Consider the following 129,282-nt stretch of genomic DNA (forward strand, 5'->3'; position numbering starts at 1 on the left):
CGACTTGCATGCGGCCGGAGTCTTGCTGTCGTTGTCATCGCTGAGTCCCGAGTCCGAGTCGTAGCTTTTCTGGTCCGTCGGTTCACAAGCTTCCCCATCATCTCTCCGAGACCCGCCGTTCATCTCCCCAAATATTTTCCAGCACGCAGTCTTAGAGAAGCACATGTCCAAATCTGGCAAGTGTCGGCTGTCGTCCTTTTTATTCAGGATGGCTTGGATTGAGAAAGGCATCAGCGAGTTGCCACGAACGGCCATTTTCAAAAAAAAGAGAAGTTTGCTCGGTTCTTAAAGTTAAGTAATTAACCGGCCCGGATAGAGGATTCAATGTCAGTTCATCCGCATTTTAGGCTACTCCCTCCGTGGAGCACTGCTGTGGCTTATATGTTCCCCCCAGTGTTGGTTCCTGGTCGCATCCCAGCGGGAGAAGCCGTGGAAAGTTCTGCTACATCCGCAGGCTCGATGCTGCTCCTCCGCATAGCTCTGCCATCAGCCCGGGCTCGCTCCAGTCTCTGGCCCTTTTCACCCAATTTGTTTTTACCATCCACCCTCACCTGTGACACACAGGCACTCCTCGTCGCCTCCTATTGGCCCGGAGAGGAAGAAAGCCGTTTCACGATTGGCCACTGTAAACTACGTCATGCTGCTTTCAACCGGGTGGGAAAAAGTTAAATACATGTTGGTCGAAGTTTTTCACAGGAGGCTAAACTGACATGCAGGTTGCAACCACTCAACATATTTCACCCAAAGGTTCTTCCAGATCAGGAGGGCAGAGTGTATCTCATCTGCATGGCTGATATTTGAATGTCTTGTACATTGCGATTTAGGATTTAGGATTCATTTGGCTTAAGTGCCGAATGTTGTGTGCTGATGATGTTTAAAGTTAGTCAGAAAAGACAAAGTCTCATGCGTAAAAGTCTGAGATCAAGAAGCACATAATCGGCAGCAAAACCAGTCGAAAAGTAAAACGGGAAAGTCTTGTCTCCCATTTTCCGTCTATCACTTGAATGCAGCATCAGGACAATAAATTCGTAGGACATGTCATCTTTTTTTTTTGTTAACTTAACCCTTCACCATCCAAACAGGTCTGCTGGGAGTCCCGTGCGTAACCCGTAACATGACGGGTTTTAACATGTTGGGTACTGACCAACGTGTGACAGGTTTTGAACAATTTACTATTTCTATGTTTTTTTTAAACGTAAACATCATCGATGTCACTTCCTTGTCACTTCCTTGGCGGCCTGCATCATGGATCGCCATGACCAGGTAGGCCTCAGCTGGTGCACAAACCCAATTCTGCCTTTCTTTAAATATTAGTTAAAAAAGCAACCATTTGCTGTAACCTCCTGTTGTTGAAACTGTTTCATTAAACGAGGCAAATACATTTGATAACAGGTGAAAGGCTTGTGCAACGTTCCATAAATACAGGTTTTCAATGATATTATGTCTTTCAATATGAGAATATTTGACTTCATATAAATCGATTTGTAAATAAGAATGAATGCTCAGATTAATGCGTAAAAAGCTTGTTTGTTTTCTGTTACCTGCTTTTGATCCTCTGTTTACTATATATCTTTAAATCATAGAAATGGCGCACATGGACATTATTAAGTCTTATTTAGCTTTTTTCGTGTAGAACTCCGGATCGTGACCTCTGCCGTGTTTCACGGCGCCAGTCTACAGAGCGGACTTCACAGCGTTTCTGCTGTTTTTCATTAATTAACCATATATTAACCATATACCAATAACAATTGAAATGCTTCTTAACACTATATTTTGTAAAAAAGCGTTAAAATGATTTTAGGCCGCTATTATTTAGGCAAATTGATAATCTGTCTTAGTGTGGAGGCTTTGATGGATTCATTCCTTCATATTATATCCAACAGGCTCCTTAACTTTTATGTTTTATTCCTTATAATAGTGTTTTTATGGAATTGTTCCACCTGCTTTATCAGTAGTCATTTTATTTAACCAGCTATACTTAATAACCCCAGGCTAATATGACTGTTAATGATTTAATGTATTAATCAGAATCATTAATCAGAAGTATTAAGTTAAATTCATCAGGTCTAAAATAAATGATATAAATCATCCTGATGGCTTCAGTGCTGCATCGATAAAAGTGATGTTTAATAAAATAAGGCAATAAATAACACATTAACAACATAATTTAAATATGATAGGAGGCCTAATGATAATGATAGTAATAATTATAATAATCTTACTACTTCTGAACCTGTTCCACTGTTTATTTGTTTTTTAAATAAAACGTTACTGATAAACTGATAAGAAAACAATAATAAAATCGAAAACTAAAGAGAAGCTTCGTCAGTGCAGAAGATGATTGACACAGATTTTTATTTTGTTGTTTTGGCTCAGTTTAATTTGCATTAGTCTTTTGAGACTGAGTATTTTCTGCACGTGACCCGCTATGAATAAACCCACAGACTGAGCGCATAACAGCTGATTTTGAGAGAAACGACTTTGACTTTCAACCTAAATTACTTTTTAAATGTATATATTTTAATCTCTGAAGCTTTGTCATTATTCTTAGTCGCTTGAGGCCTAATTCATGTGGCGTTTGCTGGTAAAAGTCTATGAAAAGCGGATTAAATCAAATAAATGAATAATTTCTCTCCTCAATGTCACTTTATTTGTAACATTTATGCACCAACACAAGTGGTGCATAAATGATTAAGCTCATTAAGATCTCTGTAGTCCTCAACTTCATGCAAATGATAAAGAAAGTACATTTTAAAAATCGGCTACATGTCTCATAATATTAGTCCAACTTCAGTGCTGCTGTCACCTCGTGCAAACCCGTTTTGTGCATATATTATACCATCTAGTGGCCACTGAAAATACCTCTTCATCTTGACTTATTGACATCTTCCTTTGGGGTCAAAACACACTGAACTTCACTCTGTGCAATAGATCTTGCACAATTAATAATTTTATTAGGTTTTGGGACATTATTGAAATTATTTACTGCAACAAAGACAGATTCTTCTTTCTTTTCCTTTACTTATTTTAATCAACTAAACTCAGTCGGTTTAACTGTATGGTCCTGCTCAGTGGAAATGAATTGGATGAAATTATGTGGCATTGTCTCGGGCTGGATGTGACCTCGGGGATGAAAGCTTGGAGCACCACACAGTGAAAACACAACTAGGAAAAAGGAAAAGCACAAACCACTGACATGTCTGGATATTTTCACACACCCCTTTAGAAACTACTCATTCCTCCCCAAGGCCAATACACAAGTGGTACATCAAATCGTTTTTAAATTTTCATGTAGAGAGGTTTTTTTCTTCTTCTCTGTGTCCTTGCATGCGTTACTTTCATACTGTTGTCTTTTGTCCTAAAACCAGCCTCACTGACCCGTACACCGTCCGCTTTACCCTGAGAGAAAAAATGGAAAATAAATGCATCTGTCTGCCAATTCTCCAACAAAGTGAGTCAGTGTGCGCCTATCAATGTGATGTCAAGCAGAGCTCCACGGGTTACTCTGTGTTTTGGTAACCACACTGCGAGGAAGAGTAATAAGCAGTAAGTAGCTGTAAGTGGCAGGAAATGTAAACAGCAGCTTGGTTTTCATTCAGACAACTGCAGGAGCATTTAAAACAGATACACCGCTGGTTTGATGGGATTCACACTTAAAGTACAGTGAAAGTGATCATCTGAGCAATTGAAAACATATTTATTTACATATTTATTCATTTGAATAAGCTTCAAAAGCATATGAGGAAACTATAATATCTCTAAAGACAGTAACGTATAAGTAACTTGCACCAAATAGTTCTCATATTTCCTGTGATTTAATTCTGTAATTAATGTAACATTTAGTGGCATGTTGCATGCCAGAAGGTTATATTTGCCATTTATATGGGTGACAGTAATAAAAGCCAATTAATGTGCAGCATACTGATTATTAATTTAAGTCAAAATAGCTACAACATTAAAATACTACAATAATATTATAGTACAAGTTATGTATTCAAAATGCTTAGAAGTACAAACAAAACAACAAAATGTTCTTAAAGGATCAAAAGTACTCATTATGCAGAATGTCCGCTGTCAGTGTAAAATAGTATTCAGTATTATTATAGAACTTTTACAATACGCAGTACTTAAATGTTGTAGTCAGTTGAGGTGGAGCTAATTTAATACTGTTCTATCTAAAATGATCCTAACATTTTATAAACTGATGTTTTTTCTAATGTGAGATTTTCATTTAAACTAACGTTTAAATCACTATCTGTTGCTGAAGGAGGTAACACAATGTGATTGAGCTTACAGCCCACTCAGGATATATTGGCAGTATATAAACTGAGTGTCTGTGGCGACATTCACAGAACAAAAGCTCTGTTACAGTTGTTCTCCATTGTAAACACATGAAAATGGAACTTTGCACACACTTCTGAAAACTTGAAGCTCATGTAGCAACAACAAGACTCCAGACTGCTAAACTCTCGGCACAATTCTTTTGTTTTCAGTCAAACATCAATTTTAAATCCACCAGGACTGAAATGTTAAGGATTGACACTTTGAGTGGACTAGAGACTTTGATTTATTGGAGTGAACAGTTGCATTCTGGACATGCAAATATTTTGATTATAATTCATGGATTACAGTATTAGTAGGACAAGTAATAGAAGTACTTTTAAAAGTAGAAAAAGGTCATTTTGTTGCAGTGATTCCTGATTTATAGTCTTTTTTTTTATTTATGTCAAATTAAACAATATACAATAAACAAAGGAAAGATACATAAACAGTAGAGCTTTGGCTAAGGATTATTTAGATTTTTTCAATTTTTAAAAATTAATTCTCATTTAGTCTTTAGTATTTTTTGATAATAGTTGATCAAATGGCCATTACATGATCCCAGAGCCCCAGAGGTCCTCAAATGTCCAAACCCCAAACATTCTATTTACAATATTATAAAACGGGACATCTTCATATTTGAGGAGCTGGAACCTGTGGATTTATCATATTTTTGCTTAATAAATGACCTAAATTAATTTATGTATGAACATAACTTGAGGAACAATCAAATAATTATTTCTGCACTGATATTGGGTTAACCAAAAAGACACTTTTCTGTTTGTATAAACTTGTTTGTTTACAGTCAACATGAAGCTGAACCTGGTTTGGTGTTGTTGGACCAGACGTCTCCCTCTGCTGGTGAGGACGAGAAGCTGCCGTCATTGAAAGATGAGATGATCACGACATAATAGCCCTGCCGGGAAGAAGGTATATTTTCTCTTCTTTTTTCTGTCCACAATGACACCATTCCCTTATACCCCCAGACTCGTTGTCTGCTCTCCTCCAGTTTAACACCGGGGTGAAAATCCCACCACCTTTCCAGTAAAGAAATACACTTTAATGGCACATTAAGACTATTACGTTTGCTCCTCCACCCACCGCCACCACCAGCTCCTCTTTTTCCTGCCACTTCTTGTAGCTGTAATCTGGTGTTTGAAATAAGAAATCACGCCTGATGCAGCAACATACCAGTCGCTGGGGTAACGTCTCTGTTTCCCCTCCTCTCTCCTGGGTCTGTTCATGACAGGTCTTGATTTTTTTTCTTCTTCTTCTTGCGTGCTGGTATGAAGAAGGAGGCTCACAGCACGCCATGCAACCCCCCCTCCCCCCTAACTCTTATGTGAGAATAGCTGCCAAATTGTATTCAGATGGAGCAATGCATGAGAGGGCACTGCCAAGAGTCATTTGCAGTAAATACTCCCAAAATGCCCTCTAGATTTCTCACCAAATATCAGATCCACCATGATAGCACCCTTAATCAACCTCAACATTGGAAAGTGGAAGGAATATAGGGGGGGCGGGGGGGGGGTTACTGCCAGCTTTAAGTATGCTTTTAGTCGCCTAAGTTACAATTGAACCCTCTCTCCGAAAGAAAAATTATCCTCGCATGCGATGGAGCACTAAATGGAAGAGCCCTTGGGACAGAACACTTAATACAGTAAATTGAAGCAAGAGACGAGCGAGGAGAAGTTCCTGCGTCTCTTGGAAGCTATTCAAAACATCTCAGCAATGGTTGCATTACTGCAGACACAGGAGCAGAAGTGTGTGTGTGTGTGTGTGTGTGTGTGTGTGTGGGGGGGGGGGGGGGGGGGGGGGGGGGGGGGGGGGGGGGGGGGGGATAGCCCGCTGTTACAGTCCAATTAATGTGTGTAGATAGCGCAGACGTGATTTATAGTTTATTTGTCGGCTCTGCTGTGCTGACAAACGAGCTTCCAGACGCCTCTGGCACGCAACAGGTAATGCGTGCAGCTCAAGCACATCATGAAAGGCGTCTCAGGTCCCGAAGAGGCTTTGGCTGCCTGCTCAGGTCTCTGTGACCGGTTCCCCTTTCTCCTCCACTCACGCCTAAATGAAGACGTCCTTCAAAGCAGCGGGTTTCGTGTCACATGTTAAATACCACTTTTTTTTTTTTGAACATCGGAGTTGACGTAGTTGTGAAAACTTCAAGCATCATTTAGAAATTGAGACATCGTGGGCCTTTGCTCTTGGTGGAGTGGGTGTCACAGGCTGCAGCTGCAGCAGACGAGCTCTGCGTTCTGGATATTTGCAGATAACAGATTTACCTCACAGGTGTTTACAGGTTAGAGTAATGAATTAGGGCTGTTATCTATCAGTCTATGGATTATTTTTTCTACAAATTGATTAATCATTTAGTCCACATAAAATGTCAGAAAAAAAGACTAATGTCTTCAAGGAAAATGTTTGTTTTTATTATCATCCTTACACTGTTGAAAACATAAATCTTTAAAAACCTATTTACAAATATAAAGTTCCATTTTAAAAAAGAAAAGTGATGTCGTGAAAGAGCTGGGCACTGTAGTTTTTAATCATGTTACTCAAACAGAAGTAAATAGTGCAGTTTGAAAATGTATCATCTATCTAGAAGAGAACACCGCCAACTTTGTAATCGTTTTCTTTTTTGTGTTACATTTCTTTTGGAAAACTAAAGCAAACTACTAAACTACGACCAGCAATTTGTTATTTTAATTTAAAAAAAGTAAATAACGTTAGCTCACATTTCAAACATTGCAGCAGAAAGCAGAAATGCTAGATATAAAATGTACTTTGCATCATGAAGCTAAGGTTAAGTAGATTCTTCTTTTAATTCTATATTACATAAGACCAAACGAATGATGCTTGTTTGACTTCGCACAATAGTGACGTACTGCAACTATGAATTTGACCCCATAATGTTGGTCAGTAAACATGTATTTTAGAGGCAATCCTGCACTCGTGCGTGTGTTCGTTGCAGCCCTCAGATGCCATCAGTCGCTCCAAATCTCAACTCAACTGCAGAACTATTTCAATACTGCACAGAAATGCGAAAAGAAAACTCTTAAGCCATCACCCCTCCCTGCTGCCTGTCGCTGGCTATTTGTACGACTCTCGTATGAAACACTTCTGACGTTAAACACCTGTTAACTTTTATGTCTTGAGAGAGTAGTGGCTGAATGGGGGAGCATTATGTGCAGCGCTGGCCAAATCCCCAGTAGAGGAAAGACCACTCCCAGTGCAGAGAGGCAGCAGCAGGAGTGAGTGAGCCCCCTGATCCCGATCCCTGCAGCCGGCGAGGATCCCCTCGGCAGTCACCTCTATTCCCTTTGACAGCTGTGTGAAACCGCCATCTCTCCACAGCTCTCTGCTGGATAAACCGGCAGAAAGTGGGGAGACGTGAGGAGGTTTGAGGCGGCTTATGTTGTTGGTGTCTTGTATCACAGTTTTCCTTTTTTCCTTCACATGTAGATGCTGAAGTGAGGCCGGTGCAGTGTGTCCTGCCAGAATCCACATGGCCTGTTACACCCATTATGAAGAGCCCCACACTGTACTGTAACTCTGAGGTACTGTTTACAACCAGTTATAATCCAGTAATATAATACACACCACTCTGCACTATCATTTTACATTGGTACTTATATATACTGATACTTATGTACTTTTACGACAGTAGATAGTACATTACATATTTCTACACAGTGGTGTTGAGTTCACCAGTCTGTTGTTGAGTCATGTGACTTATAGATCTCCATCAATACTAAGTTGACTAAACAATACCATCGTCTTTTCAAAATGGCTTTGAGTAAATACAATAAACCCTCCAGTATGGGACAAAATATAATAATGCCAAATACAATGTTTCATCGTAACCATTGGTCAGTGAGTAAAAAGGTTGAAGCTCTACTTACAATACAAATGCTAAAGTCTTTCAACCCTTTTTTTAAATTCTTATTTTTCAGAAAGAGTGTTCTTGTCTCTTAATGTTTATGGATAATGATAATGTAATTCTGCCGTCCAACTCATCGATGGATTGACATAATATTATACTTGCTGCAACAAACAGTTATTGTCATTATCAATTAATCTGTTGAGTATTCTATCAATTTCTTAATGTGTTTATGAAATGCAAAAAAAGGAAAAATATGCTCTTCACAAGAGAAAGTTCATTAGCAACTAGAAACAGCAAATATTTGGCATTTCTGCTTAAAAATAACTCAAATAAATAATTCTTAAAACAGCTGCTGATACATTTTCTGTAGATCTACTAATGACTATCAATATTTTATTTATTTATGGTGATTTTTATTTCTCCTGTTGATTTTCTTTATCCACTTTAAGTAAATATTTTACTTGTAAAAACTTACAGTATAGTTGATCTATCAGGAACATAAGTAACCATCAGTCCGATGGACTGTATATAACGTAACTTCAGACAGCATCCCGATGAAGACGACGTTGAAAAACAAGTAAAAGTTTGACTTGGTTGTGGTTGAGAGCCGACACTTCTTTTCTTACAGTATTTGTAAAAATACTTTCAGGTACAATAGATTCAAAGCAGGTCAGTAAATGTGTCCGTATTTTCGCAGCAGCAGTTAATTAGATATATTTCGATTATTGGCTTGTGTTGCTGCTTTCTCTACCTTTTCGAAATTCTTGCTGTGCGAGGTCCCCGCTGAGCTGAAAGCTTTACTCCATCTTGTACATAAAACACGCTGCCTATAAATCACTCTAATGTGCCTCAAACTGCTGATCCTCAGCAGCACAACCCTGTTGGGCAAATCCCAAAAAATCATTTAGGACTACAATGCAAACGACGTATAATAAAGTGAGTGAAAGGAGCGCTGTTTGTCTGCCAGACCTGGTGGCTAAATGAAAGCTGATCCAAACCTTTAAATGAGAGGTGATATTTTAAGGCTCCAGGAAATACCTGGGAGAGGTACACCTTTAAGGAATCAAATGTAGCAATCCACAGGAATGGTCCGACAACCTCACCCAGAGAACTCTCCGTAAGCCGTCTGAGCTTTTTGGATCCCGTAAGTTCAGGTGCAGCGATTAAAGCCTCCCAACGTGTTAATGACGGTGGAATATTTCATTCTGAGTTTGTCAGTTTTATCCCCCATTAGCAAGCAGGAATGTCCCCTCCTCTCCTCTGCTCAGAGGCAATTGGTTAATGTCTTTGGCTATTTACACATTCACAGACAGCACATCCATTTAGGAAACACTTGAGATAACGTTCAAGACATAATACGGGTGAATTAATACAAATCTGGATATTCTACCCTGTGCACTATTTTATCTTATCATAAGCAAATATTTCAGATTTTTGGAGTTTTGAAAAACACAAGCAACACAGTTTTGAACCGCTATGCATCATCTGAAGAAAATAAACTGTTTGGTTTTCTGTTTTAGTCCATGGATGTACCACCGGTCTAAATATGAAAAAGTCACTTTAGAAGCAAATTACAGAAAATCGGTCTCCCATTATTTCACTTTTCAAAATGTTCTGTTGAAACAAATTCATAACTGACCACAAGTAAGAACCTGAAGTTGCATGAAACAATGAAAAAAGGAAGCGATGTTCAGTATTTCTACATTTATGAAAAACGTGTCTTTACATTGACAGGTAGACGATCTAACACAATTGTATTGATAAACAGTTAACTATACAAACCACTCAATCACCTCCATTTAGAAACAGTTCTTTGTCTGCAGTGCGTGTTGTTACAAATATCTTATGAAGAAAATACAGTTTATAGAAAAACTCTACGTTTTTCCTGTCTGACCTAAACTGCTGTTATTTAAAAGGAACTTCCCATACCTTTTGAATATTAAGTATAAAAACACAAACCTTAAAAAAGAGGGAGGAAAACTCCTTTCATTCACAGAATGAATATTGAAAAACAAAATTCACGATGAACGCTGAGATGTTTCACAGTGAATTCTATGTACAAGTGTTGGGATATGGAACGGAGACAAACTCAGGCCTCTAATTTGAATTCACCCTCTTTATCTGAAAGCACGACTCGGCTGCACGTTAGGCCTTTGATTGGGCTGAAATACTATGGTTCACTGGGCATTACTGAATAAACGGAGGAATGATGAAGCCTGATCCAAACCATATGGGCGTAGTGCAGTAGAAGGATTCCTACACAGATCCTCAGGTTTACGCTCAACCATCAGAGAGAGAGAACCTAATACTGTCCAGAGCGTTTCAATATCTACAGTAAATGAAGCAGAAACAGCTTTACGTGCTAACTGACTGCAGAGGCTCTTTGGCCCCCGATAACAAAACTGACTTGAATACGGTAGGCAGAGAAAAGGCTGCTGCGGCGAATCGGTCCAGCGCTGTCTGATGTTTTAGCGTTTGGCTCTCTTGGAAGGGGGCTCCTCTGATTTCTGTCCACCCCGTGTTCGCACCGCAGGGGGGCTGGCCTCCCGTTTACGGCCCCCCTTCGCCGTCGCTGCTGCTGCCTGGCCCCTCGTCCCGCTGCGGGAGGGAAACAAGGAACAAGTGTCAGCTCGTTTGACTTAAGTGTCATATTTAGGTGCCGTAAAAACATGTCTTTGTTAATTCAAGAGTAACTCCTGGAAAGTGTTGCAATAACAAGTACTGCTTGACAACATGCAGGTGAACTTGGTGTGTCCACATTCTCCTTAAATAGAAAAAAGTGAGCATGAGACAACTTTTTAAAAGACACAGTTCAGGTTCAGAAACAAAATCTCTTTGGAATCTATAAATGGGCACAATTAAAAGAAACAAACAAAACCCCTGAGAAAAATTAAGAAAGGATATAGATTTTGAGAAGTTGTTTTCCGTTATATCTAATGGAGCGCGTTGCTTCCATTTTAAAAAGGCTCAAAAGTCTTGCAAGTAGTGCGGTGAAAGCTGTGACCACACCGGCTTTGTTTGGTAATAAATACGGGATTCCTTTCATGTTTAACCAAAGAGTGCGCACACTGGGTCAAACATCTCACCAATATCTTTTAAAAATACGTATCCAGAAGGTGCAGAGATTCGTGTGCATTAAGTCTGCCGGCTGGCCATTCCGGGAAAGCTTTTGGTAAAATGTCGTGTTTCACAGAGCAGCGACCCAGCGGTCAGTTCTGGTCGGATTCTCCTTTAAGCTTGTTCATTCTGCTGAACCTCAATGAGACAAACTCACCGTGAGCCAGCTGCGGTCTCCTCTTTACCGTTCTGTCGACTTGCCCGGGTGGATGGTTTGCTTGGCTTGTTTCTGAGGAGCAGTAAAAACAAATGTGGAACAACAGTTGCTGTAGTGCTAAATCCCCCCCCCTGCTTTAATTTAATAGGATGTGACAGTGATGATGCCTGCTGGGTGCTTCAGAGTGCAAACATTCAGCGCTAAAACAAACGGCCTCATTCATCACTTCAGAGGACGACAGCGTCTCATAACTGTGTATACAACTGTGACACTACACCAAATATGAATTAGTGTCTGAGTTGATCTGCAGGTATTCTTGTGTTTTGTCATCAACCTCATTTTTAAGAATGAATTGGTCTGATTACATTTTAAATACTTGCTTTAACTTTGTTTTTGACCAAATAATGAAGTTCCAGTAAAGTTTGAATTATGGGTCCGTAATAATGCTCATTCTTGATATTTTCGTGATGACATTTCCACCGGTACATGTTAGTATCGTTGTTGTTGTTCTGGTTTGTGTCCGTGAGCGGTTGAATTACCTTTCAGCCTCCAGGCGAGATGCTGCCCGTGTGGTCGCTCTGGTTGCGGTTCCTTTTTCTTCCTCCTCTTTCTCACCATCATCGTCGTCGTCCTCTTCATCATTCTGCTCGCTTTCTTCTGCCTTTTTATCTGTGGATAAAGATGATAAAAGGTTGCAGACATCATCATCATCAATATGTCACCCTAAGACACTTCACTGGAGCGTTACAATTCTTCGATGGAAGTAAAAGTATTTTAACAACAATTTACCAAACTGTAACGACTCCTATGTGCTCATCCGTCACACTGAGATGAGAAACGGTTGTATCTTTCACTAACATATCACCAGATTCATATGCGTGTGTGCTTTCTCACCACCACTGTCGGGTTCCTCCACACTTTGTTCCTGTTGACTGTCGTCCTTCTTTACCTCCTCTTCAGCCTGTATAATCATATTTTATATTTCAATACACATCAAGACACATATTGAGAGAATTAAATACAAATTTCGATGGTGGAATTGCAGACCAGGATGTTTTAATCCACAATGATCTCACCTCCACAGATTCCTCCATTTCCTCTGATCTCTTCCTCTTCATTGCTGGTTTACCTGGAATAGAAATATCATTAAATTGATTTTTGTAATTGACCAACGACCGCCTAAAAAAAATATTTTGTCAAATTGAGCTCATAGCTAAACTACCAGCCTTCCCTCGTGTCAACTGTCATTGCCTAATTACTCATTCATACTAATTTACAATCTGTTAACAGATGACACCAAAATAAAACCTGTTTTAACACATCGTGTTGTGAAATGCACCAATGAGCTGTTGAGGTTTGGCTCACTTGGTCTGTGAGTTTGTAATGCATGCTCTGGCAGACATGTAGCCACACCTCTTCCTAATGTTATTCACCATTTATAGTGTGCACAGTTCTTTAAACCATTTAGGAAACCCATAAACAAGAAGGAATTAAAAATGGACCTACGTGTGTCAGCGGTCTCTTTAGAGTCGGAGCCTCCTGCAGCTTCGGTGTCTTCTGGAACAGGAGACGGCAGACTGACTTGACTTCCTCGCCGTGCGATTTTCTTCGGTCCACTTTCTTCTTCAGTTGTCTACCGATGGGAAATGAAAAACACGAGATGCAGTGGAATGCACTCAATGTCCTCTACAAAATACTATTCATTGTGTCTGCAGACAGAATTCAGTCATCATGTGTGGTGACTATTGTTAAACGGCTAACTCACAATGTCACACGTACAGAAACATGGACTGTCCTTTTAGTAATAAACACGGTGAAGTGAAGTATCTTAACATTTATGTACATGTTAGACGTTTAACATACCTCCTCTCTTTCGGTGCTCTCTTTGTCCGTATCCTCATCCTTCTGACTATCTGAGGTTGAAAAAAATAATAACAACAAAAGAGTCAAGACTTAAATTATTTTACTCTGCAGCACTTATGTAGCTCAGAAAAGGAAAACTTGTTCATTATAAAGTACAATAAAACTAAATTCCTTATAGACTTTGTTATAATAACATTTTTGCATCAACATTCTCAAACAGAGGAATAACTTCATAATAATTGTAAGAGACGTTTTTTGTTGTTGTACAACCTCCCACCACTTGGGGGCGTAGTGCCGGTGTGAATCAGGGCACAGGTAATATGATCAGTGGGGTCATTGGATACAGGTGTTGCTGAACAGAAGGGAGCAAACGGTTTTTGACCGTGCGACATTTAATGCATGTAAATGTTATGATTTATTTGGTATATGTAAAGGAAATGGATAACGACAGAGAAAGTGATTGGCCTCTGTTTATGTGAGAAATAAAATGCCTATATTGGAAACTGGACTTCGTTATTTATGGCACGCGTCAGAGCAAACATTTCAGCAACCGTGGTGACTTTTTTTTTGGGAAGCAACGGTCACTACAATAATCATCAGAGCTAAATTAAGAGCAGGGAACAATTCATCATCGTCGGCCAGCCGAAAGAGAAAACCAGCAAATCCTGATGAGATAAATATTTAAAATATATATATACCACGGCAAATCGTAAAACTTATTTCAGACTTAAACAATGGATCATTTTACCAGCAGTGGCCTCTTTAGCAGCAGCTTCTGAATGTCTTCCCGAGCAGCTTGAAGTTTCCTCTGATTTCTCCGGCTCTTCAGGTCGGGCCTTCTCGGCCTCCTCTGTGGTTTTGGATGATCGACCCCTGCGTGGCGTTCTGACCTCCACAAACTTCTCCTGAAGGTGAGAAAAGTCCAAAAGGAAATCAATAGATACAGATGTGAAATAAAAACATGCAAACGATTTCTGCAATAATTGTCATTTATGTATTTCATAAGGTTTCAAAACCTCGAACAAGAAAACACAGCAGAAATGTTACAATTACAGGATTATTTTATGTAAAGGGCTGTATTTACCTCAGATGGTTGCTCTTTACTTTCCTTTTCATCCCTCTCATCACCTGATCAGTTATAGAAACATCAGACATTATTCCATAAAATAAAAAAATAATTTCATCCACAAATGGTGAATATGTTATTTACTGACTGGATTAAAAATACTATGTTGTGACCTGATGTCTTCAGTTAACTGATTAACAATAGTTTTTCCATTTTAATGACAATTTCAAATGTTCACAAACTTTGACAAATCAAATCTCACCAGATTCTTTCACTGCTGCAACTTTCTGAGTGGACAACTTTCGTTTCCGTCTTCCTCGTCCCTCCGTCTTCTCATCCTACATCACACAAACGTGTCAGCACAGAGGGTAGGGTACTGTATCAACATCTGGATCCATCAAAATATGTCAGAGCTGAATTTCAAACAAACTGTTTTGGCGTCACCTTTTCAGACAGGTCTGATCCCTTCTCATCTTCCTGGCTGTCTGCACTGGAGACATCACCTGAGCAACACAAACAAATATCAACGACTGAAATCAACTGCAAGGACATCCACAGTGGAGGAATAAGAAAAAACAAAACGTGAAATGTATTCAGTCCCAGTTTCAGCTTCTTGAGAGGACAGCATCAGCAGCAGGGGATTTCATAAAAAGTCACAACTCACTGATTTGTTTGACCAGCTTGGACGGACTCTCAGATCCACTTTCGCTGATCTCCTCAGTCTTCAGTGGGACATTGTGTTCCATCTGAACATAAATGACAAGATACATGGATTAAATAAAAAGAACATAATACAGATACAGTGGGCAGACAGGAGCTATAGATCAGAGCGCCATTGCTACACTTTGTTTGGATGTAAACCACCTGTAAGTGAGCGTGACTAAGGTTGAACACTCACAGTCTGTGGATCACTCTTCTCCGATGCAACATTTTCTTCCTCCTCTGTCTTACTCTCAGCTTCACCTGGTGGTGGGAAGAAGAAGAAGTAGGGTTAAAAAAATATGCACTTACAGTATTAAGAAGGTTTTAATCTAAGTTAGATAAAAAGACTTACTATCATCTACGTCCATCTTTGCCTGGTTGTCCTCAGCTACAACCTCTTCTGCCTATTTATAAAGAGAGATGGCTTTAAAGTTTAATATGGCATGAAAATATTAAAGATTTGAATTTGTAAATCATGAATAATACTTCACCTTTGGGCTCGTCTTTGTTTCTGTAACATCTGGCTCAATTTGCTCTAAAGAAGCGACGGGATTCTCAGTTAACAGTCAAAGAATATTAATATTGTTCTTTTCAAAAATAATGTTTTCAAGCACTCACCTTGTTCAGTGGTAATGTTGTCTGAGCCTTGTTCAGCGGATTCAGAAGCAACTGCAGCTGTGCTTTCATCAGTGGTTCCTCTGACCTCTTCTGCTTCAGACACAACAGCACCAGCAGCTGCAATATTACAGAAAAGGTTGATGCACAGACGACGCCTGGTCAGTAAAAATGTCTTTCATCAAACCACAAACTTCACTTTGGAAATCACAAGAAATTATAATTGTGTAGTTCAAAACACTTAAATAGAAGAAAATAAAATGTTACCTTCTTTGCCAGCTGCTGCTGCTGGTTCCATGTTTCCATCTGGCTGTGTTTCAGGAGCAATTTCTGCACATTTGGCTTCTTCCTCATTTAAAAGAGCCCGACGGTCGTTTGAGGTGTTCTCATCCTCCTCCTATGTAGAAGGCAGAAGAACGTATTCCACAACACAATAACACTTTAGAAAATGCTACTTTTTAAAGAATTATATATTTGCGATTCAAAAGAAGCTCACAAGAACTAGTCAAATAGTCCAAAAAGGCTAAAGAAAAGCCAAAAGAAGGATGTCTTCACCCGTAACATTAACGAATGTGACATTTTATTTACCTGTGGAGCAAGAGACTCAGACTTTTCAGCCGTTGCTACATCCATTTCTTTCTCAGAAGTTTCAGACACATCTGTGAGGGAGATACATTGTATTTAGGGAACCATTCTGACATGTTCAGGTAACGGATAACACACATTGTTCCGTCACTGTCTTGTATTTACCTGCAGCGTTTGGCTTTTCATCGACAGTTTGTTGAGGTGCAACTGGTGACGGCTCAGAGGCTGTAAACTCGGCTTCAGCAGCCGTTTGCACATCCATCAGAGGCTCTTCTGGTTCAGCTGCAGGGGTTTCCAGCGGTTGTGGTGGGGCGGTCGGATTCACCTTCTGGTCTTCCCTGGTGTTGTGGCATATTAAGGTGGAGGACACTATACTGTCAGGATCCATGGAGAGCAGAGTCAGAGCTGCCTCTTTCATCTTCATATCGGCGTCCTGCAGCGTCAACTCGGGCATCGCATCCTCCTGACTGCTCTCAGGTGGAAGTCTCGCCTCTGCTGAGGTACAAACGGCCATGAGAGCCAGCAGAGCGTCGGCCTCGGCCGGCACAGCTGGCGTCTCGCTCCGCTGCGACTCCGTTTCGCCTTCCGGTGGCTCAGGGGTGATGTCGCTTAGCGCGTCGCACGTATCGTCCGAGAACGAGGTGGTGACCGTGGTGGTGACTGGTTCGGAGTCTGTGCTCGTGTCTTGGAGAAGAGAGTGCTTCTTCGGCTGCTCCTCTGCATCAAGTGAGGAAACTGAAGACTTTGAAGATTTATCAGACTTTTCCAGTTTGTCTTCTCGGGGTGTTTTCTTCTCTTCTTGGCCATCATCTTTCTTCTCTGGGACTTTATCCTTCTTCTCCGTTTTTTTCTTTCCACTCTTAGTTTCTGATTTCTCATGGAGAGGTTCCTCTGAGACTTTCCTCTGTTCCTTTGCATTCACCTCTTTTTTCTTCTCCTTCGTCGTCTCAGGTTTGCTGATGGGAACACCTCCTGTGCTTTTGACTTCTGAACTCTGAACTTTAGTATCTGTCTTCGATAACAATTGGGTCTTTGTTTCCTCTTTGGATTTGGATTTAGATTTTTCCACGATTCTTCCTTTATCTGTTGGCTTGGCCCTTTTTGGATCTTTGTCCGTTTCAGAGCTGGACTTTGATTTCTGGCTGTCTTGATCCGCTTTAGTCTTTTCCTTCTCGCTGTCTTTATTATCGGTTTTAGATTTGGGTTTGTCTCCTGGCCTGTCCTCGGTGTGGCTCTTTGACCTTTTCAGAACTTCCTTGGAGTGTTTATCTTTCTTCTTGCTGCTGTCAGACCCGGGCTCCATGTCAGACCGATCCTCAGAAGAGCAGGCAGAATCAAGACGGAGCAGCTGCTTGTAATCACTCTTCGCTGAAGTTCTGTCTCCTTTGGCCTTTTCCTTTTCTTTGCTCTTATCTTTCTCCTTTTCCCTATTTTTGTCCTTCTCTGCTTTGACAGTCTCCACAGATGGAGCTTTTGACTTCTTGACAGAAGCATCTTTAGGACCCTCGTCTGCCACAACCTCTGACAAAGACGACTTTCCTTCTCTTGCGGTTGCAGCCATTTTCTTCTCACTTTTAATCTTAAGTTTCTTCTCACCTTTCTCTTCAGAGGTCGCTTTAACAGCAGCACCTTCCTTCTGCTGGGATTCATCTGCCTGATGTTCGGATTTCTTCTCCTGCTTTAGTTTGAGTTTGCCGCGTTCATCTGACAAGCTGCGTTCTTTCTCTTTGCGTTCTTTAAAGTGAAGTTCTTTGCGGGACAACCTATCAAATTTCCCAACTGAGCGCTGTTTGAGAGCCTCTTGGGAGCCCTGCTCCAACTCCAGGATGAACGAGTGTGTGCGGCTTTTTTCAGACAGCTTCTTGGTTTCACTGGAGTCTTCTGAGACGCTGCCGCTCATCCTTCTGTGCCGTTCATCGGACGATGCCGATTCCGACAGATTTCTTACCAATTTCGGTTGTGGGTGCTTTGAGGCTGTAGATTTCACTTCCTAATTATTAAACGACAAAACACAAAAATGCTTGTTTACAACTCGCCAATCGAAGGACAATCCTGTTACCTGTGAAATCAGTTTTATTCACGACGGCTTTCACGTACCGCTTTCTTGGATCCTTCTGTATCTCCTCTCTTTCTGCTTGAAACGTCTTCTTTCCTGAAGGGTGAAATTGATGAATGTATTTATATTTATAGACTTTTGTATATCTAAACATTTGGTTGTTTTGTTAAGCAGCAGCTGGGTGAGTTTGCTTGGCAGCCGTTGATTACCTACCTTGAGTCTAACTTCCTCTTCCTATTGAGAGCCATTTTTTTCTCCAGAACTTTTCTTTCTTTGCGAGCCTCTTTGGCTCGGGGGCCGTCCAGCACGGCAGAGTCTCCGCCCTTTTGTTTTTTCTGATCTGTGTCGGAAACAGAACCGGGTAAATGACGTGACAGTTAAGAGTAAACGAGGCTATTTTGTCCCCACCCGAAATGGAAGAGACAAGAAAACAGCGAGTGACAAAAAAACCCGAAGCCCACAACTATGGAAGCAGTTGACAGAAGGCAGCTCACACATGACACACAGAACATACCTTGTTCTTCAGCCTGCGCTGCTTTCAGTTTACGCTTCTCCTCCATTCGTTCTCTGTTCTGCTGTCTCTTGAGCAGCCTTTCCTCTTTGTCCTTCGCCTATGAGACCACAGTTGTGGACCAAGACAGAAATGACAAAAGCCAGTAATTAAACCAAAGGACCATAAAACTCTGTGTTTTTCTGTGTTGACAAGCCTTTGATTTATCTATAAATAGAATTAAAGCTCTGCTAGCAATGTTAACATTAAAACAACTCACCGCACTTCTCCGACGTTCTTCCACAGTGATTTCATCATCCGAGTCGCTATAGTAGCGGGAGTAGAGGAAGGGCTTATGAACGTAAGCCTTGCGGCGAGGTTTACGCTCTTCTTCTTCTGCGTCTCCACTGGCTTGTTTCTTTTCTGCTCCCTCATCTTGATCTGGTGGGAAAGAAGAAAAAAAAAAACACACACACACACACACACACAGGAAAATGTTATAATCCAACGGAGCAGAGTTGAAAATAATTATCTGTGGTAATAGATTGACCATATTTCACATTTAATGAGACAGTGAATTAGTCTCAGTCAGGAATAAAAAGTTGAGACCATCTGATTGAAGTTCCCCCTCTTCAGAGGAATCCGACTGCAGCTCGTCGTCTTCACTTTGTTCCTCGAACGACGACAGGTCACTGGTGTGGACAGAGCTCACTGTGATGTCACTCAGGCCGTCCAGGTCAGAGTCCTCCAAAAAGTATTCTGCCGAGCAAAGACACATCAGTATTTTAAATCGTTTTTTCACTACTTTTTAGTTCTGTAAAATGTTTTCATTATCAATTCATCTGTCTTTTTAAAGTTTAATCATTGAATTGTTTCTCTAATAAATCTGAATATCAACAATTTCCCAAGATGACTTCTTTAAAATTGCTTCAAACTCTCCGATTGATGAAAGACCCAAAAGATATTAAATTTACAAAGACATAAAGAAACGCAGCAAATTCAACTATTAGTTTTCTGTAGAAATCATTTCTGCGTTATCTTTATATCCATGTCTACCATGTCATCAGGTGTAGTTTTATTAAGAATATTAAAGCACATACAGAGGGTGAGGGTACAACAGCTCACCTTCCTTTATCCTTTCTCTGGCTTTTTGCTTTTCCTGACTCGTAGATTTCAGCAGATCGTCATCATTCTTCTCTTCTGAGGGTTTTCCTGTTGTTTTGCTGGCAGCTCTGTCTCTCTCCTCCTCTGTCTGCTCCTGAGCTCCAGACTCATCTTCCTCCATCTTCACCTCCTCCATTAACCCCTCTTTTCCCAGATCCACGTGTTCCTGAACGTCCTCTGTCTTCACTTCTAACGCCTGGACCTCTGCTGCCAGCTCCTCCGCCTCCTCGAGTGTCCTCCCATCATGGTGGTCGTCTTCTTCCTCATCGACACTCATGTCCTGCTCGCCGTCCTCCACCAGCTGCATGGGCTCATCTTGGCCCCGACGTCCTTTATCTGAGCTGGCCCTGACGCTGGCCTCCTGGTTGAGAGAGGTTATGGTGTCCAGGATGGACATGGCGTCGCTGGCAGACGTGGTAGCCGGAGCAGACGACGAGGCTGTGAAAACGTAAGGTGAACAAGGTAAGCTTAAGCCAGACACTCATCATTCTGTTTGTCATGGCTGATGAAGGGATCAAAAGCTTTGCACCTTGCTCAGGAATGCTGACGTCTGGTTTGGTCTCTGTTGAAGGCAGTGGCGGCGGTGGCTCCTCAGAGCAGCTGCCAGGTGACAGAAATTCACGGACCACCCTCTCCACCTGCGGCCTGAAGAGATGGTTGATTTTGGGATCCACCACTTGGGCCACGATCCTGTCCACTCCCTGCTCCAGCATCCCAGATCTAAGAGGAACAGTCTGATTTTACTTTGGGTTCCTTCTACGTAAAAAATGTTCTTAAACATCACAACAAAAAAAGACAGCTATTCTTGAAAAAGTATAAAAGGTGGAAAGGAGATATTGCTCCATTCTCACTCACTGCAGCACGAGTTGCCTGATGTTGTTTCTCAGCTGGTTCTTGTTCAGATGAGGGCTCCACGTGTGGTTAGAGAGGTGATTAGAGACAAAGTTGTCCACTCTTTGTTTCAGGTTCAAGTAAGCTGGCTGCAAAAACAAAAAAAGAACAAAACAAAACAAGAATTAGTAAATACAACGTCCGTATACGCTTATCATCTGGAGAAGTTAATTTAATTGTTGGATGAAAGTAGTTAGTTTATCATCTGTATTGTTGTAATAGCAAACCTGAGTCAGCTGCCAAATTACAAACTTTTAAATACAATAAGCAATCAAACCTTTTTCATCCTTTGCCTTTTGTTTGTGTCAAAATTAGATCAGTCTGACATAAACTCCTCAATAACAGAAATACAGTAATCCTACATCACTATGTAAGATTAATGCTCTTTGTTTGTGAATTACCTTTTATCAAACTAAAGGAATTTGTCTATGCATCGCCCTTATAAAGCATGAATATTTCCTTATTTAGTGTAATAACAACGTTTAATGCTATTAACTACAGTACAGTAGAGGCCCAGTTTACAATAATCTCCTACAATTTGTGTTTCAATAAAAAGTGAAAGAAAGAAATTGTTTGACTTTGCAATTATTATATTGTCCCAAACCAATAACTCAGTCATGCCAACACCCACACAAAGGTCCCTAAAAGTGGTTAACTGTTAAATGTGATTGATTAACATCTTACCAAGTCATAAATGAATGAAAATCAATGGCTGGCTCAAAAGATAATGCTAAGTCTCAGAAAATGTATCCTGGACGACAGTTAGTGCTGAAAGATAAAACGTTATAACTGTTTTCAACCGTTACCTTTGTGTCAACGTCTGCAAGGCAGTCCCTCCTGAACTGGTCGAAGAGACCCTGTGTTTTTAAATGATTGACGATCATTGAGACGAGCTGAGGGTCTCCGGGTGGTAAACCAGCCATGTCTGAATGTAGCTGAGGGTTTAGCTTGGACTCGGTTAATTTTAAATATATCAATACTGACAATACATCGGGTAATATCCGACTTCAACGCACCGGGCTTCTGTTGTGGTTTTTGGGAAGTTCGAAGCAAGTTTGACCCGGAAAATAAAAGAAAACGGTTACACTAAACCGGAAGCTCTTTGAACGCGGGGGCTTTAGTTACCAAAATAAAGGTTTAGAAACACATTTGCTTACGTATGTACGGTTAGGATCTGTGCTGGGTACGATATTGGTTATGACTGTGTACAGTTTACAATGTCACAGAAAGATGCTGAATGCAAGAAAAAAATATATTTTTAATAATTGTATAGATTCAACATAGTAGTGCTTCGTGTAACGTTATATTTCGCGAACTCTAGCGGCTTGAACGCAGCAAGAAATATCCACACTTCTTTGACACAACCATACATAATACCGTTATTAGGGTATTTATACTACGTTACAGTCGTACGCTCTGTTAATGTATGTTATGTGTGCTTGTTGCTCGCATAACGCGTAACCTGGTCAGAAATACATCGACAACACGCCTTCAATGGGAAAGAAACGGCCGATATTTGACAAAGGAGAGAGTAAAAGCGAATGGCAGCGGTGGGATTCGAACCCACGCCTCCGAGGAGACTGGAGCCTTAATCCAGCGCCTTAGACCGCTCGGCCACGCTACCGTGAGTGGCTGTGACCGTTAGACATGTTTAAGAAGATATTATAAACGCCTCCAATATGTTTTAAATCAGCAACTCTTCACAACAGTTGTAATAACTACATTTAAATTGTATAAAAGGCAGGGTTTAGTGCAGCGCATACTTGTATGATACTGTAGTAGTTTTAGATGCATCTTATAACCTGTCATTGATTGCATTTCATAACTTTTCAGTTATTGCCGACGTGTCCTAATCTTATATTATGATGTATGGGGTTTGCAAGGTGGCCACAACCTTTACACAATCAATTATTCATTAAATGTCCACAAATGATTTTATAATATAATTTATTAGAAATTTAAGGTATAGCTTCAGGGAAAATATATACAATAATGGCAGTGAAACCGAAACATGCTGGCCCAGAGACAGATGAAACACCCCTCAGTGGGAGGTAAGCAGGCAGGAGTTCAGGATTTCTTGGCGGGGCAGATCCTGCTCAAACATGCCACTTTTTAAAAAAAACAAACTTCCATCAATTGAGTGGAAATTAGGCTACTATTACAACTACTACTGCTATTCATGCGACCAATACTAATACAGCTATTAGTAAGATTACTACTTCTATTTTAACTACTACGACCACTACTACAGCTGTTACTAGACTATTGATACCAGTTCTAATATAAATATCACTACTGCTACTTCTAGTACTTATTCTAATCAGCTACTAATAATATTTATAGTACAACTACCACTTCTACAAATACTTTTATATGAACTACTACTACTGTACTGTTTTTTTTCAACATTTTAAAGTTTACATTTTCTCCATAGACATTCCATTCAAAAATGTTTTGCAAAAAGCTCAATTCAAAGAGCATAAGAGGAAATATAAAAAGTCATAGAGATGTCCCATTTTGATATTCAAAAGGTTTCTCTAGCTTAAAAAAATAAAAAAATAAAATAAAAAAAGTAGAATGAGAAGCGTGCGAAAAAAACATACGGAAGAAATATAAAACTGAAGAATAAAGAACAGGGTAACAATACTTAGAATGCTGAAACAGCATTCCAACAATAATCAATACATTGATTCCAATACAGTAAGCTTTTATTAAAGTTTCACGATATATGGTTTGAAAATATCCTGGCAAAACCCAAATTAAAAAAATATATGCATATTTAAAAGCCAAACATCTGATTCACATCCGGAGCTGGCTCCGATGATTTTGTGTTATCTTGTAACTATAAAATGTATTGGAAATTTAAAAGTATATCTCAAGGAAAAACCCCAACCCTCAACATCTCATCTTAAACTATTTGAGAACAGTCAGCTATAGATCAGTCTAACAGTAGCACTTTGGCGTCAACGCGGTCAGATACAGAAATCCAAAATAGAGCCGTGTCCATTTCAAAAAGTGTCAGAGAAGAAATGGCAATAAAAGCACAGAACACCTCTAGGCAACATACTAATGCAGTTAATACAGATAATGACATCACACTGTACAATATAAAAAAGTGGGCCATCATAAAGTGTGCCAGAATAATAACAGTTTGAAGCCCATGGCAGTGAAAGCGAAACATGCTGGCCCAGAGTCTCTTGTGAAGGACAGATAAAACACCCCTCAGTGGGAGGTAAGCAGGCAGGAGCTCAGGTTTTCTTGGCGGGGCAGATGGGAGGTAGGACTCTGCGGGAGTTGGTGCGCACCCATGGGTGATCAATGACACCCTGTAGTGAGAGACGAGCGATGGGGCTGTAGCGTAGCAGCTTGGTGATCAAGTCCCGTGCACCATCCGAGATGTTTTTAGTGAACTTCAAATCCACCTGCAAGCAGTAAGATAGTATTTATTAATGAAACGTGAACAATGACAGGTGCAGGAGAAACTATGACCTTCTTCAGAAACATATTTAATGCTAGCTGCTGCAGAGATGTAAGGCACAATGTGGTTGTGCTTCTACTCATTAAGAATGCACAACCTTAAAATGTTGCCACGGTTTTAGCCGAACAATTGAGTGGAAATGAGGCATTAGACGTCCAATACTAACCTTCGTAATTCTTTTGTACGTTTCTGTATGGCTGGCAGTTTCAAAAGGTGGGTTGCCGACCAAGCACTCGTAGCAGAGGACCCCGATGCACCACAGGTCCACCTTCTCACTGTGGGTGTGGCCCTCAATCATCTCTGGAGGGAGGTAGTCCAGCGTCCCGCACATTGTACGACGTCTGGATGGGTTTAGAACAAAGAGATGAGCAGGGCAAGCAGAGAGGCAGCAACAAGTATATTCATTAGACATGATACAGCAGCTTCAGACAGAACACAGCGGTGCGTTGACATTATAGAGCCGTAATGGCATTTCAGTTCTTCACCTGAGAGATGGTGCATGGACGGACCAACCAAAATCTGCAATTTTCAGCTCTCCACGATAGCCGAGGAGCAGATTCTCTGGCTTGATGTCCCGATGAATCACTTTCTTCTCGTGGCAATACATCAGTGCATCAGATATCTCCTCCATGTACTGGAAATACACAGAAAGGTCGTCATTGGATCACAACAAGACTTTACATTTTACAAATTGTTCAACATGATTGTAAATATAATCAATTCCAGCCGTCAAACTGCTGTTTCGAACACAGGATACAGTGAGGATTTGCTGATTACCATTATAATTAACAGACTAGGTTAATTTACTAAAACAATAGTACAAATAAAAAGTTATCTTTTGAAAGCAGAAGGAGGTCTTACTGTCGCAGTACGCTGGTCGTCAAATCTTCCACATCTCTGCAGCTCCTTGTACAATTCCCCGCGTGGGGCGTACTCTAGCACTAAGTAGACCCTCTTTCGGTCATGGAAATAGTTGTAGAAGCGCAGAATGTTGGGGTGTCTGAGGAGAAATTCGAAGTCAGCATGTTTGTAGGACAAAATCAAAATGCCTATTTCAGCAAGTTCAGTACATACTTAGTCTGGTATCATACTGACAAACTTTTTTTAAACGAAATGCAAAAATGCAGAGAATGTCTGTGGAAAATGCAGCACCTAGTTAGTCTGTGAGGATATGTTCTACCGTTTTCATGTAACTCAAAGCACATCTAACCTACAAATAATTTGTGAAAGATGATAAATGTTCCCGTTAGTAGACGTTAGCAAACAGCCTAAAACAAAGACACACAGAGACGTTGTACTCAGGGACATTTGCCCAGAATCAAAGCCTATTATGTACTCCTCACTCCATGGTCAGTTTGTTGAAAATATTTTTCAGGATACTCACTTGAGATGTGCCTGAATCTCAATCTCCCTCCTGAGTTGATGCTCTACGCCCTCCTTCTCCATCTGGGACTTGAACAACACCTTTAGCGCCACAATGGCCTGCAGCTTCTTCGCCCTGGCAAGGTAGACATTACCAAATTTGCCCTTCCCTAGTGGCCGACCGATGTCAAAGTCATCGATGGAGATTTTCCTGATGGAGCACAAAGATTGATAATCTCATGTTAATCATTTAAATGTATGAAAGTAAAGCTGCACCAAATTGTTGGAAGCTTTGAAACTTCGTAACATTGACACAAATTCTAAAAAAAAAAAAGCTACATTTGAATGCTGCAAAGCTTTTTTTTCATGTCTAATAATTGTGTTTAAACACGGTATTTTTGCACAGTTCCAGATAAAGATTAGGCTAAACTAATATTAATAGTATTATTCTATTTGCAGATTCCAGTGGTGGCTGCGTAGGATTGTTTTCAACTCCTTTTCCCAAATATGTTAAATAACTCCTGAGCAATTTTAAGTCCAAAATAGATTGAAAAAATATAGATGTAATAACTTCCAAAACATGTCATTATCTGACAAAATATTCACATATTAACCAGCGGTCTAGTAGCAACTGGCAATCAATACACAACTCGAGGAGAATAAAAAGGGAATATACTTACTTTACGGCTGCACTGGAGGATGAGCCAACACACTCCCTCCCAGGGCCTGAAAATGACAACACAATGAAAACAGGCACATTTCTTGAGGCGTCCCGACTGCCGTCTGTATGCGAGGAGAGTAATATTACCTGTGACGGCATTTTTGTCCATCTCCATCCGTGGCTTCACCTGAACACGCTGTGGGCCTGCCACCATGCTTGGGGTTGCGAACTGGTATTCAGAAGCAAATAGATTTAGAAATGCATTATTTTCTTTAATCAGCCAATAATAGTGACCAATTTTGTTTGGTACCCATATCTGCCAATGCTGGCAGTCTAATGTGTCAGTGGTAGAACAATTGCTGGTAATCAAATGTTGCTTTAGCACCGTTGACAAATCCACATCTTTTTACAATTATTACATCTTACCGGTCGCTGGAAACCCCTGGGCTCATCATTTTCCTTATTCTGTAAAGAAAAACATACAATTAACACCAACTTACAATACATTTTTTGCTTTTGTATCTTTTCTTTAAGGTCAGACATTTTTAGCTTAGAGTTGTGTTTGTTATTTCAAACAATACTTAAAGAATAACCAGCTAGCAGAATGTTAAAGTAAGTTATTACTAATTAATCCTGAAAAGACTCTACAAGGTTCACAGTTTCTGCAAGGTTCAGTTTTTTTTCCTTCTATTTTGGACTCTGCTGCAATTCTTGTGCCACCTTTATTAAATCAGGATGATGACTCAAAGTTCAGTCAGTGGTGTTAAGGCTGGTTTCCTTCTGACTTTCACCTCAATGTGTACATAATTAGTTGCTTGGCATAACAGCTTGGTGTTTACAAGAGAAGCCTTTTGAGTTTCTTTGTGGTGTCACTCAAGTCTTTCCCTGCTATTTTACGTGGACAAAATAGTAAGCGTCGTTCACCATCCACAACAATCCCACTAAAGTAACTTAACGTTAAAGCTCCCAAAGACTAACGCCAAAGGATTGTCATATTATCAGTTACGGTTATATTTAAGCTACGTTTAGCTTACAATGTTAACGTCACTCCATTTAAAATTAGCTTCAGTAACGTCAGGCCACTGTTCGAGTAAGTTGCCGTTGGCACCATTGCCTCATGTCGGGTGTAATGCACGGACGACCTACTACTCCACGGGTTAATTCAGTTTAAAGGACACCATGCAATGCATATAATGTTTCTACGTACGTTATATACAGTTAGTTTAACGTGGCGTCATGCTAGGTTAGCTTAGAAAGGTAGCAAACCTAACGCTAAAGTTAGCTAGCTTAGTTAGCTCAAATCTCTGTTCTATGTAAGCAAAATAACTTGCGCTTATACGAATCGTCCGTTAAACTCATCTGTTACTCAGTCTTATTTCGCTATGAAACATTTAAAAAAAAAAAACGTTACCTGCATTGTAGTGACGAATGCTCGTACACCGTTTTAGTAGAGAAAGCCCAGTGTTACTATTTTGAACTTCTTCGGCCGCCAACGTTTTCAAAAAGCTACCCTTATTAAATCTGATTGGTGGATGTTTCGACAAACAAAAGGCTCCCATTGGCCAGAGTTGTTGCAAGAGAACGCGTGTGATTGGTTTACACCCCTTTAGTCAGACGTAGTCCCGCCCTCACTTCCTACACTTTCTCAGTAATGGCTACTGTCATTCTCGATACCCTGCCTTTGCTTTCTTTATCAGCCTGGACAAATTAACTTAATCATATCGCCATTTACAAATGGCAAATATGTTTATGTATCTGATTCCATCAACTATCTTAAAAGCCTTTGAGCCAGACCAGTCTCGCCCGATTATGAGCTCTGGTTGCTGTGCAGTTTCTTAGAAAAAGGTGATGTTAAAATTAGTGACATGTAGAGCTGCATCTAAGTCATGATCTTTATGAAATATCACTCTTAAATAATTTCTCAGAGGTAAAGGTGACAACAGTCAAAAATCCAAAGATATGAAATTTACAATAATATAAAATAAAAAGATTAAGAAAAGCAGAAAACACACGTTACAGAAGCTGGAACAAACAAAGTATGGAGCAATGGCTGACCCGATTAATTCACTATCCAAATGTTCTGCCTATCAACTATTTGATAAATTAACTAATAGTTTTAACGCTGCCTACATCCTTTTGTGGAAGTGTGGACAAGATAAACAAAAATAAGCTTCATGACAGCTTACCATTGTTAAACATATATTTCCTCATTCAGAAGCAGCACATGCTGTTCATTTGTATTTAATGAGTTAAGTTGATATCTACAGGCTTGTTGATTAATCCGTGGATTTCATGAGAAGTGGGCCTAGGTTTGTGTAGAATGATGCAATTGACTGATACAATAAAAACAACAAAGAAGACAAATTATACTTCAAGATGCATTTGTTAAAAATAGGTTTATTCAAAACTCATTTTCATTTATAATTATTAAGGTTAAATTATAATGGTTGGTTTGCTGCAATACAATTCACGTCAATGACACCGATACTCCATGTAATTCATACAATAAACAGACATTTACAACTACAATGAAAGAAAATAAGACAGAATAATAATTTCAATAGGTTGTGCTGTTTTTCTGTCACACCAAAGTCAAACACCTGCTTGTAACATATATACATTTTCTGAATGTATACATAGCTGAAAAGGAGTGCAGGAACAGGAAACAGGTGGATCATTGCCAGCAGCATGCTTCAGTTCTCTGCCTTTGTAACTGACGCCTGCTTGTGTCTTTACAGTCTAGCTATGACAGTATATTTTGTGTATTTGTATCGTGACTGAGTTTGAAAGAGTATGTTAAAAAAAGTCTGTTTTTTTGTCTGCGTATGAACAACAAAGTTGGAAGCGAGACTGCCTTCAGAGATTTTTCCAAACCGTTTGTAACGTGGTCGCTCTAACTTTAACATGTATCTCTGAGGAAATGTTGCAGATCCGAGAGCAAGATTGCTTTGTAGCAAGATGATTCATCCTCAATGTGACGAAGAAGCTTAATTTGGTATTATGGAATTTTTTATTTGCTAAAATAGCCAATAGACATCCTGCCTGGTTATTTCATCCATAAATAGTAATAATGTACTATATCGCAAAATATAGTACCATTAAAAGTAAGCTTTTATTCAAGTTTGACGGTATATAGTTTGAAAATATCCTGTCAAAACCCAAATTAAGGAAATATATGCGTATTTTAAAAAGTATAGCCCTGAATCATATGTAACATTTTGATTATTTAAAAGCCAAACATCTTGAAGAGCGCAGTTTAAAACTGATTTTCCTGCTCTGGCTGTTAAGGTTGGCAGATTAAAGAATATTAAGGGAAAAATGGTCTTAAAAGTCTAAAAAAAAGGTCAAGGTGGACTACCAGTATTATACAGTTTATGTGATTTTTGAATGCCTGAATATCTGATTCACATCCGGAGATGGCTCCAATGATTTTGTGATATCTTGGGCTGGACTTGGGCTGGGCATAGTTAACTTACATAGTCATTCATTTTCTCCATAACACTAAATAAAATGACATATGACTGAGTAAAAGGGAATTGTATCTTTATTGTCCAGTAGTAGAGACCTCATTTAGTCGGCACTGATCTGAACAGAGCAGTTGGTGAAAACTAGTGTGCAGGATGGCAGCAGGACAGCCAGTGAGCGACGCAAACTTGGAATGGGATCGTTCATGTCTACTGTGTTGTTCTCATCATTGCTGTTGTCTACACCTGCAGCTTCCTCATTGTCCTGCTCTTCTCCACTACCACCACCTTCCCCCTCCACTGCTGGTGGACACTGCTTAGGCTGGAAGGCCACATCCAAAAACTCCAGCCGGTTGAGCCCGCGGAGCAACCTGCAGCTCCGCACTATCTGCATCTCGCTGAGCGTGCAGGCCCACAGGCACAGACACTTCAGGTTCTTCAAGCGGCTGGCACAGAGCAAGCCTGGACCCACCTCTTTGCCCCCCAGACTCAGTTCTTCCAGTCCGAGCCATCCTGCACCCAGCCCGAGGGAGGCCATCTGTAACTGGTAACCTTGCCGCCCAGTGATGCCTATTTCCAGAAACTTGAGCCTGGAAAGGCCTTCCACCCCACAGACGCCATCCTTGGCAGCACAGCGCCTGAGCCCGTTGGCAGTCACGCGGAAGGTGTCACGCAGCTCCAATCGGCTGAGCCTCTCCCATGATGTCAGACTTTGCAGATGCTGGTCCGTGAAAGAGGGCACATTGTTAAGGACTAACCTCCCTATACCAATCCCTGATGGAGAGCCATGCCCTTTCCCTTTCCGATGCCTTCCTTGCTGTTGAGCACCAACACTGGATGTGGCTTCTGCTCTTTCTTGGGCAGGGGCAGGTGAAGGGGAAGTCTGGTTGAAAAATTCACGGGGCAGCTCACAGCCACGCAGCTCCAGCACCTGCAAAGACGTAGGTAGGAGCTGGCAACTGTGAAGGCTTCGCAGGTCTGCGTGCAGAAGATAGAGCTTACTCAGGCGAGGGCACTTTGTGGACAACGCTTTGAGCCAAGACTCAGAAAGAAAGGTGCCCCCTCTGGCAGAAAGCAGCAAACCACGCAACCGTAGGCACCTTAGTCCACAACCCAGGTACTGACGCAGCAGGAGCCAAAGTATGCGGGACGTCACCTAACAAACAATGGACAGTCATGCATGTGTTGAGGGTGGGGAATGGGAGGCCAAAGAGAGACAGTTGACATACAGAACCCACATGTAATAGCATTTACTTCATAATGGCAAGACAGGTGTATTTGTGGAGCACATTTCCTACACAAAGGCTGTTTAAGTGCTTCACATAATGCATTAAAAACAATGAAAAGGAATTGCAAGCATTATGATGCAAATGAAAAGGAATTGCTATTGGTTCAAGTGTTAATGGCAGGCAACATATGATTTCATTTTTCTGAAATTGCATGTGTTAGCGGATTACATGAGGTGGCTATGTTCCCCAAATAAAATAAACACTACACTGTATGGAACGATACGTTAAAAGAAAAACAGTGAAGCTAATCCCTAGTTACCCCTACTTACCCCTTTCCATGCAGTCAGATCGACAAACCTCCACAGCCGTTGGTCTTTCACAAGCCGTTTCCATCTCTTACACACTCTAAATGACACCGCAAAACACAACAAATAACTTCCTCATGTGACGTGAGTCACGGCAAAAGAAAGACAAAACTGGCACTGGGTATTATTTCACAAAACGAATAACTGGTAAAATACTGTCGGTTAAGTTAAATTCCCCCTTACCTTCCGGCTCTAACGAGCTCTCGTACGCTCAAATACGACAACACGTCAATTAAAATGTTTTCTGGAAAGTAGTCCAGGTTACAGGCTTTAAATTCATCCATTTTGTAAACAAAACTATTTCAACCATAGACACGGACCGATATCGCGACGCACACGGGTTGCGCCTTCATCAGCAGCCCCCCGGAAACCGCTGCTTACTGACTGTCGGACCTAGCGGCAGTCAGCGGTTTTTAAAAAAATGCTTGTTTACGCTCAACATAGCTCGATTAAATTCGGTCTTGCGTTCTCCAAACACCTTTCAGATTTAGGACAGTAATTATATGGTAGCCTACAGCTTATTTTAAAACACACCGATGAAGCTATAGTGCCACCTAACGTTCATTAAGCGAACAGTTCACTGCGCGCTTTTTGTTTTGTTTTGTTTTTTGTTTTATTTATTTTTGTTTTGTTTTGTTTTTGTTTTGTTTTGTAAGGGGATCGGTTACTCTGGTCCACACTCCAATACAGTAGGTGACGGGAATGCACCTTTCACTGGATGCCATCCGCGATAATAAGTAAAAGAAGAAGAAGAAGAAAAAGAAGCAGAAGAAGTTCACTGCGCATGCGCGGTTTACCGGACAAGATGGCGACCAGCAATGGTGGAGGAATGGAAGTGGATGGGGCAGGCTAGTATTTCTCACTTACCTCACAATTTCTGCCTGATATTAACACGAACCTGTATGCAGACTGTCACATGTGTCGTACATGTGTGTTATGGATGGGTGTGAGTAATGAATCAGTGGTGGTAAAGGTGGCAAGGTAGCGAGCTTGATGACTAGCGGGTTCACGTAACGTGCATGGCTCTGCTTATAAAGCTGTCAACAAATTCATCACTTTGGATATTTGAGTCGGTATTTTCATACGTATATTATTGCTTTCCTACTGGTGTTGGCATCAATAATCTTGACTTAAGTCTGTCAGCTCAGGCAGGTTTAAGGAAAACATTGATTAGTTTTGACAACAATCCGATCTTGAGTCAGGGCTGGTCTTGGACGTCAGCTGGCCATGTGATCTCTTTCGTTCAATTGTATTTTCACATATTTAGATTCATTAAGGCAAAGAAGTGTGTACATACGGTATATTGTTGTGTCAATGCTCCTTTAATTTGTATGAAAGAATCACAAAATCACTTCCGTTTACATCCACAGATCAAAATGGAACAGTATGAGCAAATTGTGAAAATAAAAACGATACAAATGGATGCTTATACTAAATTAAAGAGATGCAATAATATAACTCTAACAATAGAGACATGACTCGGATAAGGCATTGATTTCCATCTTCATCTCTCTCCCTAGTCTTCCTTATCTTCCTCAACCTCTACTGTTGCCTACCCTACTCTCACTCATTAACTTATTGAATTAAATGAAACGGTGTGTTAAAAGCTACAAGCCAGAAACTCTCATGTACAAGGTGTGATATGAGGGGTGGCCAAGATGGTATCGTATTGTGTACCAAAAAAGATTAAACACAACTATTATACCTCAGGAGGTAGAGCAGTTGTCTACTAAGAGAAAGGTTTGATCCCTTGCGGGGCACTGGTCCCCTCTGCCAGCACATTGTTGCCATTGACATACATTAAAGGCAGTTAAACAAACACTATACAACACATCTGCCCACGCTGTGTTGACACAGAGTCGGTTGTAAATCGTCAAAGTATCCCTACTAGTAGTCATAATAAATTAGTTAACGTTCCGTAACCTTAGCCAACAATACGTCTTAAAATCCTTCTGGGCTCTAAGCTGCCTCCATCTTTTACATCCAATATTTACGTTTTTATCCTGTCAGGATAGTGTAAAATGTACTTTTTAAGTTCTCAGGATCCAAGTTGACATCCTCAAATTGCTTCTTTTGTTCCATCAATAACTCAATAGTTGCTGTAGTGTTAAACCCCGTCTATTTTGTGTCTCTGTGTGACTGTAGCCAGCCCCAGTGTTATGGCTGCAGGGGTCACCGGAAGCGTCTCTGTGGCCTTACACCCTCTGGTTATCCTCAACATATCCGACCACTGGATACGCATCCGCTCACAAGAGGGACGACCAATGCAGGGTACGTAATGAGGAAAAAATGTCACGTAAGCAGTGATGTAATGTACAGTTGGTCTAATGTTCAGCTGAGTTGTTCTGTAACTGAGTGTAATGAAGCAGGTTATCACATATTATTGTGTTTCTTTGCCTCCTGCTCAGTGATTGGCGCCCTGATCGGCAAGCAGGAGGGAAGAAACATCGAGGTGATGAACTCCTTTGAGTTGCTGTCTCAGACCGTAGACGAACGAGTGCATATTGACAAAGAGTACTACTACACCAAGGAGGAACAATGTTAGTGGTTTGTATTAGTTAAGGGCAAGAATACAGCTCTATTCTATCTAATAGGTTTCTTAATGCATACATGTTTTGTTTCTCCTTTGACAAGTTCATTGTTTACTGTAACAGTCTGGAGGTGACTTGCTGAAATGAATAAAGTCTGTGGTGCAAATTGTCTAAGTTAGGATTTGGTTAACGAACACGTACTCTTCCCCCCAAATCCTTTTAAAGAAACGTCAGTGACGGATTGCATCAGAGAGGAAACATGAGATTCAGTTATTGATAACGAGTTATTCATTAGTCAACGGTGGTTAATACACAAAGTAATGTGCTTGCTGTCGTTTTTTCCTTAATATTTCCTTTTGCCTCTCAGTTAAACAGGTCTTTAAAGAGATGGAGTTCTTGGGCTGGTACACCACAGGCGGCCCCCCTGACGCATCAGACATCCACATTCACAAGCAGGTGGGCAAAAGTTCATGGGGCAGTATGTACAGTCAATCTGAATGAGCGAACATCTTTAACATCTCACAGATCGGTGGCAACCGCACACCGCTAGTTTACATCAAGGTTGTCCTGCTTTCACCTCGATTGGTCAGATACCTGAGCTACACGTTTTACTTTTGAAAGCAAATAACAAGCATGTTGTAGAGATTCTGACATGTTGTGTTATTGATTCATGTTAAACCAATACAGACATTGTGTGTTTACGCAATGTCAACTTACAAAAACAACATGCAATGCCATGATTATTTAACAAGCAGGTGATTTAGACTGTGTTGTTGTTAGTAAAAGTAAATTCATCTTAAATCCTGGTAGTTGTTTCCTACTTACTTTCCTTCTTCTCTGCCAGGTGTGTGAAATTATTGAGAGTCCTCTCTTCCTCAAGCTCAATCCAATGACCAAGCACACAGATGTGAGTTCTTCTGCATTTTCACTTCAATAATGAGAAAACACCACACTTGTGTATTTAGACACAGCTGGTTTAACGAATGTGTCCCTTTTTTCCTTCAGCTTCCTGTTAGTGTTTATGAATCTGTGATTGACATCATCAATGGCGAGGTAATCTTTACATTTCATGTCGTCATTTACAAATCCTTTCCTGCAGCAGTGAGACAGATTCCCATGAAGAATTGTTTTACTTTGAGTGTGTTTTGGGGGTTTTTTCTAGGCGACCATGTTGTTTGCTGAGCTGACGTATACTCTGGCCACAGAAGAAGCAGAGAGAATCGGCGTTGACCACGTAGCTCGGATGACAGCCACTGGCACAGGAGAAAACTCAACCGGTAAGAGTCAATGTTCTGTGAGTCATGTACTTTCTAACATAATCCCTCGTTCACAAAGGACTCATTTCTGCTGGTATTTAGGATTCAATTGTTAATTGATTTCTCTCTGTTGTGTTTTTATCTGTGGTTTTATATTCTTCAATGCATTTTCTGCCACATCCTGGTATCGGCTCTTTATTCTATTAAGGTATTAGGTAGACCAAAGTGTTATCTGAGTATCGATGAGTCAACTAAGAATTTCTCTGGTCTAGGACAGCCCTAAATACAACAGTAGACACACATAGGCATAAACACACAAGAGAATCAATGAGAAAAAAAAACATCCTTTATTTATTCTTAAAGAAGGTGGTTAAGGTGCAAACTGACTATAAGACACAGTCAGACAACATGTATTCTTCCTGAATATGTCTTAACTCCAATATTCTCTTCGTCTTCTCTGTTAGTTGCCGAACACCTCATAGCCCAGCACAGTGCGATAAAGATGCTCCACAGCCGGGTGAGGATCATTCTAGAGTACGTCAAAGCCGTGGAATCAGGTGAGCGGACGACCGGGTCTTTTAATTGAGGCTTTGAGAGCAAAATATGTGAAAAATACATCAGGAAAACAGCTGTTTTTAGATGAGATGTTTCCTTTCCTCACTTTTACACTATTAAAGGAGGCCCCTTGAGCACACCTCCATAATTACAAACCCCTGTCTCGACAGCGTCGTCTTACCTCGCTGTTTAATAAACTCTGCTTTAACTTGTTTTTTTTCTGTCCCGCAGGAGAGGTGCCATTTAACCACGAGATCCTTCGAGAAGCCAACGCCCTGTGCCACAGATTGCCGGTCCTCAGTACCATCAAATTCAAAACTGACTTCTATGATGTAAGCAAGCTTTCTGTACCTTAACGCACAAAATGTTTTTACACCTTAATGCACGTTGATGTTTTCATCTAAATGTCAAAGGATAAGGTCGGCATTCTGGCAGTTAGTCCATCTCTTAAAACTTTGACTGCCCCAGTCTGTCTGTGGCTCTCACATTCATTCCTACTGATCACAGATGTATAGTTACTTTTCTTAAGACTATGATTATTATTTTTTAAATATACTAATACTGTACGAAACCGGAACAATACACAAACAGGAGGAGATATCAGGGATGACAGGTACAGTGATGGGTTTACGGTAAATGATAAAGATGGTCCGTGTCTGTTTTAGTGGATCCTAGTGTTATATGAATAGTAGCACATAGCTGAGATTTTATATGCATTTTTATTTTACAAAAGCCTCGGTCATTTTATAAAACAGCAGGACACTGTATTTAGCAAACTGCACTCAGACTGGAGTAAATATTGCATTTGTTGGACTATTTTCAGCTGCGGATTAATACATTGTTTTTGTGCTGGTGAGTATTTTCAGCACCAGGGGTCTCCTTTTATAACCGCCTTAAGGAGACGTACCCCACTTTCCACACAAAAGTTGTGATGTAAAAAAACATCAACAACTCTGACCTATGCGTACGCACATAATGGACGCAGATGGTGATTAGAAATTAAATTTGAAAGGCCTCTTGAGGTGCCTATACTCGTGCTCGAAAGGGTTAAAATGATAATAACCGGTTGTATTAGGAATCCAGGATAACATCAAATAGCATTAAAGAATTGCAGAACCAAGCATCAGCAGTTTTCAATAATAACTTCAAATACTGTGCATATATCACCAAATTTAGTTTACATATAGTTTTTGTGTGTAAAATTGCTGCTGTGAACATGACTGTGCTGTCATTGCACTCATCATTGATTTGCGATTTATGAAAGGAAAGTTCTTATTAGCAGGCGTCCTAGCAAATTTCTTTAAAGCGTCCGTTCTTCTCCCCTGCAGCAATGTAACGACGTGGGCCTCATGGCGTACTTAGGCACCATCACCAAGACCTGCAACAGTATGAACCAGTTCATCAACAAGTTCAACGTGCTGTACGACAGACAGGGAATCGGCCGAAGGATGAGAGGACTCTTCTTTTGAGCTGGCAGTAAGCCGAAGCAGAGAGACAAACATGCACTGCAGTTTCTTTTTCTGTCTTTTTTTCCTTTTGGGATAAGTTTGTAGTTTTGGTTTGCTAAAACAAATTCTGCAGTAACATTTCAAACAAGTTTACTATTTTCAACCACAAGTTTATCGAAAAGCACTTCATTACACAAATCTAAAAGAGATATATACAAAACCGCTAAACCTTTTCTTTGTTACGCACACAAACTAATCCACTATACATCAATGTTATAATACTTTACCCCGTTTGTTTTATTGTTTCATGTTGCTGTATGTAATAAATGATCTGCTGATTTTTTTCATTGGACTTTGACTCCTCTTCTTTCTAGGATTCTATAGTATGTTGTGTACAAATTATAAAATTGAAATAGTAAAGAATATGATGGGAAAAATGTCAAAGTAAAGTGCGAAATAAAAAGTCATGAAAATCTCATAGCATAGTATGCCATCAAAATGTATAGCATGCTGTCTTAAAAATGTCGTAGTATAGTAATACAGATGCTCCACAGCCGGGTGAAGATTATTGTAAAGTACATCAAAGCCGTGGAATCGGGTGAGAGGACGACAAGGTATTTTAAATGAGGCTGTAATAAGTCTGGCAAACACCTGTTTCCTCACTTGTGTATTATTAAGAGAGGCCCCTCGAACTCAACTCCATAATTACAAGCCCCTGTTTGATACTGACTTGTCAGCATTGACCTATCTTAATGTTTTCGTATATTGAGCCATAACTTTGTTTTTCTGTTTCCCTGTACAGCATGAGAGGTGCCATTTAACCACCAGATCCTTCAAAACGTGTTCAACTGCTGAACTAGAGCTGCTTATACGTGACTTTAGCTCTTCTATATTGCATTGACTACTGTAACGCACTGCTCTCCTCACCCAGAACGCTGCCCAGCACTACTGTGTGGTTCGTTGATGTCAACGGTGGAGGTCTATGGCACAGGTGACATCAAAAGATTTGAATCTGCACATCAGACAGAAACTTCTCAAAATGAAATAATAGACCTGTTATGATCACAGGTTTTTTTTAGCACAGTCTCACCCTGTGTTGTATTCCCTAACGAGTGCTTTTTTTATAACGCTGCCTTTCTTTCCCCCCTGCAGCTATGTAATGACGTGGGCCTCATGGCCTACTTAGGCACCATCACCAAGACCTGCAACAGTATGAACCAGTTCATCAACAAGTTTAAAATCCTGTTCAATGAGCAGGGAATCAGCTGGAGGCTGAGAGGAAGTGTATCAAAAAGCACTTGATTACAAAAGTCACTCAACTCTTTCTTGGTTATGCACAGAAATGAATCCACTGTATGTGATTATTATACTATTTTACCCAGTTTATGTTATTGTTCATGTTTCATGGATCAGCTGATTGTTTTAATGGGACTGCTCTTATTTTTAAGCCTAAAGGATTGTACTAGGGTAGACATTATAGTAACTGTAACAACACGCAGCTCTGAAACGAGTCTATGTAAGTCAGCTCTGTGCAGCTGCAGGTTTATCGTCAGGAGTGTTTGCAGTTAGCTCGTCTTTTGAAGTTGTGTTCCCGCTGTTCGATTGCCTTTGGACGTTTGAACAGACGGGCATACTACTCAACAGGAAAAGGGGGCAGGGAGAGTTACAGCTCCAGAGTCGGGGGTCTAACAGGAGTCAGCATTTTAAAGGGTATTAAATGTACAGCGGAACCAGACATGAAGACCCCCAGCATGCAAGTTGGCACTTTTACTTTACTAGTCTGCTTCTACCTGCCACGTGGCTCGAGGTGGAGCAAACATGTTCTTTCCTTTCTGTCTTCCTGCACCTTTTATTAAAAAAAAAAGCATCTACAGAGACAAAATACAACTCATTCACCGATTCACAAAAACTGTTTAGTGAAACTTTATTATCTCATTAATCAAAAAGAATTTGCATTACATGCTCGTTTACATGCACAGTTTCTGACAGTGATGATGGTAAACACATCAATACATTAACAGTTGTCAATTGTATAAGGTTTAAACAAATATGCAACTTTTCAAAGCTTCAGTACAAGTTGTAGTCCATGACAGTACATTTACGGATGTTAAAATCCCTCAAACTATGAAAATGTTCAACCTTGATGTTTTTAATTAAAGTCTGCTGGATGTCTTACTGACTGTGGCCTGACTCTGCAGGCTCATCTGCAGCAGCAGCGGGCTGTGGGTATTGGAAGCGGGATGGGTCGTACAGATCATCCATGGGGTTGTAGGGCATGGGGTAGTAGTAAGGGTAGAGGCCTTTCTTCTTGATGGGAGTAAGGGGAGCTGCCACCGCCACTGGTTCCTCTTTCTTTTCCTCCTCCACGGGTGGGGGTGGTGGCGGCGGGGGGACCATGATCTTCCCCTTCATGGGCCTGGGTGGGTGTTCAACCAGGCAATCGGGGTCCCAGTAAGGGTCACAGTCGTACTCCATGCCCTTGAAGGAGCGAATGGGGCCCGGGAGAGACTTCCTGATGAGGACTGGTGGAGGTGGGGCGGACTTCATTGGTGGAGGTGGGGCGGACTTCATCGGTGGAGGTGGGGCGGACTTCATCGGTGGAGGGGGAGGAGGTTGAGCCACTATGACTGGAGCTTGAGCTTTCTGGGGGGTGCAGTGGGGGTGGTGGCGGGGGTCGCAGAGCACAGGCACGGCGCCGCTAGGCAGGTAGACGATGTGGGGCTTACAGAGGGGGTCTTTCCTGTTGCAGAGGAAGAGAACATCAGCCTGGGAAATGAGTGGCGCAGGAGGAAGAGGAGGAGGGGTTGCTAGGGGCTCTGTGGGCTTTGGGCCCCCTTTCATTGGAGCTAGAGGAAAGATTTTGCACTGCTTGTCTGTGGCTGGGTCACACATGGTCGGCACTCCCAGCTTGTTCTGGAAATAGGAAGCGTCGGGGCCGTAGGTGTGCTCCAGGTACCTCATCTGCTGGTAGAGCATCCGCAACTTGTCAATTTCATAGAGCTGAGAGGAAGGGGAAAAAATAAGAGCTAGTAGAACATACATATCATTTTATATTATTTTCATTATGACACAATATGATTTGAGGCGACATCATAACCCAAATCTCATGACTAATATTCAAGAAAGTGGGGTCTGCACTGCAAAATGAGGTTCAGACAGTGGAGGGGTTTAGAGTTAAATTATCCAGATGATGCTGATGATGTAAAGAGAACGTCCCTGGTTTGAATCCAGTAACATTTCATGCCCCCACTCATTCCTGTAAACTCTCTACTGTCCACTGTCTAATCAAGGGAAAACATCAGTCGTCTGTGTGTAGATATCGACTGTCCTGAATCACCAAATGAACACAGTGTGGATTCTGTTTTAGATTCTGCTTATGTAGTTATTCTTGAGTTCATACTCCCAGAGACTTTTGATTCTGGAGAAGAGACTGGAGTCTCCCAGGATAAGAATGTGGACACAAAGTACCATATCTTTATTTCTATGTACTTACCCCCTCGGTGTGTCCGATGCTGCTGTAGTAGCGGTAGTAAGCCTGGAAGTCTGGGTTTCCTCTGTACCACCTGGGGTCCGCGTTACGCTTCGTTCTGGAGTGACTCAGAAAGCCGTTTGCTTTTTCTGAGTCAATACCAACAACACTGACGGGTACCATCTCTGTTAACAGAGGAGATGAAGCTCAGTCCCTCAGTCCGATGGAGAACTTCTCAACAGTTACTTAAATGTATTCTGAAGTTATTCAAGATCTGAACCTACCTTCCTGCTTGATGGTGTTCGAAAAAGATTTGGCCTCCAGCAGGCCTGGAGGAGGAGACAAAGCACGAGATGGACGTTGATCATCTTGCTTCTGACAGATTTTTGTTGAAGTAGTTAAAGAATCAGAACTTACCTGAGAGCACCATCAGACAGCAGAGTGCCCCCAACAACCATAATGAAGAAATCATGGCGAACTCCTGTGTTTCATGGCAATAATAGATTTGCATCATATACGGGGAAATAGTACAGTTCTAACAAAACCATTGCTATTAGATTACATAAGAAATATTAATTATAATCCTTCAAAAGCTAATTTCACAATATATAAACACCTCTACTCAGAAATACACATTTTAAATGGTATGTAGAGAACTTCTTGACCCATTTCACAGATTATTTAAAAGTGCAGGCCTTTGCCCGAGAATTTCAATGTATAACAGGAAAATGTTCTTCAGACTAATGTTTCACAGTATTACAAGAAAAACTATACTTCTAAAGGTGAACTTATTGTCCTACTTTGATGCTAAATACACATTGATCAGTAGGAAGTATAAAACAAAGCAGCTACAGGAGAAGTTATACCAGTAAACTAAATTAAATTAGTCAACACTTTCAGAGGCTAGAAATGATCATCCTGCAATATTTGACTCACCCGTCTCAGGAATCGGTCTTCACTGCACTAACGGAGCAGAGTGGGTTAAATACTGATTTCTGTGTCCGACCCCCTGAAACATTATCTCCTGTCCAATAGTTCTGCACCAACTTTGACACCAGAATCCTGTCTCCACCTCTCTTTCTTTAATATGTGGCCTTTGGCGCCAATTAAGAAAAGAAAAAAGCTGCACTTTTAGCTGCAAAGCCATAAAAGGAACAGACTTCAAATGGAAACTCCCCATTAAGTCTGGAAGGAAAGCATCACCTGCTGGGACAACTGCAACTATGGGGGAAAATGCTGCCTACCAACACAATAAATGGGCCAAAAAGACAGTAAAAATCATAGATGACGGTCTGCGCTGCCTTACATGTACATTTATAATGGGTTGTTAGAGATTTGTAAATCGCTGTCGGCACCAGAAGGCTGTTATTTTTACCCAGAGAACACCTGCTTTTTTTTAACAGTTCTGTGACTGACTGCTGGTTATCAACTCACTGAGCAACAAACAGGCTCGTTTTGTCTTTACATGTTCACTATGGTGTTTGAAGCACTTTGAATCTTATAGGATCCCATCATGCTAACATACTACACCTCATACAGGTCAATAACCTAATGCAGGTCACACATATATACATATATATAAATAATAGTTCAGATTAAGCTTTTGTTTGTCTTACGCAACAGTAAACTGAACGTCTTTGGGTTTTAAACTGACAAAACTATTTGAAGCCAAAAGCTTGTGAACTTAAAGAACTTGTACAAGTATTTTTAGAAACACATTTCTAACCGTTTTTAGGCTAAATGATTAATTGGGGAATGTAATCTCCAAATGAATAGATAATGAGTTTGCATAGTTAGTGCAGCTCTAAACTAGAACTATTAATATTTGAAGACACGGCCTTGGGCTTTTAGGAACGTGGACATTTCACATGTTTATAGCCCAAACAATAATGAGAATAACTTAGTTTCAGCACTGTACTTCAGCATGTTTTACGAGCATCATGTCAGGATGGCAGCGGCAGTAGTTGATCGGGTCTGGCTGCAACTTTCTTCATTTAATGTGCACACCGTGGTCCACATGAACCACATGAAAGCAAAGTATTGAACCATCAATTTATTATAACAATGCTCAACCTTCATCTTGCATCACAGTGTAAAATGTACAGAAATGCTTTCTCAAAGAACCTAGAAGCTTTAAGTACAAAATTACAGATATTACACCATTCCAAATACTGACATACATATTTACAAAAGATTTACTGGTGAACAGGAATCTTAACATTAAAAAAAAGCTATGGATGTTTAACCGCAGGGATTCTTGCAAAATAGTCAAGCTTAAAAATTGTCCAGGTTCTGCTCGACTGGTGTTGCAGAATGCAACTCCCCAAGTTAAGTCTGCAGAAAGCCGACAAAGAGTTCCCCCTCAGGTGACTGAAGCACAGCGTGCACGTTGCCGGTTTCTTCAGACAAAGGTGATGCGGCTGCGGGCCTGGTTGACCTGCCAAACGTTCAGCTCCTCGTACTCCTCCAACGCTTCCTGGAACTGGGCGGGGGTGAAGCCACGAGTGACGCAACGCTGTTCTGCTTCAGCCATGCGAACCACTCCGCCGGCTCCGCCGCGGCCGGCCACGCCCTCCGTGGAGAGCTCACGCACCAGAGAGAAGATGACGTCAGCCGGGCGCTGAGTCCTGTGTGGAATGAAGTTAGACAATTTGTGATTTGAGAGACTGGTTTTGCCTTTTGCTGTTGAGTTTAAAAGTTTATAGAGACTGAAGAAAGTGAGTATTGATTTTAACAAATACGTTTGTCATTTTGACGCTTTTTGTTCAGATTACACTAAACAAATAGGAATTAGTTACTTTTGAGTGGTTGGGAGGTGATTATGATCCGTGATCAGTTAGCTTATTGAAATCAGGAAAACTGCTCGCCTCCAGCTTCATTATAAACATGAAGACATGAGTGCAATATAAATCTTTCAGCATAAAAACATAAGCAGTCTTTGTGTAACGACATTTCATTTGCTTCAGACGTTAAAAGTATTTGTCAACCCGATGCCCTTTTAAAAAGAAACCTGGCTGTTCTCCCTCCCTCATTGTTGTAAAAAAAGAGAAGAGCATATATGGTAAGGCGTGCAACAACGTCACTAGTCGTGACTCCTCCCTCACAGAACTGGCTTCTGTGTGAAGAGAGCTCCATAAAAACCCAGAGACGTTTTACAGCTTCCTCCAGGATATGCAGCGACTGTTACGGGCATATAAGGAACCCATAAAGGAGATTCTGGGTTGGATGACGTCCGGTCCCTCATGTTACACGGCGCTAAACTAACAAGATCCTTCAGACAGCGTTAACACTAACCTCGTGGCGCTGGACTTGTCTGCTTGTAGTGAGTCCTTTGACATCTCCATCAGTCTCATCGCCTCGTTGATGTCTTCCTTCTCCACAGACTCCATCATGCGAAGGCGAGCCTGCAGAGAGCCAACAAAACCAATTGTGACGGAGATGGAAATCAAGAAAATGTGCATCATCGTAGATATTTAGTTCGACAGCAGATCAGTCCGATTACGAAGGCTGCGCTGTGCCGGCACTGTCAGACCGAGACAAGTGCAATGCCCTCTGGGATGGCCGGCAATTGCCCAAGTCTCCGCCTCTCAACACCAGCTAGTCTCTCTACAGGTTGAAATTAAAGAACTCCAGACAAAATGCTTAAAATGAACCGCAGAAAACTTGATCTTCATAGTGACGACAGTTCTGGCCATGGTCAGTTTTGCATGGGTTTGCACAGCTGCTCTTAACGCACACAGGCTGACTGCCCACCCTGCAAAGCTGGTCAGGATCAGACAGACCTCGGCTCATCATACGGTTATCCAGATACATCTGAACAAACGCAGTCGATGTGCAAATAAATACATTCTTGATTCTCTTCAGTGCTACCACTCAGTTGCAGTTTGCCCTCTTGTGGACATCTGTGTGCAGCACATGGCCAACCCGTCTGCCTGAAGTGCTGGTTTTGCAGTAGTTGGTTGACCGCTACCTGCACAAACAGCACTTTTGACAGCCAGAGGCCGACAGACAGCAGATCACAAAACATTCAGGAAAAAACATTCTATAGATGCCTTTTCAGAAATCAACATGACAAACAAAACAAAAACAGCAGTACATTCCTGTAGTGCAGTCTTTAATTTGCATCATAAGGAATGTAAACAGCAGCAACAAAAACAAGAAATAAACGTGTACATTTATCTGATTTGCTGAGTCATGATGAAGAATGATGACTATAGACCAGCGTGGGAAAGAAGTGCTCACACTGCAGTAGGCCAGGTTATCATCACTACCTGCACTGTAAGCACTTTATCACACAATGGACTCTTAATCAAGACAAGTATGATGATCACGCTTTATATTACACCATTAACAATGTCGACAAAATTTCCTTTGTATGACAAATAATACATCGCCTGCAGTTTAAGTTATTAAAGTTTCCGTCCACCCACGGTTCACTACGGTGCATTTCTCACCAGGGCAGTGGACAGGCGGAGGATGGACAGGAGGGTACGTGCAGAGGTGAAGGTGGTGTCTTTGCTGACTCGGGCCTCTTTCCTCATCTCTACGTAAGCAGCAGTGATGTAATCAGCCAGCGACTCGGGCACCACAGGCTGACGCTTCTGACACACAGCGATGAAACGTCTGAAGGGATTTACAGGTCACATTTTTGTTAAAAAAAAAAGAATGTACACAGTTTGTAGTTTTGACATACTGTTAAAAGAAAAAGAAATCGCAGAGTGATGAGGCTTAAACACTTTGAAATATAATGCGGATCATCATCACCTCATCAGCTTCATCTCGATGGGGGTGAAGTGGGTGGGGGGCTGGCGGAGGTGCTGGTGGACGTAGGTGATGTGCTGCGCTAGACGCAGGTCGGCGTCGGCGTCCGGCTTGTCCTGGATCAGCCACAGCAGGTCGAAACGGGACAGCAAAGCAGCCGGCAGCTGAATGTTCTGCTCGATGCTCTTCCGGGGATTGTAGCGGCCATAGGCGGGGTTGGCTGCTGCTAGAATAGAGCAACGGGCATTGAGGGAGGTCATGATGCCCGCCTGGAAAAGAGCGAAAAAATATTAGTTTGAGATGAGACACGCATGTTCGATATTAATGTTTCTCCAAATGTATCTCTTTACCTTAGCGATGGAGATGGTCTGCTGTTCCATCACCTCGTGGATGGCTGTGCGGTCGGCGTCAGCCATCTTGTCAAACTCATCAATGCAACAGACGCCCTGGTCAGCCAGCACCAGGGCTCCGCCTTCCAGAGTCATTTCTCCAGTGACCGGGTCACGCATCACCGCTGCAGTCAGACCGACACCAGAAGAGCCGCGGCCTGTTGTGTACTGGCCTGAAGACCAGAGAGGGGACAAGAGAAACGCATTTTATTGTTAAGCTGCAACCCCAGACATTCAGATACTGATATCAGGAGTAGAACGATTGAAACCCTAGAATGTAGGCGAAACTAAAGTGTTCAAAACCTGGCATAAAGAAAACAGACTTTACTCTTCTCCAGTCAGAAAAATCACATAAAAAGTTAATATTTTACCATCTAAGCCTTAATGGAAAGAAAATGCCTTACTGGATAGAATATTAACCAGATACAGGACATTTACTCCACGGACGGGACTGTACTCACTTCGAGGAGCCAGGCGGTCAATGTAGGACAGCAGCTGGGACTTGGCGACTCCTGGGTCTCCCATCAGGCAGACGTTTATGGTACCTTGAGGGAGAAGAGTGTTGCAGTTAGTGCAAAATTACATAAAACGCTTTGTTTTTGAGAAAACATTACACGTAGCTCGGTGATGTGAACAAATGTAGTAATGTGACAGAATGACCTCGTTTTGTGAGGGTTATGATTTGCAACTGGGACAATTTATATTTATCTTTGTGGTTGGCCTGCTTAATAAGAGGTTAAAATAGGCGCTCGAGTCAGTGCTCACCTCTGATCTTCATGCCTTTAGGTGCCTGTTGCACCCCTCCAACCAGCAGCAGGAGCAGAGCCTTCTTTACATCTTCATGTCCGTAGATCTCTGGTGCTATTGAGCCAGCGAGCTTCTCATAAAATCCTTCCTCTGCAACAGAAAAATATAATCACTTCAGAGCGAGAAAACTATCAGCATCTTCAGGTTTTGGCCTTCATACTGGTTACGGAAGTGATTTGATTGAAGTCCAGCTATCTTTCACACACATAAGCACCAACCTGTAATGCCACGCAGCTCCTCGTCAGTCAGATCGTCATTGCCAAGCACATCATCCTCCGAATTGTTCATGAGTGTGATGTTATGAGCCTCCAGGTAAGTTTCTGACAGAAGACCCTGAAAAGACCAAAATCAGGATTGGATTCATTTTAGATACTTGCATACCAACACTTTTAAAAAAAGCTCTTGCTATAGATTGAGCCTGAAATGGGTTAAAAACAGACAAATCCTGAATTTAAGCTAGAAGCCACATACACACCTGAGTGGCCTGTTGGAAGCCTGTGCGTAGAAGAGGGAGGAAGACCCCGGTGACGGCCACGTGGTCTCCTGGCTGGGCCAGACGTGTGTTTTCTCCACGGGCATAAATCGACATGCTCCTTGGAATATTTCCAACGGGCACCTGGTCACTCTGTTGAACAGAAAAAAAACTCATGAGAAAATTGAAACATCCTAAAACCCCAAATCAAAAACACAACTCATGGCAACAGTGAGCATTGTATTGTATAAAGCTACTTACATGCTCCTGGATACGCAGCTCCTGGAACTTGACAAATTTGGAGCCTCTGGTCTGCAGGTAGAGCCGACCTCCAGATTTGTTGGTGACACACTCTTGGCTGGGACACATGACGAGGGGCATGAAGGTGGGCGACTGGATCTGAAGCACAAAAATACTTAGTGAGGGACATCTGATAAGTGCATCGTCTTAAAATATGAAGATCACAGAACTCAAACCCATCTTACTGGTTGATAGGTCTCAGCACCGCACTGGTCACACGTGTACGTAGCGACGGCCATCATGGGCTTGACCTCGGTGGCGCGGGTCACTATGCCTCGAACATTCACCAGATTCCCGATGCTGTCCGCTCGTATGTCCCGCACCACTTTGGGTTTAGCAGTGGTGGGAGGTTTAAAGTACAGCTCACTGTGGAAGTAAGTCAAGTACAATAAGTACACGTACCGCTTTAATGATTAAAATGTGTTGATAAAAATCCAACCCCTAACTCAACTTACAATCTCCTCATGAGTTCAGGTGGGTACTGGTTACGAGTGTCGCGGGTGTCTGCTGGGTCTCGACCCCTTTGTTCCATCATCAGCCGATGCTCAATGTACACGTCCAAAGAATCTTTGGCCACAATCTGGATACAACAAAAGCATTTATGTTTTAATAAGTAGGTATTTCACCAAGACATTGGCGCTACGAACCATTCAAAAACAGCTGAAGAGGTTGCCAGATACTGTGACTTCATTGTTACGACAGCAGGTTGAATGAAAATGCTTTGACTTTATTTAAAAGCCCATTCAGGATCAATGTGTAAGCGCACGTACATCTCGTTCTCTGTACTCTGGCAGCAGCTCGTGGATGGCGTCAGCGAACAGGCCGGTGTAGCGCTTGGCATTCTCACAGACGCTCTCAACCAGCTCTGGGTCTTCCTCCGCCACGTCGTCCAGTTCCACAAAGATGGGCACCTGCTCTCTGTGGGCCAGCGCCACCTGTACGCATAGAATAAATAGTAAGAAGGCGAGCCACTTAATTACAAGACCATGTCTGCACTATATAGCTTAGTAGATGCTAGATTTAACCAATCTGAAAAACATACCAGTTGTGTGAATCAGCAATATTCAAGTTGTTGATTTTCATATTATTTTAATGCACATTGTGTCTATTAAATAGCTATATTGAAAAGATGATGCGACACAATTGCGTGAAGTGCAACAAAAAGGTCCCCGGCCAGCCCTTTGTTGAGCTGGGGACAATATGGTTCATGGTGACCCTGGTGTGGTTGTCTTATAAAGGTAGCTTCTTAAGCTAAAAAGAAACTCTAAAAACATGTGAGGAACCACTTTGTGTGTCAAACTGTAGTTTAAAAGACACAAGAGGACAAAGAGTGGCTGAAAAATAACTGGTTGATCCGTTGTTAATTGACCAGTCTGATAAATCACTCATTTATAATACTATTTAAGTTACTGTGATAATGTCAACATCATCCTTCAGTCAACAACAATGCTAGTTAAGGCCAAAACAAACTCCTTTAAAAGCTACACATTCACTGTTTACTATACTTACAAGCTGAGCTCCATATTTGAAAACCTTCTTCCCATTGTCATCCTCTGTGTAAAACTCTTGCAGGAACCGTTTGCATTTGTCTGCAAAACAAAAACAAAAACACCACCGTCAGCATTATTTCACAGCAGAAATGGGCAGGCCACATCCAACAGACACTAGGTGGTGTTTACTGTATATTCACAAAAATAAATAATAGCTTACTGGTGTTATCTTTTGGGTTGTTTAGACATTAAAGGGGTTTAAAAGCTGGATTAACAACAATACCACCACCACCACCACCACCAATGGGCCTAGAAACTGGGAGCTAGTTTGTTGTCCTGCGACCCCCTTTGTTGAGTAACATGGCATCCTGTAATCTCGATGAGTCACTACTGCCAACAGTAGAGCTCACACTGCCACCGGCAGACTGCGTGAATCAAATTCCACCGGGGTGAACCGACTATCATCGTTTTATAGAGTTAGATAACCGATGTTATGCAGTAGATATCTGTGGGTAAGAATGTAAATACATCAGACGCGCTCAGTTCAGTGTCCATTTTTTTTTTTTTTTTGAGAAAACATCCCCTCACTTCTCGAAAGAGCCACAACTACTAACACTATTTAATTACCCGTAACAAGAAACGAAACTATCCGCAGCTCGACAGATAAAATACTCTACTTACTTTGACGCTGTGGCAGAAAATCTGTAGCTCCGGTTTAATATTTCTGTGTTTCGAGGATGTTATTGTAAACAAAGCAGCACATGGCTTTTGTGCCTCGTCACTAGAGTATCCCTCCGCGACCCCCCACCACCCCTCCGCTCTTCAAAATAGTCCCGACTGTTGTTTTCGAACCATGGCCAGCCATCTTCTAACGTTAGCTCAGGTTAGCTGGAGTTGTGTTGAACATACATGGACCGCTCCCTTAAATATTAGCCATTGTCATTGTTAAGTTTCGTGTTTTAAGTTCAAGGATAAAACATTAATCTAAATACAATATAACAGCGACAAATTTCCAACGGGCATTTGGAACGAGTTTTAAATATTAGCCGTTATTGCCGTTGCTTTTAAGAGTTTTAAATATTAGCCGTTGGGGCGCAGATGACAGTTATTGTGAGCGTTAATACGAAACCGTTTGTTTGTGTGTGTGTGTAACATCGACATAAAGTATGTAGTCCAAGAGCCAAAAAGCCCACGAACCAGCCTTTCGAGGTGCCCTTAAGCAAGGCACAGCGGCCGGCTTACCAGCTAGCATTTCATCTAAACTGCACGTTAACTTGTGTTACTCACAGAACATTAAAGAGAGCTAGCTCATTGGCTAGCATGCTAATGTGCCGTTGGTTGTGGAGGTTAGTGAAGTGAAGTTAGTGGAAGACAATACCGATTTCAGGACCGTTAAACGGACTGAAACAATAGTTTCACACGGGTATTGTGGATCTTGATGAGTTCAAAGAGAGCTGGTTGCATCTGTTTATGTTATTTCGTGGAGATTCATCGAGGGGGAAAAGCGGGTTTACAGAAGAACAACAACGCTCGTTAGTCCACGGTTTATCCATCATGTCGGTCTAACTAATCGTAATCGAGTTACTTTTAAAACCCCTATGTCGATAACCAACATGACTATTCTCCAATTGCTTTGACGTTATTCTGAAGTTGTGCTTGTTTATCTGAAATCGTAAAGTTGCACATTGAAGAACAAAATAAGCATGTGATGTCAACTGTCTAAAATAAAAAAAATAGTGTTCCAAACAAATTCTACCAAATTCTAACTTAACTCGGTTTAAGTTATTGTCTGACATGTGCTTGCACTGTCGCGCGCCTGCTCCTTTGTTTAAACGTCTCCATCCGGGTCACTACGTAACATTATAGTTACACAAGCTCACAGAACGTAGAACTAGTTAACGTTACCAACAAGTCAGCAAACGTTCAGGAAAATTAGTGCTACGTCGGTCTGTCACCCATTGAACGATACATGCACACTAACATGCATAATTTACAGGTCTAAATAAACGTACGTTAGTTCAGAATACTTTGTAACGTCACTGCACAAACGCAGATAATTAAGGTTGTTTAGATGAGCTGACTTTATACCCACTACACCATGTGATATAAATCAGTAACGTGTTTCCATAAAGCATGTTAAGAGAACGCACTTAAGTTAAAATGCAGTAATTTAGGCCAACCTGTTGCTGCCATGCCGTTATGTGTAAAGTTAGGTTAACCCATTATTACCTTTCTCTGCCGCATAATCCTTACGAGCCATGGCTGCAGACCCTCAGATTAGATAACTTGACCACTAAAATCCTAAAAGAAGTATCCAACGGACCCAAAAATACAGTTTAAATTCACGATTTAAACACTTTACTGTGACCGGAGGACCAGTTGTTCATTCACGAGCAGCTCGCGGTTCTTCCCTCAAGAAGTGGCGCGAGTCTGACGTCTGCGGCATCCAATTGTATCGCTTCTTTCCACTGCGAGGGGCGGGCTCTCGTGGTGGCGCGAAAGTTGCGGGCGATTGTGCGTCACGTGACTCAACAAACTTCCGCCCTGTTAGTCAGGTTTGGCGCGAAAGGCGATGATTGGATTTCATACACCAGAGTGACCCCAGAGTGAACTCAAACACTGTAGATCATGTAGACTCAAAGATAGGATGCAGTACTTATATTAATACTATGGCATCGCCATAATAAATCTTTATGTTATAGTTTAGACGCATAAATTATATGCTACTTATTGTGACACTTGAAAATATGTTTTCATACTAGTAGACATAATGGTCAAAGACCCTAAACTCATCCTCCACATATTATATGGCTTTGCTTTTTGTGTTTCTTATCCAACAAGATGGGAACACAAACTGCGTTTCATTGCTCATCCTTGTTTTGCACAATGACAATAAATTAAATCTCGAACCGGTCTGGGTTAATAAATTCCAACAGAAAAAAGAGAAACAAGCATATATTATCAATCTTAAACTGATCTTAGATCAGTTTCATTTATGTAAACTGAACAAAATTGTTTTTCTACAGTGAATGACTGAATGTGAGCAATAGATTGTGAATGAGTGTATTGCTTTTAATATCATTAGTTATCTTCAAGTTTTTAGTTTTATTATGCATTTCATTTTTTTGCCCACTTGTAAACACTTTTTCTTGTGATCCTATTAAAGATGCTTTGTTTTATTTTGCTGAATTAACCATATTTTAAGTAACATTAAATTAACAAGTGTTGTCAACAACATTAACATATTATGACACAAACTTCAAAATGTGGAAAACAGGAGGGGAGACTTTCAGCTGGCTGCCAGCCTGCAGGGATCTTACTGAACTTCAGCACATTTCTTTTGTTCCAAACATAAACATTCGTAATAGCGAATGGCAACAACTTTTATCCCCAAACCTCATAATCAATTACGTCTTTCTCTTTTCCTCCAACAAAATGAAGACTGAATTAGATGTGATAAGGGAACTCCGTAAGGGGTCATGAAGAAGAACAGATGGCCCGAACGCTTAGTACACTCAAATGTACTGAAACCACTGAACACACTAATGTTGAAGAGATGCATTAATGAGAAAGAACTGTGGTTCCCCGGGCGGCCCAGGCCTCTGTGCCCTCAGTCAAAGAGCTCATCAAGGACGCTGGCGGACGTGTGACGTGTGGAGGGCTGCAGAGCAAAGACAAGGGAGGAAAAAGTTTGAGTTTTCCAGGAAGTTAGTCCTTAATCTTTAGTCAAGCAAAGAAAACCCATACAAACTGAATTCATGTACGACTAGAGGCACTGTCCCAACTTCACGTCCCTCTCCCATCAGAAAAACATGTTTTTGTACTCTGTCGCCATAATGTATCAGTAATGAGTCTGTTGGTCAGCTCCATAAATCACAAGTATAATGCACTCTTACAGGCATTAATTCAACTGTAGCTCAGTTGATTCAGTCCACAATGGTGGCACAGCAGTGTATTAGAAGTTGCTACTTAAATTGATTACACAGACTTTAATCAAATCGGTATATTATAGCCAACTTTGAAAGTCACAGAGACAAATATATGATTTATAACTGATGTATTATAAGAACATTACACCTGATGTAATTAAGTGTGTAATTAGTTGTAAAGATTTGTTTTTGTTTTTACCAGTGTATATGCAGAGTCACTCTCGTAATCCTCAATCTCAGGCTCCTCTTCTTCTTCTGCACTGTCGTCCTCAATCAGAGAAAGTCTGGAGAGAAAACACAGTTTATTGTAATGTGATTATTCTTACCTGACGAATCACAAAATGAAGACAAATATTCCAAATATTAAAACAATTCCACAGTGAAACAGTTTGTGTTCTCCTTTTAAAATCAGTCTTACAAGGTGAGGGGGGAGTTCAGGTCCTCCTGATCCAAAGGGGGGCCGGTCTGGCTGGAGGAGAGCTGGCCTCGTCTGACGGGCTTCACCTTTTTCATATTGGACCTGGTGAACAGCAGCAATTACATTCTAGCGGGTATCCATACTAAACGTGTAGAACACCAATATTCGTTCTGGGAGTGAGGATTTGCCTTTTCTATCTGTTCATTATCCTGTCAGACAGATAAAACTTACCCTAAGGCAAACTCATCCTCAGACTCCGGATCGGTTAAGCCGCTGCTGATATCAGACTCTGTGGCTCTGGAGGCCAGCTGCTTGGCTGGATGTCTCTGTACAGTGGAGGTGAGGGCTGGAGTGGGAAGGCTGCTGTGGATACTTATACTGTCCAACCAGGATCCTCGGACTGCGCTGGCCACTGAACCTAGAGGAGTCGGAAGAGTCAACCAGAGGAGGTTATTCATTACCTGGGACACGTCGTTAAATTTAAGTGTTTTACAAGAAAAGGTAAATGTGGATTCACAAAAATAGAGGTAGATGCCCCAAAGAAATGGCACAAAATAACTCTGGCGGCGATACAGTCAGCTGTGTGTCAATATAATAAAGTAATAAAATCAACTTATTATCAAAATTGTCATTAGTTGCAGCTCTAGTTGAGTTGCCATTGAGGGTCAGAGAAACCTTCCTTTCACCAAATTACTTTGAACTCTAACAACTGTTGAAGATAAATCACCTTTTACAGTTATTACTGTTAACAGGAAGAGCTGTGAATCCATACACACAGTTTGTTGTGTCTGTGTGTCCATCTCACCCTGAGGAGTTGTCCTCTTGCGTTTAGCTACAGGGGTATCGTGAGAGGAGACGGCATCAGTTCTCTCCTCCCGTTGTCTGGCTTTAGCAGAGGATCGGCCGTCCAAGGACCGCTGATACAGTCTGACTGACGGCCAGGAGAGGGCAGCACCGGGACACTCTGACTTCAGAAATGCTGCCCTGAGAGGGGACGAGATAAAGAGATAAGAGAGATGAGGACAAAGACAGAGAAACCTTTGTTAATGTTTAGCTGTTAAATGTAAAACACAAGCACTGGGTTCAAGTAAAAGAGCCACTGTTTGATATGACTCTGATTTTGTGATGGCATATAATGCTTATATTGATAAGTTAGTACTCATATCATATTTGACCAAACATGTTTGTAAGGATGAGTTGAGATAGTTTTCTTACAACACAACGCGGTCCTGTCGCAGCAGCTTGAAACTGAACTCGCTGAGGATCTCTAAGAAGGGCACATTGGATTGCTGCTTTTCTCCCTCTGGTGGGTCCCGAAATGCAAAACGTACACCTTCCCTAAGAGCAGACACAACAGACAAAAGAGCTCAGAATGAACAGCTTAATTTACACCCTACAAGTGTGACAATTCATCAAGAATTAAATTATCATGTAAGATATTTCTTTCACTGAGCTGCCCCTGAGAGCGGCTCACGGCTGTAAGAAAGTAAAATGCAAAGGGCTGACAGGCCTGGTCTGCATGTGTTTAGCAGGGACACGTGAGTTACTTACGTGTGCAGGGCCACCAGTGGTTTGCGGGCACGATTAAGATCAATGCCAAAGCTCATGGCAAGCCTCTTGGCCAAGTCTCTGATCTCACCGAGATCCTGCCTGCTGTGGTCCTCCGTAAGCATCTCTGAGAACAGCTAGCGATACACAAGCATGACTTTAAATAGACGTGTTACGCAAAAAGGCATACCATACTAACAGATGTGGACCAACTGTTCCACTTGATCACTCATTAAAAAAATACTTCTAAGCAGTTTAAGTGCTGCTTTTGAATTGCTTGGTGAAGAGAAGTTTGCCACATGAAACACAGAATCGACTTAAAAATGAAAAAGATTTATATGTTTTATAGAGGTTTCTGTGATTGGCCATCTGTTAGGCATAACCCAAATGTTAGTCATATCGTAAATAGATAGTAAATACACAATTTAAAGATGCAAATGTGCCTCACAAAAGAAACATTTTCAACAAGTAGAAATGAACCAATAAAATGATAAAATTGCCTCTATGTTTGTACGGAACAATACACAATAATTGAAGCAGATACAATTATGAAAACAAATTAAAAACACCACTAACATCAAATATTTTACGATCAAAAGATGTGATTACCGTCCATTTTTAAACAGCGAGGTATTTCATGCATTCATTAAAAGTTCACCCAACATGATACACATTCTCATGAATACTTAAAGGCTGCTTGTTCTCCTGTTGGTGCACACCTGCTGCAGACTCAGACAGACGGTCTTGGCGCTCTGTACGGGATTGATGACCTTGCTCTTGCTCACAGTCTCTTTAATGATGTCGCCAAAGTCTTTGAAGTACTGGAGAGAAAGTACTCATCGTTAGTCCATTTAATTAACAGCATTGTCTAAATGTCTAAAAACGTCGGAATAATCCACTGCCTTCTCCTCATCTGTGCTTCTTTTAACCGCTCTGACTGATTCTCAGCACCTCGCTGAGCTCTTCTCACCATCCTCCACTTTCTTACACATCCTCTCCATTATTAATGGTTTATTAACTCCTTTCCTGCATTCCTAATCTAATCGATTCATTTTTAATTCCACAATTTCTAAACTCACCAATTTAACTATTACTAAGACATTTTGCTTACATGTTCAACCAACAGTGACATATATAATATGCAAGGCTAATCAAATGGACCACCTTGCTGTAGTGCTTGAAGACGTTGGTGGCAGCGGTGAGGTCCAGCACCCCGTAGATGACCAGCTTACAGTAGCCGGCCAGCTGGTTGCGCTTCCTCTGGAGAAGAGTTATCTTCAGCGCCTCCTCATCCTCAACTAGAGACAAAATGCCAGAGAGGAGGAAAGGGAAGGGAGAGCATGAGAAACAGTAACAAACTGATTATTAACTTGAAAGATGTCGACGGGAGAGGCAGGGAGAAAACCTTGAAGTCTTGATAAGACACAAGCAAACCAGAGCGCGCGATGAAAGACTGGTATTTGGCTTGTAGTGCATTAAATAAAGAGAAGGACCTCTGGGAGAACTTTGGCAGTGTGTGTGTGTTTGCAAAACACTACACACCCACGAGGAAAACAAAGTCATTTTCTGAACATTCAGTAGTTGAACTAGAATTATCAAATTGCGATTGCATGCCTCCACATGTCATCACGACATCATTTGATCCTATTTGACATCCAACGATAAAGCAAGAATCTCTGTCTGTACGCGCATGTCTTTCGCATATCTCGACAACCGTTCATCCGCTGTCCTTCACACCTGGCGGGTGTATCTCCGGGGAGTGCCGTGTGGAATTTGGCACAATTTAGACTAGCGAAGACTTTAATATTAATAATCTTTGAGTAAACTAGCCAACAGTGCTCTGTTCAGCAGCAGGGGCGGGGTGTCACGGCTCTGCAGACTCACACGTAAGCCTCAACTTTGGTACGTTTTGCCCTTGTGAGTAAGACTATTTCTTTAGTGTAAGACTTAATACAAACCTACAACACTGGCAGTGGAAAAGACGAAGGTAAAACTATTAACTATTATTAGTAAAACTATTAATACCGTACAGTAAAAGTCCTGCATTCAAATGTTTTCTGCAATTGTAGAATAAAAGAGAAGCATCGTCAGCAAAATGTACTTAAACTCACTTAACGTCTGTTCAAGGTGGAGCTTTCAATTCTAATATGATGCTGCTTAGTTTAATGCATAATAATGACTCATATTATAATTGTTATATTGTGTCAATACTGAAACTGCAAGGTAACCAGCAACATTTATCCGTTAGTGTAAATGTAGTACTTCAAAGTTTTCCTCCGAAGTGGACAAAAATACCATCGAGCTCAGCATCTTCAGTGTCTGAGAAGACGTAGTCGAGGAGGAACGACGCCATCTCAGAGCGCAGGGAATCAGACGGCAGGTGGACCAGCGTTTGGAGGTCGGGTTCAAAGCGGGCTGAACTCGTACTGTACAAGAGCAGCAAGTCACACAACAGCTCAAATGCCTGAGGATGGAAGGAAACAAGCTTCATTAGTTCAGCTCAGCTCGCCAACTGTTCTGAGAAGTCATTCTGTGTCGATGGGCAAAAGAGGAGCAAGCCAAAAACATCGGGCCTGTCTCCGACGCAAAGAGATCAAAATAACGTTTTAACTTGTAATAAGCCACTCGCTTACAGTCTTAAGAGTTCAAAATGACTGTTACTTCACACATGACTTACCTGATCTCTGATCTCAGTCTGGTTCAGAGACAGACACGTTTCACAAACTTTGCAGAACGAACGCATCTCCTTCTTCAGACGCTTCAATTCCCCCTGGAGCAGATGGTGAATGGACGCAGGGCAGAGGTAGACAGAATGCGTTATGATGACGTGTTCAGTGTTAATCAATGAGTGAGAGAAAATGCAGAAAAAGTGAAAATGATCTCAAGAGAATGAAGATCAGCTGAGACGAACTATTACGTAAAAGTGTGAACTAGTGGCAAATAAAGGTCCGAGAGTCACTCCGGGCTTGGATGCGCACTAACAGATTGTTGTGTTAATTGCCTGCGGTCTGCGCAGCTGGTGAACTGTTGAGCAACACAGACGAGAAGAGCTCCACATATACACAGAAAGGCCACCAACATGGCCTCCGTGGGTTGGCTGTGATCACGTAGGCTGGCACTTTCAAGAGCCAACTTGGTGTGTGAAAGACCGAGTCAAGGGCAAACTATTTCTAAGCATCCAAAGAAGGATGAATGCAGTGTTGTATAATCAGTCAGATGATCACCTCAGCTGGCGTGGAGTTAACTGCATTCACTTTAGCCCACATCAGGTAAAAGGCAGCACATTTCAGAGCCGACACCATGAGCTGAAATTACACAAAAAGGAAAATGAAATCTGCAGTGATCGAGGTTGCAAAAGGCAAAATATTTTCCACTATGGCCTCTATTATCACAACACAACACACTCCCTCAAATATTGAAATGTGTGACTGAATCACAGACCTCGTTGTCGAACTCTCTGGACTCCATCCTGCTCTTCAGCAGCTCCAGACAGGAGTCGAACAGCTTCCAGCCTGTCGGGTCCTTGGCACTGGACAACAAACACGAGCAACAACACAGACGCACACTTCTGTGTCACAAATAGTCTGTACTACTACTACTACTACTACTACTACTACCACCACCACCACCACCATATGAACACACTTACCTGCTCAGGGCTGCAATCCTTTTCAAAGCAGTGGCTGCACTGTAGACATGATCTTCATCTGCAGTACCCTACGTACACAAAACACACACAGACTCTCTCTAGAGGGAACAGATGCTCACCGATACCGATTTTTTCTTTCCCTACAAAATTGACATTCAGACTAAAAAACACAAATTAGAAAGATGTGCTCACATTTATCACACCTGCCAGTTTTGTTTTTTTGTGCCATATTTTGGTGTTCTGGAACACAATCATGTGTTTTCATAGTTTAGTTATAAACAGTTAATATGCATGTATTCATGTACTACAACGTTTAACTGATGAGGTTATGCTTTAAGGACAACTTAAATACAACATACTATATTAACTGAACATCATCCCAGAATGAGAAATTGTTGTTAATGTCATAAAGATACATAAACTAGGACTTCTATTCATGGCTTTGAATAAACGTAATTATAATTACGGAGGCTGCAGTTTGTGGTGCACGTTGACCCGTGTTGCATTATTCAGAGAGGTGTTTCCGTTGTAACCCTCAGTGATACAAACAGGGTGGACAAAATAGTATGAGCATGCTTTTTTATAATGAGCAACATTTTACTGTGTTCACGCTCCACTGACACGCTCCCCCACCTGCACCAGGTCACTTAAGTAGGCGTTGAGGCACTCCGTCAGGCCGTCCATCAGCTGGCTGAATACCAGGTTTGTGCGGGAGGAGAAGGTGTAGCAGTCGGCGCAAAGGGTGCTGACCAGGTTGGCACAAGCCTCCAGCACGGTGACATCTGTGTGCTTCTCTATAATACCACAAACCTGAGACAGCAGCAGGTCCAGATGCTGAGAAAGAGAGGAGAGTGTGATGGCGGACAGATCGAGGGAGAACAAGTTAAGTAGAAGGAAAATATGGGAGAGGGGAAATGATTACGAAGGAACACAATGTAATTTCCTCAAGACATTTTAACAATCTTTTCAAGGTAATTGATTTTCCTCCACTCCTACCTTCTCCAGCCGCGGAGTGCTGCTGTACATCTCCAGAGAAAAGTAGAGGGGAGCTTTGAGAAGGTGGCTCACCTTCCCTGCATCGGCTGAGTACTGAGGGGGAACAACACGGGCTCAGCATTAAAAAACATGAAACGAAAATAAATAAATACAGCATAAGTATACTTGACATAGTAATTTGGCCTTCAGTCTAAATATAATAAGAGGCAGCAGTATATACATATAATTAAAGTAAGTACGGTGGCAATGCTTCTGATGCTTCGTCAATACTTATTAAATGAAATCCTCTGTGTACAATATAATATAATAAAATGTTATATTAAGTATGTTCAGTGAACCTTGTTGTGTACCTTGGCCAGCAGCTGTGGAAGTAAAGGGATGAAGTGTGTGGTGATACGTCTCCTGTCTTGTTGCTGGAGCTTCTTATCCTTCATGCCCACGATCTGATCCCACATGTACACGTTCAGTGAACAGAACCGGGCAGCAGTTCAACCGTGTGAAGACAAAAAGCATTGTGAACATTTCCCAATGTTTGTGAATGTAAAATATGAAACTATGTGTCTTAAAAACAAAGCGGTCAGGCTCATGCCCTGCACTCATTGTGATAAACTGTCTATGTTGAAATAGGATGAAACCTGAAAGCTAACCAAAAACAAATGCGTGAGAACAGAGGCAAACGCATGATTCAAGCTGATGTGGAATATCTCATATAATTTATTCCAGTTTAGTGTCAGAGTTGCATCTTGTAGTTTTAAAACTATGACTTTTTGTATGATGGATACATTTGAAGTAAAAACAAAGACTGACATCTCTCTCGCCCCCGAGCTCCACTGCTCCATAAAACATAAAAAAAAGAAAAAAGAAAAGATTATGCATTTGTGTGTGTGCCACCACCTTCTTGCCCCGAGTTCTCCCGACAGGTGGGGTTGCCTCCACTGCCTGTCTGATGGCACACATCATCAGCTCTACGAGAGCACCCTCCTCCTCATACATCAGACCTGACAACACAGACGCACAGACAGCTGCAGAACTGAGTGGGTGATGGTTGAGACGACGCAATGCGGGGACAGCGAGGGGTGCAGAAAACAACTAACTAACTGTGATAAAACATGACTTGCCTTGCATAAATTATTTCGGTGTATTGGTGTTAAGCGGAGCTCAATGCACTGATGCAGCTAAGATGTAAGTCGTATCTTGTTCCTCACCAGCCTCGTGTAGCAGCAATGCCGTCATAGTCTCCCAGTCTCTCAGCTCAGATCCCGCCACACCCCACAGACTATCCACCAGGTAAGCCCCGTGCTCATGAAACTGTCAAGAGAATCGACAGTTAATTAATCGCTTTAAATTAGCTTCACAGCGTGTTTCTGAACTGCAATGGCCAGCATTTATTATACCTATGACACAAGGGATGGTTTGCAATTTAATACGATCTAAATCATTCCAGTATATATAACTTAAGATGTGCTGTGAGACCCCGCTACTTGAGAAAATTGGCCCTTTGGGCGTAATGTAGTTTTATTGTTTCTGTTGTAAGAATAACATGTCCTGCTAAGCGTTGTGGGTAAAATAAAACATGATTTGAACAATAAACACTGTGTTGTGCTTAGTTTACCTTTATTCGTGAAAACATAATGTCAATGATTGGAATAGTGGGGAGGCGGAAGGAGACACTACCTCACTCTGGATGAAGAAGGAGATGAGGATTTGAAAGAAGGCTGCATTTTCACTTTTATCATTTTCATGGGTGTCACTGGCAAGCACACTTTTCAGCCTAAGATGCAAACATAAAAAAATTAAAAAAATCACATTACATTAAAGGCACAATGAGTAGGATTTTCCTAAAAAAACAATGTTTAGACTGATACAAAAATAATTCCTTTGAAAAATCACTTCTGGCCCACTAGAGACCCTCTGCCGGTGTTTTCTCTTTCTGTTTATTCTGCTGTGTTTGGGGCGTTTCTCCACCCCTCGCTCTGCCTCCAGCTGTCACTCCTCTGCCTCTCCTCCCCTGGGACTCTCTTATACCCTGGGTGACACTGTAATTGTTGTCATCCGATTCAGAAGCTTAGGAAGCTCCACTAAATTATCCTGTCTGGAAAAAAATATGCTACGCCCATTAGCTAGCTAGACTGGAGATCGCTAAACTCGCTGGCTAGTGTCGTTGAGCCAGGAAGCCAGGGTTAACAGAATAATCCTACTCATTCTGCCTTTAACCAAGATGGAAAATGAGCTCACTGATTTAAGTCTGAAGCCCCATTAGTGTAGCAATAACATGCTCCATTATACAGGAAAGTATTTGTGTGATCCACGCTGCATGTTTAAACGAAAATAAGACTTCATCCAAGCTTTAGTGTGAATAAAGTTCATGAAAAAAGGTTTTGATGGTTTTTTTTAGGTGGAATGTCTTTGACAAGGAAATCAAACAGAAATGTAAACATTTGTTGAATATGGAATGATCCACAGGTATGGGGGTGCACCTTAACGACAGGACTACAACATTTAGGCTACGTTCAGACTGCAGGCAAATCTGAAAAATGGAGGTTCATCCCCAAATGTGGTTTGGATTCGATTTGCAAAAATCTAATTTTTTGTTGTTTTGCTGTCAGGACTTTGTAATATAAATGTAGATACAGCTAAACTGGATTTGGGCTGGCAGTCTGAACAAAAGTTTAGTCGGACAACGTGCAGAAAGGAGGGATGAAGATGTACTTGTTAAAGAGGAAGACGCCGGCTACAGAAGCCAGCGCTCTGTTGGAAGCGTAAACCAGAGGATAGATGTGACCGCACTCCTCCTCTCTCAGACCTTCCTCTGTCCTCCTGCACACGAGAACACACAAAGCCAGTTACAGACCATCAAGTTAGCAACATTAACACAAGAGAAAAAACATTTGATTTAATTGACTGAACTATTCTTGCAGCCTTTTGTGTATTATTTAAAAATATGTTTATTTTTTCATATAATCAAACAGAGCTTTGATAGACATCAGTTGGATTTTTTTCTAATTTCATGACCACATTTTCATCTATTTTGTTAACTAATCCTAAAAACATCTAATTTACAAGTCAGCGGTGCGAGATGTCGGCCAACCACACTGATTCATCAGCAAAGAGTGTTATAACAGTTATGAGCAACCATGACACTTCTATTGTTGAGAAACTGGATTCGAGGACAACCAGAATATATTTGCACTATTTAGTAGCTGCATTTCAGTAGAACTTTTATGTAAATAAAGCTCAAAACAATCAATGCAAAACAGAGAAAATGCATTTAAAATGGTATAAAATGTGCTATAATTGGGATGTTTTGATCTACTACAATGACAGTCCTAGACTGTATGTTGCAGATAGCGGCTCAGAGAAACCATCAGAGACAAAAAAAAAAAGCCCTCACTGTTGGAGCAGCAGCAACAGATTGACCACTTCCACTGCCACCTCTGAGTCCTTGTCCAGCACCATGGTGAGCATCCTCTCCTAAAACACAAACACACACACACATTCAGTTATGCAGTGGCAAACAAGCAGACAAATGATGGAAAATCCTGCCAGCAGACTTCAATGCATAAAAATGACACACAAATGTACCCAAACCCACAGATATGCATGCACACACACAAACACACTGATTAGGCGCTAAGCCATGCCATGAAAACCATTTATCTGCCTCAGCACATGTGGCTTAGGAGGTTTTTTATGTGTTTGAGAAAAGCTTATTAACCATCAGTAATTGGCAGCAATTAACGGTCCAGACACATGCCCAGACAAAGGATGAGACCGTCACAACAAACAGGAATGGTGAAGAAAAATTTGAAAGGCAAAGAAATAAGGGGAGGGGCCACAAAATACTGTGAAGTGAGACATAGGCAGGCAACAAAAAAGGAAACAACACAATAGGCTGAAACAATAGATTAAACAGAGATTCTGTGCAGACAGACAAAAAGACAGACAGGAGGAGAAAAGAGGCATTCAATGAGGTTGCCAATCCAGAGGGAAGCCTCACTTTAAATCTGCTGGAGAAAAGCTCCAGGCGGCCAATGAATTCCTTCTCCTGGTACAGACCCTGCAGGGCACGCACACACTGCAGACGCACTGGACTTTGCTGAAGGAAAGAAGAAGAGAGTACAGTACCACACACTCTATAACCTACATACAGACTGAATCTGCCTGTTCCTAGTGAATCATTTCTCTTTTTGTACGTGTGTGTATGTGGTCTTTCTTGTGTCTATGTGCAGATATTATACAAAAGCATCTTTGTGTAAGAGGCTGTAAAAAACTATGAAGAATTAATATAAAATAAAAATCTTCCCAATTCACTGCAGTCATTTCTGTCTCCACTGCTGGCCTGCAGACAGACAGATGCTACCTCTGTGACAGAGGTGATGTTGTGGAAATGCAGATCTAGTGCTGTGTATGTGTGTTTACCTTGTCATGCAGGGTCCACCCCAGGTATTTAAGACATCCATCATTCAGGAAGTCTTCAGGGTCCATTTTCAGCCACATGCCCAACTCCTCAATACACGTAGCCCGGATCTCAGGCAACAGGTCCCGGTAACGGTGCACAAACACACCGCGGAACGTGGCATTCATCATGGAGGACAGCTCCTCTCTGTTCTCCTGCATCTAAAAATACACACATAAAACAAGGAGTGTAAGAAAACATCGGTACACTTGACTGAGACCGTGTTGAAAGCAAACTCAGATTCCACTGTGCTGATTACATTAAAAAAAGTTAAATTACTCATGGATGGATGGACTGCTTTAATGTCCCGACCTGCCTGTTTAGTATGTGAAAAGTGTCCGTGTGTCTGCATGTGTCACCTCACTGACGGTGGCTTGCAGCTCCTCCAGTCGGCCAGGGGCTCTGTCATGCGCCCCCCTGCCGTTCTCCATGTCGTATTGCCGCTGGGTGGTCTGCAGCTGAACAGACAGCAGCACAGCTACTTCCACCAGCCCAGTCATCAACTTCATGGCTAATAGAGAAAAGCATCACGGTTAGCACGGCTAGACGGCAGGACTACACACGACCTGGGGTTGATTTTTCAATCAACAGCTGTGTCTCATAGGCATAACTGAAACCTTTATTTACACACGGAAAGGCAAGGTTAAAAATAAAGATACTTTTCTTATCATCTGACCTTGTTCTTTGATTGTATTGTTTCCGGTGAAATGTAGGTTAAAAGAGTAAAATTGTGAATTAATCATATGGATATTGATGGAAACGTATATCAGGAATATTCGCACATATCACAGGAAAACAGTGAACTCCACAGGAAATGCTGCAGACAGTTTGCCATCTCCTTTGATCCTTGATACTTTGAAATTCGCCGACAAGACAGAACCGGTATAAACAGTCGCTTCAGCGTCGGGGTTATTCATCTTTTAATCTGATTTTACAATTTTAATGGAGAAGCACATCAGGTACAGTCACAGTCAACATCTACACAGCAGCATGGGTCCAATAGTAGGATTAATAACATCTAAAGACTTGTGTCCCTTTTAATTACCTCCGGTATAAAAAGTAAATCCTTGGTAACAACGTGCATTACTTATCCAACTAAACCACATAATGGTTAAGCTGTTAAATGCTATTTTGTGGGTTCAAAAGAAAACAATGAGGAACAATAAAAGCCAGCCATACAGAAGGAATACTTTCTGAAAAACAAAGAACTTCTCCAGCAACTAAAACAGATGTCAGCTGAATGCAGCGGTTGTTTCTGGCACTCAGAGAAGCTGGAGAAAAAATGGTTTCTAAGCCTCAAAAACTAAAGCAAGTGACTTAAATTACTAGCATACAGAGGTGCTTTCCAACAATCAAAAAGTGTAGCCTCTAATCCAGAATCAAAACTCCCCTGTGAAGTCAGTTATCAGTGCATGTGTGTGTGTATTTTTCTAGCATTTCATGCACCAGTATTGTGCCGACGTGCTTACCAATCAGGGTACTGGTGTGTCGGAAGGCTCTGACCTGGGAGTCGGAGAGGCCGGTGAGCAGAGCCAGCAGGGAGGGGAAGAGGTACTCATCAAAAATGAGGCTATTCCGACACGATCTCACCAGAACCCGAACAAACTCGCACAGGCCTGCTTTGAAATGCTTCAGCTGGGGGCCTGGAGTGCACAGAGGGTAGTTCACTGAATCCTGGAAAACGTAAAGAAACAAAACAAATGGAGGACAGACATCACACACTGTGCTTTGTATAGTTCTTTGAGGCAGAAGTGGTTGCTGTTCTAATGACAATTACACCAAAGTGATTAACTCATTAATGTGTCCATTTATCAGCTTAGATTCTAATTAGTCTGTTCCATCACGCTGTACTCCATCCTTCAGATTATAATCTCATAGGTTATGTTGTTTGACTTTCTCAGCAAAATCAAGGATTATTAGAAGTAAGAAGGGATGACAAAGACCACGAACAAGATTCAAACTTGCAGATATTTGTTTTTAGGATATATTTAAACAAATCTAAACTATGTCTCACCTCATTGAACTCTTTGGTTAGTGTGCCGATGATCTCAGCATTCTGCATGCTGTCCAACATCTCTCTGCTAACCACACCTGAACATAGAAAGTGTGATAATACATTAAATCTGCTTCTTGTATTTGACCCAAAAATGAAATGGCATCATGATTTCTGTTTATTTTTTTGCTCCACGCTCACAAAATATTGCTATACTGTGATGTCACTAGACAGAGGATTAACACAGCTCCTACACGTTGCATCGTTACCGTACTGGGAGATCAATAGTTGACTGCTGATCATCGCCTGAGCTGAAATTGGAAGGATAATCTTTTGAACTTTGACTCCCTCCCCCTATCTCTTGGGCTCCCTCTTGACCTCTGACCTTTGCATCCACAGGACTGAACAATGAAGTTGATGAGCACCAGCAGCCCCGCCTCTCGGCTTTGCTTGTAGCTGTCCAGCCACTCGTCCACCACCGTCTTCAGATTGACAGGGAGATAGCAGCCAATGAGAATGCTGGGCTCAGATCAAAAGGGTGAATGAATATAATAACTATATATATATATATATATATATCATTAAAATAACATTATGGATTTCAGCTTTCAGCTTTCCTCCTTCCATTGGCCGGTTAGGTTTCTCTCAGTAACATATGTGGGTCTGTATGCCCCAACGATCTCACACACTTCTGCTCATTTTAAATTCCAGTATTATTCACCATCTACTTTGCATAATCCTTTCTGGCAACCATGGCACCATTGAACCTAAATGGACACTACTTTAGAACATCTGTTGTGTGATAGTGTGGCGTACATTAAGAACATAGAAAAATATAGCAGCGCACTAGAACTGAGAAACCTTTGCGTAACAGATTAAAGATTAGTTAACTGCAGTTCCGCTGAATGTGCTGTGTGAAAGTGAGCCTTCACCCAGAATCACCATCTGCATTGTGCTGCTGCTCTTCACTGTAGTGGCAGACTTTTTTTATTACTGCTCACCAGACTTTTTTTTTTGTCTTTCTATTGTTATGTGATGCATTTTTTGTAGTCTTTAACCAGAAGAGGCTGGGCACAGCACCACAAAGGTTTGTATGGCCACATGCTGTCAATCATTGACTACACAACCCAGTGAAAACACTTCTTCCTCTTCGCGTATCAAAGCCAATTCTGTCGGGTCAAATCAGTCAGCCACTGACAGCAGAGGATAATCTCTCTCATTGTTGCTCATAGGGCCTTGTTTCTCTTCTCATTACACATTCCTCCTTCAGCACCTCCCTCCCTTCATGTGTTTATCTCTACATCCCCTTCCCCCTTTGCTCTTCAGCTGACGGTTTGCTCACCACCATGGCACTCTTTCCAGAGCGGACAGCGTCATAGATATTCTCTGCACTGATGTCCCGGTTGTCCTTGTTCACTCTTGTCACAGGTCTAGGAGAGGCCTGCCCGGATGTCCTCTGAGAGGGCTGTTGGGAGGAGTCTGGAGGAGTGGGGATGGGGCTGCTACTGGGGCTGGACACCCTCAATGCAGCTTTATGCCTAGGTCTCTTGGGTGGCTTGAGATGAAAGAGATGGGAGGGTAGCTCAGCAGTGGAGAAAGGGAATTGATGTTGTCAACTGAATTAGTGGTAGCCATGGCAAGATACGGTGGAGGCTTACCACAGTGCTGCAGTTAATATGACTCTGATGAAGCTTTTTTTTAATCTTTTATAAGAACTAAGAGATGAACGACAATGACGCTACTGGGTTCCACCCTGAACTACTCCATTGTGAATAATCACAATGAAAAATATCTGAATGAGTGAACCATCTTGAGAGAGAATAATTTACCTGAGGTCCAGTTACTGCCTGTTTTCTCCTCTTTGAGACTTTCAGCGTGGCCTCATAGTCACTGCCAGAATCTGAGAAGTCATCAAACTCCTCAACACTAACAGACAAGTAAAAACACAAAGGTTATTCATTTGCACCCCTCAAGTTATTGTAACATTCTGTTGTCGTGGCCAACAGTCGGGTCAGTTAGGAAGAAGCTCCCAATAGCCCCTCAAATGATCACCAATATTGTGTTTATTCCATTTGTCCTCGTCTCCTCAACTATCTTTTTTTATACAGGTTTGACTGTATATTGGATGCTGTTTCAGCACACTTTACCAGCTAGTTTTAGCTGCTGCAGATGCACACATGCCTTTAAATCCGGACTGAGATATGTGGATATATACTCTTTTGAGTTTGAGAAATGGAACATTGTGTTATCTTTGACATCTCTTTATTCCTCGTTTATGCTCTGTTGATTTACATGCATCTTAAATTAGCTGAATATGTGTTCCTGATAAATTCTCCATAATACAATATGTTCAACAACAAGTTATACTTTGTGACAAGTCTTAAGAGTTATGTTTACCTTTGCCAAAACAAATGTAGCTACCTGCACAAGTAAAAACAAATGCTAGGCTAGGCTAACCTTACCTGTCCAAAAGGTAGTCTCCACTTGCCATTGTCACTGAAAGAGGACACGGATTGTGAAGTGGTTTTAGTTTGCAGGTTAGCTGGTCTTTGCTAGGACGCTACTATGTGGGAGAGGAGACACAATTAGCCACAAGACCTAATTTAGCCCCTGAGATAAACTCCTAGCATTAGCTAACGTTAGCTAGCTAATTGCGTAGCCTCCTTTACAGTATTTCAAATGTCCGTTAACGGACTTAAAATAGTAGCCAGCTATCTACTACAGCGAAAATTACCCAATAATCATCATTAGCAAAGCATTTACATAATTGTACTACCTGATAATATAATAACCGATCAGTTTGTCGCTTTCTTAAGAGACTTATCGTAATTTATTCCTCCGTCTACACGGCCTGATTAGAGTTAAGGGCGCGCAAACGTACGCAATATGATACTCGATGCCCATTGGCCAGAACCTACTCAGATCAGACGATGGTTGGTCCTTCGAGAAGCTCACGTGATGACAATTGGTCATTCACACAACAAGTAGTTCTGCTTCACCAGACAGAAAAAAGTAAATGAAACACGTCAGTTAAACCACAGCGTATTTTAAACAATACAATTAATTACAATTACGAATTTAACTATTGCTGAATATAAGGTTATAATAATGCACTTGTTAAATATGTGCAGGTAACTTGCTTTACCCTCTTTATTGGTATGTTTTCTATAAGTTTCTACATTTACTGTCATATGGTATGGTATCTGTGTACAATCTGTCTGTTTGTCCAGTATTTAGGACCCTGAGGTGGTTGGCTCAGCTGCTCCCCGCCCTGCAACCGCAGGCTCCTCACCCAACTCTCCCATGTTGGTGCTTCTCAGAACGGCCCATTGTTCTGAGTTTGACGGGTTATGGTCAAACCAGCTGAGGTGAAACACACAACTTCTGGTCGAAACCTTAAAAATAAAATACCTATTGGACTCGCTTCACCGTGTTTTATTGTAGGATCATATTGTAGGATCATATTTGGCCTGGAAAAAGTGCTTCAACTGTATATTGTGCTCAACAGTGACAGTAAACAGCACCAGTGTCCAAGCCGGTTTGTAGCAGAAAACATTAAAATGCAGCCAATTTACTGTACATGCTAAAATTAATTATTACGAAGCATTCTAATTATAGTGCTCCAATTAGTCTGTCAGTTTTTGCTTACTAAATTACCTGTTTCAGGTGAGAGACATTTAAAAAGTGACACATCTTCTGAAACTTAAATAAAAAAAATGTTTAAATGTTTTAGGGCAATTATATGCTATAAGACGTCCCACTGAGGCAATAAGCAAAGCAAAACATATGCTTGCAATTAGTGGGAATAGGGCAACACAGATTATCCAACATAACTGGTGCTGCAATTTTTGGGCCCTTGAAAAACTGCTCACCCTTTAGGCCCATGTCCAGCTTCCTGTATCACACCTGTTCAAATGTGTTGCAATATCTTTTTATGGTCATCCAATATACACAAATAATGAAATTAACAATAAATAAAACATTCCAAGAGGCTTTAAATGCTTATGGGCTGCTCGTTAGAGCATAGCAATGTTTATTATCTTGTATATTACATTTTCATTCAATTTAACCAAATTTATAGCTGTCATTTTATTTTACTCTGTTTTTACATATGGTTTTTGTTTTGTCTCTTTTACACACAAACAATCTTACCGTTGCTTTTATTTTGAAAACAGTCACGTTTCCGGTGTTATGCTGACAACTCCTGAGAGCTTGACTCAGAGTGTTGGACGAGGGACGGGAGTGCCCCACTCACATTCACATTACATTTACGCACAACAGCGGATCTCCAAGGAAGGACACATTAACTGGACACGGTGGATGGAGACATATTTGTGATATAAAAACCAGCCCGGATTTATCTGTTCACTTATCGGGGAAAACTATGAGTCTTTTAAACGAGGGATATTATTTTTTACTTTTGGGTGCATCTAAACCGGCCATTCATTAATTTATAAAGGAGCTGCACGCACCCTTCTGGTTTTATATAAACCCACCCTCTCCCCGGCTTTTTCTCTGAGTCCTGAGGTGAGGATGGATACCCGGCTATCTTTCCCCAGGTACCCGCTGCTGGTGCTGCTCTGTGCACTGTCGGGGACCCGGAGCCCCGTGGCTGCTGCGGGGAGGAGCTGCGCCGACACCCGGCAGGTGTACGCAGAGAAGGGGTACAGCACTGGCACCGCTCCGCTGACTCAAATCTCCGGTAAGACGCTGCATATAGCCTGCGGGTGGAGATAAATTAATTAAACATTGTTTGGGGACTCACGCAGAAGAGTCCCATCTTCATCTGTTAGGAAGCATGTGCCTAATTCAAGTTTATAATATCATTTAAGATACATGTCTCAGCAGAAATGTATGAGGGTCAGCATGCTCTAGTTTGTCTCAACAGTAATAACATACCATTATGCACATTAAGGTCACTATAAACTCGCTGCTTACCACCACACATTATTTATTATGGCAACATTAGTAATAGCCTGTTATAAACACCTTTAAATAACAAACACACTACAAGTGACGATAGAAAACTCATACCTAAAAGTACAAGGTAGCCCGAAACTCACTAATAACCACCAGAGACACAATGCAGGAATATCATGTTGAGTTTTTCTCAAGAGAAATTATACAGGGTGGTTTAAAACAAATTACACCCGCCCCCTCCTCCCCTCTGTGCAGTTTAAATAGGATGATTAAGGGGATGAGCAAATTGCCAACACCGGTGCAACAAAGAACCTCGCCCCTAATTAGTCTTTTTGCCTACTGGCCCACTGATAAATCCCCGCATATACCCATAGGCTCTGTTCACTGTTAATAATCTTATCTGTTTAATGAAAACATCACATGGATTACAAACTGTTGGATTTTGGATAATTTGAAGTTTTGGTGTGAGAGAAGAGAGAGAAGGGGAGAGAGGTCAGTCGGGGGACATTTGTTTAAATGTGGATGTCTGACCAAGTCTGGGAGCAAATGTTGGAGCACTTGAGTGCCTGAAGATGGAATCTACTACTTGGAGGTTCAGCTTTGCATTTAAATCAGAGAGAGAATGGCTGTGTGTGTGTGTGTGTGTGTGTGTGTGTGTGTGTGTGTGTGTGTGTGTGTGTGTGTGTGTGTGTGTGTGTGTGTTACCCACAATTTATGTTTGTGAAATTGCAGATCTCAAGTGTGAGGATTTATTTTGTGGCAATTTAGCTCTGTGTGTGAGTCACTGAGACAACTGCAATATTGATTGATTGATTGATCGTGTGTGTGTGTGTGTGTGTGTTGGGCTATCACTGCCTGAGTCTTGGCTCACTGTCCCGTGGGCCAGGGGAGCAGATGGCTGGGAGAGCGAAGGATGAAGAGAGGCAGTTTAGAAATGGAAATAGAGGGATGAGAGCGGGCTAATAGTGAGACACACAGAGAGAACAAAAGAGGCAGAGGGGAACATCAGCGAGGGTGGAGTTGGGAGAGTTTCGACTGTATTAACAGCAGCAATATTCATGCTCGATGTAAAATCATAGAAACAAAGAATTCAAACCTTTTCCCCATTCACAGTGCTGTGTTTTTTCTTCCTCCCCTGGTTGTCGTTTGCATATCATTACCTCTGACATATCAAAGACCCAACCTGAGCTGACAAAGAAAGACAGATTGAAGTTGAATAATTCATGTCGGGAAATTACAATTTTCTATCACACCCTTATCTTTGATAAGATTTCCCCACAGTAACTGAACAGACTGATAAGTGGAGTAATGGACTTTCTCACTAAAAACATCTGCTTTGACCTGATAAAAGACCTACTGATGCTATTGAGAACAAGCCTTGGTTTTTGTTGAGGTATTAATAGCAACTGTATTTGTATAGCACCTTTTAGTCACAAAAACAGAATTATACATTATGTTATGATTAAACCAAAATAATGATTTCTCCAAAGAAGTTACTAAAACACGCATGATCGATCCTGTCCTCTTTCTCTTCTGGCCTGGTTTATCTTTGTCCTCCAGGTGAGCACCTGCGGCTCTGTCCTCAGGACTACACCTGCTGCTCCAGTCAGATGGAGGAGACGCTGGCGCTCCAGAGCGAGAGGGACTTCCTCAAAGCCGTCGAGGAGAACAGCCAGTTCCTTTTGACTACCTTCACGCAGAGACACCGCAGGTTTGATGGTGAGAGACGGGTGCATTATTATGATGACTTTAATGGTTTGAAATTGATTGAAAAAGAATCCTTCTTCTTGAAGCCATAATGGGTACATTTGAAGGGAAAAAAAAGGGACACAGCTTCTCCTTGTCTCACCCTCCTTATCTACGGAGTTAGTGGCGATGAGTGAAAGCTGATTTAAAAATGTATATTTATGATCTCCGACTGCACAGTTCCTCTCAGATGGTCGGATATCTGAGCCTCAAAATGGACTTTGGAAGCTAAAAGCACTGCAATGCATGCATATTGCAGAGATCCTAACGTGCTTCTTATTTATGATTAATCAACACACAAAAACGGCTGAATTTCAAGAAGTACTCCAACAAGTTTTGTATTGCACTTTCATAAAGTTGGGGGACTCACAAGAGACAGATAATAGAAATAATGGCAATTGTGGCTGCAGAGGTCGAGATATCCTGACATTTAGTCCCTAGTTTTGGTTAAACTCCAGAAACACTGGGGTTCTTTTTGCCATAAAGCAACTCGATAGCGTCACAAATGTAACTCTTTTTAAAACTGCACACCTCCAGTTTGTAACTCAGACTTTCTGTTATAAATCTGTAGTCACCAAGCATAGCTGAGGTAACCTAATGACATCACTATGACATCATCAGAGGTATTTTCTCAGACTTTCGAGGGACAGGCGACATTATAAAATCACGGAGTTACCACGGACTTACCTGTATAAAATCAGTGGAATGTTCCTTTCAACAAATGGTCACTGTGGGGAAACTTACCCAGACAGCTTAAGTGACTGCATTTCAGAGAATTCAGCCCACGTTGTCTCAAATTCTGTATGTATTGCTGCAGGTTTGCAGCATCAACAGCAGAGAGCTGAATTAACACTTTCTCCTCCCAGCTGGTGTGGACTGCTATCACCTTTTTTCCCCCCCTCCTCATCCTTTTACATAATGTACGTGATGAATCATTTAAAGATCCTGAAGGAGTGGGAGACTGCATATGAGTCCTAAATAGAGTACACGTTGTTACACTCATTTACCAGCATGCAGGTTCTGATGTAACTGTCCCTATGAGCTGTTAATCTTGGAGCGGAGGGGGTGTCTGAGCGCCTACGTACAGTACCTAGAAACCTATCTAAGATATTACAAGAGAATAAAATGGGTGACAAATTCATATCTAATCTCTGCTTTTCCCGTCTGTGTGTCTGCAGAGTTCTTCAGAGAGCTTATAGACTTGTCAGAGAAGTCTATGAACCAGATGTTTACCAAGACCTATGGCCGTCTCTTCACCCAGAATGCACACGTCTTCCAGGAGCTGTTTGTGGAGCTGCGCAGATATTATTCTGGTTAGTTTAATCACTTTATTCATCCCACTTTAATCTTATGTATTCAGATAGTCTAATGGTCCTTGTAAAGTGCTACCAGTACCTTACTAGACACCTGATTACCTTATTTACATGCCCCCTTGCCAAAAGATCAGCATCTCCTTTGACAATAGCCAAATTTCAGGCAACAATATGGGCCGCCATCACCTCCACGAGGAATGAATCATTGCACATATGTGTTTAAAAACACTATGCTTGGTTGGTCTGGTTAAAGTTGGTAAGTATGGTAAAGTAGCTGTGGTGATTCTTGTTGCAGTGGGAGTCTAGTCTCGTCTTATCAGTCCACATCCCTGTTGTGGTAAATCCACAGCCGCTCCGGGCAGCAGAAAAGAGGCAGTATTGTCCTTTGAGGAGAATTAAAATGCCGAGAAGAATTGGAGAAAAAAAATAGAAAGAGAATTGGAATCCCACGGATGACTGTTTCTATTTCTGTTCCGGATCGCTCCATTTTGGCATTGCAGTCACTCGCCAGCGAGTCTGTCTGCAGGCTGTTGCTGCTTAGTGAACCTGTCTTTGTCTGCCAAACAACATGTATGGCTAATTTGAGGCTGTATTGTAGACTACAGATTGGAGAGTTGCATTCTCAGAATCTGTCTGCCAATTGATTAATGCACAAAGAGAGTGACAAGGAGTTAAAGGACGACATGAAAAAAATAGTGACCATATAGATATTAATGGTGCAAAAGACAATGTTTTGTGGAAGTCAATTCTTCGCAAGAGTTCAATCTTGCCTGAACAGTATTCATGAAATATCCAAAACTATGTCCATCAAAGTTCTCCAAACAGTTTGTACACAGTTTGTAATCAACAGTTACACAGTACATCACAAGTCTTGTAGATTTCTCTCTGTATTTTCTTTCTGTACACCTTACAGCGGTCAGATAGGAGGCGCTGCATGCTAAAGTACTAGTACTCACAGTGTGTTTGCTGGGTTTACGAGCATCAGGTGACATGGCACTTGGGGTGAACTATTCCTTTAACATAACAATATTAGTAACATGGGCCAATGAGCATCATAGGAGCACGCTGTATAACGATATGGTTCTATCTTTCTTTAATAAATCCCAACAGGAACACGGTTTTTGACAGATTACAGATACTGTATGCTGACAGTTGCTCTTGTGTCCACAGGGGGCAGTGTCAGTCTGTCAGAGGTTCTCTCAGACTTCTGGTCCAGACTAGTGGAGCGAGTCTTCTCTCTGGTGAACCCCCAGTATCAGTTTAGTGAGGACTACCTGGAGTGTGTCAGCAAACACGCCGAACAACTGCAGCCCTTTGGGGAAGTGCCCCGCAGACTGCGTGTACAAGTATGTGTCTTGTGATAAAAGATGCTAAGATGCCTTTGATACAACATCATTTTCAGTTATGATTGATTATGATCAATTGACTAACATTGTTGTGCTCTCTTCCCGTTTAAATTCAGGTGTCGAGGGCTTTCATTGCAGCCAGAGCTCTATCTCAGGGCTTGGCTACTGGTCGGGATATTGTTAACAAAGCAACAAAGGTGAGTTGTTGTGAACTGTTGTCTATTCTGCTTTTAAAACTGCATCGGCAAGATTTGAATGTATAGAATAGAACGCTTTATAGCCTAAATCTAAAAGTGAGGGCCTTTATAATGATATGTATGAGCTTCACAATCATGAAACATAAAAGACTGTAGATTCACCTTATTTGGTCAAAGTTATTAAGGTGGTTAATAGAAGACTGTACATTTTAAATGACAAATCAAAACTTGAAAGCCAAAAACAGAAGTTTATAGCCAGCAGCGAGAGGACGCTTTATTCAGTAAAAGCTGAACTCGATTAGATTAGATTTTCTGAGTGCTGCAACTGATTTATCTGTAGTTTTTTGGTTAGTTTTATCATTACAATGCCAGAAAGTAGTGAAAAATGCCCATTTAAATTTTCCAGGGGCCAAGGTGATATATTCAGACTGCTTGTTGTATCTAACCAACAATCCAAATATCATATATGACAAAGAAAAGCATAAAATCCTCACATTTAAGAAGTTGGAATCATAAAATATTTGTGTTATGTGTTATTTGATTATCAAAATGTTTTTTGATAAATCTTTTGTTTATTAATAAATCAACAAATAATTTTAGCTCTACATTTTTTAGTCTTGTCCCTAGAACCTTTTAATAATGTTATTCTTCTTGACCTACCTCTTCGACCCACTGCTTTGTGTTTCAGTTGACAGCAGATTCAGAGTGTGTGCGTGGCCTGATGCGTCAGTGGTACTGCCCACTGTGTCGTGGCGTGCCCTCCCTGCGGCCCTGCCACTCCCTGTGCCTTAACGTGATGAAAGGCTGCTTAGCCAATCAGGGCGACCTGGACACAGAATGGAACAATTTCATTGGTGGGTAAGGGTTGGGTGAACAATACGTCCTAGTATGCTGTTGTTGGTTAAGTGGGTTTAGGGTCAGGTGCATGACACATTGACACACTCGTATTACAAAGAGCCAAAGAAGCATTTGGTTAATAGATCCTAAGGAAAACAATCGCATGGCCCAAATGACATTTAACAGCCTTTTTCAATATTATCATTATTAAATTGAGCATACCTAAAATTACAGTCATTTTATTGCCCTCATTTTACTTTCACTTCCTTTTCCCCCTAATGAATTCCTCCTTCATTAATCATTCATGCTTCTCTGCTCCTTCACAATTGATCTGTCTTCCTATGTTTCCTTTCCCCTTTCATCAAACCCATATGTTCCTTCCTTTTTTTCCTTTTCATGTGCAGTGCTTCCTCTTACCTTTCATCGCTCAATCCATGTGTACTACATCCAAACCCATTTTACCCTTGTGTACCCTTTTTATCCAACCATTATTCTTCACACTTTTCTTCATGTGATGTTCGCTTGCTTTCTAATCTTCCAGTTCTGTAACCTCATACACAGATGCCAATCAAATCGTTTTAGCTGCTTAGCCAGTGACAGATTCCAGTCACAGGAAACCATTGTCACCAACAGTTTTTTCTGTGCGTGCAACACCAGACAATGACAACTTGGGTGAGTGTAGTCATAGCAAACGTTATCACCATTATATATTTCCCTCTGTCCTGTTTCAGATGCTCTGTACCAGGTTTCAGAGAAGTTGGAGGGGCCGTTCAACATGGAGCTTGCAGCTGACTCCATCTCTGTGAAAGTGTCGGAGGCCATCATGCACATGCAGGAAAACAGCGTCAGCATCTCCACTAAGGCAAGGAAGATGGCACAAGCAGATGCACACTAGTGTGCAGGATTTTGCACACAAGCTATTCTTCTAGTAGTTATTGTACCTTTTGTGAGTGTACAAAGATAATCTACCGTCTTTAACAAAGCCTTCTTACAAGTCAAAACTATAATCCGGATTGTTGTTCAATTCTAATCTTAATGAGACAGCATGCAAAGCAAGAAAATGACAAGAATTATACACAGAGAGCATGACAGCCTCACAGTATGATTAAAACATGGCAGACGTCCCAGCAGCTAATCCACCAGAGAGACACCCACATCTCGTTAGAAACAGGAAAGCTCCTGGTATGTGGTGGCAGCCCTTTAAGGAACATGGAGCTCTTTCCTTTTAAGCTCAGCTTTGTGTGTTTGCTGCCTTCACTAACAGTGTGATTGTGGAGGTTATGGAGCACCGTTTCAACAATGTTATATTGCAAGTTTCCAGTTCAGTTTCAACACTCGTGCATACTTAGAAGCTGCTTTTTTTTTGCAAGGTTAGGATTTGCCAGCAATAACATTCAGGTTAGCTTAAAAACAGCCCAGAACATTGCATTTTTGGGATGTTTTTGCTGTTTGGTGGCATCAGAGAGAGCACACTTAAAATGCTTTCACCCACAAAAAGAGCGACTTCTTTGTAGACCCGTTCTTGGGGTGTTGCTAAAGGCCATTAAGAGAAATGGTAATATGTATTATGTTTATACTTTTCTTAGCGATTTTGATGGTAAAGCGATGACAGGAAATTAAGAAAGAAAGAGGGTCGGGGAATGAATCGGAGACATTGGTATATTGAAATTATAGAAACTATCGTTGCACAGCTATTTACACTAGTTTGGCTTTGTTGTTGTTTACCTCAGGTGTTCCAGGGTTGTGGAAGCCCCAGGCCAGCACCAGGACGGTCCAAACGTTCACCCAAAGAGTCAGGGGGCAACAGGAGGCCTTTCCGCACCTACAGCCCTGAGGAGAAACCCACCACTGCTGCAGGCACCAACCTGGACCGACTGGTAAAGAAGAAACATAGCCTGTGTAAACGGGGTGACGTAGCTACACATCCGTTCATATTTTGAAATAGTTGAAAAAGTTAAATATAAGATTCGTGAGAGTGAACCAAAACATTTAAGTTGGGAACTAGAAAAACCAAAACGATGAGCTGGAATATGGTAAAACTCTCCATAAAGCTGTAGTAAACTGCTGTCGGGTGATAACTATCCGTGGGTTCATCCCTACGAGCAACTCTTTCTACATTACACACAGTAATTTGCCCCATTGTTTATATGAAAAAGAACTGATAAGTTAAGCTTTGAGTACTCAAAAATGTGTTTTGTGAAGGGTCATGTTCTTGGGTTGAGTGTGATTTTGATATATGATTTTGAAACCAATAAACAATGTCAAATATTTGCACTGTGCATGAGTCAGGATTCAGACATAGACATCTCTATACAAAAAGCAAATAGAGGATGAGCAACAGTAATAAGTCTAGGCTTGGTACAGGAAACTAATAATACAAAGTGCAGCAGTCAGAACCCAGACAGGACTCCCGTGACCACAGAGTGGTATTGAAAGATAGAAGACCAAGAAAATAAATGAAATGACACCAAGGGCAGAGGAGGGAGAAAGTGGATGGTAGGCAGTCATATCTATTTTTCTTTTTACATAAAAGACATGTGGTTTAAGAACTGACCCAGAAGAAGGGCCATGTCAGTTTTTGACCGTGGCCAACGTCAGCACCGAAGCTTCAATATGCTTCCTCCAGCCAGCCATACCAAACAAGGATACTTTAAAAACAGGTCTGAGTCATAACCGATTTCTTTCCGCCTCCGCGCAGGTTACCGAGCTAAAGGAGCGACTGCGGCCCATGCGAGGCTTCTGGGTGTCCCTCCCACACACCATATGCAACGATGAGAAGATGGCCTCCGACGTCACTAATGAGGACCGCTGCTGGAACGGGCAGACCCGGGGGAGGTGAGAGGGATCAGAGGGGATGGTGGTGTTGGGTAGAGGTGGAGGGCAACTGAGTGACGGTGCAGAGGTGGAACGATGGAACAGATGGAACTGAGTTTATTTAGTTTTGCCACTACCAGTCACCCATATGCTCTCTGCGTGGGTCTGCCTTCTTTTATGCACATAGAGACAGCCCAACAACATATATCTGGACTGATGTAGAGACACTGCGTGCTGTGAGAGGAAAAACAAATCTGCATAATGGATGATTTTCTTTGTCTATGATGTTTCAGCTGCATTATGCAGCAGTTTTATGTAAAAGTAAACCCATCTTATTTTTTAATGACAAAGTGTGACTGCAGCCTAAAAAATGTTTTTGGTATATAGTGTTGTACTACTATAATTATCTTGGCCAAAAGGATACATATCATGCACATTGCAATTATTCTATGCTAAAGTGGGATAGTTGAATTAATGAAGGTGTCGTATTCATTATTAGCACTTGTTTTTATGATATAATATTGCTAAAAGTATTTGGGGCATTCCAAAATGTAGTTGGTATGGTGCCTGTTCTGTAGATATAGTAAAAATGTATATATATTAGTATATAATAGATATATTAAAATGTCTGGGCCACAGTGTTTCGAATTAAAAAACACAAACTTTTAGTGCATGTGAGTGCGCCCCATTGGCTAACTCACAGCCGCTGCTTTGCACTGTTCTCATATAGCGGTTACAGCTGATAATGCCGTCCCGACCGAATGCGTCACAGATGCGTAGCGCCCACCCTCTGGTTCCCCCACAGGTCACAAGTCTACAAGGTTCATTTATTGTCATTGTACAATAGGGTTGCACATCGAAGTGCAGTTTGTTGTCCCATTTTGCTACATAAGGAAAACAAACAAAACAAAAAAATGCTCATTAAAATGAAATGTTATTATATGTGGTGGGTGGAGGATGAGTTTAGTCTCACAGCCAGAAGAAAAAAGCTGCTCTGAAGTCTGGTGACACGGCAGTTGATACTTCTGTATCTCTTGCCAGATGGCAGCAGGGTGAACAGGCTGTGGCGGGTTTTATCTTTTAAAATACTTCGAGCTTTTCGCAGGCTGCTCTTGCCACCAATATCACTGATGCTTGATAGATGGGTACCAATGAAGTTCTGGGCAGTTTAATTGTGCACGCCCCATGCCAGAACCAGAACCATGCACAGGAATTTTGCCTGACGTTTCCTTAAAAAATACAGCCGTTTATGAGCTTTCTTCACTAGTATGGAGATGTGCGATGAACATATCAGGTTGTTTGTGATGCTGATTCCCAGGAACTTAAAACTGGTAACTTGTTACACCTCAGCTCTATTGATGTAGACAATAGTGTGTGTCTTTGCCTCCTTCTTTCTAAAATTAACAATCAGCTCCCTGGTTTTACTGACGTTGAGCAGTAAGTTGTTCTCTGATCATCTCTCTGCAAGGTTGTTGATTTCCTCTTTGTATGAAGTCTCATTGTTGAATGTAATCTGGCCGATGAAGGTAGTGTCATCTGCAAACTTCTCTTCATGTTTGGGGTAGCAGTCGTGGTTTTACAGCATGAACAGGAGGGGGCTGAGCACACAGCCCTGGGGGGCTCCGGTGTTCAACACTAGAGTGGAGGAGTGTGGTTGCCAGTCTGGACTGCCTGGGGTCCGTTTGTGTGTCTAATAACTATTAGACAGAGTGATCAGTTTCAAGGGGGAGATTGTGTTGAAGGCTGTGTTTAAATCAACAAACAACATTCTGATGTAGGTGTTGTTATTTTCAAGATGTGTGAGTGCTGAGTGGAGAGCAGTGGAGACGGCATCCTCTGTGGATCTGTTGGCTCTGTATGAAAACTGGTGAGAGTCCAGGCTGGCTTGGATGATTTTGACATGCTGTAGAGCCAGGTAGTTTGTACTGCTAACACCATTAGCTAATATGAGCCGCCGGATCAGGCGTCGCCATGTTGAGACGCAATCGAAATGCTTCCAATCTCGTTTAATGCACATTTTTAAAAACAAGATGTTGCAACTCTACTTCTTTGTTCTCTGGACTGAGGACAGAGTTGACACTAAAGTGACGCACCATCGCCTCTCGAGGAAGAAGTGGTATTACAAGAAAGTATGGGCCCTATATGCTCCTATAACAACCTATGCAGCCAATGCACAAGTGCCTTAAACTTGCATTCTTTCTAATAGCCAGCAAGGGGCGACTCCTCTGGTTGCAAAAATAAGTCATATTGTATAGAAGTCAATGGGAAAATGACCTTTGTCTTAAAATCGCTAGCTTCAATACAGCATGATGTTCATTTAGTAAATTATGGTCCCATTTAGATTAAAAGAGAGACAGAGTGAGTTGCTGGTGAATATAGCAAATCATTGAAGATTATTGTAAAAATACACAACGTTGATGTTGAACCTCCCTTCTGCTATTTGAAGCCACACTGGGGGAAGTTGCCTAGCACTGATTTGATAAGAGATATGCTTGCATCCATGATGTTATTGTACATGAATGCCTCTGTGTGTATACAGGTACCTCCCGGAAGTTATGGGCGACGGGCTGGTCAGCCAGATCAACAACCCCGAGGTAGATGTTGACATTTCCAGGCCAGATGTGAGGACCAGACAGCTGATCATGGAGCTGAGGGTGGTGACCAACAAACTGAGACACGCTCAGAGTGGACAGGACATGGACTTCATGGACAGTCAGTATAAATACTTTCGTATATCCCAAAAGGAGTATTAAATGAAGCATTTAAAGAAGTTATTCACTGTATTTTTATGAAATGTTTTATTTCCATTCCACGCATCAGTGATAATTCTCCTTTTCTCTTGTTCCAGGTGAGGAGGGCAGTGGCTCAGGAGGTGGAGATCAGGGTGAAAGGTACAATGATGATTGGCCCGGCTATGGGCCTTATTCCCCGCCCAACAACAAACCCCCTCGCAACCCCGCTTCCGACCCTGCAAAGCCACCTCGAGTCCGAGAAAGAAACGGATCCAAGTGGAACAGAAACAACGGTCACGGACGGGACAGATCTGCAACCAGCCAGCTCTCTTTCTCCCTGTTTCCTTTGTTGTCATTGCCTTTCATAGTCACTGTTGCCCCCATGTGGAGATAGCTGGTTATTACAGCCTGGAGGTGGATGAGGTTTTCTGAGTCTCAAGCACATTATGAAGAGAAATAAAAAGTCATTCCATTTGGTTACACCAGCAGACAAAAGACAAGACCAGGCCAAATTAGCAATAATTAAAAATCGTTTTACAGCACAAAATAAAAAGGCTAATGTGAATATTTTTCCTACTGCCCAAGCCACAAAAGAGTTATTACCAGGCTTTGAAGATCACAATATTACTTAATACCGCCATTTTTTCAGTGCCATTCGTTTGACCTATTGGAATCGTGATGCTGAATGGTGAGCAGTGCTGGGGCATCGTCTTTGGGGGTGAAGGAGAAACAAAAAGTACAACAGCAAATGAATTGCAGGATGTTTGGCTGATGAAGCTCATGGTCTTTAGTTTGGTGCTGTGTGAGATGGAGGTTATTCGTGCCGGATAATAACCGTTTAGTTTCAGTGAGCAGCAGATTTGATCTGAGTGAGTTTGTTTGCTGCCATTCTCGTGAAATTAAGTTAATTAATTTAACTGACCTTGATTTCAGTCGGGTGGAGTTTCATTTTTCATCTTGTGGAAGTGGTAAGATTTAATTTACTCGCTTAATTAAACCTTCGTATTTTTGCTTGGAGATTAAAAAACATAATTAGTGTGATTCTTGAAACCAAACAAGGGGCTTTTTTTGAATGTACCTAAATTGCTGTTACTTGTGTAGACAAGGGGTTAATTAATGTAATATATTGATTGTTTTTAATTTATTTGTAAAGTAATACTTTTTTATTGTTATGATTTTTAAGGGAAGGGTTCAGTTATTTTGTGTTTTAAAATAACTATTTGTCTTTAACTTTCTCTGGTTTAAAAAGAAAGGAAACATGAAGTCGTGTTTATTTATACTTTTTGTAAACCAATCATTTAAAAATATTGTTATTGAACCAATCACAACAAAACTCTAATTATCAGACAATATTGGGGCAAAAGACTTGTGTTTTCAGCCTTAACCAGAGATTGTTAGAGAGCAGTCTGTGTGAATGTAAGATGGTTTTAAATTGTTTGTCGTATGTTCTGGTTTCAAGGTTCTGATGTCATGTTGAGAAGCTGGTGGGATGTTTTTTAATTCGGGGCTTTTCTACTTATTTTTCCTAAAAGCAACAAACGATGATGAAAACAGCGAGAGAGCGCAGCATGATGTGAATCAAAATTGGATTGAATGTTGACAAAAGACACATTTTGTCAAGAACTGAGAGACGATGGCTCTGAATTTTCATACTGAATGTGTTTCGATGAAGATAAAATCAAAGAATATTGAAGAAGGAAAAAACAAAACTTGTGATGAGTGGTCATCTGTAGACTGAGGAGAGTGAACTAAAATAATTAGTTTTATCATTTTGGGAAATGTGTGTATCTGCTTTTTTGCCACTCATGTCTGTACAGTAAATGTGAAACTGCAGCCAACAGACTGTTAGCTTAGCATAAAGACTGGAAACCGGGGGAAACAGCTAGCCTGTTCTTTCTGAAGGTAGCACAATTTGCTTACCAGCACCAAGATCACAAATTAACACGTTGTGTCACGTTTGTGTAATCTTTAAAATAGAAGTGTAAAAAGGGTTATGGGCCAGACAATATCTTGGTTGAGAGCAGTTGCCAAGTAGCCAGCAGAGACTCCAGGAAGTAACTGTTCTTAGTTAAGAAATACTCATGCTATGTAAAATGGACAATTTACTTTTTTGTAAATACTATTTTACTCAAATCAAACCAGATAAGTGTTAATTCCTGAACTTTAGAGGTGCTATGTTACCTTTAAACAGAGCGAAACAAGCTGTCTCCCCCTTTTCACAGTTTTTAAGCTAAGCTAAGCTAAGCTAACTAGCCGCTAGCTCCAGCTCCAACTATTGGCAAGAAAGTAAATATGCATATTTAAGTTAAAGATGATAAAAGTCAATTGATAGGATCTCAAAAAGACAGCAGCGATGTGGATGGAGAATATAAACAATGTATAGATGCTGCGAAAAGGACACTTCTGTTGAATGAGGAATTGTGAAATTCACTTGGTTGTAACATAAGCACACTTCTAGTCAAACGGGCTATTGCACCGGTTCAAGAAATAGCAAGAGAAGAGTTTCATTCTAGAATTTTGTGAAACATATTTGCTTCCTACTTTCAATCACTAGCAATGTTATTTTGGAATGAAACCCTTCAATGTCAGTATGGGACCTTGTACAAGACTTCACCACAAACACAGTATTTTGTTGTACAACTACAAATTAAAACACAGTATTTCAAAAGCAACAGTATTGTAGTCACATGTGCTTTTGACGGCAGTCAGATTAGGACGCGGTGGCTGCCAATGCTTCCATTGAATTTCAGGTAAATTGTTCTTTAGCACAACCTCTCATTCATCCCCACAACTCACACATTCCTTTATGGTGAAAGTACAGCACAACTTCTTTCATGTTGTAACAGTTTTTTGGTATCAAACGAGTGATATTTTTTGCTTCATTAAAAAAGAACTCAAGAAAAGTATATTGATGTGTTTTTTAGTGTTATTTTATTTTAACAAAAGTAGCACAAAAAAGACATGCAACAAAAATAGAAAAAAACGTTCTGCATCAAAGATGTCCCAACAGATCACGTGTCATGTAATTCTGCACTAGCAGTAAATAGTATTAATCAAACTCTTAACAGCTTGTGTTCATGTGTCTCATACTGTTGAGGCTCCAGTGTTTTCCTTTCAGCCTTTGAGGTGAGCGGTCTCTTAGTTTGGATCTCCATCGTGTGAGTGCTTCTTGTTCTGAGTGAGGCAGTTGATGCATCCACGCTGACGAGACAGAAACAGAAGACGCTCAACACAACATTCACTGTTTTTAGTCAATGCATAATTGAACAATTAGGTAATTTGAAAAGACAACAATCTACTACTATGTAGTTACAGTATTATTTCAGCAATTCATTTTCCACAGTTCTCAAAAAACAAAAACTATATTATAGATTCATTTTATATTTGTTACCTTCCACAAAAAGAAGCCAAGAACTGCCAACAGCAGGAGCAATGCAATCACAGTCAGGAAGATTATCCACCAGGCCACTTTGGTGAAATATTCAGCTTTTCTCTCGAGGAACACTGTCAGTTTTATCTGAGGATATATACATTTTAGTATTTCATCTGTTTGTCCTGTTAGTTACATCAGTGTGACGGTAGTTACTGCATAAGTATGCTGGAAATTTAAACATTCATCTAAGCCCAAACGGTAGAGACAGCAAACCATTTTACCTTTGTCCCAAGCTTCTCCGGTTTAAGTCCAATATTCTCTGGAGAGTTTGTCAAACTGAGATTAGCATCCACAACAATGTCTAGGTAGTTCAAAGAGCTGTAATCCTGTGTGGGAGAGGCACAATGAACAATTCATGTTGTTGGACAGGCTGGCAATAAAGAGACACAAAATCAGTTTGAATAATTCTTGGAAACAAGGTCTTAAAGCAACAAAACTGAGGCATTGTCATCACTGTTTTCTGTCAGAGATGATGCATTTAAGACATGAGGGAAAGGAATTTTGACAGAAATTAAACACCTCTGTGAAAGTGGTGTTCCAGAGGCGGGAATGCAGAATTATCACTGCAGCACTGTCCAAACCCAGCAGAGGGCAGCGTATCTGCACACACTTCAGTCCATCTGAGCAGGACTGAAAGAGAGGACAACACCCCTGAGGCTCACATGGGACAATGGAAGCAAACTACATTTTCCTACAGCCTATTCTTTCTTCAATAACACTTATGATAATAATGATTTCTTACCAAAGTTTTGTATTTCCTTTTTTTTGGAAGAAATGGGAATCCATCAGTAGAGAGCGCTTCATGTTCAGCTTCATGTTCAGCTTCACGTCTTTTTCTTGAGGAGTCATGCCAACCCTTGATATCAAACAACATCCGGTTAAGTGTTTATTATTACAGATGTTGCTTGTATTTTGAATAATCAAACAGAAAAAGGTGGAGGTGTTCATTACCTTTACATGTTTCAGTGGATTGACCTCATCCACAGGTGAGCAGGGGACAGACTGAACACCTTCACTGCTGATCTGAGTCAAGTACAGAAGCCATTTTCCTACAGAGTTCTCCTTTGGCCAGTGGATGTTTAGTGATGCATTGGCAAAAGATTTCAGTGGTCTGCCCAAATTTGTTATCTGGTAGACAATTAAGATATTAGAACAGTTTCCTTTGACAAGTTTGTGTGGACAAAAAGCAATTAAATGCATTTTAAAGTTAGTCAGCAAAAAATGGTGGCTCACCCTAAATTCATATTGAACTGGAGTTCCAATTTCATCCACTGTTGTTGTGGCGCTCTCACCCCTCAAGCTTTCACCAAGTGACACTTGAGAGGGCCTGGATAGTCTGTCAAACAAAAAATAGACTTCAATGATATTATTCTTTGATTATTCAAAGCATTTTAATTACTTTTCAAGTCTGAATTTATTGTGAAATCTCCACGTTAAAATAGCATAAATACAAAAAACCTCCGGGTCATTTATATTTGTGTTTGAATGACAAAACTAATAAAAAACATCAAAGCATCAATCTAGTACCTACCCATATACTTGGAGCACCAGCTCAAAAATCACTTTGGCTAATGCCTCAACTGGTTGTATAGTCTGCATACTCGTCCTGCATCACAGGAATAACACATGTTGATTCATAATCATCTAAAGTCCACTCATCAATAACTGATTAACCTACTTACGTTTCAAGTTGCAGTGTGACGTTGACGTCTTTTGTACTCAGTGAGATGCCGGATGTTGCAAGTAGGACATAAAAGGTAACCTGAAAGGAACAAGGTTACCGTGATACAGTACATGCAAATGTTACTACACTCAAGAGGAGGATATACTGAGCAGTTCTACTCACTTCTGCGTCTCTTTGGAGCGGGTTTCCCAGTTCACAGTCTACTAATGTTCCTTTGTCATTGGCTGTACAACTCACTTGTGTTTCCTTTGAACAAATGCAGAAAAGAACATTTGTCTATTTTGGAATAAAGAGTATTCGTCTCTTTTATAAAAAAAATTATACTTTTTTTTCTCCAGATCTATATTTGATTACTTTAAATACTAGTTACTATTGATGAAAATAAGACCCAGCTCGCTGTGAGGTTCCATCTTTCTTTTGTTTGGTGTTCTTTTTCTTCAGTTTAATCTAGTTTTATTGAGATTTTATCAGAATTTCTTTCAGCAAACGTTTTGTTGACAAATGAAACTTCTTTGCTCTACTCCTGCTTATCGACCTGGTTCTTCAACTTCCCTTTTTAAAGTTTTCCGGTGCCAAACCACCTCATCTTCCCTTTATATACTTTTTAAATATTGTTCTTCCACTGCAGAGTACTTGTATACCTACTGATGCTGTACTGTATACAATGGAGGAGTAATGAAGGGTCTCCGGGAGGCTGATGACTGAGTGACTCTGGTGTGCGTCATCCCCGTTTCTGTTAGTCACAATGATCTCCAGAGCTATGTCTTCTTCAGAAGGAGTGATGACTGCCACGCCATCCTTCCTACAGACACGACATAACCCCACATGAGTATGCAGCTTGGGTTTAGAGGGTTAGGATTCAATCACACATATTGCTCTGTGTAGTGGGACCGATGCTAGGGAACTAGCTTCGTTTCTGAGTTTGTTTAGTTTACCTGCTTTTTTTCTTACCTGGCGAGTGATTTGAAAACATCTTGATTATTTTGTGTTTTTCTGGAACAGAACTTGTGCTTTAACTCCAGGTTACTTTGGCAGATGTTGTCCGTGCCACAGCCCTTGTTTATTAAGATAATCTGTGAAAAACAACAGAGCAGAAAGAGCTCCTTTACATTCGTCAACTTTTAAAATCTTAGATTGTCCTTCGAATATCTTCTTATATCTCTCACATAAATAGACACATTTTTAAAAGTGTCAGTGTTTGGGCTGACAAAGAGGTATACAGACAGATGTAGACATACACTTGTACCTCTGAGACAATGCTTTTTTGCTGCAAGAGGTTGAGGACAGGAGTAACGTCGGGCAGATCTGCACTCGTCTGACTGGAGCTCCACAGAGACACAGTGATGGACACAGGAATACTGTGCAGCCGGTCCTTAATATCACGCTGCAACAGAGGAGGTTTATTTGGGTTTTATGTGTACAGCCTGGCATTTGATGGGTCTCTTTATTAAGGGACATTGCACAATGAAACAGTACCAGAAGTCGTAGTTGGATGTAAGTACACATTTGTCTCTTTTGTCCAGGCAGCTCCAGTTTTCCTTGAGCTAAACCGAGAAAATCCACTCTGTGAGGAAGCCTCGCTTTTCTCCTCTCAGCATCAGCCCCAAAAGTGTAGTTGAGCACTGTAAGGGGAAACACAAGATTACACCAACGTATACTTATGCTGATATGATAAACCCACTGTTATTACTCTATGAGCGCTTATTATAGTCTGACAAACTACTATCACAAAGGCCATGAAAAGTATTATTACAATTACCATTAATACCAGTATTACTGCAGCAAACACACAACTTCTTCTACAGGAGCTGCTACTGTTACAACTTCAACTGCCAGTTATACTAATATTAGTGCAAATAATAACTATGTTTATTACATTTATTTGTTTTTAATTCTAAACTTGAGTATTTAAAAAACAAATAAATCACTCCCTTAAGTTTGACATTGAATGTGTTTTTAATGGCTATGATAAAAGTAATTTAACTATATCCAAACATCTGTTTTCAAAAGCATATCACAAAGACATTAAATGACTCAAACCCTTATATTTCGTTTGAAGAATACTTACTCAGTTTAGGGTTGAACGATGCTGGATGTGCCGTGTAGGTAAAGCATGCCTGAGCTGCAAAATAACTTTACAAGAGTTCGTTCAACGACACATAACATCAAAAGCCATCAAGGTTTCAGTTGGATCATGCTGACATTTGTGTTTTTGTACATCTTACCATGTGCGTTCGTCACATTGTTCCTTTGTGATGTCTATTTCAGCCGGCGTTACCTTCAGAGAGCTGCTGACACTGACCACTGGCCTTGATCTAAAACAGACACAACACAAATGATTGAATGATGAATTGATTTAATTTAACTTAATTTGAGGTATGTTAAGATGAAACAGTTGTAAGAAACATGAAATGTTTTGGCCCTGATGCCATTTATATTTATTAATATGGCCCTTCTAACAGTGTCTACATAGTGCAATCCACGATGGCCTTATACAAAAATAGATATGTGAAAAATATTAGAAACACAACATGAAGAAGATAAAAGGAAAAGATGTTGAAAACAAATTGACACAAGCAAAGAAAAAAGGAAGAAAAATGATTCTATTAAATTAATGCGTAAATCTGAACAGTTTAATGCCAAGTAAAACCATGAAGCTCTATATTATATTATATCTATATTGGGTTGCAAGCTTTACATTATCACCAATGTATCTACAGGCTGTGTAAAAACATTTTGATTGAAACAGGCATCAGCTCTACTGAAAAGAAAAAAATCGAACTGATATATTTATCTTCATCTCCAAATGTTTGTGCTGTAAAATTACCTGAACACAAAGACAGAATCAGACAGAGATCCCACAGCCAGGTCAGGGTACTGATTGTTATCCACGTCCAAGTTGCCCGACAAAGAATATCCAAACAGAGTAACTTTATTGGATCCCGATGAGAGTACCTGAAGAGGTCAAAATACGATGATATACAATGATGTTCAAACACAGATTTGAATTGGTGACCTCCTCAGAACCTCACCTGCACTGGCTTTTTGTTGATGCCATCTGATGAACCGTAGTAAAGGTATACTCGACCAGAACCGTCGTAAGGTGCCCCCACGGCAACATCTGTCAAAGATTAACAAACACAAAGTGGGATGACAACAACATGAGTTGGAGACAAAGATAGTAAGTGCATCCCACATTTTCTTACAGTCTGTCCACAAAAGAAAGTCCTAACTGCAGTCTAAAATACTAAAAACTCTAATAGGTAATAAAGTAACCCGTAAAATAAGTAATGTAAAGTAAAGTAGTGCTCATCTCTCTCAGGTTTTTTGCTCCTACAGCACTACATGGTCTGGTCTGACCAGTAGCTTATGGTGGGTCATGTTAGCAAACTTAAGATGGGTAATGTGTGTTTTAATGAGCACCATATCCTGTACAAACTTTTTTTTTAACTTTCTGTTTGTTTAGGACATGTATGATACATTTGATATTAAAATGTCACAACCTCCATAACCATCTTGATTGATGTCTCCTACGTTTTCCACTGCGAGGCCAAACATTGAGTCTTTATGTCCAAGAAGTTGAGTTGGAACAATTTTCTCCCAGTTTTGTCCTTTGCTGTTGATATAGATGTAGACTGCTCCTCCAACCAAACCATCTTTAACAAAGAACTCCGGCGCTCCGACAGCGAGGTCCTCCCACCTGCACACAGCAAAACAACACAATGCACAACACTAGTCTCATAATGATTATAACAAACAGGGAGAAATGTTTGTTTTGGCACAATGCTAAATTAGTTATATGAATTGTGTAGAAAATGTCTGTGATAGCATGAAAAATCTCTGAATATTAATGCAAATAAGGTAGATACAAGTATGTATATAAAGAAGTGTAAAAGACGCGCCTTACAAATTCCACGAAAATCTGGCAAATTCTTTAGACAATTTTTTACCTAAAGCTGGTGCTGATAAAAGGTCATGGAGTAAATAAATCACGAGGAAACATCCTCTTGTAACCAAGACTATTCATACAAATATGTCAGTGTAGACTTTTATCATTATGGGATTTTACTTTGAACCAAACTGTAGGATTGATGGATTTACCAACCTGTAAATACAATGCAAAAAGCTAAATAGTACTTAAATAGCAGTCTTAGGTAAACCTACCCATCACCATTGAAATCCACCACAGCCACATCGTAGCCAAAGGAGGAGGCCAGGCCTGGACCAGAGAGGATTAACTCCACAGACAAATTTCTCTTTGCCTCAGGGTCTGCCTTAAGAAATGTCACCTGGCCGCTGTAACCACCTCTGGGTGCTCCTGATACGATGGTCAGCTCACCCTGTCTGAGGAGGGCCATACCAGAGTCAATGGAGAATCCTGGAGACAGAATGACGCTGTTCATGGGGATGTTATATCATATAAAAGGAATAAAGATAGACTTTTAAAGGGTACTGACGCAGACCAGACTAGAAACTGACCCAGGTAGCTGTTTCTTTGGAGAGGAATGAGTTTTGGGTTAAACTGGTCAATATCCCCAGTCTCACGAGGATCTTCACTGGGTACTATGTCCATGTTATCCAAGGGCTCCATTCGTACGATTCCTTCAAAACGGTGAGAAATATGCAGTATTTGAACGTATGTGTTAGCATGCAAGTTGTAATTCATGTCATTGTGAGCCAATTAAGGGCTATTAAGTTTGTTTTTACAATATTAAATAAAAAGCATGAAAATAGAGTCATAGAGTTGTTTACAAACAAAGTGCCAGGGGAGGATTCACCAGACACCCCGGGAGAGGTCCGGGCTAAGCCCCGAATAATAACTCAGTTATTTGAAAATAGATAATTGCAAAGAAAGATGAGTTATGAGCCTTATTCATTTTATCTGATACATCTGTTTGTTTATTAAGTGGCCCCTGGGCTCCTGTCATCATGCATGGCAAGTTGAGCATCCCTGCTTTAGGGTTTATTGTAATAAGTGCAAATGTATAAAAATAAATGTTTTTCAACCCTAAATTTGTCTCCGTTTCTTTAACTGCAAAAAAGACAGAAAATGTCAAAATAAACTCATTTTCCAATCTGTGTGTAATGTGATAAGTAGGCATGTATTGTATTCTTGTTAATTTACCTTTCCACTGATACGCTCCTGGTGCTCCAAATAACAGAGATGTGTTGTCCTTTGCAAAAGATGCTCCATGACCCTGTTGGCAGTACGCAAACCAGTCTTGGTTTTTTTGACGTCTCGTCAAGTGTTCAGTGTCACAAACCACCCTCCTCCACGTCCTCTCCTCCGTCCCAACCTGCAGGTCATCTCCTAGGAGGTAACACTGACCCGTCACCAAGCGAGGGACATAAAGGCTCGGACTCGGGCTCCACTGCTGGTATCGATGAGCACAAGTCTACAAAGGAAGGATGATGAAATTACTGTTGGATTTTTGAACAATTGTTTTTATTTTGATCTAAACTGAGTGTTTGCTTACCAATATGTTTTTACCAGGACCTTGGCTTGTCACTCTAACTCCCATCCACTGGTTGTTTATGCCTTTACTATCGAGGAACTCTGGAAAAATAAACATGTTGAGCTCCCCATGTGGCAGCAATGCCAGTATAATTACATTCAGTAGACCAGATATTTTACTTAAAGTACAAATATTACAAGTCCTGCATCTAAAGTATTGTAATGTAACGGATTATTATCTGCAAAATGAACTTAAAGCATCAAAAGTAAAAGTACTCTCTGCAGAAAAATGGCCCCTATGGCTGATATATTCTTATTTAAGTTTTCATTTGATTGTTAATACTGATGCATTGATGTGTAAGCTGGATTTTACTCTTGCACCTGCTCGAGGTAGAGCTAGTTTAAACTATTTTACATACATGTTAGTTTATATAAAATGTTTAGAAAGTAAAAGTAAAAGTTCTGCACACAAATCTGTGTATGAAATATTGATTAATTTGAACTTTGTGGGCCTCAAACAGTTGATATATATATTTTGTAATAATCTTATGCGCCATTATATTACTATAAATATCTCCTTTTTAAATAATGCTGCAAAGTTGGTTTTGCTGCCAAATCAAATTGTGTTGTGTTTATCATGCAATGACAATAAAGCATCTTATCTTTCTTATCTAAAAGTATTTAAAATATTTCCCTCTGAAAGGGGAGTAGAAGTAGAAGGTATTCTGTATGCACTCAAGTAAAGTATGTCCACTTATTGTAATTGAATACATCATATTAAACATACAAAGATAGACAAACGAACCTTCATTATCAAACTCAATGGGCTGACAGCGCTCTGATGTTGTAGAAAGATCACACTGGTAAACAACACCTGTAACATTTACTTGGTTCTGGCGTTTTGATCGTGGTGCTCCGACCAGCAATCTGGGGAAAAACACCTCAAGTGTTTAGACACCAGAGTTTGATTTCATTTGCTCAAACTAAATAATTTTCACTCACAGGTTCTTTCTGGCCGGATTCAGCTGCTGGTGGAAGGCAACAGAAAATCCAAACAGGCTTCCTGGATCTCCATTTCTCTGCAGCACACTCTGGGTGTCCACATTGAAAGCTGCAACATTAAGAGTCTGGAGGTTCCAGAAACTCAACAGATAAACCATGTGCCAGTGCTTTGCCATGATTTAGATTAAAATATGTAATCTGCCCTTTCTTGTGCTGTGCCTGTGCTCTCCGAGAGCACGGAGTGAGTGTAAGCCCACATAGAAAAGGGATTGGCCCTAGCAGGTGCTAACTGGCTCACTGTAGACATAGAAAGAAAGGGTGTGGTGGCAATAAATGTATCTTTATTGTAACAAAGCAACACTGTTCACCTGTATGAGTTGATAACTGTAGTTAATATTAACCAACTTCTGCTTTGATGAAAGTCAAACATGAGACACTCCCTCTGAGCAAAAGTCTCCTCTGCTGGCAGTGTGCTGATAGTCGATCACAAAATGCAAAATATGCAAAAACGATGTTAACAATAAGAGCGTCAACAAGCACGTAGCGGAATGTACCGGAAACCTGTCCTTGTGTTTACTCTAACATGCTCTGAGCATTATGGGAACTCATGACTTCTTGTTTAGGAACAACCAGCTACCTATTCACTCCTGAGATTTACATTATATTTACATTTTTCTCCCATCATGCAATAGTACATTTATTAATTATTTAGGTGGAGATTAACAGTCACTAGCTCCATATAGATAAAATACTTCCACACTGTCAAGGACGAATGTTTCTTTTTAAGAGTTACTTATAACATTTGATGGCTAATGACGAACACATGTGACCCAAGGATTGAACCATCTCAGAAGAAACAGCAAAGACCACTACTGTTATTACAGGGATTTAGTGTATCCTTAAATCGAATAAACACCATTTTGACAAAAATGAATTCTGTTAAAACTGGTGAGTTTATAGAAAAGCTACAGAGATGCAGTGTTAAACTTTCCACCACTAGCCACTGACCAGGGTGAGGGTCACTGTCCATCAAGCTGGGGGAGAAATTTAGGGAAACATCCACTCGAACCTAATGAAAACAGTTTTGATATTTCACTCGAACACAGCCCCAGTTTGAGCAGGCACAAGATTTCTGCAGTCAAGGAAAGACAACATTAAAACAAGTCAGTAAATCAACCAATGCATTTAAAAAGTAGTAATAATACTAAATACCTCAAATTAACTCTCACCACAGGCTTACGGGATGAGGATCAGTGGTTTATACAGCATGGGAATTTGCTTTATATATACAAATATATAGACATATATAGGGAACATAATGAGCTACACCTGGTGCCTATTGAGGCCTAATCAGGCTTAAGGTGGACTGATCTTTAAGGCGGACCAGCAAACACCCTGCGACACACTGATTGAAAACATGAAGGTGACAGTAGAAATGTACATTTTCACATATTAAATGTGAGTTTTCACAGAAAAGCAATACAGCCTACATTGCAGTAGGCCTACAGGGAATTAAAGGTGTATTGTTTCACCAGGTGGCACCAGAGTATTTGTTAACAGAAGATCAGGGATCCAATTTGTCAGACCTTTAGATCTGGTTGCTGCCAATTACAGCAATCATCATTATTAAAATGAGTCTATTATGTTGTAGTAGGAGTAGTAGTATTTATAATGCTTAGCAGCTGTTGTTGAAGTAGTTTTGGTATTATGGTTGTGCTGTTGCCTTGGAATTTAAACACAACACATGGCATTTAAAATGAAACTTAATGATGAATGTGTTTAGTTTGGAAAGAAAAAAGTTCAGGGGAATCAGTGGGCTAAAATGTATGACACACATTAAGACATTGTTGGTGTGAGTTTGGCTCATACTTTCTGATGCATCACATCCACTCTCCGTTCGACTTCCTGTCTCTCTGTGATGGATGTTTAAAAGAAAGAATGGACACAACGATATAACAGAAACTCATACCCGGTGTTTACTGTCTATAAAATAATGCAGTAATTTATATGAGATTCTTTGGTTGATGCTTTCACCCAAATAGTGACAAACAAACTATGACACGTGGAAAATTTAGCAGCAGTGTGGTTGTGTGTTCAAAATTAGGTGTGAATCTGTAGGGGCTATTTTGTTTCTTGTCAAGCTTTTAGTTTCACAGCAGAGGCCAACACCTTTAAACGTTTTGACAATAGCAGCTTGCAGGAACGGACACACACAGGCACAGACACATACCAAGGCAGTGATACCACAGAGTGTTTCCACTGCAGTAGTTAGGGGATGTGGTTTTCTTCTTCTTTAGTTGTTGAGAAGAGGAAGAGTGCTGCTCAGTCACTGGTCCCACCTACATCTTTGTGGCAGCTGCTGCTCAAACGCCTTTTCCTTTGACCTGTAGGTTGATCTTTACTCAACCCTCCGCTTTTTTTCTGTCAAAATGACACCTGCTAGCCTCACTGTTTTTGCAGGTTATATTTTAATCTCACCAAATAAAACAGTAGAACTACTACTTAAAGCAAGTATTACTGGTATTGATCTTGCAGTAATAGTATGAAAAACGGTGTGAGTATAAAGAGGAAGATTATAGAGGAAGATCTTAAGTATCAAGCACAACCTTTTATTATTAAAGAGTACTATAATATTAATAATATGATAGTCGTTTTCAGGCGTGCTAGTGTGGACGGAGATTGTTTTAATTTGAAGCAAAACCTGTTTCAAAACCAGAACTTATTAGTTCAATGTCCAATTCAGGACATTGTTCCCATAAACCTTAAATGTTATAAAATGTATCATGAGACATTTGATACTGAACTTGTTTGTTTTTTAATACCAACCATGGTTATAAAAAACATACAGTCTACTATTTAAACATAATTCTGGTTGCATGCGGTTGAGTGGTTACTTTCTAGACATTGATTTGACTAAACGAGTGCACACCCAGGACAGCAGAATCCCAAACTATCATGTTAACGTTTTTTGCTATATTTATCCCACGGAGGCTTCTTGCACCCTAGATACATATCCTGTTGATGCTCAACTACATTCTGAGTAGACATGCTTTGCGGTCTGTCAAAGCAGAGAAATGGCCAGCCACAGCCTACAGTTTAGCCGCTGTGTGTGGCTTTGCTTGTTTCACAGACATTGACATGCAAATAGGACCACCGCAGTGCTTTGAAATAAACAAGGTAAAAGACCAGTGTCGAATAAAACAAACTATTTTTGAGAAGCTACATATGACACATCCATATTTAGCATTTCAGAAACGATTTAAAATGCTCTTTTTTGTTCCCATCTAGATATTTAAGCTCTCTGCAGTAATCTAATGCAACTATTGTAAACCACTATTCTCTTTTATGAAAAAAGATCTGTGTGAAATGTGTTAACAATCTGTGGTATCTGTATCTTTAGAGGAAAGACAGATTTAAGGAGGTTACTTCAGCTCTATTTCTGTAACATGTAGACAATCTCGCATGCCACTTAGTTCCTGAGATGAGAAGATGACATATCCCCTCTGAAGTGGTAAAGCCCACCAACGGACACATATACAGCACGCTTTTATCATCAAAGCACAAAGATGGCTACCTGATGTGCATTTAGGTGTGAGGAGAAACTGTTATTCTAACATTATTTAATGTCCTCTGGGGAAAGGTGATTAAATCCTACAGGGATACAATTGTATTTAGACTACATGTGATGCAATGTTTGAGTTGTACTAAACTTAAATATTAATACAGGAAGAGTATATGTGACATATTCCCCAGAGTAGTAGTAATTTTAGCAACTAGTTTATAAGATTAACACATTTAACCAAACTCACATCAAGATAATGGCTTACAAGATGAACAAGAACCAAATAACATGTAGGCTGTGATAAACATAGGCTTTCTTAGGTTACTCTGATGATGATGGGTAATAAGCACTTGCCCACCTAAACAGTGTCTTGTGTTCTGTTTTCTGTTGGTTTTCTGCTGGATGTGCATTGCTTTATTGTTTGTGGGCAGGAAGCCAGTGAGGTATCATGTTCTTGTCACTGCAACCTTCAGGTTACATTAAGTTGTAAATAGTACTTTTATTGTTGTTGTTGCTAATCAAGCTGGATTTAACTTATTTTACTTACTTTGGCTTATAATTTAATTTATATCACTGCAATATAATGTATTAGGTGATCAAATGTTTGTAAAATCTTAATCTGGAAAGTAAGTAACGGTAGCCATCAGATAAATGAGCTATAAAGTAACATGACATTAGGTATCTCAAAATGATACTTGGTAAATAGATGGTAAATGGACTTTAACACCACTTGAGCACCACTCAAAGCACTTTAACATTACATGTCATTCATTCATTCACACCCATTCATAGAGTGATCGCAGAGGCCATCCAAGATGCCACCTGCCCAACCGTCACAGCCGTACTTAAGTATAATACTTAAGTGAATGTAATTGCTTTCCACCACTAGCGTTCAGCAACCCTGCATTGTCCTGATGTTAAAGAGTCCAATGCAGCAGCTAAAGGTTCAGAGCATTTCAGTGGACGAGCAGAGCGTTACTCTTAATGTCAAAGGTTACGATATTCAGAGCATTAATGAAGCAGCAAACAACTATTCACTATGTAAAGATATGGTGGAGTAATGTTTACCTGAGCACAGAATGTTGACATAGCTGGGCCGCTCGTGTCATTTAGTGCATGTCAGTGCGTGCTAGTTCATGGCCGCCGCTCTGAAGTGTTTTCATACGGCGGTTACAGTCGATAACGCGATCCAGATAGACAGCGTCATCATGGAGGCGCAGCACCGTTAGCACCGTTACCTGTGAGCTGCTGGCTCATCCGTCGCCATGTTGAGGGCCGCTGAGATACAAGAGAAATGCTCTGAATTTTGAATTCAGCTTTTTTTAACACACATTTCTTCCAGGCGGCTTTGTGCTTTTCCCCCTGAATTCTACAAACCAATCAGACTGACCCAGAAAAACCTCAACATCTGAAGAATGTGTCGACGTACACCAAATTATTCTTTAATATAATACTCAAAAGAAATTATTACGAGTACTAGTATCAATATCCTGTCTTTTTAGATTAGTAATGATTGTTATGCATTAATAATACAAGATTAATACAAGCAGTCGTCTCTGGTGTCTACAACTCCAGGATATTTGTCTTTTTTTTTTATATCTCAGTTCTGTTCCTGATCAAGCTTAGTTCTGTCTAAATCGTTATAAAGTCATCCCTGTGTACTTATAGCATCAGAAAATGGACATCATAGAAAAAATAAAACAGTTTTAAATAGTTTTATCTGTATTTATGTATGATTGTATCATACATAATGAAGGACGGTGTGCCTTACATTCACTGAAAATGGGTCAGGGGCAACATTTAACAGGAAGTGCATTTTCTATGTTTCAGCCAATCAGTAGGATTTCCACTTTGTTAACCTTGATCACCTTGTGACTAAATCTTCCATTGTGAGACGGCATGAGTTGTGTAGGAGAAGGGCTCTGCATCACCATGATCAGAGGACTGGCTGCTTTGATTCTTCTCAGTACATTGTGTGAGTGTAACTTTACTTTTCTATTTTAAAATGAGTTCTAAAATACAGTTAGTTTTATGTAAAAATACAACAAAAACATTGGGTATTTTTGTCTTGTCTTGATGTATTTTACATTTTATTTTTGTGTATGCAATTGTATTGTATAGTAGGTACTATTTGTATTTCATTGTCTTCTGTTCGTAGTTCCCTGTTCTGTCCTTGTAACTGTTTTTGTAACTGTTTTCTCCTTTTTCTTCAGCCTGGGTTCAAACTGCAGATCTTCCTCAGGTCTCTTGGACTGTGCTTGAACTTGGTGATAATTTTACTCTGTCCTGTACATTCCTTGAAAGTGAAGTCGGGTTGTTTTACTGGTATAAGCTGAAGTTTGGCTATATGGTCCAAACTGTTGCAGCAGGAACTTATGACAGAATAACACTTGAGGAACAATTTGACAAGGCAAGATTCTCAGTCACAAAAGTGAACAATCAGTATGTTCTTGACATCAGAAATGTAAGCAAAAAAGATGAAGCAACATACTTCTGTCAAGCAGGATCGGCATACATGATGAAAATCATAAATGGAACACTTCTGTCTGTGAATGGTAAAGTATGTTCATTTCAGTGTTTTTTCCTGCTGCTTTGTCAAACAATCCACATGCTAACTGACTTTTTCTGAATCACACAGACTATAACAATCTGAGATCTATCTACGTGAAACAAAGTCCGGAGACTGAGTCGGTCCAGCCGGGCGACTCAGTGACTCTCCAGTGTTCACTTCTCTCCAAGAACAAAGAAAACACAGTCCAGTGTCCAGGTGAAGACAGTGTGCACTGGTTCAGATCTGGATCAGGAGAATCTCATCCAGGCATCATTTACACTCACAGTGATAAACAAGAAGAAAGAAGTTGTGTCTACAGTCTGTCCAAAACTATACAGAACTCCTCTGATACTGGGACTTACTACTGCGCTGTGGCCACATGTGGAGAGATCCTGTTTGGTGAAGGAACCAAAGTGGAGACAAGTACGTTATTTAAATTATAATGCATCAATACTGATTATTATTCTGTTGCAATCTAAGTACAGTGCTGATAAGAGAAACATTCTTTTGCTCCTTAAAGCTACACTTGCTTTTTGGACATTGCCTTTCTTTCTTGTAAAATACTGGACAGTTTTACCTCTTCAGGCCTCTATTTACAGGCTACTTGCGGTGGATTTATTGCGGCAACACATGCTAAGGGCATATCTAGTGTAGCGGGAGTCCTCCGCTACTTCCTCTCTTTTGTTATAGTGTGTGCGTGTTTTCTCTCCAGTTCCTGCAGTACTCTTTCTCCCATTGTGGCCTCTTTGCCGCTCTCCTGTGTGCTTTATATGATAATTTTTGTTGTGATGTGTGTCAGTGACTGCAACCTTTCTCTGTATCTGAATTATTGCATTGATACAATCTATTGTGGTAAAGTCCGGGTCGTCCTTTAACCACAAGGTTGGCGTATCGATCCCTGGCTCCTATTGTCTGCATACAAGTGTGCTTGAGCGAGACGCTGAACTTTAAGTAGCTCCCCGGGCATTTTACAGTAGCCGACTGCTTTTAATGCTTAAAATGGGTACATTTATTTTACCTGTATGTTTATAACAAAAGTTAAGCTGTCCAAATATAACTTTTTTTGTCTCCACCCACTCGGTAGGTTTTCTTTCTGGCTGAAATTACAATGGCAGTGTGGGTGAAGAGAGACATAACCGTGTTCTTGTGTGAGATCATTGATTAAGTTGATTTATTTATGTTTTGTATTTTTTTATTCATTTTCTTAAATTGTTTGGTTAATTGTGCTAGTTTAGTCTTAAATCCTGAACTCTGTGAAGGTCAAGCCAGACCTTGTTGCTTTAAATAACAAAAGACATTTATATAAAACCACAAAATCTAAACAAAAACAGAAACTGAACAAGACTACATCCGTGCTAGCAACTTTGTAAGGCTGTACTTAGGCGCATCAATGCTTTGAGCTAAATGCTCACAATGACAATGCTAACATGCTGATGTTTAGCATTTATGGGCCTAATGTTCACACATATTAATTTGCTGATTAGTACCAAACAACATTCATTGTGGGACAAATTTAAATTCTGACGGAATTATTTTCCTCCTTCCAGGACAAGAACTGTGCACACCCCTCATTGTCGTTGGGACGCTGCTGGGCTGCTGTGTAATTGTGATTGCAGCTCTAATTATCTCCAGAAATCAAAAGCCAGTTTGTAAACATTGCAAAGGTAGGTTCATCGTGAGTGTGTGGATTATTTGATACATTATCCAATTTAGGTGCCAGCACTGATATTTTTTCAACCAGTTTCTCCAGTAATTTCAATGGTTTTGAAATGTAACCATAATCTTATGTCATCAGTTGGTTGGTAGTCCTGAGATTAAAGACATCAAAGTGAAATGACAAAAAATAACTATAGTTTTTAATGTCTTGCTTTCATTAACAGGAGCAGCTTCCAATCATGCTCAACATGACAGATCAGCTGAGGATCAACCAAGCAATGTAGTAAATACCATTTAAATATCATTTGATTAATGAACACAACTGAATCACATGGTTATTCTGCACTGGAATGCTTATTTACAGGATAAAAACACAAAGAACACGGCAAAAACTTTCTTCAAAGTTCAATTAAATGATGTCTGAGTTTGCAGGGGTGTAAAATGTGTAATATTTTGGTGCTTGTCAGCTTGTTATTTTTACTCCTGAAATTTGATGCAGCTCCTCACTCAACCCTGTCTCTGAGAAATTACATTCATAAACTACTAAACTGGTTTCCCAATAACATAATTGCTGCCTGGATTATGTTCAGAGGCCACGTTCTGTCCGTTTTTCTAGCCTTTCTTCAACGAAACACTACAATAACTGCTTTAAAACATTGTTTTCAATAATTTGGTTAGTATATCAATCAGCAATCTTTTAATGTTTAATATTAAATCCAGTATAAATTGGTTCTGGTCTTACAGCTCTAACATCTAACAATCATAATTATCATCTGCAGGATGGTGAAGCAGCAATGAACTATGTAGCGCTGGATTTCCCCTCAAGAGGTGCCAGAAGATGGAAGAATAACAGGGAGTTACCACAGGAGTGTCTGTACTCTGGCACAATAGACCATGAGTGAAGTGAAGTCACCAAGAAGAATGAACATCTTCACAGAATGCTGCAGGAAGGAGTCCTAAAACCCGGAAATGAGATCATCTTAGAATAGAGACGGCATTTATGTATTTATGTTTTGTGATTTTGCCTAGATGAACCAAGAATATGTATTTATCATTATTCATAATATAATTTTGCTTTAGTATTATTTGTGAGATTAATCTTAAACAATTACTCAAAATTTGAATGAAAAAAGAATGTGAAACATGATTGCCTTTAAAGAGAAAATCCAAATGTTCATTATATTGTGATATTAAACATTTTTGTCACTCATCATTTATTTAGTTTGATAAAAACACCTGCTGTACAAATCAATTCATTTTTTTCTCAGTTTGACACTATGTGTGGTTTAAAGTTGCTAGACCTTCAAAAAGCTTTTGACACATATCCATTTGATGGGAGTCTTGAATCAAAGACTGGATGGCACCACTCTTACTGTAGCTTGTTGAAGTCTTATTTATTAGGAAGAAAAGTATCAGAAAGTAGAAGTTGGTGGATACTGTGCCCATGAAGTGGAAATGGGAGAAATGACGCTATGGATTAGGGTCATTAGATCACATCCAACAAAGGCGTGTTGGGAACACAATGAGTCAAATGTTGGTGAATCGGGAACTCTAAAGCACAAAGTGTAGTATAGTATCCATCAGCAGAACCTCCCTGGAGATGTCTACAACAACAAGTTATTTTCTTCGACTTCCTGCACCTGTAGGTTTTGCTTTGTCAGCATGTCTAACAGGGAAAGACTTCTACCGTGGCAGAAGTTCATAACATGAAGTCTGTCTGGTCCATTTCAGTAATTTCATTCCAGAGGTGGCTTCTCAGAGCCGTGTTTTAGGAATACATTGGTAGCAACTGAGGTAGACCTCCGTCTGAGGAAGCCTCCAGGTCGGGGGAGGGAAGACTTGGTTAGCTGAGAGTACTTCGGCTAAAACGACAGTGGCTTCTATGGGTGCAGAAGCAAAGGCTGATGGACCTCAAGGAGGCCATGAACAGGCAGTGGGACATCCTGGGCTAATCAGGACAGGGGAGGAGAACTTCTAATCTCGACTGCATACAAAGTTGAGCATGAATTACGACTATTGAACAGTATGCCGATTTTATGGGGTAAATTGTTTCTTTTCAGTTATATTGGTCAAAATTAGAGCGCACAGTAGTGGACTAGGCAGAAATATGCTCTTCTCTGAAACAAGGGACACACAATACAATCCAACCACTTTTGCTCACAGGAGGGTTCAACAAAACGACTAAGGTGGGGCGATAATGATTATCAGTGTTCGACCGTTAAAGATCCATTTTTGTCATTTTGCTGGTCTTGTTTACTTATGCAATAGAGCAGAGGTCTTCAACAGGGGGTCCGCGACCCCTAGGGGGTCCACGGAGGTACTGCAGGGGGTCCGCGAAATTTTTGGTTGATTATTTATTTTTTTTTCCAAACATGAATCTGTCAATTATTTTAATAGTTCAGTATCGTATGCAAGATAACAGGTATGTTTATGCATGGCAGTGGCACTAATAGGCCATCACTCATTTTCGTTTACACATTTATGTAAAATATAAACGTCAATTTGAATAGCTTGTGTGCATGATTATCATGCAATTGACAGACAATGTTAATGTTGGCATTGGTATCAGTTGACAAGGTATGTTTCTAAATGGCAGTGGCACGGCCACCCTACTCACTGTACCTCGCACATGTTTAAAATAAAAACATGAATATATGAACCTGTGTATTATTTGAATAGCTTAGTATTGAATGCACAATAAAGAGCTATGTTTATACATGGCACTAGGCCCAGTTTAATATAAAACACAATGTTATACAATATATATAGTCGGGGGTCCCTGCTCCATCTCTATCAGTTTGGGGGTCCTTGGTATGAAAAACGTTGAAGACCCCTGATATAGAGGCATCAGTATTGAAACTGTTGTATAACAAGTTGAAGTTCCTCACAGTAACTTTAAACTAAATGTTAATACACGATCATTACAATTTGCATTTCTCATGTCTAAACACACTTTACACACATTTCTAATGTTTACAAGAAATGTATGAGCAAGTGACATTGTTACTATAAGGTGTTTAAATTTAGACTGCATTTTAAAAACATTATTTTTAGCCCACAACAAGGTGTCCTAAACGACTCTAATGCACTCCTTGTTCATTTCACAAAATTGTGCCTTTCACGTTTGGGTTGGGCTCTAAGAAACCTGCTAAATTGTTAGCAGACACTTGTACGTATCGTTTCAGGGATCAAATCGGCTGTGTGTAACGGAAGGTTATTTTGGGTCGATACAAAAGGATCCCAACCGACCCCTCTCTCCCGTCTCTTCACGGTGGAAATCTAGCACTTGAGATTTTTGTTGTTTTGAGTATTGAGCAGGCTGCCTACAGTTACTTCAGTTTCACTTCTATTAAATCTATTAGTCATACCCAGAGGGGGATTTCTTTAAAATGTGCAGTATGCTCACAAATCTGGATTGTATGTGTTAACAGATCAGCGTATTTCATTAGTAACACTAGAATTAGTACAAACTATAAGTGAGTCACACGGAAAAATACTGTATTAAAGGTTAAATGTCAAAGCGTTAATTTCATTGTCAGTTTGCGATCTCTTCATATATATTTATTTATTAAGAAGGAAGCAGCATATCAACACAACCACTAATTCCTGTTAGTTAAATATTTACTTATAGCATTGCACAGAAAGTAGTCTATGTGCTGTAGATGTGGGTGATACATTAATAGATTTAAAAGTACATGAAAGGGACAGATAGAAACATTTTCTCAGAGTTCACAACTTTAATAACAACTCACAATGAAACAAACGCTTATAGATATGGGATCATTAAAGCACATGTATATTGCCAAAAGCTTAGCTGTTATACTATTTTTACAAAAGCAGATAAATATAATCTCAAAATAAATACAACACATGCTTCTTTAAATCATCCAAAATAAATAGTTATTTAATAATTTAAGAGACATAAAATCCAGTGTTCGGACTAATCCAACCCCTGAAACTTGACATCAGCGTAGATACTCTCTTCTTGCACTGTTTTTGAATTCTTTGACCCTCCTGTTCTAGCTTTCCTACCGGAGAAGATTGGTGAAGAATAAACCAATAAATCCTCCTCTGTCTGAAAAAAAATATATGGAGACATGTTATGAGATGACAACATTAATACAATTAGGGAAAGGTACATGTTGACAACATTGCAGCTTCATCTTTTCTTTACCTGCTGACTCTGCTGATGACCACTGGCCGTCTCAACATTTGTTTTCAAGACAACAGCGGCTGTAATATAAAATATAAATACCAACATTAATGTGAATCCAGTTTTGCCAAATACGGTTTGATAGCTAAATGTATGACTGACTTTGCTTACCTTTACAAACACCACAAGATTGTTTCTTGAGTTTCTTGATTGAATAAATAAGAATGGCAATGACAATCAGACTTGTAGCCAAAGCGGCACATAACAGAAAGAGAATTGTCTTGTCCTTCTGCAAATTCCTTGTGTCTGCTGATACAATATGAAAAGGAGCAAATAATGACAGTTAAAAGTTAATAAAAGTGTCATTTATGATGAAACACACAAATATGTTAATTTACCCATACATTTTATGTGGTTACCTTCAGCGTCAAGTGTTGATCTATTTCCAGTAAACCCCTCCTCACATGTGGCCACAGCACAGTAGTACGATCCAGCATCAGAGGAGGTGACGTTCATAAAGAAGCTGTAGATAAATGTCTTTGTTGAGAGTCCCTCTGGGTTCTTTACATGTTCTTCTCCACTGTTTCCTTGAGTATAATTAAAACCTGGATGATGTTGATGTGATCCAGCTCTCCCACAGCACACATTGTGTTCTCCTGGACATGTTTTGATCTCAGAGTCAGAGAGGACTGAACACTTCTCCTGAATCACTGAGTCTCCTGGACGGACTGGATCAGATGGAGGGACTGCAGTGATATCAGGTTCTGGTCCTGGGGATTGAAAAAAGTCAATAACTTAATTCATTTTAAAACTAAAGACAATTGTTGACATTTATTTTTTAAACAAAGCTGTCGTTAAATTAAGGTTGTATTTACCTTTAACTCTCAGGTCTGTTGCTTTCAAAAAGGTTAAGTTCTTTTGGGATGTTTTCATACAATAGTAAACTGCAGTATCACTCATCATTGCTTTTTCAATATGCAGAGCAAATGTTCTATACTTTTCTGTGACTGTAATATGAGAATTCCTCTGAATGCCGTGTGTTTTTCCTAAGTATTGAGGAAAGTTCCCAGAAACAACCCTGATCCAAAACAAGCTTCCCGGAGACTCAAGGGCACAACTCAGGTTCACATCACTTCCAACACCAACAGTCGTCGTCTCAATGATCTGATCTTTGCATTCTGAAAAGACATTATTTTACATTAACAGCACAAAAAGAATCATGTATGTTCTTTTTAAAATCACTATAAGAACAAGACTATACTTTAAAACATGTCTGGAGTAGATCTGACATTGCTACATGTACTTACGCCCCACTCTGAGCATCAGCATGAAATAAAACACGATCATCATTTCCTTGTTAATCCACTTGAGACTGCTGTAATTTAGACTGCATTAAGACGTGATTCACCTCAATGTAATCATATCAAGTGGGAGGCAACAGTTTCAGAGCAATCTGATTGGTCTCTCGTTATGTTGGCGTTTAACACCACAGAGGAAATAAAATCAAACATCTTTCCAATACAAACACATGAAACAACACCAACACATTTTTGTTTCATGGTTGGTTTCTATGACTGAAGCTGAAAGTAAACACAACAGATGATTTGATCTAAATAGGAACTATGTGACATCTGCGTTTTACAATTTATTTTGACAGGATGGTGAAGATGTGATTATGGTTATGTAACTAAAACTACTTGGTTTAGGTTAGGAAGTGATTGTAGTAATAGTAATAACATATTTAGAAATGAAGGATGAACATTTCATCAAGGCACACTACTTCCTTGGATTTGAACATTGTATTGCATGTTCAATGCTTTAGGAATGCTAATTAAAGGCTCTAACACTGAAGGGTATTTTATCAAAACATTCAGTTTATGGACTGCTCCGTATTATAGAAAAATTAAATGAAATCTTACAACCTTACAAGTAAAATGTGAAACAAATACATGGTCAACTGAACAGGATGAAATTATCATATTCAATTTCGAAAAGTGATTTGTGATTTTCACCTCTAGCTGAAAATATGCTGCATTGGCAGAAAACTGTGATTAGAGCAGTGAGAGTGAACCAAAACCATAAAATCCAAACAATGAGAGGAAAGATGCTGAAACCGTCCATAGAGCTGATGGGTCAGGTGTTGGCCTCTCTTACATATGTAGTCATGAGATCCTTTGTTGATATATAATATTGATCACAGCTAAATTTAAATAGGGATTCAATTGATTTGTTCGATTGGTGTCCGTTTAAAAATGTATCCAGGTATTTGTTAGAGTCATACAGAAAGACAGAGGAGCCATCTCATGGTGAATATAATAGAAGCCAACCAATCCAGATGTTCCACATCATCAATAACGACTGGGGTTGGGAGTTGATAAGATTCTATTGATGACAATGCCATTATCGATTTTGCTAATTGGTCGGATTCTTTTACGATCCCCCTATTGATCAGGGTGAAATAAAAGTAGGCCTACACAGTTTTACAGCTTTAATGCAGCTGTTATATTATCTCTGACTGTGAACAAAGCATGCAACTTGGAAAACATCATAAAACTGATTGATAAAATATATATTTCTTCTTTAGAAAAATAGGCATGTATGCCTCATAACATTTAAATGAATTACAATTCTCCTTTTTAAAAGAGAATAAGCAGCTGTCTCCCTGCCTCTATTCCATGACTCCTTCTTGTGTCAACTAAGCCGGCAGTGTGGATGTAGAGTTTGGCTCCATGATGCATGAGTTTTTGCAACACGCAAAGAAAATAACAAGCTGGGATCAATAAAAGGAACTGATGACCTTAGAGGCATACAAGTCTGAAGGATTTTTTGATTCCCATCCCTAATGATGACCCTGCAACTCAGTCAGTCAGTCAAAGTGTAACAAAACACATCAGAAGGAAGAGCACAGTGGACAGAGTGGGGGAGGGCTGTTACTCCACACTACCACTACACCTGATAATTATGGAGCCAGGAGGTGAAGGGCAAGGAGCAGAGCACCGTCACAGAAAGCCATTCACCTTCAGGAAATGTATAGTTTTTGATTCAACTGACCTGCATTATTTGATCTGAAGACAATCCATGTAAACCAGAGAGAAATCCACAAGTGGACACCCTCACAATAACAGTGACACGAACACCTGACAACATATTCCAGTACAACACCACAAACTCTGGTATCAAAAGAATGACCAAAACAGAGTGGGCTCACAAAGTGTAGAGACTGAAAATAGATAGAAAAACTGCAGTGACATTTGTCAGACCGCTGCATTGCGGTTTGTGGCCTTCATCTGGATCAACATATTGTCGACCACAAGCCAAAACACGTTGTAGGTATAAGTCAAACTAACCTAAGTTGTTCTTTATAAAAGTGTTACTGGACAAATAAAAAAAATCATGATAGAGATAATTTAGTTATTCCCTGACACAATGCTGTGTCCAGCCCCTGTACACATAACACACAGTTAAATATACTGAAGGGTGGAGGCAGGAAGATGTCTGTAAAGAAAAAAACTGTAAAATGTAACAACTCAAAACAGAAGCCATGCAGTGAGTACTTTCATGTACTTTAAGTCCTTTAGTACCATCTGCTTTTTCTTTGTGTGCACAGCACAGCTTCAGCGGACAGACAGACAGACAGACACAATAGACACACATTCACCGTCATCACTGACAAACAAATGATGCATGGAAACTTGTTGTGGTTAGGCTTAAAACTAAGGTGTCAATACAAAGGGGGCTTTTTTTTAACTTTCTTTTTCTCCATTTTTAGCTTCAGGAAACTGGGCTTGCACTGCTGGTTTTAAAAAGGCAAGTGGTAAAATATAATTTTTATGATTTGAATTGATATAACAACAGGAGTGGGTTATGGGTAAAGTCTTGCTATGTCATGAACACTTTTTTTCTCACACTTTTCTGAGGTGGGAGGTGCTGTACATTCACTGCTCATCCTCTGTCTGTCAAGAGCTGAACTTACATTTGCCAGATGATCAACAAAAAGCTTTTACAGCTTTGCTGAAATCTCTTCCAATGTGCATCACGTGGCGCAGTGATGGACTGGAGGCCTTTCCACATTATTGATGAATGAATCAATATATTTACATTATTGAATAAAATAAAAAAATGGACTAAAGTGCATCTTTAAAAACATATGGACTTTATTTGTGTTTTGACTGAGCACATTAAGAAATCATTTAGAGTAAATCAGTCATTTCCCCCTTCAACTTTACCCTCACTGCACATCCTGTTGAAGCCCATAGCCGGGTCTGTTCTGAGTAAACAGCTATGAGGGTTGGTCAAAGGGTGGAGAATCAGCCCACCGCAGCCTGTGTCTGTCAGTGTAGCTGTTGCGCGTGGTTTTACTTTTTCTCCCCACGACAGATATGCAGAATGCCTCTACAAGGTGCTGTGAGACCAGAGAGACGGAGGGGTTTAATCATTTGAGTGGCTGTCCTCCAACATTTGTTCATACTGTCAACATGTTTTTAATGCGTTTGTGTGTCAAATCAGTGACATGTTTTCTGTTTGAAGAATAAATCATGTTTAGCAGGGTTTTGCAATTTGCTAATGCTTCTCAATCGATGTGTTGTTATGTCCATGTCACATTTTATCAGTAGAATCTTACTGTGGCTGAGGCGAGGCGTTCCTGTAAAGCACAGAGAACGCCCACTGTTTTGATTGGCTCGTGAGGCACAAGAATTGCCCACTTTTTCTTCTTCTCTGCATTCTCAATCCCGCTGGTTCTGGCTGTTAAGTTATTACTGTCCATTATTTGTCTCCATAATCCGAAGTGGCTCCTTATTTTAAAATCGTGGCATACACAGTTCAAAGTTACACTAAACGCTACAGGCAACATGACATTATTAGCATCAGTGGATGGTGAATTGCTTGCTAGAAGCTAGATAACTTTGTAAAGCTGGCAAGCTGACTAGATTTGTTGAGATCAAGTTGGTACAACATGATTATATACTGCAGGCATTGTAGCATAAGGTAAAGTTCTATATTTTATTTTTTCTGACTAAATCATTCAGTCCAACCAGTTATAATCAGAGTCATTAATACATTTATCTGGTTGTAATTGTAGTCTGGCGATAATAGGTCTATGCATGCTGGACAGAGCTATGATCTGTTTGGAAACCAATAACAAGAAAAACAAACTAAATTAATTAAATTATTATTATTATTTATTTTTATTGTGTTGAAACATTTTTAGTCAAAGGTTTTATTGGGACCTGCAATGCCCGCCCCATTCACATCAATGAACTGGCACCAAAGTCTAATGTCTAAATTTAGAAGCTGTGACAATAATGACCCTTCATTATTCTATATACTCATTGATTACAAATAAACCCCATCAGATTTAAGACCCGTGTTGGAACTTTGCATCCTAAACCGGGGCTTTGCCTGCATTAGTTCCGTATGTTAACCATGAAGCGTGTACTTAAACGGGAAGTGGATCTATTTAACTAACCAATGCAACACCCACTGCCTGCTATGGTTCTCCCTGGCACAGCAGGTCAATCAACCCCTGGGGGTGGATGGCTTTGCCCACAGGCCATGGCCAAGAAAGCTGAAAGATTCACACCCCTACTATCCGCCCTATCAGTGCGCCGCAGCATGCTTGCTGCTTTGTGGTGACCGCAGCGGGGCTCCACAAAGCCAAAATCCCTCCTTAGTTGGGTCTGCATGTATTAGTAGGCATGTCCTGATTGGCCAGCTACACTTATGCAGATTTTCAGTGGGAGAATACATGCTCATGATTGGAGGAGAGTATTACCGATAAAGTCCGGTAGAGGGCTCCACCTGTGCACTTTATCAAATGACTCTGTTGTCTTTCATCCTTTGGGGGTTGAGGTGTTTGTGTGTGAACTGTATCATCTGCCTATAAAAAGATTATTGTATAGAATTGTGGTTATATGGAGCACTTAGTTATTGTAAGGGAAAAAGGGGGATACATATTTTTTGTTATTGTACGTTTCCTCAAACTGCCACTTCTACCTAATTTATGTACATGAAAACAGAAATCAATCCAAATCTACTTGATGGCATCATGACATGATGAAGATGCAGATTGTTTCCTTAAAAAAGTACTTTGAGTGCCCTCTACAGGCTATTTAAATGTGGCCCTTACACGTCATGATGTATGGTGGTCATAGAAGAAAAGACCAACAGGTTTTATGCACCAACGTGGTTTGCTAAAATTCTGAATCATGTTCACGACTATTTCCCAGAAGTTGTCAAACAAATCAGCAAAAAAGTAACACAAGTACACTTTTAAGACTTTTATTAAACCGTAACATAAAACTGAATTTAATATCTTCCTGCTTTGTGGTCTCTATTTGTAGACAAAGACAGCTGCATGATGACGCCACAGGTTTTACTTATCATTATGACTGCGGTAGCCTTTCCTGTCCTGCATTTAACCAGCACCACGACTCTGCATTTTACTCTTAATGATGAAAACAAACTTTCCAGTTTATACTTCACATGGCCACATTACACATTCAATTTCACCCACAACATATCTAAAATGTTGGAAGAACTCTGCTTTTAGAAGTGTTTTCAGGAGAAAGGATTAAAAATAACCAACACAGAACACAGGAAGTGCATGAAAGTAAAGTCAGTGTGACGGCATCTTACATCTCACACTGTTTCCAACATACATAATGGAACACAATGCATTGTTTTAATGCAACCAACTAGTTTTACATGTAAGGATAAGAACAAAGCATTGTATCAAGGTATACATCATATGCACAACACTGCCTATCAGCCACATACAACAGCCTTTAACTTTAAAAAGAAGAACATCAGCTATCATATATGGTACCAACTGATCTCCAACAGTCCGCATGCTAATTCAACCCAAAAGCCTTAACAGCAGCATAGATCTTCTCTCTCTCCGTTGTTTTCGCGTCCCTCGTTCCACCGCTGCCAGATTCCATCACGGTAAAGACGACAGTAGAATAAATCCATGCGTCTTTATTTCTCTGAGGAAATGTATTGCACATTATGTAAGATGACAAATACCAATCAATATACATCGTATGTTCTTTTGTTAAGTTGATCTTACCTTCAAATTCCTTTTTGCAATATTTTCTTGCATGGAAACAGCAGCTACATTACGAAATATTAAATAAAAAAGTTTGTTACAACACTAATGATAATAAGCGGCAGCTAAATAATGTGTGATATAGAGGTTTAACTTTCATTACCTTCATTATTGCAATAATCACACTTGTTTTTATTGATGGCGTAGATGAGGACGGCTGTAACATTCCCACTTATAGCCAAGACAGCACACAGCAGGAGCAGAAATATACCGAAACTAAAGGACCACGGGCCGGTTTCTGAAACAAGAAAAGAAACAGAATGACATGAGGTGAAATTACATGAAAAAGTAATTCAACCAACGAGGATTTTACATGTCACAAATATTTGCTTAAAATCAATCTGTATGGACACTTGTTGTTTATGTTTATTTCCTTATTGAACTATTAAAGTGACACTGACTGGTAGATTGGTAATTAATGACTTATGATGTACAGCAAAACATTGTTCAAACCGACAGTACTTCATTCCCTTTCCTTCCTATCATTAAGATAGGAAAATATCAAATATGACGCTAAAATGATGCCCAAATCATCTAGAATATTTCCATTTAATGAAATGGTGCAGCCATCAAAACTATCAACGCAGAAAACACCCTATCATGCTGTCAAACAGTGTTGATTAAGATTACTTTTTCAATTTTAAGAGCGTGTAAGGAGGCAATAGAAGGAAGAAAAGGGTTCAACAAAAAAATGGTCCTTACCGTCAATATCTAATTGTATTTCATTTCCAGTAAACCTCTCCTCACGTGTCGCCACAGCACAGTAGTACGATCCAGCATCAGAGGAGGTGACGTTCATAAAGAAGCTGTAGATACATTTCTTTGTTGAGAGTCCCTCTGGGTTCTTTACATGTTCTTCAACACTGTTTCCTTGAGTATAATTAAAACCTGGATGATGTTGATGTGATCCAGCTCTCCCACAGCACACATTGTGTTCTCCTGGACATGTTTTGATCTCAGAGTCAGAGAGGACTGAACACTTCTCCTGAATCACTGAGTCTCCTGGACGGACTGGATCAGATGGACGGACCGCAGTGATATCAGGTTCTGGTCCTGGGGATTGAAAAAAGTCAAGAACTTAATTCATTTTAAAACTAAAGATAACTGATGATTTTTTTAAAAACAAAGTTGTAATTAAATGAGGGTTGTATTTACCTTTAACTCTCAGGTCTGTTGCTTTCAAAAATGTTAAGTTCTTTTGGGATGTTTTCATACAATAGTAAACTGCAGTATCATTCATCATTGCTTTTTTAATATGCAGAACAAATGTTCCATACTTTTCTGTGACTGTGACTGTAATATGAGAATCCCTCTGAATGCCGTGTGTTTTTCCTAAGAATTGAGGAAAGTTCCCAGAAACAACCCTGATCCAAAACAAGCTTCCCGGAGACTCAAGGGCACAAGTCAGTTTCACATCACTTCCAACACCAACAGTCGTCGTCTCAATGATCTGATCTTTGCATTCTGAAAAGACATTATTTTACATTAACAACAGATAAAGAATCATGTATGTTCTTTTTAAAATCACTATAAGAACAAGACTATACTTTAAAACATGTCTGGAGTAGATCTGACATTTCTACATGTACTTACGCCCCACTCTGAGCATCAGCAGTAAAAAAAATATGATCATCATTTTCTTGATATTCCACTTGAGACTGCTGTAATTTAGACTGCATTAAGACGTGTTTTGCCCAAATATAATCATATCAAGTGGGAGGTGCAATCTGATTGGCCTCTCTTACAGTTTGGCATGAAACACCACAGAGGAAAAAAAATCTTTTCACCTAAATACATGAAACAACTCCAACAGCCCGTTTTTGTTTCATGGTGGGTTTCTATAACTGACACTGAGAGTAAATACAACAGATGATTTGATCTTAATGTGAACTACAGTTATCCAAAAACAAAAAACAAAGATTTTTGTCTTGTACATCTTTAGTATTTTGTTGGGGTTGTAGGCTGATTTCCAGAAATCCTGAACAAGATATATTCATGGGGTGTTGTATCGTCTTTAAAGGACCGTACCTTAACCTATCCAAAGTACATAGTGTGAAACACGTCTGTATTTGTTATGTTTTCTGTGATTCTGGGGCGCAGCAGCAAAATCAGTTGTTTTTCTTCATCCCATTGACATACTTGGTATATTGAAGCTCTACTGAGTGCATCTTTAGTTTTGGTAGACGTGGGAGGAATATCGTTAAAAAATGTCCTTGTTCTCGACGGTTGAATTACATTTCTAACAGAAAAATGGCTTCTGAAAATATGAGTGCAGAGGATGTTATAGACAAGGATATTTTTACTGTGTAGATTTGACCGTGTAGATTCGTAAGTGTTTTGGCTGACTCAGGTATTCAGGTGGAGAGAAGCCGATCGAGGCCGCTGCTGCTGCTGCTGCTGCGAGGAGGATTTAGCCGGCGGAGACCCTTAAGAACCAGAGCTGCAGAGAGCAAACGCTGACTGGTGGAGCCTTTGCTTAAATTGCTCTCCGTTGCTAACAGAAACAGAATCATTCTGCTGTAATGAATGTCAGCATGAGTTTTTGTTGGATGATGTCGCCAACGACAACCCCCAAGTGAGCGGGTAGTGGGTGGTACTATGCATGAAAGTGTTCCCCCTCACCCGGACAGAGGTGTGCTGAAGACAGGAAAAGATAACAAAGACCAGCAGGGCAATATTGGGGCAATTTATGTCAATGTATCAGTTTGGTGTAAGGGAGAAACTTGCAGAAGGTGGAAATTAAGAAGCTGTAAGGTAGAGTCATTTTTTATAAGATTTTATTGATACCAATGCCATGATCGATTCTGCTTATCGTTACGATTCTTTATCCATTCCCTTACAGATTCCTGATCAATGTTTTATTATCTCTTAGTCTCTGAACATGTTAAGACGCATTACAATACTCATTTTTCTTGAAAGGATATACCTTCGAAAACAGAGTGGGGATTTTGAGCAAACCTTGATTTAACTCACAAAGTGTAGAGACTGAAAATAGTAAAAACTGCAGTGACATTTGTCAGACCGCTGCATTGCAGTTTGTGGCCTTCATCTGGATCAACATATTGTTGACCACAAGCCAAAACACGTCGTAGGTAAAAGTGAAAACAACCTAAGTTGTTCTTTATGAAAGTGTTACTGGCCAAAAGAAAACAACATCCAATTAAATCAATAGTTCCCTGACACAATGCTGTGTCCAGCCCCTGTACACATAATACACAGTTAAATATACTGAAGGGTGGAGGCAGGAAAATGTCTGTAAAGAAAAAAACAGACAGACTGACAAACGACGCATGGAAACTTATGCGTTGTGGTTGGCCTTCTATCAAAGGTGTTAATACAAAGGGGCTTTTTTTTAACTTTCTCTTTCTCTGTTTTTGCCTCAGGAAGCTGGGCTTGCACTGCTGGTTTTAAAAAGGCAAGTGGTAAAATATAATTTTTATGATTTGAATTGATATAACAACAGGAGTGGGTTATGGGTAAAGTCTTGCTATGTCATGAACACTTTTTTTCTCACACTTTTCTGAGGTGGGAGGTGCTATACATTCACTGGTCATCCTCTGTCTGTCAAGAGCTGAACTTGATCAACAAAAAGCTTTTACAGCTTTGCTGAAATCTCTTCCAATGTGCATCACGTGGCGCAGTGATGGACTGGAGGCCTTTCCACATTATTGATAAATTAATCAATATATTTACGTTAAAATTCAATTAAAACATGAAGTAATTTGCATCTGCGATATTTCAAGATTGCACTTGCATACGATTGTAGATAATTGCATTATTGGAAAGACATGACAGATTATGACATTTGTACTTTGACTGAGCACATTAAGAAATACGTTCAAGTAAATCAGTCATTTCCCTCACTGCAACTTTACCCTCACTCCACATCCTGTTGAAGCCCAAAGTCGGGTCTGTTCCGAGTAAACAGCTATGAGGGTTGGTCAAAGGGTGGAGAATCAGCCCACCGCAGCCTGTCTCTGTCAGTGTAGCTGTTGCATGTGGTTTTGCTTGTAATTCCTCTCACAAGACATTAAGAAGGCCTCTACAAGGTGCCGTGAGACCAGAGAGATGGAGGGGTTTATTCATTTGAGTGGTTGTCGTCTCAAACATTTACATGATTTTGTAAGAAGCTGTGGGGGACAGATACACAGCAGTTCATGAACATGAACTGGGGACGTCACAGTTCATGTTCAGCATCTTAACAGCTGGGCCACAGGGCGTTTCTTTCATTAATTAGTGTGTACCAAAATTCACTGCAATCCAGTCAGTAGACATGTCACACAATACCAGAAATGTCAACCTGCTAGTGGCGCTCAATTAAAAGTTGGGGGATAAAAAAATCGATTAGGACACTTCTTCTGGAAACCTTGACTGTAAACTTTAATTTCAATCCATTCAATATTTGTTGAAACATTTCAGTATTGGAGCTGAAATAGGCATTTGACATATAAATTCATGTTTAAATCAGTGACATATTTTTTATTTGAAGAAAAAATATGTTTTATTCGGGTCTCTTTTGATAATGCCTTCTCAATCTGTCCAGGTTTATCGTCACATTATGCTCCAGTAGAAACTGATTGTAGCTGATTTGATTGGCTGGTGGGGTCTAAGAACGCCCCCCCCCATTCTCTACTTTCTCAATGCACACCTGATACTTGCTTGAATAGCTTGCTAGAAGTTAGCTAGCTTTGTAAAGATAGCTAACTAACTAGATTTGTTCAGATCAAGTTGGTACACGATGTGATTTCACAGAAGTGGGTGAAATGACCACGACCTCTGAACAGCGCCTTGCGTGGTTGTGGAACAAAAGATGTTAAAATTGTGTGTCGGCACCACGGACACAATGGCAACAAAACCACTCGGTTAGGTTCAGGAGAAACATCAAGAATGTAACTTCAGAATGACTCAACGACGCACAAAAGGAACACTCGTCTCGGGGTTGAAAGTCTTAGTTTGTTTGAACCGTCAGAGCTACGTCACTAGCTCTGACGGTTGCATCTATAGTCGCTTGGATACGTTCAGTTTGTGCTAAAAATGACTTATGTTAATGTTACACTAAGCAATTAGTATAGTTACTGTGCAAAAAAAAGAATTTAAAAAAAAAGTCAGTAGCTCCTGTCAGTGTCGTTCTAGAAAAGGCTGTGGCTACTGGGCGTTCTCATCTTATGTAAACCAATGATCCATCTGTGGGCCTCCATCTATCTCTAGCTAGAACAATCACACACAAACCAAATAAGCACAAACACATCTTACAAACTACACATATGCCACTAAGCCAACTTTCTAATATATATACTATAGCTCAATGTAACTTTTTCACAGTAACCCTCAAGGTTGTGATAAACCACCTGAACTTATATCTACAATAATTTTTATTGGAATCACATGAACACATTACTTATTCAATTACCGTCTTTAGTTGCCAATAGATTTAGACATACAGTATAGTTTTGTTGAGACACTTGATAGGGTGGAATGTAATTGTTTTTTCTTTTTCCCTGATTATTTAAAACACTTTTAATATTTAGATTTAGAAGTTAATTTAGGGTTAAGACATACTGTATGTCACATTGCTTTTCACTTGCAGGAATGATGAAAAATGTATGGAATGATTTTTACATTTTCTTCATTATACTAGATGAACCCTGTGGATTTTATTCATGCAAATTCTATTTTCAAAGTAATCAGTACTTTGTTTTTGTCCAGGAGCAAATGTGAATGAATGGAGTTTAAAAGTGGTAGGAGATCAGCATGAGCAAAGACAAGAAACATTAAGCAATAAAAAAGGATTATGCTGTTTGAGCGACCTGGTTTATTTCTGTAAAAGTATTGTACTAGTTTCTACTGTGTTGCAAACATGTAATAAGAAAATCAATCAATCTCCCTGTCTTATACAAGATCAACGAACTAAAGTTATTTTCAAATTAAACAAATGACTAAACATTATCAATGAAATAATGCCATTATAAAATAAAAGAGAAAACTTTTGAAAAGACTGAAAACGGTAGACCTTAGCATTGATACATAGAGGAGAAGTTTACAGCCTTAAAACTGCACATCAGACGAGAGACACAGATGGAAACCTTCCTCAACCCTCTCAGTCTCTTAAGGTCGGTAGTAGAATATGGTCAAATATTTGAAGCAACTTCATCAAAGATTTAATAAACAATGCACACAATTAAACAAGAATTAAGAGATATGAGATGCTGTAGAAAGTAAAAGACTGTAACCGATATCAGATGTGAAGCAGCAGATTAACAACAGTTTGCCAGAAAAAATGTTTATTAGCTTTAATTAGCAAATCCAGTAGATTGTTAATCTTTCACTAAAGTCCTGACACCAGTGTAGACGGTCTCTTCCTCTGCTGTTTTTACATTCTTTCTCTCTGCTCTGCCAGTTTTCCTCTTGGTGAAGGTTGGTGCAGAATAAACCAACATGCCCTCATTTCTCTGAATAAATATGAAAAGAACAGCATATTTAAATGTGTATACATGTAGAGTGGGAAAAAATGCCAACAACTTTTCCATTGTGATCTTTTCTTTATAAATCTTACCTGCTGACCTTGGCGGTCACCGCTGGCTTTTGCAGCATTTGTTTGCCGAGCTGTATTATAAAATAAAAACAGAGATTCAGGATGAAACACCCTGTAGGTTAACTTACACACATCAGTTGTGTTAATTCTGGAAAGTTAGCTTTTACAAGATACTGTTAGAAACTTATATTACCGTTGCAAAGATCACACGTTTTCATCTTGATGGTATGAATCAAGAAGGCAATAACAATCAGACTCATAGCCAGAGCTGCTAATAGCAGAATCAGAACTGTGTTGGCCTTCTGCAAATCCCACATGCTGAGTGCTGAAAGTATATGAAAATGAGCAAATAATTGAAGTTAACAACTATTTTTGACAAGATGTTACAAGGCATAGGGTAGAATTGCTTTGTGATATATGATCTAAATTAATATTGATTTATATGGAAATGTTCTGCCGTTACCTTCAATTTCCAGTTTGGTTCCGTTTCCAAATAATATCTCTCCACATGTGGCCACAGCGCAGTAATACGTCCCGGCATCAGAGGAGCTGACGTTCTTAGAGAAGCTGTAGACACATTTCTGTGGAGAGTGAGCCTCAGGTCTCTTCTCACATCCAGCACTGTTGTTTCTTTGTGCATAAATGACACTAGGATAAGATTCATTTGATCCGGCTCTGAACCAGAACACACTCTGTTCTTCTGGACACGTTTTCTTCTCAGAGTCAGAGAGGACTGAACACTGCAGAGTCACTGAGTCTCCTGGACGGACTGGATCAGATGAACGCTCTTGTATGACGGCAGTGATATCAGGTTCTGGTCCTGAGAAATACAAACATGATAATAATGCTTTAGTGAGCATTGAAGTACTTAAAACATGTTTTTATATAGAATGGCACAAACATTTCTATTAATTATGGAAACATGTACTATCTTTATATATACATGTAGAATAATTTAATTATGTAAACTGCTTCTTATAAATGTTTACCTCCAATTCTCAGAAATGTTCCTTTCAAAAGTGTCACATCAAGTTGGTTCACTCTTAAACAGTAGTAAACTCCAGTATCGCTGAGCTCTGCTTGATGAATATGCAGGAGAAATGTTCCAGGTCCTTGTTTTGTTGTAACGTGAGAAGTCGTATTAACCCTATCATCAGCAAAATTATGTGTTCCTTTAAAGAATTCAGGTAAGTTTCCAGAAACAAGCCTGATCCAAAACAAGCTTGCTATGTCCAGAGTTTTAATGCGAGGACAAGTCAAAGTCACATCTTGTCCAACACTCTTTGTCTCGATGATTAGATCATCTGTGCATCCTGAAAATATGAAGAGAAACACGGTTCAGTGATTATTGACAGAGAAAGAATCAGGTATGTCCTGCTAAACTACTGTAAGAACATGACAATGATATAAATATATATCTGAAGTAAATCTCACATTGCTACATGTACTTACGCCCCACTCTGAGAATCAGCAGTAAATAAAAGATGATCATCATTTTCTTGTTAATCCACTTGAGACTGCAGTTAAATTAGATCAAATTAGAAGACGATGGGCCTTAATGTAATCATATCAAGTGGGAGGGATCAGTTTCAGAGCAATCTGATTGGCCTGTCGTCATTTTCCAACCTAAAAATATGAAAAAACACCAACAGCGCACTTTTGTTTCATGGTGGGTTTCTACAACTGACAGAGTAAATATGACATGATTTGTGAACCACATTTATCCAGAAACAATCTGGTTAAAAAAATAATTTCTACCATATTTAAGAGGGGTTTAGCCTGGTTTCCAGAAACCCTAAACTAGATTGCTGGTGCATTTTTTTTGTGATTCATGGGGTCAGATAATATCCCTGTCCAGAATAAACTAAGCCATTTCCTCCCTGAAAGATTAAAGTGTGGTTAAAGGCAACAATAAAGACTTTAAGGTTAAGATCATTGAAATGGCAAATTAACAAGATTCAAGGGGGAATCCAGCAATTAAGTATAACACTTAATGCTAACAGTTTGTCAGGATGCTGTCTAAGGAAGAGTGCCAAGCTCTAAATGCTTTACAATCCAGCTTAACTGCCAATTTAAGGCTTTCTTTGTGTAATCTTCACACAATTGAGTGCTTGTATTTGTGCACACATTCAGTATATCACATGTCCTCTCTTTTCTGCAGCAAGTGGCTCCTCTGTGTTAGACTGTTCCAGCTCCTCCCCTCTGGTAGGCGCTACAGAGCACTGTACCCAAAACCACCAGACACAGGAACAGCTTCTTTCCACTGGCCGTCACTCTCATGAACAATTAATCAGACATACTGCACTATTACCTGCACTAATATACCAAATCTATTGTCCATTGTCATTGTTGTTGTTCCTTATATTCATATATTCTTGGATAAAAATTTATATTAAAGCTTAGTTTCTCTGATCTACTTTAATGTCCTTGTTTTTATATTTTTCTTGTTTATTTGTATATTCTATGTATGTACGTTGAGAGCAATGTGAAAATCGGTATCAAATTCCATTTATGCGTATCCAAATTCTACATCATTGTCTGCAGCACTCAGTTAATCATGAATGTATTGATCAGTTTGATTTGTGTGCAGAAAAGAAACATTCATCCATTTGCCATCATGATACACAGAGATAGAGACATGTTACATGTTATGCACGCTAGCCAATTCAGATGCTCCACATCATCAATGATGACCCGCCCACTCCTGCCTGTCAGTCATATCAGCAGGAAGAGCACAGCGTACAGAGGAGGGCGGTTAAACCATCCATCCTCTGTACTCACATCACTTCTCTTCAGGGGGCTGGTGAGAGGCAGCAGCAGAGCGCCACTCTCACAGCATCACATTCACCTGGAGGCGATTTAAAGTTTCTGACCCGTATATATTTATCTGTCCAGTATGAATCTGGGACAAAACCCCAAATAAAACAATATAATCAATAACAAGGTGATTATCAATAAACAATCCTGGGTCACTTCATTTACAGTGGTTGACATCCTCACACTAACATTAAATGCAGCCCAGAAAACTCCACAAACTCCAGCGTTATAATAATTATCAAAACAGTGTTAAGGTTTCCTGACAACTTGAAGGTTGTATAGAGACATTCATTAGAAAGACAACCTATCTATCTACAGTTTAGGACCGAAACTTCCATCACATTTGTTAGACCAGCTCGTTGTGGTTTGTGGCCTTCATCAGGTTCAACGAGCCAAAACACGCTTTGTGCTTTCACACACAAACGGACAGAAATAGACACACATTCACAGTCACCACTGACAAACAAACGATGCATGGAAACTTAAGCTTTGCTGTAGCCGGGCCTCAAACTAAGGTGTCAATACAAACCGACCTTTCTCCGTTTTAGCCTCAGGAAGCTCGGCTTGAACGATGTTTTACCTTTTAATAACACACTTGTTTTGATGATTGTTATTAATATCACATCAACTTACAGGAGTAGGTTAAGGGTTCAGGAGGGTCAGACAAACACACCCAGTCACGCTATGTCCTGACCATTTGTCATCACACTCCTCTGCAGTTTTGTGCTGTTCATTTGTAGTTGCTGTCAGAGGGGGAGGTGCTCATCCTTCACTGGACCCACTCTGGTCTATTTGTCTATGCAGAATTCTTATTAACCTTGATCTTAAGGTAAGTTTGCCTGATTATCTGCAAATAGGTGAGCCAGCCATGCTTAAGTCTGTGGTGCAGTGATAGACTGAATAAATCTGCAGATTAAAACAAAACACACAAATATGTATCTGTGATATTTTAAGATTGCACATGCATATGGTCGTAGATGGTTGCATCTTAAAAACATGAAGGATAGACAGCATCTATACTTTAAATGAGCACAGCAACAAGTAAATATAAAACTATAAGTTTGCCTGCTGAAGCTTATTGTAGCTCTTCCATCACTACACATCCTGTTGAATAGTCTGTTGAGAGAAAACAGCCTTGAAGGTTGGTCAAAGGGTGCAGAAGTGGCCCACCACAGCTTCAGTGTGTCAGTGTAGCTGTTGCATGTGGCATTGCTTGCTCCTCTCGCTACATGCAGAAGAGATTAACAAAGTGCTGTGAGACCAGACAGATTGACGGATTTATTCAATTGAGTAGTTGTCCCCTCACATTTTTTACATTGTATATGTTTTATACAAAAGGAAACTAATTGTGTCTACAACATATAATGCTCAGTATGTGTGTGTAACTGCTACACAGCAGTTCACTGGTGAAAACCACTGACAGTCTATTTGATCTCACTTTGTGTCTTAATGTGCGTGTGCATTTCAAAGCAGACATCTAGACTTGTGAAACACACAAGTGTAACATCATTAAGGGCCTGTCCTTAATGTTATTGGTTTTACTCGTGCTTTTTGTGCTAAAACAAATCAAAGTATCTGTTATTAAAAATAGGAAATGATAAAGGATGAGTTTAGCCTAGCTTAGCACAAACACAGGAAGTAAAACATCTAGCCTACGTTCAAAGAGGAAATATACTGTCTCATTTACATGTTGGATGTCATTAGCAAACAAGCTAGCTAACAATACATCCAAAAAGTCATTGAGGCTTAGTTCAGTTATGAAAGTGCGTGAGGCCAGCAGGATCACTGTAAACTGGACTTCAGCCTTTAGGCCGAGCAGTGTGTCAGTAAACGGCTCCAGTGTGAACTGTTTATGAAGCCACTGATTTTTTCGCAAGAATCCATCTGGTCAGGCTTCAAGTTATGCGTTTTGGACAAATGCTGCTACAGCATCAGTTATATTAATGTAATTCTGAATAGGGGCTTGGCCTCGTTACATCAGATCTGGAGACTATTTCTTCAGTGAAAGAACAAAGTACAGCGCTGAAGGCTTTCCTTGAAGGAGAGGGTGTTTGTTCCTGACTGACGGTGACACACAGATGGTTCATCCAATCACCTGCTGAGTACTTTTTCTTTTGTTCTGTGTAACAAACCATCTGCCACTCCAAGTTAATTTGAAGTTATGGAATTGTCTTGCAAAAAACAAATATAAAATGTGTATTGTGTCACCTGTGTGCATGTGCACGTGATTCAAATCAAAAATATTTCTCCACATCGTGACCTTTAAATACACACATGCAGCCAATAAGACCGATTTTGCTGTTGTTGAAAGACTTTCAGTACTTGCTCTTAAATAGGCCAAAATATATAAAATGGTTATCACAGAAACAATGCATTTAGTCATGCAGTCTGAATAAAGACACTGCTTTGAAAATACAACAAATACTCAACATGTAGATTTCCTATCGAATGAAAATAGATCAAAGGTTGAAAAAACGAAGGGGGACGGTCATTTTCTATGTTTCAGCCAATCATTCTACTTTGTAAACCTTGATCACCTCGTGACTACATCTTCCATTTCGTTGTGTGACATCAGTAGTGCAAGACACGAGTGCTGTACCACAATGATCGGAGGGCTGGCTGCTTTGATTCTACTTTGTAGAGTGTGTAAGTGCAATTCTTAACTACCTTGAGCAAGACACGACCATGTTTTAATCTTTGGAAGGGTTCATACTTTACCTGTTTACTTATCTCGTGCTTTAACTTTGTTACATTCTGTCTCTTTTCTTCAGATCTGATTCAGACTGCAGAGGTTCCTCACCAGGTCTCTTTGACTTTGGCTGAACTTGGTGGAAATGTTACTTTGCAGTGTCCAGTTCCTGAAACGGAAAGCAAAATATTTAACTGGTACAAGCAGCCTCTTGGATATCTGGTCCAACAGGTCGCTGCTGTTATTGCTGGCAAAATGACAGTTAGTGAAGAATTTAACAACTCACGTTTCAATGTCACAGAGTGGAACTCTCAGTATGTTCTAACCATCAGAAATATAAGCAAAGAGGACGAAGCGACATACTTCTGTGTCCATGGAGCAAGATATTCACCCAGTTTTGTTAATGGCACCTTCTTGGTTGTGAAAGGTAAAATATATTTTTCTCTATTTTTTTGCCATGTTTAATCATTTTAATTATTCATTCTTATTAATGCATTTTTACCTGAATCATGCAGATCGTGATCAACAGAAATCTTTCTACGTGAAACAAAGTCCGGAGACTGAGTCGGTCCAGCCGGGCGACTCAGTGACTCTCCAGTGTTCACTTCTCTCCAAGAACAAAGAAAACACAGTCCAGTGTCCAGGTGAACACAGTGTGCACTGGTTCAGATCTGGATCAGGAGAATCTCATCCAGGCATCATTTACACTCACAGTGATAAACAAGAAGAAAGAAGTTGTGTCTACAGTCTGTCCAAAACTATACAGAACTCCTCTGATGCTGGGACTTACTACTGTGCTGTGGCCACATGTGGAGAGATCCTGTTTGGTGAAGGAACCAAAGTGGAGACAAGTATGTTTTTACAGTTGTAATAAAAGTATTGTATTTTCATATATTGTATTTAAATATTTAAAAAAAAACTGTTTAGTCATTAAAACGTCACAGCTAGCTAATGTGACGGCACAGAACTGTTGCTCAAAGAGGCCACACACTCAACTTTGCATAACTTTTAGCCTTAAATAATATAAACCGCTAAGTTGTACAATGATTTAACACACCCACACCTCCGCACAACCCTGCCGAGGTGCTGTGATGCCGGATTTGTGGACGCTTCATCCTGTTGGCTCTGTGTGTTACTCGCTGCTGCTCTCAGTCAGACACACATAACATCACTCTGCACACAGATAACATCACTCTGCACACTGCAAGGAGAGAGACAGAGGAGCAGGGGGAACCACAGCGATGTAACAACCCGTTCTCATATCATACAGATGGTAAAGGGAGGCTTGTGCCTCTGTATCGTGACAAAGCGGTGGTTATTGAATACCCGACATGGGGCTCAAAGGCTCTTTAATGACGCACAACAACGTCGCAAACACAGCAAGATAAGAAGCAAAGAGGAAATCCAGGCAGAGAGCAGAGTCTCTGTAGAGACACCACCACACACTCCTACTGGGTCATAGTGATGATTGAAAGGGATCATTTTTTAACAGTCTACACATTGTTCTTTAGGAAAATGGTGCAAATTATAACTTTAAATTCATGAATCATCTCACAACTTATTGTTCTCTTCACACGTTTACCTGAAAGGTGCCCAACATTTAGACTTGAAAACCAATAGAGGTCTTGACTCATATGACATCATCTCAACTATTTCATGAAATTCCACAATTCAAATAATTATTGTGAATTATGATAAATTACACATTTGACAAACTGAATAATACTAATCTGCAGTATTTAAGCTATTAACCATTGAGTCACCTACAAGTCATGGATGACTTCATGGAAACAAGGAGTAAAGAGTTAAATGACATTTTTGTATTACTTTCAGGAACAATTCAGGAATTGGATCCAGTTAACATCATCCTTGGGACACTGTTGGCTCTCTGTGTGATTGTGATTGCCATCCTTGTTTTCTCAAGGAACTGAAGGTGAGTTTAGTAAACTGCAAAGACGAAGAACATAACTGGAATCTACAGATATTCTTCAGGACGTTACAGGAAGCCTCTCTGATAGCATTTACTCTTGGTCTTGTTGTCACAGCTCTGACTATTAAAACTATTATTTTTAGGATGGTGACACAGAGGCACTGAACTACTCGATCACTGGATCCTTCTACAATGAAAAGGAAGAAGAAAGAGAAAAACAAGTCAAAGGAATCAACGATCGGCAACGATTTCTGTTTGGGTGAAATCCACTGATTGTCAAAAAAAAGACAGTTCAGCTCTTTGTTAGATTTTGGAAAGCCAACATGTATTATATGGATAAAGTGTGTGTGAATGTTTTTATCTTTACATGACAGTTGTGTATTGTTTATTTACATTTAAGTACAAAAGACAATGTCTCAGAATAATTCCTGCTCATATTCGCCTCCGTACACTGAGTGTGTTCAGAGGTGTCTGCGTGGCCTGAGTAGCGTGCTCCAGCCTTAACTTGTGTTTGCTGATGTTGCTTTGTTGAAATAAGAATGAATATATATGTTGAGGCTTGGAATATTGACTGCATCATGAAACATTAATCAAAGTTTAAATAAAAAAGGATTATGTCAGAAATCTTCGAGTCATTCTTGAGAAAATCCATGTTGCTAAAAATATCCTGTGTGCACAATAAAGTTAGCTGTTTGCATCATACAATGTGAGCAAGTGGGACGTATCCTGCTTTTAGCATTACACTTAACCATGTATTAAATTAGTTTAATATTGATCTGCTGCCGTATCAACATATGGGCGTTCTAATTTGACAACTGATATTTTGAAAGCTGCTTTTCTACATTTTCAACGAGGCAAGTGGAATGCTAATTATACATTTCACAATAAAAGCGTACAGGAGTACTGCAGATAAAGGTGCAGGAGGAGTTTGGACACAGAAAGGTGATACTGAGGTTATGGACTGTTGGTCACAGGTTGCTCTGACTGCACTTGTCTGGGGTTAGCAGCTTTTCTTTAGGGGTCGTTGGTGAGAGAGGGGAGTGCACCCAGATATCTGGAGCAAGAGAAGAACTTTTAGTTAACTTTCCCATAAACGAGACTCACTTGAAAAAGGGATTTTTAATCTCAATGGCACTATCCTGGATAATTAAAGGTAAAAAAAATACTCATGTGTACGTAGAACAGATAATTGATATGATTCGTAGAATTTATGTAAAAATCATTCACTTTGGGCTTAATTAAGGTAAATTCAGGTTTTGTAACCTCAGCGTGGCATACAAGGACAACTCGATTGTGAAATGAGAAGCAATAAGACAAATAATTGTTGCCTCCTAATGATTATTGTAAATAGATCCTACAGATTTTGGTGACGTGTTGAATTTTCATTTGGCGAAATGAAAGAAGAACCTTCTGTCTTCGTAGCATTTGACGATTCTAAAACAGCAGATTATTCAATGATAACATTTTGATCATGGAGTACGATAAAGGATGTAAGGATTAAAGGATTAATATCTGGAAATTTGTTTTACAGAAATATTATTGTCATTGTTACTAAAATATTTACATTAATCGTAGGTCTGAGATGATCTCTCTAGAATGGAAGTCAGATGCTGAGCACAGACATCGTGACTGATGTCTTGTTTGCATTGTGTTCCTTCAACATACACAATACTACAAAAACATAAAACCACAGCACTAGTTGATACAATACACAGTAATATAGCTCAATGTAACTTTTTCACAACAACCCTCAAGGTTTTGATATACCACCTGAACTAATAGGCACAATCCTAAAATAATTTTTATAAGAATGACAACACATTACTTATTCAATTACTGTCTTTATTTGCCAATATATTTAGACATACAGTATAGTTTTGTTGAGAGGCTTGATAGGGTGGAATGTAATTGTTTTTTCTTTTGCCCTGATCATTGAAAACACTTTTAATATTTAGATCTCAAGTTAATTTAGGGTTAGTGCTTTTCACTTGCAGGAATTATGAAAAATGTATACAATCCTTATTTCATTTTTTTCATTATACGAGATGAACCCTGTGGATTTTATTCATGCAATTCGATTTTCAAAGTAATCTGTACTTTGTTTTTTTCCAGGACTAAATGTGAGCACATTTCTCTGAGAAGTCTTCAAAACAATGACAATTGTGAAAATCAATGGATTTTAAGAGTGGTAGGAGATCAGCATGAACATTAAGCAATAAAAAAGGATGATGCTGTTTGAGCGTCCTGGGTTATATTCTGCAAACATTTAATCAGAACATCAATCAATCTCCCTGTCTTCTACAAGATCAACTAACTAAAGTTATTTAAAAAATAAACAAATTATGACTAAACACTTATTAATGAAATGATGCCATTATAAAATAAAAGAGAAAACTTTTGAAAAGACTGAAAACGGTAGACCTTAGCATTGATACATAGAGGAGAAGTTTACAGCCTTAAAACTGCACATCAGACGAGAGACACAGATGGAAACCTTCCTCAACCCTCTCAGTCTCTTAAGGTCGGTAGTAGAATATGGTCAAATATTTGAAGAAACTTCGTCAAAGATTTAATAAACAATCCATACAACTAAATAAGAATTAAGAGATATGAGATGCTGTAGAATATCAACAAAAGCCATTAAAACATGTCAAAATTAAACGTAAAACATTTTTCAAGGTTATCAAAGTAAAAGACTGTAACCGATATCAGATGTGAAGCAGCAGATTAACAACAGTTTGCCAGAAAAGATGTTTATTAGCTTTAATTAGCAAATCCAGTAGATTGTTAATCTTTCACTAAAGTCCTGACACCAGTGTAGACGGTCTCTTCCTCTGCTGTTTTTACATTCTTTCTCTCTGCTCTGC

At 40.2% G+C, this 129,282-nt stretch overlaps 12 protein-coding genes and 1 long non-coding RNA gene across 16 annotated transcripts in view; 3 read left to right on the forward strand and 10 right to left on the reverse strand.

Annotated features, from left to right (window-relative positions):
• Positions 1-393, reverse strand: part of nkx3-2 (NK3 homeobox 2) — a 1,767-nt gene extending 1,374 nt beyond the window's left edge. The window contains exon 1 of the mRNA XM_079167890.1: positions 1-393. This exon is cut by the window's left edge and continues 118 nt beyond it. Within this exon, the coding sequence (XP_079024016.1) occupies positions 1-255 (255 nt within the window). The 5' untranslated portion in view covers positions 256-393.
• Positions 394-9,875: 9,482 nt separating this feature from the next.
• bod1l1 (biorientation of chromosomes in cell division 1-like 1) lies at positions 9,876-21,841 on the reverse strand. Its single transcript, XM_079167646.1, has 28 exons — positions 21,719-21,841; positions 20,877-21,001; positions 20,551-20,741; positions 19,983-20,459; positions 19,467-19,616; positions 19,138-19,298; positions 18,882-18,978; positions 18,581-18,707; positions 18,409-18,463; positions 16,477-18,301; positions 16,315-16,385; positions 15,994-16,123; positions 15,730-15,846; positions 15,603-15,646; positions 15,464-15,515; positions 15,308-15,372; positions 15,074-15,155; positions 14,854-14,912; positions 14,672-14,747; positions 14,428-14,471; positions 14,092-14,248; positions 13,344-13,393; positions 12,987-13,113; positions 12,557-12,609; positions 12,375-12,441; positions 12,020-12,149; positions 11,481-11,552; positions 9,876-10,804 (listed from the first exon to the last, which is right to left on the reverse strand). The coding sequence occupies exons 1-28, from the start codon at positions 21,833-21,835 to the stop codon at positions 10,675-10,677; spliced, it is 4,851 nt and encodes a 1,616-aa protein (XP_079023772.1). The 5' UTR covers positions 21,836-21,841; the 3' UTR covers positions 9,876-10,674.
• Positions 21,842-22,880: 1,039 nt separating this feature from the next.
• aurkb (aurora kinase B) lies at positions 22,881-27,911 on the reverse strand. Its single transcript, XM_079167291.1, has 9 exons — positions 27,825-27,911; positions 26,840-26,878; positions 26,561-26,642; positions 26,433-26,478; positions 25,775-25,963; positions 25,252-25,390; positions 24,876-25,024; positions 24,557-24,731; positions 22,881-24,334 (listed from the first exon to the last, which is right to left on the reverse strand). Exons 1-9 carry the CDS (start codon positions 27,828-27,830, stop codon positions 24,161-24,163), a joined length of 999 nt encoding a protein of 332 aa, XP_079023417.1. The 5' UTR covers positions 27,831-27,911; the 3' UTR covers positions 22,881-24,160.
• Positions 27,912-28,851: 940 nt separating this feature from the next.
• Positions 28,852-31,794, reverse strand: LOC306701671 (F-box/LRR-repeat protein 12). Its single transcript, XM_079167048.1, has 3 exons — positions 31,655-31,794; positions 31,436-31,511; positions 28,852-31,033 (listed from the first exon to the last, which is right to left on the reverse strand). Exons 1-3 carry the CDS (start codon positions 31,753-31,755, stop codon positions 29,984-29,986), a joined length of 1,227 nt encoding a protein of 408 aa, XP_079023174.1. The 5' UTR covers positions 31,756-31,794; the 3' UTR covers positions 28,852-29,983.
• Positions 31,795-32,214: 420 nt separating this feature from the next.
• On the forward strand, positions 32,215-37,608 carry cops6 (COP9 signalosome subunit 6). Its single transcript, XM_079167468.1, has 10 exons — positions 32,215-32,323; positions 33,621-33,742; positions 33,880-34,011; positions 34,370-34,458; positions 34,847-34,909; positions 35,008-35,055; positions 35,165-35,279; positions 35,723-35,815; positions 36,045-36,145; positions 37,142-37,608. Exons 1-10 carry the CDS (start codon positions 32,256-32,258, stop codon positions 37,280-37,282), a joined length of 972 nt encoding a protein of 323 aa, XP_079023594.1. The 5' UTR covers positions 32,215-32,255; the 3' UTR covers positions 37,283-37,608.
• Positions 37,609-39,433: 1,825 nt separating this feature from the next.
• and4 (actinodin4) lies at positions 39,434-41,202 on the reverse strand (the record flags this gene model as incomplete). Its single annotated transcript, XM_079167547.1, has 4 exons — positions 39,434-40,261; positions 40,755-40,915; positions 41,015-41,059; positions 41,148-41,202. 4 exons carry the CDS (start codon positions 41,200-41,202, stop codon positions 39,434-39,436), a joined length of 1,089 nt encoding a protein of 362 aa, XP_079023673.1.
• Positions 41,203-42,774: 1,572 nt separating this feature from the next.
• mcm7 (minichromosome maintenance complex component 7) lies at positions 42,775-51,350 on the reverse strand. 2 transcript variants are annotated; one of them, XM_079167820.1, is made up of 15 exons: positions 51,179-51,350; positions 48,969-49,048; positions 48,230-48,394; positions 47,915-48,039; positions 47,645-47,825; positions 47,421-47,558; positions 47,163-47,312; positions 46,906-47,020; positions 46,646-46,777; positions 46,342-46,425; positions 45,842-46,053; positions 45,495-45,760; positions 45,185-45,353; positions 44,025-44,134; positions 42,775-43,357 (listed from the first exon to the last, which is right to left on the reverse strand). In XM_079167820.1, the coding sequence occupies exons 1-15, from the start codon at positions 51,207-51,209 to the stop codon at positions 43,132-43,134; spliced, it is 2,184 nt and encodes a 727-aa protein (XP_079023946.1). In that variant the 5' UTR covers positions 51,210-51,350; the 3' UTR covers positions 42,775-43,131. The 2 variants fall into 2 exon arrangements, with proteins under 2 accessions (XP_079023946.1, XP_079023947.1); XM_079167821.1 differs by lacking the exon at positions 51,179-51,350 and adding an exon at positions 49,631-49,663.
• A 1,209-nt stretch (positions 51,351-52,559) lies between these two features.
• stag3 (STAG3 cohesin complex component) lies at positions 52,560-68,429 on the reverse strand (the record flags this gene model as incomplete). Its single annotated transcript, XM_079167548.1, has 31 exons — positions 52,560-52,610; positions 53,078-53,162; positions 53,297-53,398; positions 53,528-53,714; positions 54,102-54,280; positions 54,512-54,634; positions 54,848-54,981; positions 55,564-55,665; positions 56,009-56,142; positions 57,140-57,308; positions 57,522-57,614; positions 58,069-58,149; positions 58,286-58,373; positions 58,494-58,561; positions 59,127-59,327; positions 59,490-59,582; positions 59,840-59,932; positions 60,384-60,487; positions 60,695-60,797; positions 61,164-61,260; positions 62,199-62,306; positions 62,881-62,960; positions 63,487-63,585; positions 63,909-64,106; positions 64,305-64,456; positions 65,415-65,619; positions 65,960-66,036; positions 66,324-66,420; positions 67,281-67,493; positions 67,768-67,864; positions 68,401-68,429. 31 exons carry the CDS (start codon positions 68,427-68,429, stop codon positions 52,560-52,562), a joined length of 3,642 nt encoding a protein of 1,213 aa, XP_079023674.1.
• A 2,042-nt stretch (positions 68,430-70,471) lies between these two features.
• On the forward strand, positions 70,472-82,278 carry gpc2 (glypican 2; the record flags this gene model as incomplete). Its single annotated transcript, XM_079167746.1, has 11 exons — positions 70,472-70,640; positions 72,419-72,577; positions 73,783-73,917; positions 75,088-75,263; positions 75,380-75,460; positions 76,149-76,314; positions 77,029-77,159; positions 78,028-78,174; positions 78,996-79,132; positions 81,651-81,823; positions 81,960-82,278. The coding sequence occupies 11 exons, from the start codon at positions 70,472-70,474 to the stop codon at positions 82,235-82,237; spliced, it is 1,752 nt and encodes a 583-aa protein (XP_079023872.1). The 3' UTR covers positions 82,238-82,278.
• A 2,485-nt stretch (positions 82,279-84,763) lies between these two features.
• Positions 84,764-93,632, reverse strand: LOC306702528 (integrin alpha-6-like). The gene is made up of 25 exons (XM_079168165.1): positions 93,418-93,632; positions 93,221-93,342; positions 92,438-92,517; positions 92,086-92,356; positions 91,440-91,562; positions 91,125-91,338; positions 90,464-90,660; positions 89,993-90,081; positions 89,788-89,915; positions 89,186-89,275; positions 89,029-89,093; positions 88,437-88,582; positions 88,207-88,344; positions 87,912-88,033; positions 87,606-87,762; positions 87,123-87,206; positions 86,959-87,038; positions 86,808-86,882; positions 86,510-86,612; positions 86,228-86,404; positions 86,019-86,132; positions 85,796-85,906; positions 85,498-85,602; positions 85,235-85,360; positions 84,764-85,044 (listed from the first exon to the last, which is right to left on the reverse strand). Exons 1-25 carry the CDS (start codon positions 93,591-93,593, stop codon positions 84,982-84,984), a joined length of 3,156 nt encoding a protein of 1,051 aa, XP_079024291.1. The 5' UTR covers positions 93,594-93,632; the 3' UTR covers positions 84,764-84,981.
• Positions 93,633-98,891: 5,259 nt separating this feature from the next.
• LOC306702204 (uncharacterized protein) lies at positions 98,892-102,346 on the forward strand. 3 transcript variants are annotated; one of them, XM_079167762.1, is made up of 7 exons: positions 98,892-98,954; positions 99,193-99,246; positions 99,440-99,534; positions 99,618-99,953; positions 101,078-101,194; positions 101,411-101,469; positions 101,966-102,346. In XM_079167762.1, exons 3-7 carry the CDS (start codon positions 99,495-99,497, stop codon positions 102,086-102,088), a joined length of 675 nt encoding a protein of 224 aa, XP_079023888.1. In that variant the 5' UTR covers positions 98,892-98,954; positions 99,193-99,246; positions 99,440-99,494; the 3' UTR covers positions 102,089-102,346. The 3 variants fall into 3 exon arrangements, with proteins under 3 accessions (XP_079023888.1, XP_079023886.1, XP_079023887.1); XM_079167760.1 differs by lacking the exons at positions 98,892-98,954; positions 99,193-99,246 and having other exon boundaries at positions 99,259-99,534; XM_079167761.1 differs by lacking the exons at positions 98,892-98,954; positions 99,193-99,246 and having other exon boundaries at positions 99,259-99,534; positions 101,411-101,466.
• Positions 102,347-104,919: 2,573 nt separating this feature from the next.
• LOC306702260 (uncharacterized protein) lies at positions 104,920-106,711 on the reverse strand. Its single transcript, XM_079167834.1, has 6 exons — positions 106,647-106,711; positions 106,215-106,517; positions 105,759-106,109; positions 105,511-105,648; positions 105,361-105,419; positions 104,920-105,261 (listed from the first exon to the last, which is right to left on the reverse strand). Exons 1-6 carry the CDS (start codon positions 106,687-106,689, stop codon positions 105,127-105,129), a joined length of 1,029 nt encoding a protein of 342 aa, XP_079023960.1. The 5' UTR covers positions 106,690-106,711; the 3' UTR covers positions 104,920-105,126.
• Positions 106,712-112,189: 5,478 nt separating this feature from the next.
• Positions 112,190-112,617, reverse strand: LOC306702212. The gene is made up of 3 exons (XR_013767259.1): positions 112,551-112,617; positions 112,409-112,452; positions 112,190-112,325 (listed from the first exon to the last, which is right to left on the reverse strand). It is a non-coding gene; the product is annotated as an uncharacterized lncRNA (long non-coding RNA).
• Between the last annotated feature and the right edge of the window lie 16,665 nt (positions 112,618-129,282).

This window comes from Pholis gunnellus (assembly GCF_910591455.1).
Source record: "Pholis gunnellus genome assembly, chromosome: 10".
NCBI classification, from domain to species: Eukaryota; Metazoa; Chordata; class Actinopteri; order Perciformes; family Pholidae; genus Pholis; species Pholis gunnellus.

Coding starts and splice junctions, on each gene's coding strand:
- bod1l1 (XM_079167646.1), bottom strand. CDS start 21,835: ATGGCTGGTTTACCACCCGGAGACCCTCAGCTCGTCTCAATGATCGTC. Junction 13,394..14,091: donor TGCTAAAGAGGCCACTGCTG/GTAAAATGATCC, acceptor TTTCAACCTCAG/ATAGTCAGAAGGATGAGGAT. Junction 13,114..13,343: donor AGAGCACCGAAAGAGAGGAG/GTATGTTAAACG, acceptor TCCCATCGGTAG/ACAACTGAAGAAGAAAGTGG.
- aurkb (XM_079167291.1), bottom strand. Junction 26,479..26,560: donor GGACAAAAATGCCGTCACAG/GTAATATTACTC, acceptor TGTCATTTTCAG/GCCCTGGGAGGGAGTGTGTT. Junction 25,391..25,774: donor GAGATTCAGGCACATCTCAA/GTGAGTATCCTG, acceptor ATTTCTCCTCAG/ACACCCCAACATTCTGCGCT.
- LOC306701671 (XM_079167048.1), bottom strand. CDS start 31,755: ATGGATGAATTTAAAGCCTGTAACCTGGACTACTTTCCAGAAAACATT. Junction 31,512..31,654: donor GAGCTCGTTAGAGCCGGAAG/GTAAGGGGGAAT, acceptor GGTGTCATTTAG/AGTGTGTAAGAGATGGAAAC. Junction 31,034..31,435: donor ATCTGACTGCATGGAAAGGG/GTAAGTAGGGGT, acceptor ATTGTTTGTTAG/GTGACGTCCCGCATACTTTG.
- cops6 (XM_079167468.1), top strand. CDS start 32,256: ATGCGCGGTTTACCGGACAAGATGGCGACCAGCAATGGTGGAGGAATG. Junction 34,459..34,846: donor ACATCCACATTCACAAGCAG/GTGGGCAAAAGT, acceptor CTTCTCTGCCAG/GTGTGTGAAATTATTGAGAG. Junction 35,056..35,164: donor TTGACATCATCAATGGCGAG/GTAATCTTTACA, acceptor GGTTTTTTCTAG/GCGACCATGTTGTTTGCTGA.
- mcm7 (XM_079167820.1), bottom strand. CDS start 51,209: ATGGCTCGTAAGGATTATGCGGCAGAGAAAG. Junction 46,778..46,905: donor GGAGCTGCGTGGCATTACAG/GTTGGTGCTTAT, acceptor TTTCTGTTGCAG/AGGAAGGATTTTATGAGAAG. Junction 44,135..45,184: donor TCCGCCTGTCCACTGCCCTG/GTGAGAAATGCA, acceptor GGCTCTCTGCAG/GCTCGCCTTCGCATGATGGA.
- LOC306702528 (XM_079168165.1), bottom strand. CDS start 93,593: ATGGCAAAGCACTGGCACATGGTTTATCTGTTGAGTTTCTGGAACCTC. Junction 91,339..91,439: donor CCAAAGAAACAGCTACCTGG/GTCAGTTTCTAG, acceptor TTCTGTCTCCAG/GATTCTCCATTGACTCTGGT. Junction 87,763..87,911: donor GTTTTCAAATCACTCGCCAG/GTAAGAAAAAAA, acceptor TCGTGTCTGTAG/GAAGGATGGCGTGGCAGTCA.
- LOC306702204 (XM_079167760.1), top strand. CDS start 99,327: ATGGTCCAAACTGTTGCAGCAGGAACTTATGACAGAATAACACTTGAG. Junction 99,954..101,077: donor AGGAACCAAAGTGGAGACAA/GTACGTTATTTA, acceptor TCCTCCTTCCAG/GACAAGAACTGTGCACACCC. Junction 101,195..101,410: donor AGTTTGTAAACATTGCAAAG/GTAGGTTCATCG, acceptor TTTCATTAACAG/GAGCAGCTTCCAATCATGCT.
- LOC306702260 (XM_079167834.1), bottom strand. CDS start 106,689: ATGATGATCGTGTTTTATTTCATGCTGATGCTCAGAGTGGGGC. Junction 106,518..106,646: donor GCTGATGCTCAGAGTGGGGC/GTAAGTACATGT, acceptor ATGTCTTTTCAG/AATGCAAAGATCAGATCATT. Junction 105,420..105,510: donor ATCTTGTGGTGTTTGTAAAG/GTAAGCAAAGTC, acceptor TTTATATTACAG/CCGCTGTTGTCTTGAAAACA.